The 144179-nt window shown below is 40.4% G+C and overlaps 2 protein-coding genes across 5 annotated transcripts in view; one reads left to right on the forward strand and one right to left on the reverse strand.

The window, feature by feature from the left end:
• Nucleotides 1–12843, forward strand: part of SERBP1 (SERPINE1 mRNA binding protein 1) — a 16294-nt gene extending 3451 nt beyond the window's left edge. Inside the window, exons 2-8 of one of the 4 annotated variants that reach the window (XM_027536944.1) lie at nucleotides 710–860; nucleotides 1398–1538; nucleotides 1651–1740; nucleotides 2321–2440; nucleotides 4948–5125; nucleotides 8656–8829; nucleotides 10638–12843. In XM_027536944.1, the coding sequence (XP_027392745.1) occupies nucleotides 710–860; nucleotides 1398–1538; nucleotides 1651–1740; nucleotides 2321–2440; nucleotides 4948–5125; nucleotides 8656–8829; nucleotides 10638–10694 (911 nt within the window). In that variant the 3' untranslated portion in view covers nucleotides 10695–12843. The remainder of the gene's footprint in view (nucleotides 1–709; nucleotides 861–1397; nucleotides 1539–1650; nucleotides 1741–2320; nucleotides 2441–4947; nucleotides 5126–8655; nucleotides 8830–10637) is intronic. The other 3 variants (XM_027536946.1, XM_027536945.1, XM_027536947.1) reach the window with 3 other exon arrangements.
• Nucleotides 12844–22494: 9651 nt separating this feature from the next.
• On the reverse strand, nucleotides 22495–96936 carry IL12RB2 (interleukin 12 receptor subunit beta 2). The gene is made up of 15 exons (XM_027536948.1): nucleotides 96787–96936; nucleotides 94993–95280; nucleotides 89900–90014; nucleotides 87718–87902; nucleotides 86343–86485; nucleotides 84573–84723; nucleotides 72623–72702; nucleotides 60158–60377; nucleotides 48821–49021; nucleotides 42964–43062; nucleotides 42715–42873; nucleotides 36178–36315; nucleotides 31115–31205; nucleotides 28548–28647; nucleotides 22495–23527 (listed from the first exon to the last, which is right to left on the reverse strand). Exons 1-15 carry the CDS (start codon nucleotides 96860–96862, stop codon nucleotides 22988–22990), a joined length of 2586 nt encoding a protein of 861 aa, XP_027392749.1. The 5' UTR covers nucleotides 96863–96936; the 3' UTR covers nucleotides 22495–22987.
• Between the last annotated feature and the right edge of the window lie 47243 nt (nucleotides 96937–144179).

A 144179-nucleotide genomic window follows, 5' to 3' on the forward strand; every position in this document is an offset into this window, starting at 1 on the left:
TTTCTGCTGTACACTGAAGTGATTCAGTTATATATGTATGTGTATATAAGCTTTTTTAATATAGTCCCTTATGGTTTGTCAGAGGATATTGAATATAGTTTCCCATATTATACAGTAGGACCTTATTCATTGGATATAATCTTAAATGGCATTTGCTTTCCCTTCAGTTTTGTAATTTCATAAAATCATCAGTCTTTTTACTCTTTTTTTTTTCTCTTCAGATGATGTAAAATAAAATAATGCCTTCACTGTTGGTGTGTGTGTTTTTTTTTAAGGGTCCTTATCTGGTGATTGTGTTGGTTTGTTTGACTATTATTTGTAAATGGCTACTCTTATTAATCGTTTTTACTATATCATTTGCTTAAGATTTCTTTGAATTTAGAATTTCAAATTAAGAAGCGGGCATCTTGAAAAGTCAGAGAAATAACTAAATGACCTCCAGGTCAATTACAGAGAATGCTTTGTGGGGAAATGGTTTGGCAAACTAAATGGAATTTTGAAACAAGTTTATTTAAATAGAAATTTTTCTGAAGTACTTCGTTAAACTTCAGAGGTGCCCAGTGTTAGCCTTTTTCAACAGAAAGTGCTAGTGGTGGACTTAAAGAGTAGTATTTTTTTTTTTCCTAACAGTCTAGGCCTAAATATTTTGTGTTGCAAAAATGATTTGCTTATATGGGTTTTTTTTTTGTTTTTTTTTTAATTGTTTTAGGAATAAGACGTGTTGGAAGAAGACCTGATCAACAACTTCAGGGTGAAGGGAAGATAATTGATAGGAGACCAGAAAGGCGACCACCTCGTGAAAGAAGATTCGAAAAGCCACTTGAAGAAAAGGGTGAAGGAGGAGAATTTTCCGTTGATAGGCAAGATTGTTTCTTAATCTCTTCATATATTGTCAGTTTATAGACATCCATCTTAACGCATATGAATTAAGCATAATTGCCAGGAAGCAGTGTGGCTGGTTAATTTTATTAGTTTTTTCAGCAGACCATGTGAGTATGTGTGTTATTAATGACATTTTGGTAACAGTTTTTGGTATTCAGACTTAGATTTCTTGTAGTGAAACACTTCAGTTATGCAGGTTAGATGTGTTTATTTTAATTTTTAAGTATATGAGTGAATAGCAGTTTTATTAGATTATAATGTGAAATGAGTAACAGTGGAAGAGTATACACATTAGTAGTAAAAGCGAATGTCAAAATAATTTTCTTTCTTTGGGGAATTCCCTAGTTCTGATTCCCTTTAACTGTTTAGAAAGAGACTATTTTGAATTTTCTAAACATATTTAACAGTTGCCATGTGAGCCAGTAAATATGTTCCTGTATTTTTGAGTCTTTGACTTTCTCTAATTCTTTTTTTCAGAAACCTTACAAGTATGTAATATTTTTCATTTGTTGTAGACCGATTATTGACCGGCCTATCCGAGGCCGTGGTGGTCTTGGAAGAGGTCGAGGAGGTCGTGGACGTGGAATGGGCCGGGGAGATGGCTTTGATTCTCGTGGCAAACGTGAATTTGATAGGCATAGTGGAAGTGATAGATCGTAAGTCTTATATTGGTTTTTATTATACTTTAATATTTGAATCTACTTCTTTAATAAAACAAAATTTGAATTTCTAGAACTAAAGAGTATTATGTTAACTCAGTTTTGTTAGTTCTTTTTCACATTACAGTGGCCTGAAGCATGAGGACAAACGTGGAGGGAGTGGATCTCACAACTGGGGAACTGTCAAAGATGAATTAACGTTGGTATTCCATTTTTTTAATAAATAATTTTAATAAAATTGTATAGTTTACTTTTGAGATTTGCCCTTAATTCTGTTAAATATTTACTTGTCCTTGGGACAAAAATGGATGCTGTCATCTCAGCTACTTCCTTACAAGATGATGGGTGATTTTTTGGATATGTTAGGGTTATAATGTGTCAAATGACCAATTTTCCTCTGTTTCAAACGTATGTGATACTTTTCATATAGGTATATCACTTTTTTTGAAATCTTATATTGAAGTTATTTGAATGTTCTGCTATTGTATGTTTCTTATTTTATAATTCTTATTCTAGCTATTGACCTTTTAGTGATTATAAAAACTTGAAAAGCTGGTGGGACTTTATTTCAGAACTGCTGCCTTTCTACTTTTTGAGTAGTGTGCTTGAGCTATAACTTGGATCAGTATATATTTTTAAATTATTTTCTCATGGTGTTCTACAGGGGAGTAAATTCAGTAGGAAAAAACCGGGAATGTGAGAATTTTAAAATACTTCTGTATACTCTTTTAACTACATGTAAATGGACCTAGATGCCTTTTTTTTCTTTCTTTCCTTAGAGAGTCCCCCAAATACATTCAGAAACAAATATCTTATAATTGCAGTGACTTGGAACAATCAAATGTGACTGAGGAAACACCTGAAGGTGAAGAACATCCAGTTGCGGACACTGAAAATAAGTAAGTGATTTTGTGTGTGGTGGTAATGCTTGAGCATTGCAATGTGTGGGGTTTACCAAAAAAACAATCTATAGACTTAATGTTGTTAAATATTTGCTTTTTAATAGGAAAGACTTTATTGTACTCCATTCCTTCAAATAGTAGAGTAGTACTTTACACATGTATATGTTGGGCTGTTTGAATTTACCATTGACATTTTAAAAAGATAAGGAAGATACGTATTTTAGTAAATCCTGTTAGCCCTGAGCACAAAAATTATCTGTTTTAACCTGAGAATTATTTGCAACTCATAGTTCAAAGTACTTTGGACTCTATAGCTGTACACATTTTATACTGAGACAGTTTAAAATGAGAAAATGTGACCATTAAAATTAGTTCCTCCATCTCTTTGAACGTTTTTCCTGTTGACATAGAATGTGGAATACAGCATTATTGGCTTGTTTTAAAATCTGTGAGGAGAGCAAGGCCCAGAATACGTTATCATTTAACTAGCTTTTCTTATTTTCTGAGTTTTTAGGTACAAGACAGTTTTGAAATTGTTCAAGGATTGGAGAGTTTTAAAGACTCAAGTTATGCTGGTAGAAATAGTTTTATGCCTTCCTCTGTCTTCCATCAATACAAGCAGAAGTTATATGTCAGTCATTTCTTTCAGCATGTAGTTTAAAGTCTTGAATTGCAGATTATTTAGGTCAGTAATTCTTAATAAAGGCATAATCAAGTCATTTAGGGAGGGGATACTTTTCTAAACTCTTTTTCTCCAGAATTTTTCTTAGAGTGAAGCACTATTAATGATTAGAAAGTCATATTTAGTGGATTTCCTTAAATAAGGAATAATAATTGATTTATTATTAGAGAAAATTACTATTGTTTTTAGTTATTACTAAAAATATAAATATTATTTTTAGTTACACTATTAGTTATTTTAGTTATTATTATTACTATTAAGTAAAAATACATGGTGTTGAGTGATGTGTTGAACTTTATTTTGTATGAAACTATGAATATGTTGTGGTAAACAATGGAATAGGTAAGTTAAATGAACCTTATACAACACTTAATTACTTTACAAAGCTCAACACAAATATTGTGCCCTTAATGAAGAGCCTTCATTTATTTAAATGAATAAATATTTAATTTGTTTAAATATTTAAACATATTTAAATCACCTTAAGAGTAATCTGCCAAGATTATAACTACTGATACTTACAGTTATGTAAGAGATATATTGGTATTGATAGGGTATTGGAAGCAAATTTTAGCTCAGTTCCCAGGACTGAAATTGGGGTTCTAGGTACTGAGCCTAAAGACCATGATGATGACATTAGCTTACATATGCAAGAGTGTAAATTTAAGAAACACAGTTTTGGCTGAATTTGATTGGTTCCTTTAAGTATAGTTCTTGAGTTTCTGTTTTGTTTCATTTGATTCTTAGAACCCTTGAAGGTAGATGTCATGGTTTCATGATGTGATAAATGTATGCTGAGTTCTGTTCTTGGCTAGGTTACAACTTATGAGTAACTGGGACCTTTTTTCTATCTTTAGTTTTCTGATGTGCAAACTGACAGGGTTGGACTTGATACTTAAAATTGCATCAATTCAGTATAAACTCGGTCTGGGGAGTTTAAGATGAGATTTGTCAAACAGTAAAGAATAGCATGTATGGAAGTTATTTGAGCTCTGAGGCTAACTGAATCACCTACTATCTTTGGAAAGAAGCGGTGCTCCCAAAATAGCAAACTTGTTTGGTGACAATTGAAAATTGAGATTAAATAGTGAATTCCTAGGTGCATGCTTTGTTTGTGTAAAAAGGAAACAGGATACTATGTAATAGTTATAGTCTGGGAATTATATTAGAAATAACACAATTTGGTATTAAGTATTGAAAACCGGTATTCTATAGAAAGTTCCATTACTAATGAAACTTTAGTTTGCTATTCATGTACACACTGGTTTGACAGTTGGAGTATATATAAAGATTGGATTTGTAGAAATTAGAGATTTGCTTTAAATATTATAAAAATGGATGAGGGAACAGTTCTCTTATATTCTTATATAAAACTTGGTTGTCATGGGCAGCCTAGATGATTACCTTCATGTGTGTTATGAATTATGTATTATGGAAATTAAAAATGTGTTTTAGCAGAAGCTAAATCAGATTTCAATCACATACTCTAAGTTTTTAAAACAGTAGTGTGGTTTTAAAAAATGTGTTCTAGGTTTAATAAAGCCAGTTCAAGATTGTGTTACTGATAGATGGTCATTTAAGAGTTTATAAAGATGAATTGTATGTTCTTTCGCTATCCACATTTTCACTGATTGAACAAACAGTGAATTCCTGGTCTCTACCAAGTCACATGTTAGCCATTGGGTTACAAAGAAAACTGATTTTCCTGTCCTTGGATAATCTAGATGATTATCAACCAGCTAAGGTTGGTACTTCCTCACTTACAAGTTCTGTGATTTTATGAGCTCACTACCAGGTGTAATACTGAAACATCTTCACACAGGGAGAATGAAGTTGAAGAAGTAAAGGAAGAGGGTCCAAAAGAAATGACTTTGGATGAGTGGAAGGCTATTCAAAATAAGGACCGGGCAAAAGTAGAATTTAATATCCGAAAACCAAATGAAGGTGCTGATGGGCAGTGGAAGAAGGGATTTGTTCTTCATAAGTCAAAAAGTGAAGAGGTAAAGTGAAGTTTTGTGGTGTTTGAAAATGTTCAGATTTGTCTTGAATTACATATACAATTTTTGTTTTAAAATTTCACATGGGTAATCTGTTTATAAAGTAAAGTTTTACATGGGATTATTTGAGACATATGTTGCCCCCAAAGGAAAATAAACTGCATTATGATATAGTCTTAAGAAATTATTCTTTTAAAGTTGTAATCTTTTTTAAAATCTTACTTAACTGGGAGTCATTAAGACTTGTATTAGGTTGAAAGGTTGGCATTTTTTATGTGGTATAACTTTAAACTGTCTGCCTATGCCCTGTATAAATAATATCCAGGAATCTTTCATTAATCTTTACTGAAGAGTAATAGCTTGTGAAGACCAGAGAATTTATGAGTTTCCTTTCCTTAGGAAATAAGGAAACTAATGAAAATACTTGAGAAAGACGAGTGACTTTTGATTTGGTAGCTTTTATTTAAGTCTTGGGGCACACATTCTTAGGGGACTATCCCACTGCTATATCTTTTTAGGGTTTATGTAAGTATGAGCTTTTAGTCACAGTTAAACTGAAATGTTATGAAGGCAACCTGTAATTTTAAAAAATACAGTAAAATCTTTCTACATTTTAATTTTCTAAGCAAAAAAATAATTGTGAAACAAGCTTGGAAATATTCTGCACTAAAAAGTTTAGAGTTGATTTTTTAAACATGGGCATCATGAAAGTAGTATAAATGAGACAGTCTTGTGTCATTTCCTGTTGGTAAAGAAAAAATATTTTGCTTCATTAGAGTGCTTTGGGTTTTTTTGTAGTTCTTGTTGTAAAGTTGTTTTGTGTGTCTGTAAAATTCAAAAAGAATCTTGGATTTAAAGAACCATAGAAGTTCACTTTAGAGAGTTTATTCATTTGAACTAATTATTAAACTGCTTGCTGCTGCTGCTGCTAAGTCGCTTCAGTCATGTCGGACTCCGTGCGACCCCATAGACGGCAGCCCACCAGGCCCCGCCGTCCCTGGGATTCTCCAGGCAAGAACACTGGAGTGGGCTGCCATTTCCTCCTCCAGTGCATGAAAGTGAAGTCGCTGAGTCGTGTCCGACTCTTAGCGACCCCATGGACTGCAGCCTACCAGGCTCCTCCGTCCATGGGATTTTCCAGGCAAGAGTACTGGAGTGGAGTGCCATTGCCTTCTCCATTAAACTGCTTAGGATAATGTAAAAAAAAGTACTTTGGCACCTTTGAGACAATTATTCATAAGTTTTTGGGGTCCCAACAGAATTTTTCTTCAGAACAGGACACAGACATGAAATACTTTGGTATAATTTTAGATTATTTATTACCATTAATACCCTGCAACCTCTTCATGCATTTTATAGACATCTGGTTAAGTATCCTAGCTTTAAGTATTTTATATTGAGCTTTTCAGAAATAATTATTACACAAGGTGATACATAGAATTTTCTGAAAATTATAAAATGTGAAATTGGTTATGAATAACCTTCAAAATAGGATATTTTCTTTATCAACCACTTACAAATGCTTGGACCCTCATAGTTAGGCTACTTTTGTGATGTTGTACTTGGAATCTGGCCTTATTGGCATATATGGCCTTAACACTTGAATACAGATTGTCTCTGATATAGAACTTGATTTTCACTTTCAATACTACATTTTATAAATTACATGAGATATTTAACACATTATAATAAAGGCTTTGTGGATTTGTTTTAGATGATTTTGCTCTGCCGTTGGGTAATGTAGATGTCCTAAGCACATTGAAGGTAGGCTAGGCCAAGCTATGATGTGTTTGGTAGGTTAGGTATATTAAATGTATTTTGGACTTAAAGATAATCTGGGGTTTATCAGGATGCAACCTCATTGTAACTTTATAACAGGTCTTTAAGTTTGTTGTATACAGTGCTTTGAGTACTCTTTTTTTCTTTTATTGTACTTATCTTCATCTTCACAATAAAAATGAAGTGGTTAGGGAAAGGAAAGCACTTTTTTGAGAAATGGAGAACTGAATTATTGACAGCTGAGACCAAGCTCTATTTCCTTAATTATTGCACAGTGCTATAGAAAAAAAAAAAAAAACAAACCCTGTAAATTGATCCTGGTAGTTTACTTGAAGATTGGGGATGTAACCTGAATATCCAGGCTTCCTCTTAATTACTATAGTAATACCTTCAGGATTGTTTTCAGTAATATATCACCTTAAGCTTTTTTGCTTCTTGCTCTAGAAATTTATAAATGGTTTTAACTAATAAATTGATATTGTTTAAGTTAATATTTTTTAAATGTTAAAACTAATATTTTTTTAAACTTAAAAAACTGGAAAATATTTTTAAAAACCTTTCTTTTTAAAGAAAGAGACAAAAGGGATGTAATTTAGTTTGGGTATTAGATGATTAAAGGAATGCAAATCTGTTAACAAATAAAGAATTTGTACTTGAAAGGTAATTATTAACAGTTGTAATATTACAAGATATTTAGAATGAAATACCCTTCAGAAAAAAGGATTATACATGTATTTAGAAAAATTAAAACATACTTTAGTATAGGAAGTTTCCAACTAGAAGATTAAAACCCATTCTCCCAAATGTACAAAAGAAAATCAGGCATTAAGCAGTGTGAGATTGCTTGGCATTTTTGCAGAGTTTGTCATGTGGCTTGGGCATCTGAATTTCACAAACATGATGACTTCATTTTAATGCAGGTTCCTTTGGTAAATTTAAGGCATGGTTTTATTTGTGCACAGTTTTTGAAGGTTGTTTATTTAACTTGTTTCACTTGAATCTGTAGTTCTCCAGTTTATATGGCAGAACATGTTTAAATATAAACAAAAGCATTTTGAGAAGTCTGTACACAGTTTCTTTCCCAAGTCATAGCTGGTATAGAGCAAAAGTTCTCTTTAAAACTTAATGAAGAGATTCAGTAATGTCTCTAACAGAAATATATACCATCTATCTAAAAGTCTTCATCAGAGGGTTCAGATTGGAATCCTAAGCTGAAGGGCATATTTTAAATGTACTTGTTCATCCCTGATGGCTCAGAGGGTAAACAATCTGCCTGAAGTGCAGGAGACCAAGCTTCTATCCCTGGATCGGGAAGATCCCCTGAAGAAGGAAATGGCTACCCATTCAAGTATTTTTGCCTGGAGAAGCCCATGGACGGAGGAGCTTGGTAGGCTACAGTCCATAGGGTTGCAGAAAGTCAGACACGACTGAGCAGCTAACACTATTCATACTTCACTGCTAAAGATTATAATTCAGTAGGTTTGAGGTGGGGCCCAGCCACTTGAGTAGTTGTGATAATACCTCTAATCAAGACTTGCTAGTGTCACCTATAATTAAAGTTAAGGGAATATGAAGTGGAGAAAAGTGAAAGGAATTCTTCCTGCTAGATGACTGTAAGTCATCCCAAAGCTTACTTTTTACCTGTTGTTACATTTTTTCACACAAAGGACAGGTTGTAGAAAGCTCATTTAGAAATATACAACATTGCTTTCCTATTAATCAAATCACCCAGTGGCCTTCATTTGAAATTTTAGGCTCATGCTGAAGACTCAGTTATGGATCATCATTTCCGGAAGCCAGCAAATGATATAACATCTCAGCTGGAGATCAATTTTGGAGACCTTGGCCGCCCAGGACGTGGTGGCAGGGGAGGACGAGGTGGCCGTGGGCGTGGTGGACGTCCAAACCGTGGCATCAGGACTGACAAGGTAATTTTAAGACATAGTCTACCGTTGTAAGTAACTTGAGGGACCTCTTTGGATGGATGACTGACCTAACTCCTTTTGGGGACATAAGTAGAAGAAAAAGGTTGGCACGCCTTTAAGAAATTACATTTTAGGTTATATTTTTGTTTAAAGCACTTAAATGGCTGTGCTGCCAGTGGTTAAGTTTATCACCCTTTATTGAACAATTTAGTGCTTGTCATGGTACTGTGCTTTTAAAAAAAATTGCCATTTTATAGAAGATGAAATTCAGGTGCAAGGAACCAAGGTAATTTTTTGGTCTTTGTCTACCTGAAGTGCCAAATATCAATAATTGTCTTGACAAATCTTCACTGCTTTTTAGAGCTCAGCTTAATAAAACCTTTGTGTCCAGTATCTAATTGTGTTACATTGATTGGTTGTTGATTCCTATTCTTTTCAGGAGAGCTGGTCTCCTATTAGAGTTGGGTTTCATTTTGGTCGTATTTTTTGTGATTTCCATTGCCTTGCACTGTGTGTGACACAAAACAAAATTTTTCTGAAACATTTTGCTAGAAGCCCTAGTAATTGGTAGTTTTGAATTCTGATCTGCTTGATCCCAAAGTTCATGGTTTATTGATGAGATATTATTAAAGTATTAGTGATAATTTGAGTTAATTCATTGTGTCTTACAGTCTATTTCAGAACCAACCATAATGTCCTGAATTCTCAGCATCTGATAAATGGCACCCCATCTGCTTGATTGAGTCTGACAATGTTTAATTACAGTAGTAACTTAATATTCTAGATTTTATGGTCACCTATAACAGTTCAGTGGTATTTTGTTTGTTTTTTCCCTCTGTAACACAATGGCAACCCACTCCAGTCCTCCTGCCTGGAAAATCCCATGGGCGGAGGAGCCTGGTAGGCTGCAGTCCGTGGGGTCGGGAAGAGTCGAACATGACTGAGCGACTTCCCTTTCCCTTTTCACTTTCATGCATTGGAGAAGGCCATGGCAACCCACTCCAGTGTTCTTGCCTGGAGAATCCCAGGGACGGGGGAGCTTGGTGGGCTGCCGTCTCTGGGGTCGCACAGAGTCGGACACGACTGAAGTGACTTAGCAGCATTGTGTATATGGATCTTTTCAATACTTTTTTGTTTTATAATTTGTATTTTGACTATAAATAGCTATTGAGTTCCTTCCTATTAGCTATGAATGTGCTGCTTAAATAATTGGTTTCTTAGCCTGCTTTCATTGCCATTCTTAATAGCAAGTGGGAAAAATAAAAGAATAGTGAACAGCAGTGAATCCACATACGTACCTTGTGTGAATCTACTAGTGTGATTTGTTAGAAAAACAAATAACCCATGGTGTTACTAGGAGTTTTTTCAGATCTTGGTAGAAAATTCAGGACAGGGCTCATTGCAAATATTTGTAGTCCTTTTTTGTTTTTTTAATTTTACTGGAGTTTACAATGTTGTATTAGTTTCTGCAGAGTTGGATCAGTTATATATACACACATATATTCACTTGTTTTTAGATTCTTTTTATATATAGGTTGTTACAATACAGTCAGTCCTTATTAGTTACCTATTTATTTAGTTACATATAGTGTGTATATGTCGATCTCAGTCTCCCAATTTATTCCCCTCAAGTCCTATTCTGATCCATAATTTTACCTTTTGAAAGTAAAAGCTTTGGTGTATTTTACTTATTGTAATAAAACTGTGTGTGTGTGTGTTTTTGTTTTTTTTTTAAGAATCTGTCTAAATGTAGCCACTGGAAATATTATATAAGACTTGAGAATCATTAATTTTGCTTGTTTCTTTTTCAGTCAAGTGCTTCTGCTCCTGATGTGGATGACCCAGAGGCATTCCCAGCTCTGGCTTAACTGGATGCCATAAGACCGCCCTGGTTCCTTTGTGGACCCTCCTCTTTGAGGCTTGCATGCTTAAGGATCCCAAACGACTAAGAAATTTAAAAAAACAAAAAAACAAAAAAAAAGACTGTCATTCATACCATTCACACCTAAAGACTGAATTTTATCTGTTTTGAAAATGAACTACTCCTGCTACACAGAAGTAACAATATGGTAGTCAGTTTTGTATTTAGAAATGTATTGGTAGCAGGGATGTTTTCATAATTTTCAGAGATTATGCATTCTTCATGAATACTTTTGTATTGCTGCTTGCAAATATGCATTTCCAAACTTGAAATATAGGTGTGAACAGTGTGTACCAGTTTAAAGCTTTCCCTTCATTTGTGTTTTTTAATTAAGGATTTAGATGTTCCCCCTATTACAAACTGGTTTTAAATATTGGACATAATATCAGTTTTAATACCTGCTTTGCATTTTCACACATGGTCAACTGGGACATGTAAACTTTGTCAAATTTTATGCTGTGTGGAATACTAACTACTTTATGTATTTTAACTTAGTTTTAATATTTTCATTTCTGGGGATAAGGTCTTTCTCACTTCTCATGATAGCTGTTATATATGCTAAATCTTTATATACAGAAATACCAGTACTTGAACAAATTCAAAGCACATTGGTTTATTAACCCTTGCTCCTGCATGGTTCATTAGGTTCAAATTATAATTGATTCAATTTCAATTATATTTACTTTTAAAATGTCACTTGGCCATTTTAAAAATCAGTCTAGACACCTTACTGGTAAAAGTTGTTGAAGCTACTTATTGTTGATAGACACATATTGTCAAGTGAAGTAGTTTTATGGGTGTTGGATTTTTCCTCCTCCAATAGGGTGGATGGAACAAGTTAATTTGGCTAATGTGTTAACATTTAAACTGCTCTGTAAAGTAAGTGGCCGCTCAGTATGATATGTATGTGTGAAAGGTCCCAAAATCAAAATTGTACATCCATAATCAACCCTTTAACTCTCCCTTGTTCTAAAGAAACCAAAGGGCACTGGTTAGTATGGTAAGGTTGGAGGTTGTTAATTTCTGGGATTTGGAAAGTGGACAGCTTTACTTTATAAGGTTGGAACAGCAGCACCATCCATGAAATGAAAACCAAAAATTTTACTGTTTGCAAATTTCCTATATTGCTATTAATTTTTGTCTTAAGTTGATAGATTCTGTAGAAGGTAACAACTATCTTTTTACCTCTTCCTCTGTTACAAAATTAGGTTAACAATGGATTCTTTAATCAAGAGCATCACCACTTACTAAAACATACATGGAGAGAATAATAAACAGCCTTTCTAGGATTTTTTTTTTAAGTCTTCTGCAACATTGATTAACAGGAAAGGGGCTTTATTTACAGATTTAAAGATCTTTTTGTCACTATTAGTAATTTTCTATGTGGTAATGTCCAATTTTAAAAATACTTTATATAAGACATTAAGTCATAAAATGTCTGTTTATCTCATTAGTTTTCCCCTGTACTTCTAAAGGAGAAACCATACAGTACAAGAGTTACGCATTGGGATTGGATTAATTGATACAGTGACCTACTAGTTTGACATTTTAGGAAGGAGGTAATTGGTTTTTTTAAATGGTGGATAAGCTTGTGCTGGTGTTTTGGATCTTATGATGCTGAGCATGTTCTGCACTGGTGCTAATGTTAAACATAATTTTATATTTACAAACATATCTGCTACCCAGAGGCAAGTATTAATTTAGTCCATATGGACTATTGACCCCTCTTGAGATTGCAACATACACATTCCTAAACATACCCATAAGTAGTGTGTTTAAAGTATCTTAACTCATTTTTGGATACGAACATGTAATAAACCTGATTTCTAGCAACATATAGAAAACACCTATTAAAAAAATAAGTTCTACTCATTGTCAGCCATTGCTGGCATTCTGTCACTAGAGAATACACAGCAATATCTGGTATGTTGCAAGCTTTCAAGATAGCCTGGATTTTAAAAGTCAGTCCATTAGTTGTATCTGATGGATGTAAATTTGCCTCCTAGTTCACTTTGTGTCACGAGCTAAAACTGTGAACCTAACTTTCTCTTATTGGTGGGTAATAACTGAAAATAAAGATTTTATTTTCATGCTCACTTCTTAAAAGTCATAAAAGCAATCAAATAGGAGCCCATTTATCGTCACGTGTCTTCTGACCTATGTGTGTATTCCCAAAGGTAATGTTCATATTTCATTTTTTCCACAAACAGACTTGTTTATATGGAGTGTTTGTTAACCTAGTCTGTCAAATAGCAATTGGGAGAGTACCTATTTTAATTACAAAGTTTAATTCTTGCAAAATGAATTTCAAGGACCGACATGACAATTGACTTGTAGGAAAATTGACAATTTTCTTGTAGGAAACTCCATGTTTGAGTGAATGTCAGGGATTTGTCTTTTATGTTGAGGGTTTGTCTTTTTACAAATAAGGTAATAATGGCTGATAGAATGTTCTAATGCACTTGTGTCTTGATGCTTTTAAAGTGAAATAGTGGTACAGTTTATATTTTTTATTAAGATTTTCAGTTTACATTGAGATGATGGAGATAAGGTCTCATAGTTAAATATTTTGAGGCCTTTGTGCAGTTATGAAAGATTTTTAAATGTGTCACCAGGCACATTATACATCTAAGTTACTTTACTCAGTTTCATTTAAAAAGGAGGCAGAATATATCTCGAGTTGTAAATAAGTAATGTGTTTGGGGATTGTTTCTGGTGTTTTATGGAGGGAGAATATTAGGTATTCATTTTTATTGTATTATTTTTCTAATTGCTGTAGGTGGTTGGAAATAGAAAATTTTTGTTATACGCTGTTAGGGAGTTGCATAGAAAGTCTGAATATTGTATATTAGGTCTTTTAAACATATCTTTAAGAGACTAACATATGGAAAGAACCAACAAATATCAAAGGGTTAAAAAAACTCAGAAATGTGGAGCTGCTAGAACCTGAATGATTTTGACTTTAAAATCATTATCGTGTATACTAGTGGACATCTAGAAGACATCTATCCTAATAGCAATTCTAGGCTCTTGGGTGCCTGCAACTCTGCTTTATAAAGAAAGCAATTAAATGCTTAGAAAATAGATTCTAACCCAGACATTGTATTTCTACTGAAATAAATAGGCAGAACACTTAAAATCTAGTAACAAAGCAGTAAAATCCCTCATCAGATTTTCAGACCTGATTAGATAAACATTGTAAAATTGTCAGATTTGATCATTAATCTGTATATTAAGTGTCAACTTTCAGAAATTTGGGCTCCTGATTTTTTGCACAGTCTAGGTTTACCTCTGACATGTTCTTTCAACTTGAGAGTCAATCTGATGATCAAATATGGGGGTTATATGCGAAGTGATTGAAAAGGGATTGAGAGGAATTCATTAAATCAGTAATGTAAGGAAAGGTAACCTAAAAGTATAAGCTTAATTTCAGAAAGTGATTAGGATATAAATTATTAAAACCATTAAGATTTAGTCCGTACTGGGAAGTGCTAACATTGGAAGTGAGTATCATTTAAATTAGTGCTACATCTAAGCCAGATATCAACAGATTTCTGCCTGTGGTCTGTTTTTTGTACAGTTCCTGAGCTAAGAATGGCTTCTACCTTTTAAAAGTGAACGATGTATATAGTTCCCAAAGTTTAAAATACATGGTCCTTCACAGAAAATGTTTGCTGACCCCTGGTCTACACCATCACTTAGGTCAACATGAGAGTTGTTTTTTTTAAAGTTACAGGTGCAGATTAAATTGCCCTATATGGGAAGTTGTGAAATTTGAAGTATTTAAAATTTTTTACTTCTTAATCTCTAATCAGAGTAAGGGCAAGATATTCAGTAGCTTTTTAGTAAAGATTTATTATTTTTTAAGAAATTACTGAGTTTGCAACCTAAATATGATTCTGAAAGCTGTTATGGAAAGTATAATTTGCTAGACTAAGACACAATGGCATGGTTATAGGTTTTCACATTTAGTGGCAATTATCACTTGATGATATCTTTCTGTTGTGCTGACTGTGCCATAAGATAAGAAATAGAAATATTTTACATGGATAAAACAAATGTCAACTTCATAGGTTGAACTGGGGCATGAATTAATGGATTCTGAGAACTGTGTTTCTCAGCTTAATCAGGATATCCATTTAGGCAGAATCTAGCTTTTGTGTCATTACTTCTGTCTTATCTGGGAGTCAGTTCACTTTGAAATGGAAAGGAAGGGTGAGAAATAGCCCATACAAGTTAGAAAATGACTTACCAAATTATGTTTTTGTTGGAGGTGTTAATTATGTGAAAGTCAAATTATGTGACTGTGGAAGTTTACATGAAATTTACGTGAAGGTGAAAGACTCAGTTGTGTCTGACTGCGACCCCATGGACTGTAGCCTGCCAGGCTCCTCTGTCCATGGAATTCTCCAGGCCAGAATACTGGAAGGGGTATCCTGTCCCTTCTCCAAGGGATCTTCCCAACCCAGGAGTTGAACCAGAGTCTCTGGCATTGCAGGTGGATTCTACCAGCTGAGTTGGCAGGGAAGCCCCTAATTACATAGGTAGTGTTAAATCAGTAACATTAGTCCCCTTTGCTGCCTGTTGGAGAGGCTGTGACCATTCCGGTGCACTTGAATGTGTATTCTAAGTCTTGTGCTTGGAAAACAAAGAATACTTGGTGATAATTATTCTGTTACCTTTGGTTCTTTGTGAATTTTTCCAAACTGCTGCTGCTGCTGCTAAGTCGCTTCAGTCATGTCCGACTCTGTGCAAGCCCATAGACGGCAGCCCACCAGGCTCCCCCATCCCTGGGATTCTCCAGGCAAGAACGCTGGAGTGGCTTGCCATTTCCTTCTCCAATGCATAAAAGTGAAAAGTGAAAGTGAAGTCGCTCAGTCGTGTCCGACTCTTAGCGACCTCATGGACTGCAGCTAGACTACCTAAAGTGCTAAGAATTGCTCTGAACTGATCTTGGTTGTGGCTTTATTCCTTATATAGTGGCATAAATGTTACTGGCATGGAAATGTGAAAAACAAAGGGCTAGTTAATATTTAGGATTTTGTTACTTGGAGAACTGAGCTGCAAGAGTGAGCAGTAGTTCATTTGGACAGTATTGTTTACACCATAACACTGTAATTGAAGTTGCAGCTGACTTCTCTTACAGATTTTAGGACCAAAAACGCTTCAATTTGAAGAAATGGCTTTCATTTACCTAGAATTGAGATGTATAAAATGATCCAGTTGAACTTGGTTCTTGTTATTGCCCAGAATTTTGTCAGTTTGGGACTGAAGTTTTCTTATTTAGCTGATGAATAATGTCCAGAATTTTATTATGGAAACTTTTACACATTGAATTCCTTGTTTCACACCTTGGGTGTAATAATCCACAGTCAGTTGTTGCTTTGTTTGGCAGGCACACTGACAAATAGTGACAAATGTTAGATAAGCACATGTTTAGACATTCTGTCAATGCTCAGGCTGCCAGAGGTTTGGAAATGATCTAACACATCAAAGAAAATGGCTTCCTCTCCACCCCCAATTGCATTTCATAGCTGAAAATATTTAGGCTTACGTGACTGGTGAAATGAATTAAACACAGGAACTTTTCTGTTTATAGATGAAGTTGGTTTGTCTTTTCTGGAAATTCTGAATTTCCAGTGAAGCTTCTACATTTTTTTTCCCCAACAAAAAAGGAACACATTTTCCTAAAAACTACAGAAAATTTGGTTTCAGCTTGATACTGTGTACTTGTTTATCAGGGCTTCACTTAGGTGCTACAGTTGTAGTAACTTAAAAAGGCCATGGGAAGACTGGGTTGGATAAATTACTTCTGATAAAGGTGTTCATTGGTCACTAATCATACAAAGAAAATCAACATACCCAGCCAGGTATATTGTGTGTGCTTCCCACCACTGTATTTTGTTCAGAAGAGTATCCATTGGAGATCCAGTGGCACTTTGTCACTGTATCAATACAGTGGATTGATACATTGTATTGATACACTGTATCATACAGTGGATTGATACAATACATTGTATTGATACACTATCATACGGTGGATTTGATACAATACATTGTATTGATACAGTGTATCACAGTGGATTGATACAATACATTGTATCAGTACAGTGTATTATACAGTGGATTGGTACAATATAATACATTGTATTGATACAATGTATTATACAGTGTGTTATACAATACAGTGTATTGATACAATGCATTATATAGTGTATTGATAACAATGCATTATACAGTGTATTGATACAATGCAATACACTATCAATATATTTGAATTGGTCCACCCTCCGCTCCAGCCCTGCATTTTAAGTCAAGTAGAGCTGGAAGTCAAGACTGAAATAGAGAAGTGCTTTGGATGCTGTATATTGCTCGGTGAAAATAAAAATCATCTGAGAAGTTCTCTTTAGGAGAAAACGGACAGTTTATTAACAGAAAATTGCCATTATACTATTGCTTGAAGAACTTAAATAATCGGCACCTCCTAATGACACCCAAACATGGATGTTCCTCCTTTTTTTCTTTTTTTCAGGATCATCAATTTCTTGTCACTTAAAGTTATTAAACTTTTATCTACAGATTTTTAGAGGAAAAATTTTGAGAAGTATCCGTAGCTGGAGAAATTATTGGCTAACTATCCTTTCTAGCTATTTTTCATCTATTGCAAACACATGAAAAGTGGGTGTTTTAACAACAACCAAAAAGTCTCTATACAGCTGTTGTGAAAGTTAACCTGCCACAGACCAGAGGCATCTAAAGGGAGTGTTTATAGGAGTGCAAAGGAATCCAGCCATCCACAGTTGCAAGAGGGGGAGAGGAGAGGAAACAGGAAATTGTGAAAAAGAAGGCAAATGGTCTTTAATGCCCTCTGTGATGGAATAAGGTTAAGATTTCTTTTTATAAGTGAAATCTGGTGACATCCAGTTTTCACCCTGAGATTTTTGGCATGTTAATGCAGGTTACGATCTTTCTGGTGAAAATCCAGGACCTATGAAAAACAGTCTCGATGAGAATCTCGTAATAGCTTTTACAGTATTTTGTTGGGTCCAGTTACCTGTGGGTAGTATTAAAATCTGAAATTGGAAAAGGGAAGATACGGACTCCACCTGACATTCTCTTGCCTAGGCAAGGTCAGGGTTCCTTGTGGAAGAATTCTTCACAGTCGTGGAAGTTGATAAGTGGCCTGAATTAATTTAAAGGGACCTTGTGGCATCACATAATAGGTCTGTATGTTTCTTGGAGATGTGATTGAAATCTCAGCCAAATTAAGAATGGTTTTGCCACTTATAAATAAAAGAACCATCAACAAAATGTGGAACTAGTTAACATAGAATAAAGGAAAGGCATTTATGTTTCAACAATTCATACAAGCAACACAACTGAATAAAAACAGCCCTAATTTGTTTTTACTTAAGAAACAGCCATGTTTGGAAAAAATCAGGTTAAGTTGGATGGAGTTATAGATATTTTAATTAAAGAGAGAACACACTGTTCTGGTTACTTTTCTATTTGAAAGGCATAATGTTTTTATTCATAGTTTTAAAACACTTTCCAGTTTCCTTAAAATAATGGACTTTCTCAGAAGTGTTACTTCCTGTCTGTGACCTACAGTGTGCCTTGTAAGATTTAGATAGCTGAGTAGATAAGTTAGCAAAGTGCCAGATTTGTCCTTGTGTCATTTAAGATTTTTCTGCTTTTTAGGTAGTTTCCTAAAGAACCAAGAATGCTCTAGAACTTTAGAAGTATGGAAATGCCAGTTTTTGATTATCTAGTAACAATAGGTTCAAAGATTTTTATGGAATCACAGGTATTGTCAACTACAGTCAGAATCCCAATTGATAAAAAATTTGTTGTGCAGTCACTTGCATAGAGAAGAATTAGAGTAGTTGAAAGTTAGGCTCTAAAACCAGACTGTGGTATCAGGTTCTAATAGTATGACTTGGGTTTAGTTAACTTGTACCATAGTTTTCTCATCTCTGAAGTGGAGAGAACACCTACCTTAAACTAGTCATGGTGAGACCTGAGTTACACCTCTTGAAAACTGCATGGACTAAGTACTGTGTTAGAGGTTGTTGATCATTATTAACAATTTCTGTAAGAATGGGAGTAAAGGCAAAAATTGGCTTGTTATATAAACTTGTATTTCTTTCAAAGATCTATTGCTTCAGTTACTACTCTTTAACATCCATCCCCTTCTAGTCAGTGCTGTGATAAAGCTTTTATTCACTTTATGATATTTATACAGTTTTAGTCTACATTGCTAGGAAAGGAGTTCCTGACTCAAATTTTACTGAATATTGCCCAGCTGCCTGCAGAAAAGAGCCAACTAACAGTACTCTTAGCCAGCTAATTTTTAATGTTTTTAATTTGGTAAGGGAAAAATGATAATTTTTATTTCTTTGATAAAACAGGTGGGGTTTTTCATGCTTATTGGGTATTTATATGAATTTTGTGAGTTGCTCACTCAGTCCATTTTTCTTTGAAGTGCTGGTTCTTTTTTCATATTGATCTGTAAGTTATCTGGCATATCTTGAAAATATTTTTATCTAACTTGGGTGTGTTTTGCAAAGTTTTTATTGGAAATGTATTCTAGTGTAGACTGATGTAAAAATACGACTTGTTTCTTTCCATCATCAATTAGCCAACTGATTAAATTCCTAATCCTTTCACCCCTCCCCCACTAGGGTGAAGAAGAGGACTTTCTGATCTCTTTATTCTAGAGTGATTAATTTGAGGGTTTACCTATTAGCCTTTCATAAGGGTGGATAATGTGAATGTCCTTGAGTCCTGCAGGCTAGAAAGAGAACAGGACTAAGAAATCTTTGGAAGGCTTGAGCAGTGATACTGGGACAGATGACAACTACATCAGGTGGAAGAAAAAGAGCCTGATGGAGAAAACCAAGAATTGAGTAAGGGGTACTGACTAGAATAGAATGTGCCTAGCTTGGCATCTCTTTCACTGGTGTCTGGGCATTGGTGAGTTGCAGCTGTAGGCTATTCGTGGAAGCTGAGAAATTGGGACAGGGTGGAGGGGAAAAGGCACTAAGGGGAAAGAACTAGATAACAACAGCTTGGCTTTCCTATTGCCTATAAGGAAGACAGAGGCCCAGGAAATGGAGTTTCTGGCTTCTGGTAAAGAGGGTCTTTTTAATGAATAATTGAAGGTAATGATCTTTACACACAAATTGGTAGAGATGCCCTTGAATTCACTGAAAATGAACTTTATTTGTAGTATTTAGGTCCCAGAGAATTCAGGAATTTGATAGTTTCAATAGAGCAGAGATTTCTGGGTTGGCTTTTGGGATATGTATCAGGAGTGAGGATTTAAAGTATTGCTAATTTTCCTGAGGAATGAAAGCCTGGCTATATGAATATTGGTGAGCTCTACTAGGCTTGGTAAATGAGTTAATCTGATCTAGGAATTTTACTTGTGTGTGGCCAGGAAGGAAGATTATAAAAACTATTTGGAGCAAGGGCAGAATGAGGTTACCTATCCTGTCATTTACAGAAGGAGGGCATTTATCTGCCAGAGTGAGCAGCCAAAGGCATGCTCAAATATGTTTTTGGTAGCTTAGCAGTAAACAATCCACCTGCAATGAAGGAGACTTGCAGGAGACATGAGTTCGATCCCTGGGTCGGGAAGGTGCCCTGGAGGAGGAAATGCAGCCCACTTCAGTATTTCTGCCTGGGAGATTCCATGGACAGAGGAGCCTGGTGAGTAACAGTCCATGGGGTGGCAGAGAGTCAGACACAACTAAACAGCAACATGTATTGCAGTAGTGCTGTCAGTCAATGGTAGGGTAGAATTGGGGTTGAGAATGAAGAGGATTACAAGCAAATGCAATTGTCTCAATAAAGAGGAAGCAGGCATAGCTGGACTGCCTTCTAGAACAGAAGAACAAGGTGGAGGTGGTGGCAGGAGACATCTCTTACTTTATATTGATAACCTACTCTATCAATCTGATTCTCCAGCACTGTGGACCAGGCACGGTGCTGGAGAATCAGATTGCTGTGATCCCTGCCTTCAGGTTACTTACAGTCCAGTAGAGAAAAAGTGCATTGTACAAGGGGAGTGCTGAGGAGGCTTCTGCATCCTTAGAAGGAGACTTTTCTTTTAAGAAAACAATTGAGGACTGCAGTACCACCTGGGGCTTTAAGGGGAGGGAAAAGGTAGTGGTGGTGGTTTTGTTGCTAAGTCATGTCTGACTCTCTGTGACCCCATGGACTGTAGCCCGCCAGGCTCCTCTGTCCATGGGATTCTCCAGGCAAGAATACTGGAGTAAGTTGCCATTTCCTTCTCCAAGGGAAAAGGTGTGGGTGGTTAAAAAGGAGACTGGGACCTGTGTGTTGAAGCGGGAGGGGAAGAGTGGCTAAAATGGCTATTAAGTAATCAAAAGAAAGCAAATATAGGAACAGCAGGTATTGCAAGAAATAAAAGTTGGTTCTTACTCTCAAGAGGTGACAATTTGGACTGCTGCTGAGGTGGCAGCTTTGTCTGTCATGACCTATTGAAATAGTCAAACAAGGGGCTCCACAGCTTGGGTGCAGACAAGCCAGTGCTGAAGCTGCAGAGATGCAAGGAACCACGCAGTGGGGGGTGCTACCCAGCAGTTAAGCAGAGTAGAATAGATACGTAAGGAGGAAGCTTAAGCTTTTCAAATAAAGCCTGGGAGGACTAGCTATGTTAGTCTGGAATGGCAGGAGGCATGGGTGAAAAGTTAAACATGACCTAGCAGAACATTTGTATCTCAGGCCGATGGGACATACTGATCTAGACATAGATGTGGTCTATAGTAGCAACTTTATATACAGTTGACCCTTAAACAGTGTGATGATTAGGGGCATCGACTCCCCTGTGCAGTTGAAAATCTGCATATAACTTTTAGTTGGCCGCCTGTAAACGCTGGACTGGAAGAAACACAAGCTGGAATCAAGATTGCCGGGAGAAATATCAATAACCTCAGATATGCAGATGACACCACTCTTATAGCAGAAAGTGAAGAGGAACTAAAAAGCCTCTTGATGAAAGTGAAAGTGGAGAGTGAAAAATTTGGCTTAAAGTTCAACATTCAGAAAATGAAGATCATGGCATCCGGTCCCACCACTTCATGGGAAATAGATGGGGAAACAGTGGAAACAGTGTCAGACTTTATTTTTCTGGGCTCCGAAATCACTGCAGATGGTGATTGCAGCCATGAAATTAAAAGACGCTTACTCCTTGGAAGGAAAGTTATGACCAACCTAGATAGCATATTCAAAAGCAGAGACATTACTTTGCCAACAAAGGTCCGTCTAGTCAAGGCTATGGTTTTTCCTGTGGTCATGTATGGATGTGAGAGTTGGACTGTGAAGAAGGCTGAGTGCCGAAGAATTGATGCTTTTGAACTGTGGTGTTGGAGAAGACTCTTGAGAGTCCCTTGGACTGCAAGGAGATCCAACCAGTCCATTCTGAAGATCAGCCCTGGGATTTCTTTGGAAGGAATGATGCTGAAGCTGAAACTCCAGTACTTTGGCCACCTCATTCGAAGAGTTGACTCATTGGAAAAGACTCTGATGCTGGGAGGGATTGGGGGCAGGAGGAGAGGGGGACGGCAGAGGATGAGATGTCTGGATGGCATCACTGACTCGATGGACGTGAGTCTGAGTGAACTCCGGGAGTTGGTGATGGACAGGGAGGCCTGGCGTGCTGCAATTCATGGGGTTGCGAGGAGTTGGACACGACTGAGCGACTGATCTGATCTGATCTGATCTGTGGCTCAGCATCCAACAATGGATCATGTAGTACTGTAGAATTTATTATTTTTAAAAATATGCATATAGGTGGACCCATACAGTTCAAACAGATATTATTCAAGGTCAACTATAAATGGTTGTTGAATGAATGGTCCTCTGCACTGTTTGCCATTGCTAGTAAGAGTTTTGGTTTCTACTCTTGCCTTTCCCCTTTCTGGACAACATAGACAAGAAAGTTGCAAGAACCCAGATTGGAATGTCTAGGTCCACACAGCAAAGGATGTAATCTTAAGGCTCTGCAGAAGGCAAGATGAGGTATCTGGATTTGATTACAGCCAACTCTCAGTTCCTGAGATTCACCCTGAGCTGGCTTACCTGCCCTCTAGCTGCACCCAGATCTGACGGGAGCACCCACAGGTAATGACCACTGGAGCAGGTGGCTGGGTAGACAGGACATGCCTTGCTGGTTGGAGGTACATCAGCTTTCCAAACTTCAAGTTTTGCCACTCAGAGCATGAGGGAGCCACACCCCATCTTTAACTGGTCCAGAGTCAACTTCTCACCACAGGAGAAGGTGAGTGGGCGAAGGGAACTTGAGGGGAAAATGGAAAGAGAGATGTGTTGAGGCAGTTCTTCCAGAGGATCAGTTATGGGAGCCTCATGTGAAGGGAGATAATCCATGTTGGAGGGTAAGTAGCCATCATGGGTAGGAAGGTAGTCCACTGGGAGGATGGTCAAGGGGCTGGCTGGGTTCCCTGGCTTTGAGTCAGGGCCCTTGCTTCCTAGAACCTTGTATAGATCCACCCCTTGTCCTGTCTCTGCTGTGGGAGCCCTTGGAGGTGGTGGGCTTGAGGCACTGTACCCTGTGTCTTCCTCAGAGGTATAGTGACCTTGGACTCCTTGTCCCTTTTCTGACCAGCTGCGGTGATGGGGAGGTCTGAAGACTGGTGTCACTCGACAAAGGACTTCGTTGATAACCAGCGGCTCAGGTTCTTCAGGAGTGGGCCACTCTGTCAGGAGCCTATCCAAGGCCAGCTGTGTCTTTTCCTGAGAAAGGGAAAGAAGAGACTCATATGGCTATGTTGAGTAAGTAGCCTTGACAACCAACTTGTTCAGGGTTCCAAAAGGCCCCACAGCCTGCACTACCTAGTCAGCTCAAGGCAGAACACTGTGGGCCCTTAACTTTGGGAGGTAAGAGAGGCAGTTAACATTGTTGGCGAGCTGTGGACTCCTCTCAGCCCCCAGCAGTGAGTGAGTCACTATCCCACTCAGCCGTCAGCTAGGCTGTTTCTGGTGAGTCAAACTGCACCAGCTGCTTTTCCTCTAGCATAGAAGGCACAGTGGGTGCAGAGGAAAGGCTGAGCTTGCATCTGTCTGGGGAGGAGGCATGGAAGACTTTAAAAGGACGACACTAGAGCTGAATCCTGAGAGGTGTATAGTTTTTCCCAGGTAAGGAGCTGGTGGGGCAAGGAGGATTGGTCTACTCTGGAAGCTGCTAGTTCTTTCTTAGGACAGGCACACTAAGGCTTTAGAAAGAGAAGGAGGTCACATGATGAAGAGACTTTTAAGGGATACTTAAGAGTTCTGGCTTCGATACAACTGCTGAAAGGTTTTTGGCAGGGTAATATCCTTGTCAGTTCTGCTGTTAAGACTCCTCTGGAATAACTTATTTGGAAGAAGTTTTCATCCTTTCCTCACTATAGCTAATTTTGTCTGTTACTCTTCTTGCTCTTTCTCAACATCTAGTTGGTTACATCTCCTTTCCAAGCTTACTACTGATTCCTGAGTCCAAGTTTAAGCACTCTATTAACATTTCTTTTTATAGGCATTATTGGGCTCTCCCCAAACTTGAAACTTTCTTTTATGCTGCCTGCTTGATTTTTCTGAAGCAGAGCTCCAAAGCCCACTTTCAGGAAGCCCCTAGTGACTGTTCCCCACACTGGATTCCTACAACAGCAAAGAAGCCAGCTGTTGGGTTCTTGGCACAAGATGCTTTATACTGTTACTAAAAAAAAAAAAAAAAAAAGGCATACCCCACCCTTGCCCCCACGCCAAAACATGTCTGTCAGCTGCAAGCAGGGACCAGATCTTATAGGAGGATAATAAAAATAGCCTTTGTCTAGGGCAAATCCTGAGGTCTAATCCCAGCTCTGAGAATCTACAGCTTGGGAAAACTCAATACACCTCTCTGGCCTTTGAATCACTTATCTGTAAGATGCCAAGCTGTGTGAGAATGGTATGATCTATACTGGTCACTGATGTCCCCTCCCTTGCCTCGAGCATGGCAAGTGTCCCCAAAGTGAGTAACAATGCTGTCTCAGGGTAGACTTCTACAACGGGCCCTGAGCAGCCATTGGGTAGGTGTGTACTTTTCTTTCCAGAGCCTGCTCTTTTCCTATCGCTAAGCAAACTAGCCCTGGCACATTGGTCTGGCTTGGAACATGGCTGGCAGCTGCCAAAACACTGTAACCACCGCTATGGAAGGATCACAGAGAGTGAGGATCACTTTGTATTCATAAGGCAAGGCTCTGTCTTTTGACAGTTCTGGCAGTACCAACAGAGGCTGTACCTCAGAACTTTTACAAAGCAGGTCCCCTGGCTGACAAGTCCTGGGGCAAGGCCTCTTGGACCAGTAATAACTCAGGTATATCATAGGAACTATTTTAAGCTTTTACAAGCTCAAAATGGATAACATCCCAGTATTCCCTTTATGCTTGGGCCTTTTCCTCTTGAGTTTTAAGACCATGTCTTTTTGACCACATTTTAAGAAATGGTAGGAGGCTTCCCTGGTGGCTCAGATGGTAAAGAATCTGCCTGCAATGCAGGAAACCTGGGTTCAATCCCTGGGTGGGGAATATCCCCTGGAGAAGGGCATGGCAATCCATTCTAGTATTCTTGCCTGGAGAACCCCATGGACAGGCTACAGTCCATGGGGTTGCAAAGGGTCAGACATGACTAAGCAACTGATACTTTCACTTTCAGGGGAATGTAAAGTCTGATAACTCAAAGCACATTTTGTTGGAGGTGAAAGACTATGGTTTCTGATGTCTGTCCCAGCCTGTCACCAGGAGAGCAGTTTGGGCCTTTAAAAATAGTCTGCCCCTGCAAGGGTTTGGTGACATGGGGTTCTGAGGCTGCCACAAGCCGATGGCATGTTTTTTGTTTTTTTTTTTTTAATTTTCCAATTTATTGGTTTGTTTGTTTTTTTTTTTTTTGCAAAAGAAATATAGGGACATAGTCTTGTAAATTTTTTTTTCTGTTCAAAGAGAATTTGTAATAAAAATTAAGTGGCCTTCATGCCTTCAACCGCCTCCCCAAAGACAACCACCACTACCAGTTTCATATTTAGGCTTCCAGAAATATCCTGTGCACATGTTGGAGAGAGTGTGTGTATGTATGTGTGTGTATAATCACCTTCCTTTTATACAAATGAGAATCCACTTTAGACAATTAATACAAACTGCTTTTTTTCACCTTTAAATATACAAGAGATTTAGATACATGGAGAAGGAAATGGCAACCCACTCCAGTGTTCTTGCCTGGAGAATCCCAGGGACAGGGGAGCCTGGTGGGCTGCCGTCTCGGGGGTCGCACAGAGTCGGACGTGACTGAAGCGACTTAGCAGCAGCAGCGGCAGCAGCAGATCTCAGTTTTGTTTTTAGTAGTTTCATAACCTCTTACTGTACAGATATACCCAAATGTTTAACCTGGCCCCCTGGCGGCAGGTTACATTAGGTAATGCTTGGCTTCTATTTATAACGCTGCAATGAAAATACTCATAGTGTACAACTTCGGGCATGTGTGTGGCAATTTCTGTTATTGTTTCCCTGTGTTACTTTCTCTAACCCTTTGTTTATCTCAGCACCTCTTCTAAGCTTTTTATGGGCTCTTCAGTGGCTCTGTATGCCTCTGTGTCCCCTCACACCCAGGCAGTGGCAAATAGAGACCATGACACCAAAGCCGCCAGCGTGGGAGCCAGGTGTCCGTGACTGACCCAGAGCTGCTCCCCACTGTGCTATTTCAGGCCTTCAGGACATGGGACTATGGCATCTCAGCATTGGAAGAGAGAGACCTTAGAGCTCAGCTTATTCAACTCCTGGTACCTGAATCCCCTCTAATACTAGCAATGGCATCCTTATTGAGTACATTCCCATAGGTCATTACAATATTGCCTCCAAGTGAGGGTCCAGTGTGGGAACACCTCTTGAGTTAGTCTTTTCAGCTCAGAAGCTCTGACTGCTGGCAACACCTCCCTCACCCTGTGCTGAAGATCTTTTAGAACATTTAAAAGTATAATGGCAGACAGCACATCCTACTTATATGTGAACCCAGGATCCACCTACTAGTCGACTAACACTGGACAAGTTACTGAGTCCTCTGTGCCTCAGCTTCCTTATTTGAGAAATGGGGATGATAACATTATAACCTCATAAAGCTGTTGTACAGGTTAGATGTTAATACATGAAAATTTTTTTACTGGACAAGTTACTGAGTCCTCTGTGCCTCAGCTTCCTTATTTGAGAAATGGGGACGATAACATTATAATCTCATAAAGCTGTTGTACAGGTTAGATGTTAATACATGAAAATTTTTTTACAGTGCCTGGCATAGAGAATGTACATTATATTTTATATGTAAACATATTGTTGTGTAATATTGTTACATATCATAATATACTATATAATTATATATCATAAATACTCAAATATACATCATATACATGCATACATACATATATTGTTATTATTATACTGTTCTTGCTACTGTAACTTAACAGGGACAAAACTCCTCAACAGAGAAAGAAGGCTTCAAGAATAAATCTTCCTGGGAAGAAAATGAATGATCTTTGCCTTATATGATCCATGTGCTTTATATGGCATCTGATCTAGTCTTCACAACAATATATATGAGAGATATTGTCAACTCCTATTTTATGGAGGATGAAACTAGGGCTCATGTCATCGGACAAGCTCCTCAAGGATCACTGACATAGTACGTGGCAGAGGTGGCCTTATTTCAAAGGCATTAAACTGTGGTGACTTAAATTCCTACTGAGGCAGACACAACTGGGACCAGCTCTTTCCCTGAGGAGCAGCTGGTACCACTGTCTTTTGGTCTGAGAAAGGGTGTGGATGAGAGAATGCATGGGTGACTGAAGAGGAAGAGTCTTAGAGGAACCGGGCTCTAAGACGTGAGAGTGTGGGGCTGCTAAGGCCCCAGGTGATGGAAAGAACATACCCGCCCCCCACCCACCCGTTCCCCTTTATTCCCCTTCAGTGCATATTCTGGCTCCGCATTCAGATGCCTTCAACTTCAAGGTCCTTGGCCAGAGACCTCTCACCCGCTGTGAGCTGCTTTCCCTCCTGGGACTGTGTGGCAGCAGGTCCCTGCATGTCCTCTACTCCCAGCAGTCTCCTGTGCTAGCTGAGCAACCTCTCCTGCCTTAAAACCTTTTCCTTGCACAATGGAATGACTTACTGGCTTCCTGCCAAGACCAAAATAGTCTGGGCTCTATCTGTTCTGAGCTCACAAAGGACTGGGAGCATCGCCGTAAAAGCTTCAGTGCTCTTGAATTTGGATGAGCCAACGCTCACCAAATACACTTGCTTTTTAAATCTTTTTTTGAAGTAAGCTGAGGTGAGGAGGGGAACATAATGCACAGATAGGAATGGAAAGCTTTGGGTTTTTAGTCTTGGTCATAAGCTTCAGGGGCTTTCCAGGTGGCTCAGTGATAAAAGAATCCTCCTGACAATGCAGGAGATGTGGTTCGATCCCTGGGTTGGAAAGATTCCCCGGAGTAGGAAATTTCCAACATTCCTGCCTAGAAAATCTCATGGACAGAGGAGCCTGGCAGGCTGCAGTCCATGGAGTTGCAGAAAGTTGGACACGACTGAATGAGCATGCACACATAAGCTTCAGAAAATTACTATGCGTGGGGGTGATGACTCAGCTGGTAACCTGGTATGATAAGCAGCTTATTCACAGGATCTAAGCACCTAGGTTTCCCTGTAGCTACAATGGGAGACTTAGAACCCCATCAACTGGCCACCACGGCTTTACACCTTACCTCCACAATAGGATATTTCTTGGCCCAAGTGCTGTTTGCTGGATCTGGAATTTCTTTGCTACACCACTGAGGTCTGAGGGCCAAAAGGAGAACAAATACCCTGCAGGTAAAGACAACATGGCATCTGGTTAAGTGTGCACACAGTGGCATGGGAACACAGGTTCTTAGTGAGGTGATTTCAGTGCAAGATTATGCAAATGAATAAAATGTAAATACTGCAGGAGAAAAATGTTGCCTCACCTAAGGCTGGACTAGTTTTCTATGAAGTCTGGACAGATGATAAAGCTGGTGCCACAACCACTTAGGGTTTGCTAAATAAACTATGGAACTTTCCCTCAGTATGATGTTTAGCTATCACTGAGCAGCCAAGTACTCATTCAACAGACACTGACTGAATCCCTAATGCATGACCAGCACAGTGCCACATGCTGCGTGGATAAAACAGCAAATAAGAGGACATGGTTAATACCCTTGGGGAGATTACTATTTAGTAAATTAGAATGTTTATAAAGAGCTTGTAATGGGAAATAAACTGTTTTGCTAAAAGTAAATAAAGAGTAAAACAGGATACAAGTGGCATAAACAGCTTGGACATAACCAAGCTTAAAAAAAAAAAAAGCCAAGAAAAAAATACCATATGGAAATATCCAACAGTAGTTGTATTTGGTGATCAGAAGGTCTTTTATTTCTTTCCACATCTCTGGGTTTTTGAAGATACTTTAAGATGAGTTTATGATGTGGAAGAAAAAAAATCCAAAAAGTGTTTCTTGCATGCACATGACTTAAATATTTTGCCTTTTTTTTTTAAATTCAAGAGCAATATGAAGCAGTTTTAAAGATGTGGCTTTAATAAACTTTGTTTAATAAGAAAAGTGAGCTGCTGCGATGTATTTAGCCCTTTGAAATGAGATGAGGCCATGTGAGTAGGTTTTTTTCCCCCCAAAGAAATGTGAGCAAAGGTTCCTGTGACCTAGTATAGATCATGCAGATGAGGAAAGTACCCAAAGGATTGTGGGCTAATAAAATGGAAGACAACTGGATCCCTAAGTGGCTGTGTGGAGCAGAGCTGATGACCAGATGACACACCTTAGAATTATATGGGAGAAAAATAAGCTATTTTATTAAAGCCACTATATTTGGAGGTTCTTTTATTTATTTATGTTTTAACAGCAGATGCCTCCACCCTAACTGATACTATTTCCCTCAGGAGGATGCATGGGATTCTAGTTGACTCTTTGAGTTCAACTTTTTCAAAGTCTACCTAAAAAGAGCTCTGCTTTGAAATATGTATCACATATGAGAGGGCTTTAATAAATGGAAAGCCTTTCAAACAAGTTCAATGGCCAGTAGAAAATGACTTTTCTACTGTAGTTTTACTTTGACCTCTTCTCCTACTTTACACAACATCTGAAGAAAACTATTGAATAACTAATTCATTTAAAAAATTCTCCATACCAAGTGGTACATGTTTAAAGAAATTTTAGAAACTATAGTTAAACAGAACTAAGATCACCTATGATTCTATCCCCGTTATAACCACCATTAATGTTTTAGTGTATATCCTTGGGGAGGAGTATATTAACTGCCATCCAGTACACGTTTTCCCCTCTTTCTTGGAAGGGGACCCTGATTTACTGGGACAACAAGGAGCCCAGCTAAAAGGTCACAGTTTTAAGCATCTCTTGCCTGATCAACTTCTGGCCAATGAGATGTAACAAAAAGTGTCACGTGTGACTTCTTCGCATGAAGACTCCTGAAGAGGTAGGTATGGGCACTTCCTTCCCCCTGGAGCTGTAGAATGCAGGTCCGACGGCCACAGTCCCTGCAGCCACTGGGCCCTGAGGTGAACTTCATGAGGGCCTCATGAGGGCCATGAGGAGAGAAGCCAAGGTCGGGACAGTGCAGCAGAGAAAGGAGCCTGGGTCCCTGATGACCAGGGAGCTCCTACACCAGTCGTTACCTGAGTTTACTTCCTTTACCTGAGTGAGAAGCTTAGCTCATCTGTCATACTATTTTGGCTTTTTAAGTTATATACAACCAAATCTAATGCTCACTAATACATCTCACATGTCTGTGTGCATGTGTACATGCACTATTTTTTTTTTAAATGAAAGTACATTTTGTTTTACAACCTGCTTTTTAAAATGCCATATAGCAAATATTCATATGATTCATACTTTTCTTCTACATCTTTAATGAATGCATAGTATGCTATACGGCATAAAATATATTGTGATTTATTTATCCAATTCCATGTTGTCAGGCATTTAGTTTGCTTCCAATTGTTCTCCTTTTATGAATAATACTTCAGTGAACCTGTTTGCCACTAAATATCTGTATATACCTATGATATACTCAGAATAAATTTCTAGTTAGAATTGTTAGGGGAAAGGTTTAATATTTAAAAAGTTAAACATATACTGTCACTCTAAAAAGCTGAATATACTTAGTCTGCTACCAGCAATGTATGAGAAAACCATTTTTTTTGACCCATAGCAGCACCAGCTATTATATGAAAAAAACAAACAAACAACTTTTACCAAAGTTGGCAGGTGTAATGAACTTACTTTTGTCGGAAGCAACGCATTGAGAGAACGCCCACCATGATGACAGCCATGCAGATACTTGGTGCCACAAATGTGCTCCAATTGGCTTTGCCTGCAGCAAAAAGTGGAGAAGGCAATGGCAACCCACTCCAGTGTTCTTGCCTGGAGAGTCCCAGGGATGGGGGAGCCTGTTGGGCTGCCGTCTATGGGGTCGCACAGAGTTGGACATGACTGAAGTGACTTAGCAGCAGCAGCAAAAAGTGAGCAAACCCTGTGACTGAGTTTAGAATGAGTTTAGAAATGTCCTCAGTGAACATTTCTAAATACTGACTGTGGGATCTCCCCAGTGGTCCAGTGGCTCGGAGACTCCGTGCTTCCAATGCAGGGGGCCCAGGTTCGATCACTCTTCAGGGTACTAGATCCCACATGCTGCAACTAAGAGTTCACATGCCACAACTAAAGATCTTGCATGCTGTCATTAGGACCCAGCATAGCTAAGTAAATGAGTAAATAAATAAATACTGACAGTTGTGTGAACTCCCTGGGCTTTACAGCTCCTGCGTAGCTGGACTCAGGAACAAGGCTGACTCACTTTTGCCCATTCAGTTAGGGAGAAAGGGTACAAAGGGGCCAATTCTATGGTTCTAACAGAGGAGCTCCAATCCTACAAGGGCTCCTTCCTCTACTAGGGGCAGAGGGAAAGGGAGTGTGGTATACAAAGCACTGGCTGTGACCTGGAAGCCCTGGAGTCTGGTCCTGGCTCTGCCACTGGCTGATGTGTGGACCTCAGATAATTGATCTATAAATGGTGAATGATAAAATCTACCTTACAGGTTGTGAACATTAGAGATGATGTATTTAAAGCACAGAGCCATTTATCTGAACATAGAAGGCCTCAAGAAATGGTAGCTATTAATTTTACCAAGCCACTGAATAAGCCTTCTAACTTGGGTCTTTGAAATTGTTCTGATTCCTTCCTCTAAACAATATTTCACTATGTATTGGGATTTTCTATTAATTCATGCAACATTTATTCAGTATAAACCAAGTAACAGGACAGGTTAAATGCTGGAATACACAGATGAATAGGCCATGGGCTTTGCAAGAAGTCATGAAGATAGTCCAGATGACAGATGTATAAACATGTAAACAGTAAACCATGATGCCATGGGATACATGTAAAAACAGCATATATGAGGCCCTGTTGCATAAAACAAAATGGGAAACGGTTTCATGAGCAGCTCAGGAAGGTTTCCCCAAGGGCAGGATGTCAAAAGTTTAGAGCTGGATGCCTAGAAGTCAGCTATGCGGACAAGCTAGGGAAGTGCAGACAGACTAGCAGACTAGGCATGGAAGGAGGAAGCAGAGAGTGCTTCAGCAACCACAGATAGTCTGGTTTTGCTTTCTAGTACAAATGATGAGTTCGTGGCAGAGGATGGAGCTCGACAGGTGAACGGGACCAGGTCATGCAGCGACTGGTAACAAAGCAGTTTGAATTCTAGCTTGAAAGCCCTTGGGAAACATAGATGGGTTGCCACAGGAGGTAGAATGTCAGCAACAGGAATCTTGTAGAAAGATTCTTCTTCTGAGAGAGTGAAGAACAGGTTAGGGGTGGGGAGGGTGTGCAGGGGGCACTGGCGGCCAGAGACCTGCTACTCCCGTGAGAAGGGTTGTTCCCAGGGCTGAACAGGGGAATTAATGCTGGCAGCCTTGTTACCACCCCACACAACTGGCACAGCCTGGCATTTCTTTAGCATCTGCTTTGCTTTCTGGGCAGATGGGACAAGTCTGGAGTACCAGAAGCAGAAAGATGCTGAGTCCTTAATCCAATTAACTGCTCACAAGTTGCCTTTCATGGGAGTGCTGGGAGATGAGTTGTCAGTTTTCCCAGTGGAGAAGTATCTAGCATAGGGTCCTGAATGATTAACTTGGTAGTCCTTGTCACAAACAAGAATAGCTTGTTTTATGCTTGGAGCAGATGTAAAAGGCACTGCCAGAGAGAACAGTGTAACTTAGCTGCTAGGAGAGAAACCCATGTTAGCTGGGCCACTTCGTCACATATTCAAATTTAACTTAAACTCAAATCTGAGTCTGATTTGTAGTTCTGGCACTTGCCACCTCTATGACCCTGGGTCATCGCTCTGTACCTTATACCTATGAAAAGATGCCCTAGGCCCTCATTCCTGCATTCATTTCCTATGGAGTGCCTGGCAGTGTGCCTGCTATAGGCATGTGACACAGCTGCAGTCAGGATCAAATGAGTGAAAGTATGTGTCACATGGGTTGGATAGTGTCCTCCCACCCTGAAATTCATATGTGGAAGTTTTAACTTCCAATTCCTCAAAAAGTGACCTTATTTGGAAATAGGGTCATTGCAAAGGCTATTAGTTAAGATAAGGTTGGACTGGAGTAGTTTAGTTCAATTCAGTTCAGTTGCTCAGTTGTGTCCAGCTCTTTGTGACCCTGTGGACTGCAGCACGCCAGGCCTCCCTGTCCATCACCAACTCCCAGAATTTATTCAAACTCATGTCCATTGAATCGGTGATTCCATCCAACCATCTCATCCTCTGTCATCCCCTTCTCCTGCCCTCAAGCTTTCATCAAGGTCTTTTCAGATGAGTCAGTTCTTCACATCAGGTGGCCAAGGTATTGGAGTTTCAGCTCAGCATCAGTCCTTCCAATGAATATTCAGGACTGATTTCCTTTAGGATGGGCTGATTGGATCTCCTTGCAGTCCAAGGGACTCTCAAGAGTCTTCTCCAACACCACAGTTTAAACGAATCAATTCTTTGTCATTCAGCTTTCTTTATAGTCCAACTCTCACATCCATACATGACTATTGGAAAAACCACAGCCTTGACTAGAGAGACATTTGTTGGCAAAATAATGTCTCTGCTTTTTAATATGCTGTCTAGGTTGGTCATAACTTTTCTTCCAAGGAGTAAGTGTCTTTTAATTTAATGGCTGCAGTCACCATCTGCAGTGATTTTGGAGCCCACCAAAATAAAGTCTGTCACTGTTTCCACTGCTTCCCCATCTATTTGCCATGAAGTGATGGGACCAGATGCCATGATCTTAGTTTTCTGAATGCTGAGCTTTAAGCCAACTTTTTCACTCTCTTCTTCACTCATTCACTTCACTTCACTTTCATCAAGAGGCTCTTTAGTTCTTCTTTCCTTTCTGCCATAAGGGTGGTGTCATCTGCATATCTGAGGTTATTGATATTTCTCCTGGCAATCTTGATTCCAGCTTGTGCTTCATCCAGCCCAGCATTTCTCCTTATATACTCTGCATTTAAGCTAAATAAACAGGGTGACAATATACGGCCTTGATGTGCTCCTTTCCCTATTTGGAACTAGACGAAAATGATCTTCACGACCCAGATAATCATGATGGTATGATCACTCACCTAGAGCCAGACATCCTATGTGAAGTCAAGTAGGAAGCATCACTATGAACAAAGCTAGTGGAGGTGATGGAATTCCAGTTAAGCTATTTCAAATCCTAAAAGATGATGCTGTGAAAGTGCTGCACTCAATATGCTGGCAAATTTGGAAAACTCAGCAGTGGCCACAGGACTGGAAAAGGATTCATTCCAATCCCAAAGAAAGGCAAAGCCAAAGAATGTGCAAACTACTGCACAGTTGCACTCATCTCATATGCTAGTAAAGTAATGCTCAAAATTCTCCAAGCCAGGCTTCAACAGTACATGAACCATAACTTCCAGATGTTCAAGCTGGTTTTAGAAAAGGCAGAGGAACCAGGAGCCAGAGATTGGCCCCAGATGTGAGATGAGAGCTGTGGGACAGATTCTCTCACAGCTCTCAAAAGAAGCCAACTCTGCTGACACCTTGTTCTCAGACTTGCAGCCTCCTGAACTGTGAGGAAATTAATCTCTGTTGTTTAAGCTACTCGGTTATTGTGCAAAGTTTCCCACACACAAAATACAGTTGCAAAGTGCTTAACACAGTGCCTTGAGCATGATAACTATCTGATATGCAAAAGTTGTTAAAAAAGTAAGATCATGGCATCCAGTCCCATGACTTCATGGCAAACAGAAGGGGGAAAAGTGGAGGCAGTGACAGATTTTATTTTCTTGGGCTCCAAATCACTGTGGATGGTGACCTCACCCATGGAATTAAAAGATGCTTGCTCCTTGGAAGAAAAGCTATGACAAACCTAGACAGCATATTAAAAAGCAGAGATATCACTTTGCTGACAAAGGTCCATATTGTCAAAGCTATGGTTTCTCCAGTCATGTATGGATGTGAGAGTTGTACCATAAAGATGGCTGCCAAAGAATTGATGGTTCTGAACTGTGGTGTTGGAGAAGACTCTGGAGAGTCCCTCGGACTGCAAGGAAATAAAAGCAGTCAATTCTAAAGGAAATCAACCCTGAATATTCATTGGAAGGACTGATGCTGAAGCCGAAGCTTCAACACTTTGCTGATGCAAAGAGCCTACTCATTGGAAAAGACCCCAATGCTGGGAAAGATTGAGGGCAGGAGGAGAAAAGGGCAACAGAGGATGAGATGGTTGGATAGCATCATGGATTCAATAGAAATGAGTTTGAGCAAACTCAGGGAGATAGTGAAGGACAGGGAAGCCTGGGGTGCTGCAGTTCAAGGAGTTGCAAAGAGCTGGACAATAGGCAAGAGCTGTATCCTTGTTGGGATTATGCTCATCTTTCATTGAACAGATAATCAGAGGAAAGTACTATGTGCTGGGTGGTGTTCCAGACCTTGATAATAAGTGATAGACACTAGTTCCTGCCTGTTGGATTCAGAGTTTTGAATAGGGGTCAAGCGTAGCGCATTATGAAGAAAATACGGATGTGCATTTAGGAAGACTTTCTGGAGGAGGCAACATTTTTGCTAAGTTTTGAAAACTGAGTAGAGACTGTCTCCAAGCAGATAATGAAATGGTAGGGCACTCTGCTTAGAGGACATGGCAAACACAAGGGTGTAGCGGCAAGCAAATAATTAATAAACTAAAGAAAGTCTGATAATCTCCTTATCACATAATGGGGGTATACTCCTATGGAGGAATCCAGTGGACTGGCCCTCTGTAAGGGTGGTTCTTACCTTGCAGACAAAATTCTCTTTCATTTCCTTGGGGGCTTTCACCAGCAGCTGTCAGAGCTGTCATCCACAGAACATATGTCACTCTGGGCTGCAGGCTGTCTATGGGATGTGAATTTGGGGAGATCCTATAGGGAATTTCTGAAAGGAATATAAAGGAGGAAAGGCATGCATTAAAGGAGATACTTGAATGTGGGCTTTTATTCGTATTTATTTGTTAGTGCTTTATTTAAATTGAAAAAGAAAAGCACATTGCTATTTTAAAATGGTCCTAATTCATTGGTACTTAATACTTTAAAAGACCCTAGACACTATCATTTATGAAGGCCCCATGTCACAGTATATTAAAAGAATATACTGTGTATATTAAAAAGAATATACACAGTATATTAAATTTTTTTTCTGTGATAAAAATATTTTCAAAGAATGTGTATTATTTTGCTTTTGAAATTATTTAGCTGTAGTAATTCCTTTTATTTCCTATAATTAAGAAGAGATGGCAAGAATACACAGAAGAACTGTACAAAAAAGAGCTTCATGACCCAGATAATCATGATGGTGTGATCACTGACCTAGAGCCAGACATCCTGGAATGTGAAGTCAAGTGGGCCTTAGAAAGCATCACTATGAACAAAGCTAGTGGAGGTGATAGAATTCCAGTTGAGCTATTCCAAATCCTGAAAGATGATGCTGTGAAAGTGCTGCACTCAATATGCCAGCAAATATGGAAAACTCAGCAGTGGCCACAGGACTGGAAAAGGTCAGTTTTCATTCCAATCCCAAAGAAAGGCAACACCAAAGAATGCTCAAACTACTGCACAATTGCACTCATCTCACACGCTAGTAAAGTAATGCTCAAAATTCTCCAAGCCAGGCTTCAGCAATATGTGAACCGTGAACTTCCTGATGTTCAAGCTGGTTTTAGAAGAGGCAGAGGAACCAGAGATCAAACTGCCAACATCTGCTGGATCATGGAAAAAGCAAGAGAGTTCCAGAAAAACATCTATTTCGGCTTTATTGACTATGCCAAAGCCTTTGACTGTGTGGATCACAATAAACTGTGGAAAATTCTGAAAGAGATGGGAATACCAGACCACCTGATCTGCCTCTTGAGAAATTTGTATGCAGGTCAGGAAGCAACAGTTAGAACTGGACATGGAACAACAGACTGGTTCCAAATAGGAAAAGGAGTTCGTCAAGGCTGTATATTGTCACCCTGTTTATTTAACTTCTATGCAGAGTACATCATGAGAAACGCTGGGCTGGAAGAAACACAAGCTGGAATCAAGATTGCCGGGAGAAATATCAATAACCTCAGATATGCAGATGACACCACCCTTATGGCAGAAAGTGAAGACAAACTCAAAAGCCTCTTGATGAAAGTGAAAGTGGAGAGTGAAAAAGTTGGCTTAAAGCTCAACATTCAGAAAACGAAGATCATGGCATCTGGTCCCATCACTTCATGGGAAATAGATGGGTAAACAGTGGAAACAATGTCAGACTTTATTTTTCTGGGCTCCAAAATCACTGCAGATGGTGACTGCAGCCGTGAAATTAAAAGATACTTACTCCTTGGAAGGAAAGTTATGACCAACCTAGATAGCATATTCAAAAGCAGAGACATTACTTTGTCAACAAAGGTTCATCTAGTCAAGGCTATGGTTTTTCCGGTGGTCATGTATGGATGTGAGAGTTGGACTGTGAAGAAGGCTGAGCACCAAAGAATTGATGTGTTTGAACTGTGGTGTTGGAGAAGACTCTTGAGAGTCCCTTGGACTGCAAAGAGATCCAACCAGTCCCTTCTGAAGGAGATCAGCCCTGGGATTTCTTTGGAAGGAATGATGCTGAAGCTGAAACTCCAGTACTTTGGCCACCTCGTGCGAAGAGTTGACTCATTGGAAAAGAATCTGATGCTGGGAGGGATTGGGGGCAGGAGGAGAAGGGGACGACAGAGGATGAGATGGCTGGATGGCATCGCTGACTCGATGGACGTGAGTCTGAGTGAACTCCGGGAGTTGGTGATGGACAGGGAGGCCTGGCGTGCTGCAATTCATGGGGTTGCAAAGAGTTGGACACGACTGAGCGACTGATCTGATCTGATAATGTTTCTGACATTTATCAGGTATATTTGAGAACTCCTGGGCAGGAAATTAAATGTACAGATTGTTTTCAATAGAATTTTCAAGAAATTCTATTTCCTAGAAATTTGTGCATTTATCAATTAATGAAATAGACATTTAAGTTACATTTATTAATTCTGATTTCCTTTTTTTTTTTTTTTTGATAAGTTCTGGGTATTGGTCTTGGTGGATTTAATCTTTGATCTGCTTCAATTTGACATAAAATCTAAAAAATGAGAGCAATAGTACTTAGATATATTTTGGTAGTTTAAGCCTAGATTGTCAGTTCTTTATACTTTCAACACCCCTGCAGGTTCTCAGCAGGGAAGATTTGGTTTTTGAGCAATGTGTTGATGCTGTTTTTCTCCTCCAAGAAACATGAATGTCGGTAGCATTTAGTAAACAGGCAGTCTCCTCCTCCAGGGATCTGCCGGGTGTGAGTTTCAGAGTGAGCTCTCAAAAACTGAGGGGAACTGTAAAATTAAGGCTGGAGCTTCTACAGGTGTAGTTTACTTGCTCAGCAGACTTGTCCATGTGCTGGTGATCAAAGTGGAAACCAGAACTCAGCACTGTGTGCCTCAACATCATTTATGGGCTTACAAATCCCAGGGTGGGGCTTCCCAGGTGGTACAGTGGTAAAGAATCCGCCTGCGAATGCAGGAGATGCCAGTTTGATCCCTGGGTCGGGAAGATCCCCTGGAGAAGGAAATGGCAACCCACTCCAGTATTCTTGCCTAGAAAATTCCATGGACAAAGGAGCCTGGTGGGCTACAGTCCACGTGGCCACAAAGACTGAGTGACTGAGCACACACAAATCCTAGGGCAAGTTAGATTCTCCCCCTGCTTGCTGAATTTACTTCAACAGTCAGACATATTTATTATGCATACAAGACACTAAGACACAGAGTATGCCTCAACGAATTCACTGTCTATTACTATTAGGGATAACCGACCCCATGACACTCCCACACCCCTGCTTACTATGGGTGACCAGCAAGATGGAGCCCTGTATTATTGCGTTCACTCTGCCCAAAGGAGCTAAGGCCTCAGCAGATCATTTAACAGCTGTGACTATCAGAGCAATTCCTATATTTTCCATCCTTTTGAGAAAAAGTACCACGTGGAAAATTCCTAACCCTACTTCAACCTGATGAAATTGCTTGCACAGACTTCAGCTATATGATTAAACTAAATTGTATCTCATTCCCAAGGCAGGGGACTAAAAAAATAATTTGAGAGAGACTTTCTGCTCATCTTGCTGCAGCAAAGCATGCATGGTGAGCATCAGGGAGTCAAATGAGACATTGGAACACAAGGGAAGGTGTTTGAATAGTTTTCTGGGCCAAAAATGTTTACATACACACACACACACACACACGTGCATATATTGTATATATTTGAAGAATAAAAACAGAAGTTATGGGAGGAGCAGGGAGGAGAGTGATGGTGTCAGCAATCTGGTTGGCAAATAGGTTGAGTTGAGTAATGAGAGAAAGAAGTCATGCAGGAAATACTGGTTCTGCTGCCTCATCTGGGCTGTGACCTGGCAGAGATAAAGGAGGCCATTCAGTCCTTAGGTCTGAAACTTTAGGCTGATGGTGGTTAAATGAGAAAGGCACCAGTTTAGAGGCTAATGGTTGCCAGTTATCTGAAATGTGGCCAGTAAGAAGGTCAAGTGGTACCAGGCAAAACTGTTGTTGTTTAGTCACTAAGTTCTGTCGGACTCTTTTGTGACCCTGTGGAATGTAGCCCACTCAGATCCTCTGTCCACGGGATTCTCCAGGCAAGAATACTGGAATGGGTTGCCATTTCCTTCTCCAGGGGGATCCCCAACCCAGGGATTGAACCCAAGTCTCCTGCATTGGCAGGCAGATTCTTTACCACAGAGCCACAAGGGAAGCACACCAGGCAAAACAGTTGCATGGTTACTAGAAATTAGCTTTGATCTAATCATCTGCATTGATTTAACAAAGTGCAAGGCAGTATTCACCCATTTGTTACTCAAAAAATACTGTTCTTATTAAACACCTACTGGATGCCTGGCTGTACTGCAAGTAAGGGGGAAACAATGATGAACTAATAATCATGGCTTCTGTCTTCATGTTGGCAAAAACAGCCAAGTAATAATAAGTAGAGGGTGTGTGCCTGTAGAGCAGTGCGCATGGCAGTACCCACACGCTTCCAGAGGAGTGGCAGTGTGCTGGAACTGCCTGGGGAAGCCCCGCCCCAGCGCTACGCCTCTCTCCCAACCAGTCCAGGCCGGGTGAAGTGCTCTTACTGAACCCTGCTTGTGCTGTCAGGGGCCAGGCCAGAAGACACCTACGACAAGGGTCCTTCCTCCTGGGAACTCCATGCTCCTTTTGCTGTTGTCAAGCCTTTCTGGTTTCTTTCTCTCTCCTCCCCAACCTACTGCCTCCTACCACTCTCTGGAAACTGCACCTGTGGATTCGCCAACAATTTCTGGTTGCCAAATGCAACAGGCAGTTGTCAGTCCTTGATTAAAGAATTTACATCACTTGTGTGTAGTTTTCCATCACCCTGGGTAGACTGTGAGCTCTCTGAAGATAGGGAACAGGTCTTATTCATCTGTAAGTGCTAAGAGGGAAACTATCTAAACTGGTACAAAATAGGGTTTGAATCTGCACCTTCTTCCTTTTAAACTTATTTTAAAATACCATTACACAGACTTCAGATTCATCAGATTTTTTGCAAATAAGGTAGGTAATTTCTTCAACATCTACAAGAACAGATTTTAGAACTATCTAACCATGTTGATCTGTTATAAATAGACATCTCAGTTTAAATTCTATAAAAATTAACATTTAAGAGGGAGCAAATGTCACATGAAGCATTCCAAATGGCCCAGGATTGCATCAATTGATGAAGCACCACTGGGGGCACATTTCAGAACTGACTAACCCTGACAGTGGGGAGCAGCTACATTCAGTGATATGCTGCATTTAGAAACTGTAGATTATTAAGCAGATTGTTGTAAGGTCTCATAGTGGAACACTACAGAACTGTTAAAAAGAAGAATGAGACAAGTCCACATGGACTGATGTGGAAAGATCTCACTATGGATTGATGTTTTTTGTTGTTTAGTTGCTGCTGCTGCTAAGTCAATTCAGTCGTGTCCGACTCTGTGCGACCCCATAGACAGCAGCCCACCAGGCTCCCCATCCCTGGGATTCTCCAGGCAAGAACACTGGAGTGGGTTGCCATTTCCTTCTCCAATACAGGAAAGTGAAAAGTGAAAGTGAAGTCGCTAGTCTTGTCCGACTCTTAGCGACCCCATGGACTGCAGCCTACCAGGCTCCTCCTTCCATGGGATTTTCCAGGCAAGAGCACTGGAGTGGGGTGCCATTGCCTTCTCCAGTTTAGTTGCTAGTGAGAGGCAAAGTAAGGTACAGATCAGAATACAGATGGTTATCCCAAATGTATGCTGGTATACGCATTGCATTTTCTTCTGGAAGAACACATGAAGAACTACTAACAGCCTAAGTATAGAGGAAAGGATAATTCCCACTTTATATCTTTCTGAACTATTTGAATGGTTTTACCATATATAAGTATTACTTATATAATAAAAAATAATTAGCTTTAAAAGTCATAACTTTTAGAAAAGCAATACTGCAGATCTAAGGTCAAGAGAGAGGACCAGTTCCTCAAGTTTGCCAGGTAAAAACCATTCTGCAGGCAGCACTCTGGCACCTATATGGCAGGTCGGCTTTGTTACATTCTTCTGGAACCCAATAATTCTTACTAAGGAATAAAATGGTTGCTTCTTTATGATACGTGCTCCTGAAAGAACTCTGGCTGCCTATAAATATGAAAGGGAGGTTCAAGCCAGGAAAAATAAAACAAAACTGCATAAATCAAAGATTAAAACATTAAATCTGGCAAGTGATTTGGAGCTGCTCAGTGAATGAGTGATGAAATCACTTGAGATAATACTCTAGCCAGAATTTAATTGCTTTAGTATTATTGCATAATTATGGGTCATAAGGAGTTACTTAAATTGTATTTTATTCATTTAAGGAGAAAATAACATGCTATGATGGTATTTGCAAGTGTGGGGATTCAAAGGTTTTCCAAACGCATTCCCCACAAACCTCAAGGGTCTATATAATGATATCCAAGTGCCTTTATTGCTTTTTGAAATGCTGTCCCCATATAAGTGAGCTCCTTAAGAGCCTCATTCATTAACTTTATTTCTTCCATTGCTTGGCATGTAACACATATTCAGTAACTGTGAGTGTGTGTGTGTTTAGATGTCTTTTACTTTTCTTCATTCAATTAACTTTACACATATTTATTGAGCACCTACTAAGTCCTAGGTACAGTGCCAGCACTTGCACAGCTTGTGTTTTCCCAACACCTAAACAAGAAAGGCCCTGTTGCCTTTGTCTCTCACACATACCACAAAGCTGAGGCTGGGAGTTGGAGTCCCGTTCCTTCCAATATATCCTGTAGTGGAGGATGCAGCCCATTTGCTCCCGGGCTGGAATTTCATCCCATGAAATTAAAACGCTCCCCTTTTCCTCTGAGATGGCATTAATGTGGGGGCCACTCAGTGGTGCTGTGAAGTAGAACATAGGAGGCTTTTGTCACCCTCCAAATCCAAACCATTAAACTAGAGCACAATTGGACGAAAGAGCCCAAGACTCACCTTTGTGCTGGGAGTTACCCCGGGTGGAGTTGCATCCTCCCTGGTCCCCTGCAAGTGCATGCACGCGGATTTCATAACAGATGTAGGGTTTTATGTTTTCTGCAAGACATAAAGACAGAGGCTATTCCAGTTCAAACAAGGGTTTAAACAAAACCACACAGACAGCTTCTGAAACAAAACTCACTTTTAAGGAAAACCTTTGACTTCTACAAATAAATTATTTGCTGTTTACAGCAAGGTAAGGGTGATGTTTTGTAGGCACAGCACTTGAATGGCTCTTCTGATTCCCCAGATACTTATCATGATCTGACAGGGCAGTGTAGGTGACACATTCTGGTGTGACTAATCAGGGTGCCGCTCAGTGTAATCTACCCCTTTGCCCCGCCCTGCCAGCCCCCAGTCCCCCCGCCATGTTCCACTCAGATCTCAGTTGCCTCACAGCTTGGAAGACTGGGAAGATACCTGGGGATGCTAATACTCCTTCCTATCTTTTAAAGTGCTACACTTTGCAGTTTTCTGTCAGCCATAAGGTTTATTGGCACTCTCCCCTGCCCAAACTCCTTATTTCCATGAATCTCAAATGTCAATTTCCTGTAAAGAAAAGGCCCCTGTCATAGATACTGCCCGTGACTTATCTTTAAACTCCCAATGAAAATTTAAAGGAAAAAGATTACTTCTGTTAGGTAACTAACTGTAGTCTCACATGGGCAGAGGAAGGACTCTTTCCCACATTGTTCAATGCCCTGCCATAGGTAGGTCGGGTCCCCTACACTGACAGTTGATTAGGGTTTCACATTTTCTTTTTGGGAAGAGGAATTTTATATCACAGAATAATTTACTACATTGTGTGTTTTCTATAAAAATCCATTATCCCTTAAATATTCCAGCAAGTAGGCAGTACATAAAGCCCAAATGTGCAACTACTACTGTCCATGAGGAGATAAAAACTCATGCCATGGGCAAGTTCCAAATCGTATTCATGAGTCAAGTGAAGTAGAACAAGGCTGCAATCAGCTTAGCCCTGTCATCTAAAGATGCTTTGTGGGTGGCATCCAGACCCAGAAATCCAAAGGGCAACATGGAATATGGAATTGCTTCATTTGGGAGGGGCTGGTGCCTGGCAGCTCTGTTGCTAGCTCTGGAAGGGACCTATCAACCACAGTGCCAGGTGGGAGTTCCAGATGAGCACATTAGGCAAACGGTTTCGTTGCATTTTGCCATGCAAGGTGTGAGTTCAGGGCAGAGGCCTTGGGAACTGCTGCATCAGAAACTTTGGGCTTCTTGTGAATAGCCTGCCCCTAGTGGAGGAGGGCAGGCTTCGCTTGTGGCTCCGATGGTAGAGTCTACCTGCAATGCAGGAGACTGGGGTTCAGTCCTGGGTTGGGAAGATCCCGTGGAGGTGGTCATGGCAATCCATTCCAGTATTCTTGCCTGGAGAATCCCATTGACAGAGCAGCCTAGTGGGCTATAGTCCAGGGGGTCACAAAGAGTCCGACACAACTGAGTGACTAACATGTGGAGGAGGGAAGAAAATGTGGCTCCATAACTTAGCTGACTCTTTTTTATGAAGAGTAGAGCCCGAGCAAGCTTGTTCCCCAATTCTGACCTTAAGAACTCCTCCTGTTTTCCTGGCTAATTCTTACTTGTGTGTATATGTGTGCTCAGTCAGTCATGTCTGACTCTGCAACCCCATGGACTGCAGACTGGAGGCTCCTCTGTCCATGGAATTTTCCAGTCAAGAATATTGGAGTGGGTTGCCATTGCCTACTCCAGGGGATCTTCCCAGCTCAGGGATCAAACCTGCCTCTCTTGGGTCTCCGGCACGAACACACCCTAATCACTGTCTGCTCCCCACCTCAGAAATTCCTTAGCCTTTGCTGCTGGTGGATGAAGCCCATACTCTTAACATTTTCATTTCTTTTTAGAGTCTGGCCCTGAGTTCCAGGCTTATTTCTGAAGACTCCCATGCATGCACACACACCTGGCACTCCTAGGCAAAGGTTCTGTCTCCCTATTCATAAACTGTCTCTCAAGTGGTTTTCACAGAAAGCTAATTTCACCTGTTAAATCTGGGAGAAGGCAAACACTAAATGATCAGCAATAAGAGGCAATCATAGAGGAAGTATGATGGGAGCATACAGAAGATGAGCCCCAATAGGTAGGCATGAGGGAAGGTTTTCTAGACACCATGATGTCTACGTTATCTGTAAAAGGAGTGGTTATATAATAAGGTCAGAACTGTTTTCACCTAGACAAGACAGGACTGACAGTCTCTAGCCTAGACCCCACCAACTTATAATCCAGGAGTTGAACTTCACTGTAGCCCATTCCAAAGCACCCAACTCTGCCCCAGCTAGATGCTGGGAAAAAACTGGTAAGGATCTTATGGCAATGAGTTATCTTACTGACTGGAGAGGGTAACTTTGAATTCATGATAAGTATGAATTAGGTAAGTTTTAAGTGTTTATTTCTAAAAGTGAAGTGAAAGTGAAGTCACTCAGTCGTGTTCGACTCTTAGCGACTGTTACGTCAAAACAAACTCACAGTTAATCAAGTGTTTTCAGGTAGGAGAATGACTTGAATTAATAGTTAATCTCATCCAGTATGATTGCTTTTATTCAAATGAATATGTCTGAAGTGCTTAAGAACATTTTAGTTTCTTAAGTATGGAAAAAATTCTCTCTTGTCATTTATTTTAGGCACTGTGTATAGAATTAATAGAATTTCTTAAAAGAAAGATCTGTAGGGACTGTATAGTTCAAACTATCCCAAAGGGGTAAATCCTAATATAATAAGTGTTTATAATTACATAGCAGTTTAGAGTTCAGTATCTACTGTTTCGTCTGATTTGATGGACATAACAGTCATAAAGGGCTTCCCAGTTAGCTCAGTGGTAAAGAATACGCCTGCCAGCGCAGGAGATCCAGGAGACGCAGGTTGGATCCCTGGGCCGGGAAGATCCCCTGGAGGAGGAAAGGGCAACACACTGCAGTATTCTTGCTGGGGGAATCCCGTGGACAGAGGAGCCTGGCAGGAGTCCACAGGGTCACAGAGTCAGACATGACTGAGCAGGCACACACACACACACACACACCACACCCTTAAAGGAACACTGATTCCACCTCAGCAACTCTAGGGACAGAGAATGCACTGCCTTGAGTGGCAACAACTGTCCTATTAGAGACCATCAACTGTAAGGGAAGTACTTTCTCAAAATTGAGCTGACATCTGTCTTCTTACAATTTTTATGCAGAGGGCCTTCATTCTGCTCTCCAGACAACAAAGGACACATACCCTTTCTTACATACATATCGAAGCCAGCAAGAGTCATCAACCACCTCCCACCCCAATCTAGAACACTCTCCTACACACTAAATGCTTTCCCCATTAAAAGTTCCAGACCCTAAAGGCTTGCTCACCTTCCTCTGATGCTCACGGGGGTATCCAGGCAGCATTCTCTTTAAGTACTGTGATTAAAACTGAACACAACCCACTAGAAGTCTGAGTAGCCAGACTCTAAAAGAGGCACACAGTTAAGGACTGGGTCATGTATCATGCACCATGCTCTGTTTTTTTCATCTGTGAAAATCTTGCCTCCTTAAGCAGGATGTGTATATCCTCCTGGACAGGTATAATGGTTGTCATGGTGTAATGAAAATATTATGGGATTTAGAGCTTCAAAACCTATAAAATCTTAGCTCCATCACATATAATAATAATACTGATAGCTAGATTATTGAGCACTTAAAATGTGTTAGGTATTGTTAAAAATGTTTTCTCCTTCAATTAGTCTTCACAATAACCCAGTGAGGTAGGCAATATTACCCCCATTTTCCAGATAAGGAAACTGAGGCACAGAGAAGTTAATTTGCCCTGGATCATACACTTTGATAAGTGACAGAGCCAGGACTCAAATCCAGATAATCTGGCTGCAGAACTTTTCATCACTATGCTGAACTTATACTTTAAAAATCACACTGACATTTTTAACACATTAAATTAACACATCACTGCCATACAGAAAACACATTTATCAACATTTTAAGGGAATACTTCTCAGTGCTCTGTGGTAACCTAAATGGGAAGGAAATAAAAAAAAGAAGGGGTATATATTGGGTTGGCCAAGGAGTTCATTCAGGTTTCCTGTAATATAGAAATATATGTATAGCTGATTCACTTTGCTATTAGTAGAAACTAACACAACATTGTGAAGCAACTATATGTCAATAAAATAAATAAAAAAAATAATTTGGGGTGATCTGCTGGCCTAGATTTGCATTAATAATCTTATGATGATTTTGCTTTATTGTAGAATAACAATTAGTAGGAGAAAAACAGAAGGCGGAAAATACTGTAGCTTCAGCTTCTGAATGTGTCAGCACATGTGCGTGTGCGCACACACACACAGACACACAGACACACACAGACACACGTGCCTTGTTCGTTAAAATTCATCCTGGAAGATTTTCAAAAAAGTGACCATCTAACTAGCTTAACTCTAGAATGCAAATAATACCATTTCTCTTCGGGAAAATTAAAATAAGAAATTCCCACTAATTGGTCTTTGGTAACATTCATTGGTAAGTAAGGGAGGCCTTTGAGTATTTCAAACACAAAACAATAATAGAAGCTGACAGTGGCTCACAGAGTAAGACTTCAGAGTTTGTAATTAAGAACTTGAAAAAAATAAAGAACTTGAGATGCTGCCCTTTAATGTTTGTTGGGCAAATATGTCAGCCACCTCCGGTGCGATTAGGACTAGATCTCTCTGACAGAAGAGGTTAAGGATTCTTTTCACTGGTTAGAAATAATAAGCCCCATTTAGGGACTGCTTCCATGACAGCAGAAGGGTAAGCATCAGACTCTGATAGGAGGAAGACACACACCACTGCAATCATTTATCAAAATGGATAAACAAGCCTTTGGCCGCCTTGTTTTCCAATTGTCCAATGTTGCTTATAGACTCCCCGAGTGGCTCAGTGGTAAAGAATTCACCTGCCAATGCAGGAGACGTAGGTTTGATCCCTGGGTCTGGGAAGATCCTCTGGAGAAGGAAATGGCAACCCACTCCAGTATTCCTGCCTGAGAAATTCCATAGACAGAGGACCCTGGTGGGCTACAGTCCATGGGGTTGCAAAGTGTCAGACACGACTTAGCGATGAAACAACAATAACAACAATGTTGCCTATGCACAGGATTAAATGATTATTTATGAAATTTCTTTTCAGTTTAAATTCATATTGTATGATACAGAAATTTAAGATGTACTCCAAAGATAAAATGAAATAAAAAAAAAAACACTGATTAACTTCTGTCCAATTGTTTGAATGCATTTTCAGATGCTTTCCATAACTTGATATATGTAACCACTGACAGATTTGCAATTTGAGTATGAGAGAAACCAACTGTCATATAGATAATTCTGGGTTTATTATCACACAAATAATAAGCAGCAGAATTGGAAATGAAAGATCTCCTGGTTTCCTCATTTGTAATAATGGGGGAAATAACTCTTGCTACATATGATTTTTCTCACAATTAAATGAACTCCCAAATGTAAGGTGTCCATCACACTGACTGGCTACTACTTAGCTCTCAGCCATGCTTGTTGGGTTCATTATTTACTCATCATATATGGCACTGTCCCAGGCACATGAGTTTTCAATAAATCCTAGAGGTTTTAGTCAATCAATGGGTCTTCTATGGCTGCAGTGGTGCACCCTGATGGGCTCTAGGTCATCACTGCCCCTCTTCTCACACAGCTGTAACTGAGAGCATGGCTTTGGGTTCCTGCCTGAAGTTTCCTTGAAAAACGTGAACTTAGTAACCCTTGAAAAGGAAGGTGAATATTAAGTACCTGAAATCAGAGCAGACAGTCTGTAGGGGGGACTCCACAACCAGCCAAGAGGGGGCTGCATACCAGCCCCTGGGTGGAGCTCCCTCCACTCCACCACGTATTCCTGCACAGCAGCGGTAGCTTTCTCTGGAGGTGTCCACGTCACCATGAGCTTGTCCATGCCCTCTGACTTTGCCAAGACCTGTTGAGGAGCCAGCAACTCTTTATGGGGAAAGGTGGGGGGGAAAAAAAAACAAAATCACAGTGGAAACAGATATAAAAAACAACTACCCAACCCAGCAAAGTTGTGGCAATAACCGACGTCTTTTAAAGGACTTCAGGTTCACAGATTTTGTTCATCCAGCTTCTCAGTTCTTGGAGAACAGGCATCGGTGCCAGGACCCTGTGTAGTGTTATTTATGGAATTATTTCCCCTTCATCTTCCATTTCACTTTCCACTTCTGTGTCCCCAAAGGTACCTGCTCTAGTGATCTATAATATGCATCCTTCTAATCTACCTTCTATATGTTTATTTACATATATATGTGTCCTTGAGAATTAGTGTTGCTTTCAGTTTGTGTGTTGTATTTTCCTGAAACACATTTGGAGTAAATCTAGTGCTTTTCCTAACTTTTATTTTCCCACTCAACAATATGTTTCTATTCTGCTGCTATATGAAAATCAAGCTCATTCCTTCAGATTACTGCCTCAACATGTTCTTTGTGTAGTCTCCAAGTGACAAGCTTTCTTCCAACTCTTTGTCAGCACAAACAAGGATGCAGTGAACCTTCTCTTGCATGTCCTTGTGTGTGCCTATGTAAAAGTGTCTCTCTCATCCTCTTACACTGTTGGTAAGAATGTAAATTGGTATAGCCACTATGGAGAACAGTATAGAGGTTCCTTAAAAAACTAAAAATAGAGCTACCACATGACCCAGCAATCCCACTCCTGGGCAAAGATCTGGAGAAAACCAAAATTTGAAAAGATGCATATACTCTGATATTCATTGCAGTACTCTTTACAATAGCCAGGACATGGAAGCAACCTCAATGTCCACTGACAGAGGAATGGATAAAGAAGATGTGGTACAAATATACAATGGAATATTACTCAGCCATAAAAAGGAACGAAACAATGCCATTTGCAGTGACATGGATGGACCTAGAGATTGTCATACAGAATGAAGTAAGTCAAAAATAGACAAATATCATGTAATATCACTAATATGTGTAATCCAGAAAAATGGTTCATATGAACTTATTTGCAAATCAGAAACAGAGTCATAGATTAGAAAACAAATTTGTGGTCACTAAGGAGGAGGGATGGGATGAATTGGTAGATTGGGATTAACATATAAACACTACTATATATAAAATAGATGACTAAGAGAAATATCAGTAACCTCAGATATGCAGATGACACCACCCTTATGGCAGAAAGTGAAGAGGAACTCAAAAGCCTCTTGATTAAAGTGAAAGTGGAGAGTGAAAAAGTTGGCTTAAAGCTCAACATTCAGAAAACGAAGATCATGGCATCTGGTCCCATCACTTCATGGGAAATAGATGGGGAAACAGTGGAAACAGTGTCAGACTTTATTTTTCTGGGCTCCGAAATCACTGCAGATGGTGACTGCAGCCATGAAATTAAAAGACGCTTACTCCTTGGAAGGAAAGTTATGACCAACCTAGATAGCATATTCAAAAGCAGAGACATTACTTTGCCAACAAAGGTTCGTCTAGTCAAGGCTATGGTTTTTCTGGTGGTCATGTGTGGATGTGAGAGTTGGACTGTGAAGAAGGCTGAGCACCAAAGAATTGATGCTTTTGAACTGTGGTGTTGGAGAAGACTCTTGAGAGTCCCTTGGACTGCAAGGAGATCCAACCAGTCCATTCTGAAGGAGATCAGCCCTGGGATTTCTTTGGAAGGAATGATGCTGAAGCTGAAACTCCAGTACTTTGGCCACTTCATGTGAAGAGTTGACTCATTGGAAAAGACTCTGATGCTGGGAGGGATTGGGGGCAGGAGGAGAAGGGGACAACAGAGGATGAGATGGCTGGATGGCATCGCTGACTCGATGGATGTTGAGTCTGAGTGAACTCCGGGAGTTGGTGATGGACAGGGAGGCCTGACGTGCTGCGATTCATGGGGTCGCAAAGAGTCAGACACGACTGAGCGACTGATCTGATCTGATCTGATCTGAATAAGAACCTATTGTATAGCACAGGGAACTATATCAATGTTCTGTGATGACCAAAATGAGAAGGAAATCTAACAGAAGAGTATTGTTCAATCGCTAAGTCGTGTCCGACTCTTTGTGACCCTACAGACTGCAGCATGCCCCGCTTCCCTGTCCTTCACTATCTCCCAGAGTTTGCTCAAACTCATGTCCATTGAGCCAGTGATGCCACACAACCATCTCATCCTCTGTTGCCCTCTTCTCCTCTTGTCCTCCATCTTTCCCAGCATCAGATTCTTGGAATCAGATGGTCAAAGAATTGGAGCTTCAGCTTCAGCATCAGTCCTTCCAATGAATATTCAGGGTTGATTTCTTTAGGACTGATTGGTTTGACCTCCTTGTTGTCCAAGGGATTCTCAAGAGTCTTCTCCAGCACAATTTAAAAGCATCAATTCTTCGGCACTCAGCCTTCTTTATGGTGCAACTCTCACATCCAATCATGACTATTAGAAAAACCGTAGCTTTGACAATTAGGACCTTCGTCGGTAAAGTGATGTTTCCACCTTTTAATATACTGTCTAGGTTTGTCATAGCTTTTCTTTCAAGGAGCAAGCGTCTTTTAATTTCATGACTGCAGCAACTGTCCACAGTGATTTTGGAGCCTAAGAAAATAAAATCTGCCACTGTTTCCCCATTTATTTGCTATGAAGTGATGGGACCAGATGCCATGATCTTAGTTTTTTGAATGTTGAATTTTAAGCAGCTTTTCCACTCTCCTCTTTCACTTTCATCAAGAGGCTCTTTAGTTCCTCTTCGCTTTCTGCCATTAGGGTAGTGACATCTGCATATCCGAGACTGTTGGATTTTCTCCTGGCAAACTTGATTCCAACTTGTGATTCATCCAACTCAGCATTTTGCATGATGTACTCTGCTTATAAGTTAAATAAGCAGGGTGACAATATACTGTCATGACGTACTCTTCTCCCAAATGTGAACCAGTGTGGAGTGGATATATGTATATGTATTACATAACTGATTCACTTTGCTATATAGAAACTAACACAACATTGTAGAGCAACTATACTTCAGTTTTTTAAAAATAGACTCTCTCTACATATAAATGCACACAATTTTTCAATTATAAACTAAATTCACCCATTTCCCTAAATATGGTCAGACTGATCTCTAAAACAGTAAATCAGTTGACCCTCCAACAAGAAAAGCATGAGAGTTCTCATTTCCCCACCAACATCTGGTATTTTCTTTCTCATTTTCCCAAGCTGGCACATGTAAGGAGGTATTTAATTGTGGTTTTATTTTCATTTTCTGATTTCTTACAAGGCTGAGCTCTTCACATATTACTAGCTGTCTGACTTTCCCCTTTTCATACCTCACTCATTTTTTTTTCTGTTGTATTTCCTGTCTTCTTCCTGATTTGCAGAAATAACTTCTATATTCTAGATATTAATCACATGTTAGTTTTCAACACTAAAAATATCTCACTCTAGTCTTTCAAGTCTCTTAATTTTATGATGTGTTTGTTGAACATAAATACTTACTTTGATGTGGATAAATTTACCACAGTATGTGTATTTTGAGTCTTATTTATAAAATCCTTCCATTCTGGGGTCACAAAGATACTTAACTACATTTCCTCCCATTTGCTTTTGGTTTTATTTTTTAAATACCTTTCATATTTAGGTTTTTAATCCAAATCTAGCTAAAGGGTGTGTGTGTGTGTGTGTTTAAAGGAAATAAGCTTTATTATTTTTTCCACACAACAGGTCAATTTTTCCAAATGTGGTACCACCCCTGTCACACACTAAGCTCCACATATTCATGGGTTTGTGTGTGGATCAGCTTCTTCACCAGAACACACTGGTCACATTACAACGCTCTGTGACACCTGACTATTTGGTAGTTAAAGTCCCTCCTCATTTTGCTCTTCTTTTTTTCAAAGTGATCTTGGGTATTCATGAAACTTTATTCTTCCATATAGCTCCTATAATCAGTTTATGAGAGTCCTCAAAAATTTCAGCTGGTATTTTTATTGGAATTATATTAAATTTACAGCTCAGTTCAGGGAGAACTGATATTGTTACAATGTTAGGTTGTCCCATTTATAAATATGATGTTTCTTTGAAGTTGTTTGGGTCTCTTTTTATATCTTTTAATGGAGTTTCAAAAATTCCTCCTTAAAGTTTTAATGTGCTTTTTAAGGTTAATTCCTAGACATGTTATACTATTAGTTTGCTATTAAAATGGCATCTTATTTTCTACTTCTTTTCCACTATGAATTTGTGTGTGTTATTCTTATTCTAGCCGACCTTCTAAACTCTCTAATTAGTTCTCATAATTTGTCTATGGCCCTTGTTAAATTTTCCATGTAATAATCTTATTAGTTGTACACTTAAAATCTCTTCTTCCCAATCTTTGAACAAATCTCATTTCCTTTTTTTTTAAATCTTGTTGCTAATTTTAAAAAAGAATGTTCCCACATATCTTTATTAAGATGATGCTTGCTGCATGTTTTTGGTAGAAAGTCTTTAAAAAGCTAAAAAGTTTTCCTTTTTTTTATAGCTTTCAAACAGATTTTATTTTTATAAAATACTATTTACTAAAAATTTTGTTTTACTAAATACATTTCTATATCTGTTAAGAACATATCCCCCTTTTCTCCTTCAGTATTAAAGTAATGAATTACATTGATACACTTTTCTGATATTGATCCATCTTTGTATTCTTGGGGGCAACCCTGCTTGATCATTCTGCACTCATTATCTTTTCTCCTTTCTTCTTAAAATAGACTTTATTTTTTAAAGCAGTTTTAAGTTCACAGCAAAATTGAGTGAGATGTACAGACATTTTCCACACACCCCCGACCCCAAACACGCATCACTTCCCCCATTATCGACATCCTGCACCAGAGTAGTACATTCTGTAAGATTCTTGATAAATATGTTCAAATATTTCCCCTTTCATTCACGTTTTCTCTTAATTTCTTTTAATTTAATTTAATTTCTTTCTCTTAATTTCTTTTATGCAATTATCATCACTTATTCTTTCAATGTCTTAAGTCTTCTTATTTTTCAAACTCTTTTCCCCTTTTGATGACTTTTAAGTTTCTCACCCAATCTTCCTCTCACTCATTCACTCTTCAGATAAGTCCTTTCTGCTATCCAACCCATTGGGTGAGTTCTTTATTTCAACAACTGAACTTTTCATATTGAATCTCTATTTAGGGCTATTCCACAACCACCTGTTTCTGATTCATGTTCCCAGTATCCTCTCTTATCTTTCTAAGGATACTTCTTATGCTTACTCTAAACTCTTATTTATTCAATTATTTCTGGTTGCACTGGGTCTTCATTGCAGTGAGCACGCTTTCTCTAGTAGCAGTGAGCAGGGGGCCACTCTTAGTAGCTGTGAAAGGCTTCTCTCCGGTTGCAAAGCAGGGTCTCTAGGTACATGGGCTTTAATAGTTACAGAACATGGGCTCAGTGGTTGTGGCGCATGGGCTTTAGTTGCTCCACAGCATGTGGAATCTTCCTGGACCAGGGATTGAACCCATGGCCCCTGCATTGGGAGGAGGATTCTTATCTGCTGGACCACCAGGGAAGCCCTTATTCTAAACTCTTGGTCTTTCTATTGTGCTGATTATGCGTCCTACCACCCAAGTAATCCCACTTGGTGCCTTTCCTTCCCAGAACTGTGCCCCTCAGATTTCTCCTAATTTTCTCCTTTGGGGTCATGTTTTATTTCCTTGGATTGATCAGCAGCCTTGACCTTCATTTTTCTATGGGGGGAGTCGTGAAACCTTAGCCAGAGCTTGTGCTCCTCCAGGTAAGCTTAGGTGAGGAGAAGGAGCTTTTCAGAGTGGAGAACCAGAGAGCCTATAGTGATGCACCCTGAGCTCTGCTTGGCTCTTGGGAGGTGTACTTGGCAGCTCCGGAACCTGCCCATGCCTCTGTGGCTGACACTGCTCTTCATGGGAGAGTGGGGCTGTCATTCTCTTCTATAACTGCCAGACCATGGGGTTGGGGGGCAGGAGAATATCTCAGGCACTCTTCATTAGGTTCCAGGGCTTCCTCATAGTCATTCTGCCCTGCCCTCCAGACTTTCCTGCCCCATAGTAAAAATACCAAGTAAAATACCATAGTAAAAATACCAAGGCAACAAGGGGAAGAAAAAGGAGTGCAACAAGCCAGTGCCACCTCAGTCCTCTCCATTCCTCACTATTCCCCATTCACAGGTTCTCAGTCATCCTGTCCTGTCTCTCCTGTGGATCTTTGGGTGGGTTTGGTACCTCTGTGTTAGCTACCTTGCCAGGAACTGGAATTCCCCAGCCCTGGTTCTTTGTCTTCATTTGCCTTGGTATCTTATTTTCTGGCTATGCCACAAATTTGTTTTTGTTTTGGAGAATAAAACGTATTCATTCAGTAAATATGTATTGAGCACGTAGGGTTTGAAAGACTCTTTGCCAGGTGATGGGCTAACACAGTCAATCAACTTTTCTAACCACTGGTCTCATTGCAATTAGCTAAGTAAATCAACTTGGCATTGCCCAGTCTCTGAGTCACCACACTTGCCAGGAACCAGCCTGGATTTTCTCCCCACCGTGTTTGCCAGGGCATGCCCTCTCTTTTAGAACTTGGCTAACAACTCATTTCTGTGACATCTTTCAAAATTATTCTTCAGCCTTTATCATTCAAATTCCCTCTACATTTTCATTAAGAGCATCTGAATAGAGTTATGAAGTTCATACGCTATTTGGAAAAGTTGCCCTCCTGACAGGTGGCCTGGTTTTCAGTCTAGCTTTGTCACGAATTGGATGTACGATCTTGGCTAAGTTACTTCACCTCCTGGGGCCTCAGTCTCTGACATCTGTGTGGGCCTCTATGGTTGTGCTAGCTTCTGACTCTGGCCATAATTTCCAAAATTCCTGAGCACAGGGACAGGTCTGAAATATTAAATGTGTTTTATTTCTTGACCAGTCTGTTTAGCACACATTCAGTTTTCATCATAAACCAACAAAATCATTCTCATACTTCTTGATATTCAATGCTGTGGCATATGCCTTTTACAAACAAGTTGTCCCCGCTTTCTCAAAATCGATACAATTCTGCCGCTTGGGGCATTATTTTTCTCTTTCTGGGAAGAAAGCTGTTTCTGTGAGTTGTGTGAACTATACTGAAAGAGAAGCAGCAAAAGTACATGGTACACTATTCCTACAGATCATGCAGAATTTGGGACACGAGAGCTCCCCGATGGGAGATTTGCAAATCTGTCCTCCAGGTCTCCCTAGGAGGCTTGACTACTGCTATTGGATGGCTCAGGTGTGGCCTTAAGAGAGGCAGTGGGCTCTTAAGATTTCTAGGACCAGGACCCTTTTAGCTACAGCCTAGGTCTAGAGAACTGTTTCAATGTCTTACTTTACCACCCCTCCACATTTCTCTATTTTGAGCCTCATCCTTAATGACACTCCTCCATTCTGAGAGGGGGAATTGTGCCTCTTATGTCTTTTTGGCTTCTGGATCCATCATCCTTCAGCTCCTCAGGAACTTCATTCCCTTAATGATCCCCTTTCCCCTTCCTCGTCAACTCTTTCCCACCCTGGTTCTTCTTTTCAACTTCTATGCCTGCTCAGATCTTACTTTAAAACAAACCTTGCCTGCATACCTGCACTGTTTGCCTGGCTAACACCAACTCGTCTCTCTAATCTCTGTTCACACGAAGCCTCCCCTCCATGCCCACGTTTCTACTTTTCTCTGTTCCTAGAGTGCCCTGTGCATATCTCTTGTCTCACATATATCCTGTACTGCAGTTTGCTTTTTTTATATGATTGCCCCTCCCACTGGACAAAATGTAATTGTACTTTTTACCTATTGCTGAACTCCAGTTACCTTATATAGTAATCTCAATAAATTTTTGTTGAATCAATAATGCAGAGGCCTAATGAATGTGTCATTTTGAGAAGCTGTTTTCAAATCTAAGTAAAGAAACTAGAATGGGCCCAGAAAATTCAAGATGCTTACATCCTCAAGACCCATCTGCAGTGAGGTTTAAAGAAGTAAGGTATTTTGACATACTACTTTTTAATAAGAGCAGGATATTAAACAGTGGTAAGATCTCAATTTTCCCCTACAGGATCCCTTTAAAAAATTTACACATACAGTACTTACTCAATGAAGAAGCAAATTTGAGTATAAAAATCACCTGTAATACCACAATGTAGATATGACTTCTGTTGATATTTCCATGTACATTCTTCTAGACTTCTTTACTGTGCTAAAATGTCTATTTGTGTAAATTCATATTTTAAATTGCATTATACCATGTATACTTTTGAAAGCCTACTTTTTCACTCATCATGTGCATCTTTCCACACCAATAAAAACACAGCTACAATATTACTTTTATGCTGGAGTGGGATTAAGGTGGGTGAAGGTTATGATATATTTAACCAATCTACCCTCTATTATAAAATTTTAGGCTGTTTGTAGTGTTTCATTATTTCAAAACCATTTCAACAACAAAAAAAAACATTTTAAAACCATTCAACAAAAAAGCTTACATTTTTTTTTTAAGCTCATGCCTTATTATTTGCTGAGGATGTATTATTAATGGCATAGTTTCCTGGTCAAAAGATATATTCATATTTGAAGTTTTTTATGTTACAAGTTGACACATTTCTCTTCAGAAAGTTGTACCAATTCATGAGCTTCCCTAGTGGCTCAACTGTAAAGAAAGTGTACCAGTTCACACAAAAGTGGCTTTTCCCCACACTTTCACCAGTATAGGTTATGCTGATGCTACTTACTCTTTTTTATTTTGATCTGATTGCTAAGGTTTTTTTTCTTTCAAAACTTGCATCTCATTGATTGCTAGTTAGGCTGAACATGTTTTTATATCTGTATTGTTCCTTTTATTTATTTATTTATTTGTAAGTGTTTATTTATTTATTTCACTGCCCAGGTCTTAGCCGCAGCATGCAGGATCTTCTAGTTGCAGGATGTGGGATCAAGTTCCCTGACTAGGGCTCAAACCCTGGCCCCTTGCATTGGAAGAGTGGAGTCTTAGCCACTGGACCATGAAGGAAGTCCCTATTCCTTTTATTTTATATTTGACTTTCCTGTTCATATCCCATTATCTCTTATTTATTTGAAAAGTTATATGTATTTGCCAAAAATCTATCATATACTTTTCCTAAATTGCTCTTTGCATTTAAAACCTTATTTACAGTGTTTTTTAAAAATTCTTACTTTACTATGCATAAAGTTAAGCTTTTTTCCCATAGGTAATCCATCTTTTCCTTCAGGTTTCTTCTTAGATGCCTTCCCCACATGAGGCAGAGATTACCAGTTACCTACCAAATACCCTCTTCTCATCTTCTCTAGCAAGAGAACAATGTGTTTCTAAGTCTCCTTTGTAGTTGGGTGTGACCAAGTGACAAGTTAGGATCAATACTGCAAGTGTTGTTGTGTGACTTGGGGCAAAACTCCTCAAGAGTGAGAGGTGAGGCTTCTCCCTTCTTTTCTGCTGCCTAGAAGGAGACAGCTGGAGCTCCAGCAGTCATCCTGGACTATGTGGCAGAGGGTACAGAAGGAAGGAGGCTGGAGTCCTCATGAGTACAGCTGTCACACCAGCCCTGGGCTGTCTACCTCCAAACTTCTCTTCTATAAGAGAATAAGTAAGTCACTATAGTCAAGCCTCTAGAAAGAGCAACTACCACTCCTAAAAGAAATTCCTAACTCATATGCTGACCCAAGGGTATATCAATATTTATTTGTATTTTTATCTACTATATTATCTCTACCTTTACAGATATATGACTGAAAAGACTTATAACCAAGATTCAATAGTATATATAAGATGAGAATTCTTGGTAGAAGCTTATTCAAAATAATAATTGCTAGGCTTCCCTGGTGGCTCAGGTGGTAAAGAATCTGCATGCAATGCAGGAGACCTCGATTCAATTCCCAGGTCAGGAAGATTTGCTGGAGAAGGGCTAGGCGGCCCACTCTAGTATACTTGGGCTTCCCTGGTGGTTCAGCTGGTAAAGAATCTGTCTGCAATGTGAGAGACCTGGGTTTGATCCCTAGGTTGCGAAGATTCCCTCGAGAAGGGAACAGCTACCCACTCCAGTATTCTGGCCTGGAGAATTCCATGGACTGCAAAGAGTTGGACACCACTGAGTGACTTTCACTTTCAGACCCCAGTGTGGATAAACTGTTACACTGAATTTTAAGGAAGAATCTAATTATAGAGTTTTATTCTATCAGGCATTTTTTGAAAAAGTTAGGCCGACAATCTTGACTAAAATACTTTTATAATACAGGTCTTGAAAATAGTTTTAGTATCTATTTTCTTCACTAATTATCAGCTTTAATCCTGACAAGGTAGCTTTCAGAGGATGTGACTATAAAATATGTCTAGCTAGCTGGGAGGTTTTCAATGTAGATAATTGGATACATATCTAAATTTGAATAATAAAGAGCTATAGTATAGCAATATTGTACTATAGTTCCTTACAGTCAGAATTTCATTTTAATATTATTGGTTTTCAAACATGTTTTGACTATAGGTATGCTTTTTCTAGAACTTGACAACACATATTACTCTTGCTCATGGAAAAATTAGCAAGATATTAGTGTTCAATTTAATGAATATTTCCATAACTAACATTTATTGTTTATATGTGTGTGCATACTCTCAGTCATCTTCGACTCTTTGTGACCCCATGGACTCCAGTCCACCAGTCTCCTCTCTCCATGAGACTTCCCAAGCAAATGGTTTCCATTTCCTCCTCCAGGGGATCTTCCTGACCCAGGGATCGAACCTGTGCGTCTTGCATTGGCAAGGGGTTCTTTACCAGCTGAGCCACCAGGGAAACCCCAAACACCTATTATGTATTTATTAGTCTCTGTATTTAAACTCACAATGACCTGCAATTCAGGTAATGTAATTCCTAGTTTAGAGAGGAGGAAATTGAAGCTCAGAGGTGTTAATTCATTTGGATACTCACTGGCTAAAAGGAAATTTCAGACAGCCTTTGAAACCTGTTAATTTCAAAGTCTACACTCCTGTGCTACTCATACCAGGCCCTGAGCTGGGCCTGAATGAGCTAAGAGATTAGGAAGACAGTTTCCTACAAACAATATTAAAGAAAATTTGGTACTTACCTGCCCCACACAGATCCGTTATGTTAATGCGAGTGGGCAGGGAACTGCCTTTCGAGTTAGCTGCAGACACAGCCGCAGCCCAGTTCCCAGTTCTGGGAATTACCCAGGTCCAGGAAGTGTGTTCTGTGATGTTCTGTAGTGTGATTTCCCCTCCTGCCACCTTCTGCAAGGTCACTTGATAGTGGAGGATTTTTCCTCTTGCTTCCGATAGACTCAGATTCTGCAACAAAACACACTTACTTACTGTGTACTCTCAGACAAGGTCACTGGATGCTCTATGCTAGGACCTCATGACTGCCTGCAGCAGGTGACTACACTAGAGTGACCTTTTTTTTACATTTTTTCATTTCTTCCACCACACACTTATGCTCCACCAAGCTCCACCACTTATAGAAAACAATCAGTTAACATTTTTAAAAAGTTAATTCTTAAAGAATTGTTTGGGAACAATCCCAGAAAGTAAGCATAAAACTAATTCTTTGTATTGTAACCCTGTTAGACAAGGACCATGAGAAACAGAATCACTGGAAATGGAGAGTTGCCCAAGCCTGTGTTGGCAGTGCCTGTCCATGCCTAGTGTAGGGAGAGAAAGGCAATGCTCACCAGACTTAAGCATCACAGTTTTCTTGCAAGGCTCTTCCTTTCATGGGGTGTGGCGTGACCTCAAGATGCTGAAAAACACACCTTAGGGTTGGCAAATGCCCCTTTTTCTGGTTTCCTGCTCCTAAGCCATCTTTTAATAATTTGGTATCCTATGTCTTTTATCTGTCAGGAGAGGCTGGGTTAATATGAATATCTGCTTCATTTAGAATTTGTATCTTCCACTTTAAGTGAAAAAACTGGCCTTCTGATTATAATTTGGCTTCTGAAATAATTAGCATGCTGCAAGAGGATGCTCCTATCTGCTGACTCAGGCCTTCTGGTTGGCCCAACAGCTGCAATTCTCACTATAAATTAATGCATGAACAGCCAGCTTTTTCATATTTCAGGCTCTGGGAGCTTGAATGATGCAGGTCATGTCCTAGGTGCCTTTCTGGATCCACAAGGGCCAAGACTCGATCATAAAACATGGTCAATGCAATGGGTGAATGCCATGTGGCTGGGGGCATTTTGGGGTGCACGTTCAGCTTTTCCCTATAAGACATCCTGTGTCCTGGCAAGAACCACAAAGTTTTGGTGGGGCAAGTGTCCATCACAGCTGATCTTGTGTGGATTAAAACAAGTGAGTGCTTTTGACATTGTGATGTTCTGAACTGTTATTAATAAACATGCCCTTGGCCACAGAAGAAAAAAAAAAAGATAAATAAGTAAAAGCTGGGTAGGGAAGACCATTCGATCAGGTCTCTCTCACTCCATCCTTCCCTACTTGTCTCTTTGGTAGCTCCAGAGGGTAGCACCCAAATGTACTTCCCAAGAGTTGGCGCTCACAAAACTCCTCATTCTTGCCAGGGACCCAGGAGGCAAATAGGGAAACAGCCTCTATTATGGCCCCCTCATTGTCCTTCACAGACACCTTGGTAATCTCATGCAATCCAATGGTAGAATGCTAACAGAAGGGGGGAAATGTCAAGTCCTCCTGGGTCCAATGAACCTACGTAGTGACTGCTGTGGAAATCTATCTGATCCCAGTGATCTGGTAAGCAGAGGTGTAGGTTGGAAAGATGAGTGAAGGAGGGCAGCGAAGGGCCTGGACCTATCTTGCATTTTCTCTTCAGATCCCATATTTTTGAGCTGCAAATATCAGTGAGAAAATGAAGATGGGGCCAACAAGTTAGACAAAGGAACATGGTATCCCTTGACTTGTGCTTGTATAAAATGTCAAACTCAAGTTTGGGGATAAAGGTTAACATCAATCAGTTAACTAATCTCCTTAACCAAACTGGAAAATGGACCTAACTTGTCTAGCAAGGTCCATAGAATAAAAGATTCAATGAGTTCAGTGAGTCAGTGGGGAAACAAGTATTTAGCCAGCAGGCAGGCGGTCTCCTGAAGCACCTGAAAACAGTGTGATTAGGTTAGTTAAAAAAATTAGGTAACATTAAGTTTGCAAACCATGTACATAATCCATCACCTGTGGATTAACCTGGCTCTAAGGGAATGGAATAACAACAGAATTAAATAATGGAATAATTATTCCAGTTTTAATAAGAGCTAGAATAGAATACCAGAAGAGCAGAACTGGAGGGGATTCTCCAGATGAACAATTAATTCAGTGTTTCATTTTATCAACAGAGGAAACTAAGTCCCAGGGACACGAGATGATTTGCTTAAGTCCACTCAAGAGACAGATGGAGGAGCTGAGTGGAATCAAGGGCTCCTGACCTCCAGACTCATGACCCCTCCACTCTGACTCGCTACTCCTTCTATTGGCAAGCCTGAGACAGTTGGTGAGTACAGGCGCCATATTGCGTAGTTGGGTCCTCAGTCACCCTTCTGGCCCAGAGTTGCAAAGCAGCCTCTGTAATTGTGTGGCTGTGGTATGCTCTGATGTGGAACATCAATAGTGGGCATGAGGTTGGTAATTTGGGGAGGGTGGAGATCCAGAATTCTTTCTCCAGAGCCGACAGGCTCTGAGTCAGAAGGGGGACAAGTTCTGAAACAAAAAGAACCTTGGCCTGATGAGCCAGCTGGGTCTTTTCAGATAAACTTATTTTTTCCTCTAGTGTTTATTTGGGTGGGTGAGAAGGGGGAATCTATCATTTATTGGGCCATACCATGAATCAGGAGCTCTACAATGAGTGTCACAGTAAATGTGACACTCCCTATTCTGATGAGAGTGCTAAAGCTCAAGAGAGATTAAGAAATAAACTTGTCCCCATAGTAATGTGAGATTTTAGTGCGCCCCCTGGTGGATGTGAGAGATGAAGGAGATACTCCTATTGAGCCAGGGATCCCTGTGAACATCACAAAGACAGGGTACTTCTTGTCCCTTCTTGGACAGTGCTAAGAGCAGATTTCAGCCAGTGATATTACTGTCGTCACCTTCTTCTACTGGTAAGAATACACTAAGAAGAAAAATGTGTCCACTGCTTCTCTCCCTTCAGTTTTCTTTCTGCTCTGTCCTGTGGAAAATGACCTAAACTTGGTGAACTTAGCCTTTCTGACTTTGGTTTGTCCAAAGAGCAAGGAGTGAGCTCCCTTATAAACCGTTATAATAATTCTGCTGCCTGAAAAGGCTTTCAGAATCAAAAATAACTTGGTGAATGCAATCCAAGAAAGCACAAAGTCTGATGCATTTCAGAATGCATTGCCCCGTTTCTGTTTTAAAGTGTATTATAGGAAAGGCGTTTCTGTGAATTGATAAAGCATTTCCTCTTAGGACTTAAAAACTACTGTACTGACAATAAAGTACTATTTTACTTCTGAATTTCTCTTCAGGCAAAAAATAACTTTTTAAAAACTGGTAGAGTTTAGCCTATATCAGAGAAGAGCGCCTGTAATCAAGACCCTTTGGAAAGCTGAGGAGTTTGAACATTTACTAATCACAGCTTTATCTGTGAGGTTTTTTTTTTTTTTTTTTCTTTTGGGTTCTGAAACACTGCTGACTTGGTTCTTGTTATTAGGACAGATCTTTGACTTTTCTGTTCCACCACTTAGCAGCTGTGTGACCTTGGGCAAGCTGTTTCAACTCTCTGAGCCTCAGTTTCCTCACATGTAAAGTGAGGATAATTCTTTGTGCAGCACAGGTGTATTGGAGGATTCAGTGACCTAAGGGAAGCAGACTGTTTCAAAACGTGTTTGGTGCATGACAGATGTGAAGACACTTGGTGGGTACTGTTTATTCACTCTAATATAAAAATCATCATGATTGGCACTTTACCCTTATGGCTCTTCTATGAATCTTCTATTATTCTTAACCTGGCATATACCACAGCTCCCTGTGGAAGTCTCACCAATATCACACAGTTGACTACAAAGTATATATACCATTTGTGGGTTTAAGCCTGAATACTTCAACTTACGACTGCCTTCAGCAACCCTAGTTCAAAGTAAGGACAGTCTTTACCTGGAAGGTTTGAAAATCACTGTACTGGAAATTTCTATCTGTGGATCTGTTTTCCCCATTAGCCTGTCAGTTTATTTTTGCATCCTTAGTGTCACATACAGTGTTTGCCTCCTAACAATGACCTTGCAAACACTTTTCACAATTCTCTCTTTAGTTTTCATAGCAATCTCATGTAGTATATGCTGTTATTATCTACACTGTGCTCATAAGGCACAGAGAGGTTGAGCACCATGCTCAAGGACACACAGCCAGCAAGTGGTAAAGCTGGAACTTGAACCCAGGTAGCACAGCTGCTCTACCTGGAGGATGAGGTCTTAAACTGCTGTCATGCTGGCACTCAGTAGACATTCCCCAGGTGTTCTGTTACTCTGAACTGATTTACCTTCTGGCAGTTACCCTGGCATAATGATTTCTATCTTGTTTTATAGCTGGAAAACAGCAAAATAATGGAAACTTTTTAAGAGCAAGCTTTAACCCCCCTTGCGTCTGTGTTTTCTATGTTCTGTTAATTCTCTGCTACTTACTCTTATCTTTGTCACTGACCACATTCTGCTATCCAATCCAAATTCCCTGCATTGCAGCTGGTATAGCATGTGTGACCAGCAAGCAAGGGAAAGCAACCTGTTCTGTCTGAAAGCATCTGCAGCAATTCTGTGCCAGCCTGTGTTGGGACAGGGCTGGGAAAGGGAAGGAGAAAGAGTTGAATACTGCAACAAAACTAATCTTCCCATCTGCTGCTTTTGTATTTAAATATTGATTCTGATGTTGTATAGCTCCTATAATTACATAAGGCTCCTGGCAGCCAATCTTCCCTGGGGATTCACAATAGACCTTTGTCCTCCATCAATATAAACCAGGTTACAAATAATACTTCCTACTTTTATTGAATCCCTTTCATAAGAGGAGGCCAAAGAATTCATGGCTTCAGTGCTATGTGATACAGGCTGGAACACTCTTCATTCACCCAAGACAAAGACAGGGAGAAAGAAACCAAGTGAATGTACTAAACAAGCTGCTTCTGATCTCAACTGTCTTTCTGAAGCTGTGCTGTTAACTAGTATGGGGCTGGCTCTTTTCTCTTTCTCCTTGTCTTCTATGGTTTGAGGGTAGCTATTTATCAAAATGAATTACTTCTTTTAACAAGTGAGTCTTTTCCCTGCTCAATCTTTTCCCCACTTTTGGAAACAAGCGTTTCCCCATCTCTCCTTTCCTGCTTGTCAAGGCTTAGGAATCTTGCTCACTACAGGAGGGAGCCATGTAGCCTTTGAAATGAAGCTATCCTAACCTAGGATGGGGTGCCATCTGGAGGGTGAGCTCTTGGCCTCTGTGCCGTACTGGCACTTAATAGACACGTGCATGTGTGCGTGCTCAGTCGCTTCAGTTGTGTCTGACTCTGCGACCCTATGGACTGTAGCCTGCCAGGCTCCTCTGTCCCTGGGATTCTCCAGGCAAAAATACTGGAGTGAGTTGCCATGTCCTTCTCCTAGGGATCTTCCCAACCTGGGGATCAAACCCGAGTCTCCTGCGTTGGCAGGTGGATTTTTTACCACTGAGCCATGAGAGAAGCCCCAAGATAGATCATTAGTAATTTTTAAATTGATTACATGTTGAAATGATAACATTCCCAATAAACCTGTGTTAAGTGATACATACTATTAAAATTAACTCCATCTGTTTTTTTTAATTTCCTAAAATGTGGCCATGAGAAAGTTTGAAATTACACATATGGCTTGCATCTGTGGCTTGCTTTATACTGGGTTGGCCAAAAAGTTTGTTCAGGTTTGTGTGCCCTCTTATGCTGAATGAACTTTTTGGCCAACCTAATATTTCTATGGGATAGCACTTCACTAATGTGATTCTGTACATGCCAAAGCCATGTCCCCCTGAGGTCTTCCCAGCAAATGTTCTCCCACCCTTGTCCTGACTAATTTGTTCTTCTGGGGAGCTCCAATATTACCTTCTCGTATTTTTTTAAGTCAGAAAACTGTAATAACACCTGGACAGAATCAATATAAACAATTTAAGGGAAAATACATGATATTTTCTAAAGCTTTTAAATATTCCAAAAGATTTTATCCTTAAAACTCAGTTTAAACAAACAAAAACTTCACCCTATTTAATCCTCAGCAACTAGACTGCTGACTCATTTTACCCACACCTCCAAATCCTTTCAACCAAATAAACTACAAGCAGGTGCTCACATGGATTCTGATTGTGGGCCTATCTTTCCATGTGTAGACCCTCCCGTCCCTTGTGTCTTCCTGACGCTCTGTCTCTTTAACTGCAGTGACTCATCGCCTGAGCTTCACTTTGGTCTATGGTTCACCACGTTAGCTGCACAGAGAATGGGAGATGCTGAAACTGCCAGTATTACCTTCTGAAAGGTCCTGACTCCTCACCCATCCCCTCCCTGGTCATAGTCCCCTCAGCTGAACCTTGAACTCCTTCTTAACACCCGAAGACCCTCACCATCCCCTCTGCATTTCTGTCCTCCTCTGCTGGATGGTGAGCTCAAGGACATGGAGCCTGCCCCTGGCTTGTTCACGTCCATGTCCCTGCATACAACATGGGCTCTAGGCCTAAAGAGGGGCTTTAATGTACTTGTTCGCGTGGATGAACAAACGAGGGAGTGAGTGAATGAAGAAGGGAATTCAGCTCCATCTGCACACAGACATTTCTCTTCCAGACCCATGGTCTAAACCTAAACTTCAGAAAGTTTATGATTAGCCATGCTTCAGACAGTGAGAGGACTCTGAAGAAACTGACAGAGGAAACTGGAAAGGGTAATGTGGCTTTAACCCACTGTCGTATCTTTTCATATGTCAGATCAGATCAGATCAGATCAGTCGCTCAGTCGTGTCTGACTCTTTGCGACCCCATGAATCACAGCACACCAGGCCTCCCTGTCCATCACCAACTCCCGGAGTTCACTCAGACTCATGCCCATCGAGTCAGTGATGCCATCCAGCCATCTCATCCTCTGTTGTCCCCTTCTCCTCCTGCCCCCAATCCCTCCCAGCATCAGAGTCTTTTACAATGAGTCAACTCTTCACATGAGGTGGCCAAAGTACTGGAGTTTCAGCTTCAGCATCATTCCTTCCAAAGAAATCCCAAGGCTCATCTCCTTCAGAAGGGACTGGTTGGATCTCCTTGCAGTCCAAGGGACTCTCAAGAGTCTTCTCCAACACCACAGTTCAAAAGCATCAATTCTTTGGTGCTCAGCCTTCTTCACAGTCCAACTCTCACATCCATACATGACCACAGGAAAAACCATAGCCTTGACTAGACGGACCTAATGTCTCTGCTTTTGAATATGCTATCTAGGTTGGTCATAACTTTCCTTCCAAGGAGTAAGCGTCTTTTAATTTCATGGCTGCAGTCACCATCTGTAGTGATTTTGGAGCACAGAAAAATAAAGTCTGACACTGTTTCCACTGTTTCCCCATCTATTTCCCATGAAGTGATGGGACCAGATGCCATGATCTTCGTTTTCTGAATGTTGAGCTTTAAGCCAACTTTTTCACTCTCCTCTTTCACTTTCATCAAGAGGCTTTTTAGTTCCTCTTCACTTTCTGCCATAAGGGTGGTGTCATCTGCATATCTGAGGTTATTGATATTTCTCCCGGCAATCTTGATTCCAGCTTGTGTTTCTTCCAGTCCAGCGTTTCTCATGATGTACTCTGCATATAAGTTAAATAAACAGGGTGACAATATACAGCCTTGACGTACTCCTTTTCCTATTTGGAACCAGTCTGTTGTTCCATGTCCAGTTCTAACTGTTGCTTCCTGACCTGCATACAGGTTTCTCAAGAGGCAGGTCAGGTGGTCTGGTATTCCCATCTCTTTCAGAATGTCCCACAGTTTATTGTGATCCACACAGTCAAAGGCTTATATTCAAAGTGACTTTCTTCTTAAAGGATGGAAGCTGAATTAACTGAAGGAAAAGTGTACTGGAATCACAGATGGAAATAACTGGTCAAAGCAAAGGAAATGATGTGAAAGTCTGTGCAGAAGGGGATGTTAGAATGTGAGGGAAAGAATTGGTGACCCCTTGTGAAGGGCTCTCATCCAACACTGGGGCTGTTGGTGACACAGCCACATTTTCTACCACCGCATTTACTGTTTTGACAATACCCAGGTGTTTTTGCTGTATTCATAGATTAGGCTCAATTTTTTGGCTTCAACATAGAAAGTACTTTTTCTCTTAAAAGCAACTATGGGGACTTCCTTAGTGGTCCAGCAGTTAGGACTCCATGCTTTTACTGCAGGTTCAATCCCTGGTCGAGGAGCTAAGATCTCACAAGCCGTGTGGTGTGACCAAAAATTAAAAAAAAAAAAAAAGCTATGGCAAAAAACAGTATGGAATACTTTTGAGGAAATGTAGCTTTTAGGAGAAACCAAGGTGTGGGAAAATGAGGAACTACATAGGAACCAGAACAACAGCTGTGTTCTCCACCCTCAACACACTCACACTCACATTCATAAATAGACACACATGTAGATGCTCACATTCACACCCAACCCCCACACTCACAGACCCACACATACTCACCCACACTCACACCCACATACACCCCACACACCCATCTTCCACACATTCACGCCTTTACACTCACTCACTGCAATGGTGATTCACACCCTGGAATTTCACACCTAATGTGATGGTGTCAGGAGGTGGGGCCTCTGTGAGTTGATTAGGTCATAAGGGTGGAGCACCCATGGATGGGATCAGCACTCTCTAAGACCCCGGACAGCTGTCTAGCCCCTTCCACCATGTCACCATGTGAGGACGCAGGAGAAGTCTGCAATCCAGAAGAGGGCCCTTACCTAACCATGCTGGGAGCCAGATCTCAGACTTCCAGCATCCAGAACTGTGAGAAATTGATCTCTGCTATTTACAAGCCCCCAAACTATGGTGTTTTATTAGATGTGACTAAAACACTTACATACATGCACAGCATACATGCCTGCACAATCACACACATACTCATATCTGCACACCCACACAATCAGATCCCTCCCACGAATACAAAATTCACATGCATTCATACACATGTGCATTCACACACACACAACACACATGCAGACACACCACTCCAGACACTCACATCCTCACCACGGACCCGTCTCCCCTCCCTCCACCCACCCCTGCCCCCACCCTCAGCACACACCTGGGCTGTACCCATTCAGCATCAAGTTGTTCTTCTCTAGTGTAAACATACTAGAGAAATGAAAGGTCATCTCTCATTTCCCCAGCCGCAAGAGAAACGTGCTCTCTCTGTGTTCACAGGCTGACGGGGTTTTACTTGGGGCTTCCTTTGGTGCTGAAGCCCTGAATTCCCCTCTGCAGTGGCGGGGTGTCCCTTTCATTGGGTTTCCCAGTATTGATCAAAGTTAGAAAAGAAAAATCACCCACCACACGCATGTCTTCGCTTCCCTTCCCCAGTAAGGTCTGACTGGGCCCCACCACAAAGCACCTGATCTGGCTGCAGGCTGTTCTGAGGTTTTGATGAGTTCCTCCTGTCACAGCACTGCCCTGTCAGCTCCCAGTCCTGCCTGAGGGCGGCAAGAGGAATCCCCAGTCGGAGGAATGGGAGTGTTTCCAAACAGAAGGGCAGTATTCCACTCAGGAAGGGCTCCCAGCAGCAGGCACCACATTACAGAAATCCTTGTGAGAAATAGCTTCCCCTCCCCAGACTGCAGTTTCCGTGTTTGTAAAATGATTGCTGTAACTGCATGCTGCTTAAATGCCCTTTGGCTCTAGAGGTCTGGGATTCGTGGTTCTGGAGCTCAGAGCAGAACCACTCATCTCAGTAACTCTGGGCAGGATTTAATTGCCACTTCCTGTGTAGGGCCGTTGAAGAAATCCAGGATTCAACAGAAAAAGACTAAGTCCTGTGTGTGCATGTGCTAAGTCACTTCATTTGTGTCTGATTCTGTGTGACCCTATGCGCTGTAGCCTGCTAGGCTCCTCTGTCCCTGGAACTCTCCAGGCAAGAAAACTGGAATGGGTTGCCATTTCCTTCTCCAGGGGAATCTTCCCAACCCAGGGGTCAGAACCCAAATCTCTTATGTTTCCTGCATTGGCAGGAGGGTTCTTTACCACTAGCGCCACCTGGGAAGGACCAGGGACTAAGTCCTGTAACAACCCTGTAAAACAAAAAGGCTGGCTCCAACTCTCCTTTTTCAGGGTGGACAATTGCCAAAGGTTTTGAAGGTGCCCTTTCATGACCACCATCTAGCATAAGGTTGTAGAAGCTTCTAGTTTTTACATTTTTGGTTTCTTATTCAAATCCGTTCCGGTCCAAAAGATCCTTCTTGGGCACACAATTTTGGCTCCACAGAAGAAAACCTTTTGCTACGATTCATGGGGTCACAAAGAGTTGGACACAACTGAGCGACTGAACTGAACTGAACTGAACTTATAGACAAGAGATGCCATCAAGGTGGGCTGTCTCCAGAGCAGTTCTTCCTGTCCCAGAAGGTCCTAGCAGAGACATCTGTCTGTCCCGGCTGGACTAGGAGCAATGTTCATGAGAGATAGGGTGGACCAGAAGAGTTTTGAAGTCCTTTTGAATTTCAAGACTTCATTTTAGAACCTAAAGCTTTGTAAGAAACAGGGACAAAATTAAGATGAGCAGCAGAGAGGAATCTGCATATGGAAGTTTGCTAAACATTACCTGTTTGCTAACAAATCGTTATTTTGACTTTGCTCTGAGGCTGGTTTCAGGGTGTCCTGCTTACGCCTGTTCTAAATGCTCTTTGTGACAGAAAGAAACACAGGTCTAGCACTGGGTATGTTGCTTACACTGTTATGAGAAAAATGTTGCGGTACCATCTAATTTACCTTGGCAGCCCCAGTGATTTTTCTGGGTTTACACCTTGTCATTTACTTGTGCCTCCACCCCCAACCTTGAATTCTGCAGGTACTTTGATCATTACCCTCATTCTACCAAGAGAAACCCCAGAGTTGAGAGGAATGAAATGGGACCAGAACAGCATATTTTCAGATAACTGTAAAGGACATTTTTGGAGGAGGGATCTTTACGGGATGAAGAATTTGCATTTTAACCAGTTGCTTACTTGTGAAAATGAAAACCAACAGCCAGGAATTGAGCTAGGTTCTTCTATACTATTTACAAATTGCGGTTGCTCTAAATGCCTTGCTTTAAGAATAATCTTGCTATTAAAAATTCATTTTTTAAGATAAATTTTAAGCTGCAGTTTTAGTTTCAAAGTGAAGAACTTGATAATGACTCACCAAGCTATTTACAGTAGTCTCCTTTTATACCAGAGATTCTATGTGTGAGAGAGAGAAAGGGAAAGAGGGAGAAAGAGCTCATTTCTTAAAATTGAAGAAGACCGTGATTATCAAAATCTATCATGCTAACCCCATCAGAGGACTTTATTACTCTGACTTCTAGTTTCATGCTTGTCAGCTGCATAATTCCAAAACTGTTTATTTACCCTTAACTGGAAGACATGTTGTAAAAAGGACATAGGTTTTGAGAAATAAAACCTTTTCTTATAAACATGCCAATCAGTAGCTCAATTCAAACAATATATATATTTTGGGGGGCAAAATGAGTCATACTATAGCAGAAAGAGCTCTGGATGGGGTTTTAGTCCCAGCCCTGCACTTAGTAGGTGGTTGACTTTGTGAAAAACCTCCTTTTTTGGGCTCTCAGTTTTTTTCATGTGTTAGTGGGGATACTAGTATGTATCTCTTAGGGTTTTTGTAAGGGTTAAGTTGAAATGATAATGCCAGCTTTCAGCACTTTGTGAAACTTTTACATTCTGTCATAACATTAGGCCTCATTGTTTGCTGGAAGGTTGTTCTGTTTACCACTGTTTTACTACTATTCCTGAAGAAAGGCTGTTTTCTATTCCTATTTCTCTTATTTTCTACTATTATTAGTATTCCTGAGGTAGAGGCGCTTACTTTCCACCCACTCACTTTTCAATGACCATAGAAAACATATTCCTAAATATCTATATCCACAGCTTTACCCTCCCCTAAAATGAAAAAGTGAGGTGGTCACTGCAGGGCATATTGTATCTGTTGGGTGGGAGGAATGGCAGAGAGGAGAACAGAATCAGAAGAGAAGGTGTGGGGAATGGGGTCACAGGATGGGCACAGTTTGGGAAGGGAAGAGACCTTGATCTGACTGGAAGTGGATGAGGGAAAGATATGGTTGCGTGGAGGCAGGAAGTAAAGAGTCCTCACCCTTGTGTTGGAAAAGTAAATGACATAAAGTCAACCATCGTGAAGATCTGGCTGAGAAAATGAGTTCCAACACAGTCTCTGAAGCCTCATATCAAAGCAACTATAGAACAAGTTCTTCGGCCTTGAAACTTACCGTTCAAATATGTAATTCTCTTCATATGTCAATTATATCTCAATTAAAAAAACTAAATATATAGTTCTCCTGAATTTTAAGTGGACACTGCAAACTTACCTTCCAGAAAAGAGAAATCTGTTGTCTATTGTAGTCAATGTGCTGTCTCATGTACCAGACATTTAACATCCCAATAGGCTCTGTTTTGAAGGGGAAAAAAATCCACAGCTTCATGTATATATACATATATACAAATACACAACGTAAAAACTTTAAAAGTCAATTGGTTATTGATTAAACTATTCTAAGAGAGTAGAATTATAGGATAATTTCAATTTTCTTTGTGTCCCAGTATTTCCCTTTTCCTTTTGTTAAATAATGAACATGCTTGACCACAGAAGTCATAAAAAACAAAGTGCTGTAGTCCATGGGGTCACAAAGAGTCAAACATGACTGTGTGACTAAATAATCACCTTAAAAACAAACTTTTAAAAATGACAAGGGGACATTACATTCTTAACTTACCCTTAAACATGTATTAGTAAAATAACTCAAAGAAAGTATACATGGTTAATTCTTTTTTGTTGGAATGCATAAAAAATTCTCAACAGAAAAACAGACATAAATCATGAGGAAAACATTTTTCAATCCTGTAAATTACAAACACAAAGGCTGAACTTTGTGTTCATCTCCATTCCTGAATTTATGTTGGAGTATAATTATTTGGTTTTATGACCATTAGACAATAATCTATTTGTAAGGAAGTCTGTCTCATTCATCTTGCTGCTGCTGCTAAGTCGCTTCAGTCGTGTCCGACTCTGTGCGACCCCATGGACTGCAGCCTACCAAGCTTCTCCAGGCAAGAACACTGGAGTGGGTTGCCATTTCCTTCTCCAATGCATGAAAGTGGAAAGTGAAAGTGAAGTCACTCAGTCATGTCTGACTCTTAGCGACTCCATGGACTGCAGCCTACCAGGCTCCTCCATCCATGGGATTTTCCAGGCAACAGTACTGAAGCGGGGTGCCATTGCCTTCTCCCTCATTCATCTTAGCATTCCTCATACCCAGTGCAGTGCTTAGAATGTAACAGGCTCCCAGTTACTCTTTGTTAAATGATGAATAAGCAATGAACAAACCAGACAATCTCATCTACTTGATGCTGAAACACAGGCTGAACTAGTAAAAGAAATAACCACCAATCCATAAAACAATGGTCAAATATGACCTGATTTAATTTGAGAAAGTCAACTGAACATATTTTTTGAAAAGAAACTGAATAATCAACTCCTATGTCTAAGTGTGTATGTGTATTATCAGTGCATGAAATAGTTTTCACTGTGACTCAGATCATGAACTCCTTATTGCCAAATTCAGACTTAAATTGAAGAAAGTAGGGAAAACCACTAGACCATTCAGGTATGACCTAAATCAAATCCCTTATGATTGTACAGTGGAAGTGACAAATTTTAAGGGCCTAGATCTGATAGATAGAGTGCCTGATGGACTATGGACGGAGGTTCATGACATTGTACAGGAGACAGTGATCAAGGCCATCCCCATGGAAAAGAAATGCAAAAAAGCAAAATGGCTGTGTGAGGAGGCCTTACAAATAGCTGTGAAAAGAAGAGAAGCGGAAAGCAAAGGAGAAAAGGAAAGATATAAGCATCTGAATGCAGAGTTCCAAAGAATAGCAAGGAAAGATAAGAAAGCCTTCCTCAGTGATCAATGCAAAGAAATAGAGGAAAACAACAGAATGGGAAAGACCAGAGATCTCTTGAAGAAAATTAGAGATACCAAGGGAACACTTCATGCAAAGATGGGCTCAATAAAGGACAGAAATGGTATGGACCTAACAGAAGCAGAAGATATTAAGAAGAGGTGGCAAGAATACACAGAAGAACTGTACAAAAAAGATCTTCATGACCAAGATAATCACGATGGTGTGATCACTCACCTAGAGCCAGACATCCTGCAATGTGAAGTCAAGTTGGCCTTAGAAAGCATCACTATGAACAAAGCTAGTGGAGGTGATGGAATTCCAGTTGAGCTATTTCAAATCCCAAAAGATAATGCTGTGAAAGTGCTGCACTCAATATGTCAGCAAATTTGGAAAACTCAGCCGTGGCCACAGGACTGGAAAAGGTAAATTTTCATCCCAATCCCAAAGAAAGGCAATGCCAAAGAATGCTCAAACTACCGCACAATTGCACTCATCGCATACACTAGTAAAGTAATGCTCAAAATTCTCCAAGCCAGGCTTCAGCAATACGTGAACTGTGAACTTCCAAATGTTCAAGCTGGTTTTAGAAAAGGTAGAGGAACCAGAGATCAAATTGCCAACATCCGCTGGATGATCGAAAAGGGAAGAGAGTTCCAGAAGAACATCTATTTCTGCTTTATTGACTATGCCAAAGCCTTTGACTTTGTGGATCACAATAAACTGTGGGACATTCTGAAAGAGATGGGAATACCAGACCACCTGACCTGCCTCTTGAGAAACCTGTATGCAGGTCAGGAAGCAACAGTTAGAACTGGACATGGAACAACAGACTGGTTCCAAATAGGAAAAGGAGTACGTCAAGGCTGTATATTGTCACCCTGTTTATTTAACTTATATGCAGAGTACATCATGAGAAATGCTGGGCTAGAAGAAGTATAAGATGGAATCAAGATTGCCGGGAGAAATATCAATAACCTCAGATATGCAGATGACACCACCCTTATGGCAGAAAGTGAAGAGGAACTCAAAAGCCTCTTGATTAAAGTGAAGGAGGAGAGTGAAAAAGTTGGCTTAAAGCTCAACATTCAGAAAACTAGGATCAAGGCATCTGGTCCCATCACTTCATGGGAAATAGATGGGGAAACAGTGGAAACAGTGTCAGACTTTATTTTTCTGGGCTCCGAAATCACTGGAGATGGTGATTGCAGCCATGAAATTAAAAGACACTTACTCCTTGGAAGGAAAGTTATGACCAACCTAGATAGCATATTCAAAAGCAGAGACATTACTTTGCCAACAAAGGTCCGTCTAGTCAAGGCTATGGTTTTTCCAGTGATCATGTATGGATGTGAGAGTTGGACTGTGAAGAAGGCTGAGCGCCAAAGAATTGATGCTTTTGAACTGTGGTGTTGGAGAAGACTCTTGAGAGTCCCTTGGACTGCAAGAAGATCCAACCAGTCCATTCTGAAGGAGATGAGCCCTGGGTGTTCTTTGGAAGGAATGATGCTAAAGCTGAAACTCCAGTACTTTGGCCACCTCATGAGAAGAGTTGACTCATTGGAAAAGACTCTGATGCTGGGAGGGATTGGGGGCAGGAGGAGAAGGGGACGACAGAGGATGAGATGTCTGGATGGCATCACCGACTCAATGGACATGAGTTTGAGTGAACTCCAGGAGTTGGTGATGGACAGGGAGGCCTGGAGTGCTGCAATTCATGGGGTCACAAAGAGTCAGACACGACTGATCGACTGAACTGAACTGAACTGAACTGAAATAGTTTTATTTCTCCCACTATCAGTTTTGTTTTGATTTACAGCCAGGGGTGGAATCAATGGAAGCAATCCCTGAAAACAGGCTTCAATTGTGCCAACCTAACTTGCGTAACAGTGACCCTCAGAGTATATTAGGGTGAATCTAACTTGGGGTTCCTTCTAGAGCAGCAAGTTCCATTTAACCAGCTAGAAATTCCCAGAAAGCTAAGTCCCACCTGGATGGCAGAAGACAAGCAGGCAGGAAGGGGAGAAGAGAAAGAAGGACAGAGAGGGGGCACATGTCCTAGCACATACCATGGGCAGGCCCCATGTGGGCCCATTCAGTGACGTCTCATGTCCTCCTCAGCCGCATGACATACTAGCTTTGGTGCAGTGGTTAAAGTGTGAGCTCCAGAGCCAGGCCCTCTATGGGCAAATCCAGGCTCTGTGATCCTGAAAAATGCTGCTGCTGCTACTGCTGCTAAGTCATTTCGGTCGTGTCCGACTCTGTGTGACCCCATAGACGTCAGCCCACCAGGCTCTCCCGCCCCTGGGATTCTCCAGGCAAGAACACTGGAGTGGGTTGCCATTTCCTTCTCCAATGCATGAAAGTGGAAAGTGAAAGTGAAGTCGCTCAGTCGTGTCTGACTCTTAGCGACCCCATGGACTGCAGCCCACCAGGCTCTTCCGTCCATGGTGTTTTCCATGCAAGAGTACTGGAGTGGGGTGCCATTGCCTTCTCTGGAACAATGCTAACTTGTCCTTAAGCCAGGTTCCTCATCTGTCAAATGAGGATCATAATTCTACACATCAGATGGGGCTATTGTGAGAATTTAAATGAACGTAAGAGTGCTTACACATGTTAAGCACTCAGTCAATTTAGCTGTTGTTGTTTTCTTCACCTGAAAACTGAAGTTCAAAGAAGTTAAGGAACTTGATCAAAGTTCCAGAACTAATTAGTGGGGAAGCCAGGCTTTGAACACAGCTCTGTTTGGTCTATGATCTTTGCTCTGCATCATGCAGTTGCCTGGCTCTGCTAAGGCTTACAACGTCTCTGTAAAACTTAGGTCTTCCATTGGGTGTGCCTCTTTCATGTTCTAGTCTTTTCCTTTGTCACTTCCTCTTCCTGCCTCTCTCACCTTCATCTCTTTTAACTTCTAAACATTCATTTCTTCCCCTTCTCTTCTGACCAGTGATAGTATTCACCCTTGCAGTGAGGACCTAACAGTAAGAAATGTGTACAGAAGACATTCTGAAAGTGCTCTCTATCCTTCAGGATTACAGGGACCCAGGAATCAAGCTCAGAACTTTTTTTTCTGCTAGTCCATATGTAAAAAGGAAAAAAGCACAGGCAACAGAAAGGAAGGGGGGCTGGCATTTATTGACCACCTTCTGCTGCTGCTGCTGCTGCTAAGTCACTTCAGTCATGTCCAACTCTGTGTGACCCCATAGACGGCAGCCCACCAGGCTCCCCCGTCCCTGGGATTCTCCAGGCAAGAACACTGGAGTGGGTTGCCATTTCCTTCTCCAATGCATGAAAGTGAAAAGTGAAAGTGAAGTCGCTCAGTCGTGTCCAACTACCATGTGCCAAATAATCTTTGGATACTATATATCCATGCTCTCACTTAATCCTCACACAATGCAGAGGGAGCATATGAGTAGACCTGTTTTGCAGCTGAGGACAAGGAGGCTGACAAAAGTCAAATGATTTACAAAAACTGCAGAGATGGTAATGGCAAAGCTGAGCTGGGCCCAAGTTTTGCTGTCTCCAAAGACCCTGCTCATTTGTTAGCATTCACCGTGTTGAGCAAAGATCTGAACATGCCACAAACTAGATGATCCAGACATTGACCACATAATCAGGATTTGGAAACTATGGTGTGCTCAGTGTCTAGGCCAGATGACACGTTCCATGGTGCTACATGTCTTCAGTTAATTACATATAGGTGAGAAATTTCAAGGGAACACTCACCTCTCATTGCCACTCATTGCCTCTACAACCTACCAGATTATTACAGAGCTAAGAATCAAATTCAAGAGTCATAGTTTCTTCAAAAGATAAATTGCAAGTGAAGCTGAAATTTTAACGGTGCCAACCTGTAGTGTAAGCCTCTATGGGAGAGAAATCATTAGTCAAATCTGTATGGGTTTCAAAGTGTAAAAATTCATGACTAGAAATGTCAAACTACTGCTATGTAAAGCAATATAAGGGCTAACATTATAGAGAATCTTTGACATTCAACTGTCAAAATCACTTGGGAGTCCTAACCTCAGTGTTATCAAAAAGTCAGATAAAAGTATCATAGGCAGGTGAGAAAAGGAAAGACAAAGGCCATATGTCCCAAGTGACACACACAAAAAGGATGAATACAAATGATAAAAAGTATGAATATTGAGCAATGGAAGTCATTTCTCCTGAGACGAATGTACTATCCATGTGAGGAAAAAAACTGGGTTAAAGAGGAAGGAATCACCAATATAAAAAAGGAAGATATCCTAAATTAAGCAGAAGATCAGCCTAACTGCCCTCAAAGGGTTCTTTCAACTCTGGTGGTGGCAGTTTAGTCATAAGTCACGTCTGACTCTTGTGACCGCATGGACTGTAGCCTGCCAGGCTCCTCTGTCCATGGGATTCTTCGGGCAAGAATACTGGAATGGGCTGCCATTTCCTTCTCCAGGGGATCTTTCCCACCCAGGAATCAAACCCGGGTCTCCTGCATTGCAGGCAGATTCTTTACTGACTGAGTTACAAGGGAATCCCAAGATTTGAGGATTCAATGAAACAGGACGTGTGGTAAGTAAATCAGGGCTAAGCCATGTGCTGCTTCTGAGATTAGCATTCATCTTGGAAGCCAAGGCAAGTGCAATGGTGTGGATGAGAGAAACTGAATTGCAAGTAGACAGCAATCCCTCCACCAAGGTTTTAGCACGCACCACTCCAGTACTTTTGCCTGGAAAATCCCATGGACGGAGGAGCCTAGTAGGCTGCAGTCCATGGGGTCGATAGAGTTGGACACGACTGAGCGAATTCACTTTCACTTTTCACTTTCATGCATTGGAGAAGGAAATGGCAACCCACTCCAGTGTTCTTGCCTGGAGAATCCCAGGGACAGGGGAGCCTGGTGGGCTGCCGTCTATGGGGTCGCACAGAGTTGGACATGACTGAAGCGACTTAGCAGCAACAGGGGTAGAGTAGAAAGATCTCTAAGAACAGTAAAAATAGAGAATTTAACACAAAGTGAATATGAAAAAGGAGTACCTTGAGAGATTTCAGGTAGTGGACTAAATTGAACCCATGAGAATATTTTGGTCCAAGCCATGCTCCAAGCAGGGAAAGACAGAGCTAAGTAAGTCATCCACCACCTTGGTTCCTCAATGTCCACTCTTTGGACTGTGATACACTTCTCTAAAATCTAGTTTCAAATAACTCAAATAGATTCACAGATTCACAAACACCTACATGGTTAAACAAGTTTCTCAGTGGTAGACTCTTGCCTTCATACGTTACCACCTGCTATGTCTCCATGGGAAGCCCTACACACTCCCCCACCCTTCCTCCTCTTTGATGATTTCAACACTTTGTTCACTCTCTCTTTTCACTCCTTTCTGTCACTATTTTTGGTGGCTTATCATCCACAGGGGTTGCTTCTTCCCGATGGCTGATGCTGTAAGTCCCTCTACCTGCTCACTTCAAATGATCTGATTCTCTCACCTCATGTCTTTGCCTCACACTTCACTGAGCAAAATGAAGTGATCAGACAGGGATCCCCTAATATTTCCACCATGAAAACTTTCAAACTTCCCCATCAGTTCCCTAACACATCACTTCTACTGACTTTACTGTGAATGAAGCATTCCCTACTTCCATCATAGGCCAACCCCTTGAGTTTTAGGTCCCATCCTCTTGCTTCATCAAGTATATCTCTCCCACTATTATCCTATTTCCTGTATCATTAATCTCTCTTTTTCTGCTGGGTCCTAAAATCACCTTGTAAATATACTGTATTATCTCTGATCCTAAAAAAAATTAAGGAATTTCTTAATGCTACATCCTACTCCAGCTACTGCCCAACATCTCTGCTCCCCTTCACAGAACTTCTTGAAGAGTTGTGAATCGTCACTGTCTTTATTTCCTCACCTCACATTCACTCTCATTCAATGCCCCACAACTCTACTTATGCTGTTCCTGGTCAGAAATTGATGCTGCTTTGTCAAATCTGATGATTACTTCTCTATTCTCACTTCAGTGGATTTACTGGGAACATCTGACATAGCTGAATACTCCACCATCTATTTTTTTCTTTTTAAGAAAGATAATCTTTCAACATCCAGATCACAAGTGAAGAGCCTATTTCTTAACAGAAGCAGGGATGTTTCCTCTATCCTAAAATCAATGGAGGCATCATGTTAGAGTCCTGATGGGGAAAAAAAGTGAGTTGCAAAAGATTATATACTGCATATAATTTTGATCAAGCTTAAAACAAGTGACACTAATCACTGTTTAGAAGTATATACATTTCTGAAAACTATGAGAAAAGTGTGATGATGACATAAACACACAATCCAGGGTAGTGGCTACCTGTGGGGAAGTGTGACAGGGTAAGAATACATCAGTAATTTTACAGCATTTAACTTGAATGATGAGTTTGTAAGTGTTCATTTTGTTGTTATGTTTTCTAATGAGAAAGTAGCTTAAACTAGGATAGTCAGAGTAGCAGTGGAAGCAATGAATAGATTTTGAATATGTTTAGGAGACTCAATGCTGGTATGAGGGAATGGGAGAAAAGGAGAATTTAAGGATAATTTCTCCATTTTTTGACTTGAATAACTAGGAAGATGGTAGAGTCATTAACCACGAAAGGAAAGACTGAAACAGAGGCATTCTGAAAGCATTTTGCATTGGAGAAAAAACAATTTTTTTGGCTATGTGAGGTTTAGTGTATCTGTTGATATCTAAGTGAAGATGTAGAATACGTGATTGGAGTACAAATCTGAAGTTCTGGAGAGACTCCAGAACAGAAACTATATTCTTTCTTTCTCTTTACCTACCTATCTAGTTTTAGAGCCATGAGATTGAATGAGGTCAGCTGGGAAAAGAAAGAGACCCAGTACAAAGCCCTGTATATTGAGATTAAGAAGAGAAAGATGGCCAGCATAAAAGACTAGGAAGAATTGGCCAACAGGGTAGAAGAAAAACCAACAGGGTAGAAGAGATTTCACAGAACTCAAGAGAAGCAAGTACTTCTAGGAGGTAATAGCTCTTCCCTTCTACTGCAGTACCTTGGAGACCGCATACTCCAGATGGTAGAAGGCCATAAGATTCCATTTGGGCTTTGCAGCTTATTCTTGGTGCCATCTCTTCTAGGAATTTTCCCTGATGTTCCAAGATAGACAGTAAGTCCCTGAATCTGAGGATCTGACTGCTTATCATTGCATCTGAGTACCTGGCATAGTTCCTGGCATATATACATTCCTTACAGGCCATCCAGAGAAGTGTTTTTTACTCCCCACTGGCTTCTTTTGGAGGGTTTCATGAAAAGCATTTCTTCCCATTGGAGTGATTACCATCTTGTCAAATAATTAAGCTTAGGCATTTACTTCTTCCAGGGTAGGTGTTGAGCTTAGGAGAGGCCACAAGAAGAAGAAAAGAGGGTAGTGACACTCATTGGATCTCAAACATAACATTTTCCCTCTAATGAAAATGTTTGTCACTAAGCCCCTTTAGTAGGTAAATAACCATTCATTCTCATTTCCTCAAGTCTTAGGCAAAAAGATACAAGCATGATATTTTCAAGTTTAGCTAATTTAGGAATCAGCAAACTATGGCCCATGGACCAAATCTGACTGGTTCCCTATTCTGTGTTTCGATATAGCCAGTGAACTAATGATAATAGCTTTCACATTTTTAGATGGTTGACAACCAATCAAAAGAAGAATCCTTTTTAGTGACATAAAAATTTTATAAAATTCAAGTTTCAGTGTGCAAAAATAAAATTTTGGATACAGTTTTGTCTATGTATTTCTAGACTGTCAATGGCTGCTTGCATGTGATAACAGCAAATTTTAATAGTTGTGACAAAGATCATAGGTCTGCAAAGCTGAAAATATTTATTATTTTCAGCTTTGGACCTTTATAGAAAATACTTGCTAACTCTTAAGCTAGACTTAACATCTTGCTTACTAACAGATGGTAAAATAACCTCTAGTATTTAATTGTTCACACCTAACCTATCCTATGGAGAAGGCAATGGCAACCCACTCCAGTATTCTTGCCTGGAGAATCCCAGGGACGGAGGAGCCTGGTGGGCTGCCATCTATGGAGCCACACAGAGTCGGACATGACTGAAGCGACTTAGCAGCAGCAGCAGCAGCAACCTATCCTAGCAATTGTTTAAAATCACAAGTGAACGAACGATTGTCTAGCTTCTCAATGGGAAGATGGGTGGCTGCAGCTATGTTTTTCCTCTCTTTGGGGATCTCTCACCAATTACCTATGCCATCACCATGATGGAGGAGGACTCCTCCTCTGGCACTAGTATGAGCATTTAAAACTTCCTTTATTAACTGTCCACGGTCAAGTTTACCAAGACCAAACATACAAATAACACTGAAAAATGATGAAGAATTAATAGGCAGAAAGACTTAATTGTTAATATAGCTCTAAGGAATGGTTCATTCACCTTTATTTTGGAGTCTCCTCCTGGGTGCTCAAAATGATGAGGAAGCACTGTACCCCAGTACTTGGGCATTTTCTCAGGCATGTGAAGACACTATGCAACCCAAACTCAAGACTGTTTTCCCACTAGAAGCAAAATATGACTGCTCGTTTCCCAGTCAGGCCCACATTTGACGTATACTGATTGATGGACTGTCTTCCTAAGCATAGGAATGTGATCTGTTTCCTTCCACCCCTTACTTAGTGGTCATTTTTAAAGTGTTCTTCATGGAGGACTGTGACAAGAGTTTAATTTAATGACAAGGGAAGGGGCATATGGAGTGAATAATGCCTTCATTCACTGCTGACATGCTATAAATAACTGCACCCAAACCACTAAGAGATAACATATTGTGCTGTTTTGAGTAGCCAAGACTGCAAAGAAAGAGCTCTATCATAATAACATTGCTCAGTTTTAGACAGTAATTAAAAAAAAAAAAGCTTACTAGTATTTTTTTTTAAATGCCAAGTTACATTTGCATACACATCCCAAGGGTTAAAAGGAAGAAGTGTCAAAAAAATTTCACACCTTTTAGGTTTACATCAGTTAGTGTTTCATACAGAAACTGATGACAGAAACAGTGGTAAGAGGTGAAAACCATGAAGCTTAGAGTAAGAGAAAAGAGATCTTACAATAACCCACAGAAAGATCAAACACAGAAAAGGGAGATTCAGATAGAGAGGAAGTCAGCAGAGCTTGGTCAACGTGGTGTATTTCAGAGTATGGGTTTCTCTCTTTGTGAATGCTTGCAACTACTCTGAATAAGCCAGCTTCCTTGGTTCAATTCATAACCATCCACGAGTTCATAAACACAAGTTGCTGCATTCGTTGCTATGGTAGTGGTTCATTTTATAGGATATGAGAAAATTACCATTCTGCCTTGATGGGTTTTTAATTCAACAGATAAACACTTGAAAAAATAAAAATAAAAATCTTTCATACATATCTAAACAGGTCATTATCAAGTGTGAGTAAAAATGACAAGAATTTATGAGCCCAGAGTTTCCCTATTTTTATATTTTAGCTTAATGTGATACAACTTAACTTCTCAGACAAATTATGAAGTTGTATATTGTATCACTAACTGAGTGCTTTCAAAAACTAATACTCAAACGGCTATTTCTTATGTCTCCAAAGATTTAGAAGAGGCATAAAGTTCATATAAACATTTTTGGTTTAATAAAATATTTGATTTTACTTCAATAAAACTGTCTTCCCAATAATTACCAAAAACAAAAAGCTCATCAGACTGAAAAATATATTTGATCTCCTCTTCATAGCTATGGGCTATCTATGGTACTCCTGTGAGCAGTGAGTATCAAAGTTTGAAGAAGTGCAGGGCTGTAATATTTGGAAAAGAGAGGATTGTTGAATGTTAAACTTTATTTTAAAATGTTATGTCTCCAGAGATTACCTTTTCCCAAGCTTTTAGTATGGCTTATAAAGGCCATATTAATTTTCATAGAACCCAAAAGGCAAGATGCATCAAGGTTTAATGATAAAGGAATGAAATTAATTACTAGTCATAGCTTTGTGGAATAAGAAAGAGTGAGATAGTAAGTGAAATAGAAGTAAGAGATAAAATCAAACAGAGGCATAAAGCTTGTAACCAATGTGATAATATATGAAAAACAGGAGTAGGACTTAACTAATGTCAAAAATTTCCAAGCAATATAAACATATCTCCCTGGACAGCTTCAATACTTAAGCTGATGTGAAAATGAGCTTGTTAATCAATGCACTATGTTTTGATTTAGTATCAGTATTTTAGAGTCTATTCTAAGGAAATTATTACATCTTCCTCTCTCTCTTATCTTTCATCCTGTCTATCCACCACTCCTTCCCCCGCCTCCCCCCGCTCCCCGCCTCTTTTAGACACATACCTTCTTCTGGTGTTTGTGTTCGCAAAGATTCACTCCAATCACTCCAACTACCTTTATAAAGATGTAGCTTAGAGGAAATCTGAAATTCATATTCTGTAAAGGGTTTCAGATCCAGCAAGTCATGTCTTCCTTTGGCATTTGTGACATTAACCTTGAAACCAACAAGATTTTTTAAAGTGCCTGTTAATACTAAATTAATTAAAATAAAGGTAAGAAAACCAAACTAGATAACCCTTTTTACTTTTCAAATCTGTCATTCAATGAGAAGAAATATAATGACTGGGTTACTGAATACATGTGATGTTAATCTGAAACAATAGTGTCTCATTAGAAACACAAAGACAAAAAAAATTTGTGGATCTAGCAACCCATCTATAGAGATTCCAAAGGGGATCCAGAAACCAGCTATAAAACAAGTAAAGACTGAAAACTACTCGTTTTCAAAAAGGCCTTGAAAAAGTTTGTTTCTAACTAGATATTATTTTTTATTTGGCCACAATGAGAATGCAATGAATGTTTTAACACAGACATAAAACTGGCTCCAAACAGAAAAATTTAATTATATAAGAAAATTATTAAATGGCATGCTGCAGTCCTTGGTGTCACAAAGAGTCGGACACGACTTCATGACTGAACAACAACAACAATATATAAACACTTAATTATTATACCTTTCTATATCTGGAACTAGGGCTTCCCTGGTGGCTCAGATGGTGAAAAATCCACCTGAGTTTGGTCCCTTGGTCAGAAAGATCCCCTGGAGAAGGGAATGGCAACCCACTCCAGTATTACTGCCTGGAGAATTCCACGGACCAAGGAGCCTGGTGGGCTACACTCCACAGGGTCACAAAGAGTCAGACATAAATCTAAGCGACTAATATTTGAATAGGGTAAAAGTCACTCAGTCGTGTCCGATTCTTTGTGACCCCATGGAATAGTCCATGGAATTCTCCTATGTGGAACTGATCCTTTGTTATTATTATAGGCACTATATTTTACCAAAATACTGGAAAGAATCATAATCCTACATTTTTATTGTAAAAATTTAATGTTCAATATTACATCAAAGTGTAAAGTTTTATCTTTGGAATATTCAATTTAGATAAGCCTCTGAACATTCCCTAATATTTATTTTTCCAATAGGTTAAAAATTACTAAAACGTGAGACTTCCCTGGTGGTGTAATGGCTAAGACTGTACTCCCAATGCAGGGGGCCTGAGTTCCATCCCTGGTCAGGGAACTAGATCCCGCATGCAGAAACTAAAACCCAGTGCAGCCAACTAAATATATAAATAATTTAAAAGAAATTACTAAAAAGTAATAATGGAAGTAATAATGGGGTAGGGAGTAGAACAACAAGGAAAAATTAATAATTTACTAGAAATAAATCATAGAAAATTAGTGTGGGTTTACAGAAGCTTATGGCTTAAAAAATTTCAGCATCAGTGATCAAATTTTAGGATATTTGTTTTCATTTTTTTCTTTTTTTTGACACATGGTTTATGGGATTTTAGTTTCCCCACCAGGAATCAAACCTGGACCCTTGGCAGTGAGTGTATGGAGTCCTAACCACTGGACTGCCAGGGAATTCCCTAAGATACTTCTCAATAAACAGAAGTGTAAATGATTGACTGATATGTCTCACATGTATATGTGTACTTTTGGGCTAAACATTCTTAAACTCTGTATTTTGCTGATATGAAAAAAGACATCTGGGCGGTGCTACTAAGAATTTCTCCCTGGTTTCCCCTTCACTCTAGAGACCATTACCATATTCCAGGATCTGCTGTTAATGGGCCGATATCTGAGTCGATTGAGTAGCACCAGTCCCTCATCTCTCCACAGAAGGGTACACCTGTCCACGGAAGCATTTACAAATTTGATTCTGATGTCCCACGGAGGAAGAGGCCTCACTGGTAACCAGGACAAACAAAAAAGTGTGATTCAGGCTCCACAGCTGGAAACTGCCTTATAATTACATGAGCTATAAAGAGTTGAACAAGTCTCATTTCTAAAATGCATAGCCGCCAACTTGGTGAAACAAACAAGAGAGGAGTCCCTGGCTTTTAGAAGGAAGAAAAAATTGGATTGACTTCTAAATCATTAAAGTAATTCCCTTTAATCTACCCTCATTTTTAAACAGATAAACTACCATAAACATCACTGATAATTTGGATTTCACTTAATTTAATGATTTAAAGAAAACCAATGTGCCAAACCCAAGAGTTTCAACGGCTGAGAAGGTAGAGGTGTGGCTAGTGGCGATTACATCAGAAGGAGAAAAAATCTTGGTAGGAAAAGCCATAGGAAAGAGACTCGGCAACAGAGGAATAGAAGAGAAGAGGGAAAGAAGGTGACTAGAGATGAATGGTCAATGTAAAGAGAAGGAAGGCAAAATAGGCAAAAGTGTGATAGCAAAATGTAGAGTAGATGCTAACGTACATCATTTACTACACTGTACAGTGTGTATATGTGCAATGAGATGCCTTGGGAAGAGAGAAAAGAGACACGTGTTGTGAGGCCAGAACTTCAGGCAGGTCAGAAGCTCAGTGTTACCTGGGAATGCCTGGAATTGGCCTCTGACTCAACTGGGCCAATTACATCTGCTCAGAAATGTGCTGGGACTGGCTAACTCCAGCTCCCAAGCTGATGAGAGGGGTGAAGTAAGTGTTCTCTGAGGAAGATGCATTTGGTACATTGATACACTTTATTTATAGTTTGCACCTGGCTGCTTCAGCCCTGCAGGCCCACACGCAGCCTTATCTTAGAACAATGGAGTAGCTGTGACCCTGAAAAGACACCTCCACCATGAAGGGCTTACACTGAGCTTCTTGAACAACCTCACATGACCCTCTCCTTACTCAGAAAGGATCACTGGCAGCCTATGCCTTCATGGGATCTGAAACCAGTGGGCTCTTATTTCTCCAACACAGACAATAATGTCACATATTCCATTTTGTACAACCATGTCTCTCGTTTGAGACCTACATCCTTTTGCTTACATCAAAGACACATCTATCCTTTGTCAATGCCTACTGGCCACTCTCCACGAACCACTCTCCCTTTTGAAACCATCACACAAGTGATTCTAAAAATAATGTTCACAGGCTAAGATCGACACCTAAAAAAGTGAAATTATACATACCTATGTCCAGCAATGTGAATGAGAATGGAAATGAAGAAGCACTCCCAAGACTATTGATAGCAGTAACCTTGACTGTGTAACTAGATTCAAGTGATTCAGGGGTTAGGTTGATTCCAAGGTCCAAATGATCACAATAGTGATCATTACATTGCTTTTGCCAAGTTAAATTTTTTGGTCCATTTAACCTGTAAATGAAAGATGCTTGTGTTTAGCAAGACAATTTATGTACTATTGCCTCTTTTTAGCACAAAGAAACAAAATGTTCAAGTATCTAAAATTCTTGACATGTTTTATTAGGGGTTATACTATGGGAATATTGTATTCCGCAGTCATAGGACCACAGTTCACCCCTCTTTTTTTTTTTTTTTTTTTTTGATAGGACTGAAATGCTTGACATTCATATGGATGAGTAATGATCTCTACACTGCGTGCATACGTGCCCAGTCACTTCAGTCATCTCCGACTTTTCGTGACTCCACTGACTGCAGCCTGCCAGGCTCCTCTGTCCATGAGATTTTCCCAGCAAGAATACTAGAGTGGGTTGCCATTTCCTCCTCCAGGGGATCTTCCTGACCCAGGTATCAAACCTGCCTCTCCTGCTTTGCAGGTGAATTCTTTTTTTTTTTTTTTTAATAATTTTATTTATTTTTGTTTGTGCTGGGTCCTTGTGGCTGCATGCAGACTTTCTCTAGTTACAGTGAGCGAGGGCTACTCTTTGTTGCAGTATGCAGGCTTCTCATTGCAGTGGCTTCTCTTGTTGCAGAGCACAGGCTCTAGGGTGTGCGGCTTCCATAGCTGTGGCATGTGGCCTCAGTAGTTGCAGCTCATGGGCTCTAGAGCACAGACTCAATAGTTGTGGCACATGGGCTTAGTTGCTCTGAGACATGTGGGATCTTCCTGGACCAGGGATCGAACCTGTGTCTCTGGCACTGGTAGACAGATTCTGTATCCACTGAATCATCAGGAAAGCCTTGAATCCCTAAATCGTGGCCGACCTGTTCACTCCTTAGGACAGAGTCAATCATCCAGAGGATCTATGGCCACCTTGGCATTTACTTCACAGAAGTGCCAGATCCAAGTACAGATCAGAATCCTAGGCCCCACTTCCTTTCCCCTATCTCCTTCTCACTTAGTCACAGCCCCACAGCTAGATCTCTGGATGGGATTACAGAATTAATTCCAAGGGAAAGAATTTCCCAGACTCTCTCTTTTTGTAAACGCTCAGGTCAGATTGTTGCTGTTGTTCAGTCACTAAGTCATGTCCAACTCTTTGTGACCCCCATGGACTGAAGCATGCCAGGCTTTCCTGTCCTTTACTATCTCCCAGAGTCTGCTCAAACTCATGTCAATTGAGTCAGTGATACCATCCAACCATATGATCCTCTGTTGCCCCCTTCTCCTTCTGTCTCAATCTTTCCCAACATCAGGGTATTTTCTAGAGAGTTGGCTCTTCGCATCGGGTGGCCAAAGTATTGGAGTTTCAGCTTAAGCATCAGTCCTTCCAATGAATATTCAGGACTGATTTCCTTTAGGATTGACTGGCTTGATCTCCTTGCTGTCCAAGGGACTCTCAAGAGTCTTCTCCAGCACCACAATTCAAAAGCATCAAGTCTTTAGTGCTCCACCTTCTTTATGGTCCAACTCTCACATCTTTACATGACTACTGGAAAAACCATAGCTTTGACAATGTGGACCTTTGTTGGCAAAGTGATGTCTCTGCTTTTTCATACACTGTATAGGTTGGTCATAGCTTTTCTTCCAAGGAGCAAGTGTCTTTTAAAAGGTGCTTTAAAAAGAAAATCCTCCATGGCTAATGGAAAGCTACCACAAAAAAGAGTCTATTTATAAACCATGACCCAAGATTCCGCAACTGCAAAAGAGAGAAGTTTAACCCTAGAGAGAAGCCAGTTTAACCCTATACAGCAGGGAAGAGTATCCATAACGTGGGCCTTGGATGCCCTGAAGAGATCTGAGTCAGTCCTCAGGCCTAAGACATAAGTTCTCACACTTTTAGATGAATGAACCAGTTTTACCTGATGAACACTAGAATTTTTTTTTTAAGTATCTAAGTATCTGGAGGTGTTTACTGCTTCTCCTCTCAGTAAAATTATCACTGTTAGATACTTCTAGATGTCATATAAGAGAAGACCTATCAAAAAGCTGCAAATACAGTCTTACTCACTGTAAAGTGTATGCAGTGTACAGGTGGGTGTCTCGCCCTCTGTGCCAGGTGCAGATCACAGTTCCACGTTCTCCCTTCTGTATGCAAGATAAGTTTCGAGGCTGTTCTGGAACAACTTTTTAAAAAAAGAATAGAACTACCTATTTTAATCAGCACACATGTGATATTTCAATTACATTATTGTTATTTGCCAACAAGATAACAATACTTCCCCTATGTCTCCCATACCCAGATGAGCTGGGAGCTATTTCAAATCCCATCACATTCAAATGTGCCTCCTAGGCATGAATTTGTTCTAATAACAATTGTAATAATAATGGATATGGATCAAACACTTACTCTTACTATATGCCAAGTCTATACTAAGTATTTTATGAGTGGTTTTCTCAATTGGACATTATAGCAGCTACATCAAGTACATACTATTATTATCTTCATTTTATCAAAGAGGACACTGAAAGATGAAGTATCTTGCCCAACATTACAAAACTATGAAGTGATGGAATCAGGGCTCCAGCCCAGGAGTGGCTGACTTGAGTTCAAGCCTTTCACCATCATATTCTACTATTTTCCCTGACAAGTGAACATTCAGTGCTAGTTCCAATACCCTGGGTGATGATGAGTTTACGTTTTTAGAATGAAGCTCATTCAAATACTAGAAACTTATACAAATTAGGGTCTTTCTTTCTCCATTGACTTGAAATTAATTGCCAAGGCACATCTATCCATTGGCCCTAGTCATGTCTTCCTGGGATGTACCACCTAAATCTAATTTCTGTAGCATCACCTGAAGCACTTAATGAATATTTATAAATTAATTCTTTATGTACACAGACATTGAAAACCTTCCATGGACCAGGCAGCATTAGGTGTGGAAATGCAGAAGTGTACAAGGTAGGCATGGCCCTTTCTATCATAAGGTGTGTATTTTTAAATGAAGCCACTTCATAGTCAAAGACAGAACTTTAATCCCCACTGCTACTCTTACTCACAGCAGTACATGGTATCATCAATTTCTGTTTGTCTAGGGTGGGAGCTTCTGCATTAAATCAGGTCACATCTTGACATTTCTCATTGCCAGTTATAGGCCAAGCTGGTGATTGCTGGTCCACCTGCTTTCCAGCTTCCAAAACTGTGTTGCTGTGTCTCCCCTCTCATTCTTTTTGTCCTTTAGGGTTTGTGCCTCTAGAAAACTTTCTTTACTGCATCTTGGCTTTATTTCAGGGGGAATGAAAGTAAATACATGTGTACAAACCACCATCATTTCTCAGTGCTTCGTAGGGTCTTTTGATGACCAAATGAGATAGAGATAATATACCTGACACTTTTGCATAATGAAAAAGTTAGTCTCACTTTCACCTCTACTCCTAAAAGTTTGCAGCACCTCTCATTTTAAAGACCATAGCTTTTACTCAAAATCAAATCAACTTATTAAATGTGAGTTCCCTGGACCACGAAATCAAGGTGTCTACTTTAGGCTGGGACATGGTTTGAGCAGAGACTGTCTGTTCCAGGATAAACCAGACCTAATTCTCTTCAATATAAATGTATAATAGCTGAAGCTAAGAAAACGTCAGAAATCAAAGCCTCTGAAGTGAAAATTGTTTACCATGTAATTATTATTTGTATTATGTACATATTATTTGCATTGTTATGTGTATTCTTATTATTTTTTAAAGCCCTACTTACTATATGAAATAAAGTCTTAAAAAATAGCGTTCAGAAGTATCAACAGCTAAGCATATATTGAAAACAACTAAGTATCATCTACTGTCTTTCATTTATTTCCTAGGTTGTCCAAATAAGTTGTGGCCCAATCCTCTGAGGTTAAGTAGAGCCCTGGTTGTTTAGTTACTGAACAATCTGGATGAGCTCTGAGCAGCAAAGCAGCACAAGCCCAGAAGGGGCCCAGAAAGAAGAGGCTTCAAGGCCATCTACCCATTCCCAATCCTGAAGAACCAGTCACTTTTATGACAGGTCTACTTGGGGTATGCAATGTTACTCTGGACTACCACTTATCACAAAAGAGAAAATGGGCTGCTCAGTCCATCACCAGATAGAATTAAACTCACTGCACCAGGTGAAACCAACATTCATTGTGTCTTTTCTTGGAATGACTAGTCATACTCAGAAAAAGGTGTTGCTTCCAGTCAGTTCTTTACCTCAAAAGTGCTAAACTTGTTCAAAGAGCAGCCATTTAATGGTGTGGTTATCACCTGAGCACGCTGCACAAGCAACATTCCAGCACCGCTGCCCAACTGAGCTACACCGGGGCAGATGTGCCTTACCATCTCCATAGATCTCCTGATGCTCTCAGTTGCCACAGGTGCATGCACAACCTCTGGATGAGTGGGGCTGTGGCACTTTCATGCATCTGAGCAAGGATAGGAAATGGAATGGAATGCCTTAAGGACATCTGCAAAGATACTGACTTCCAAGGCCATTGTTGGCTCCCTAAAAAACCCACCTGCAGCACTGTGAACAGTTGGACCTGACACCACGGGGCTGAGAATATCTGATACTAATATAGTATGTTGGTCTATAAGACGGTGAATTACCTGGATAAAATATTCAGGTGTTTGGAAGATAAGGGAGGTGAGGACAAATGGTGTTTTTAAGAAAAAATTTCATTTTGCCTATAACCAATACTTTATTTCTTCTCAAGCAAAACATGCTCAGCCATTCAGCATTCTACATACATGAAGAAAAGAGTAAGACCAAAGGAACTGCAAACCTAGTGCTCATCACTTAAGTGCCTCCTATGTACCTGGTTGGCTTCCCTAGCGGCTCAGATGGTAAAGCGTTTGCCTACAATGTGGGAGACCCAGGTTTGATCCCTGGGTTGGGAAGATCCCCTGGAGAAGGAAACGGCAACCCACTCCAGTATTCTTGCCTGGAAAATCCCATGGACGAAGGAGCCTGGTTGGCTACTGTCCATGGGGTCGCAAAGAGTCGGACATGACTGAGCAACTTCACTATCACTATCACTATGTACCTGGTTGGAGAAGGTAATGGCACCCCACTCCAGTACTCTTGCCTGGAAAATCCCATGGATGGAGGAGCCTGGTAGGCTGAAGTCCATGGGGTCGCTAAAAGTCGGACACAACTGAGCAACTTCACTTTCACGTGTTGGAGAAGGAAATGGCAACCCACTCCAGTGTTCTTGCCTGGAGAATCCCAGGGATGGGGGAGCCTCATGGGCTGCCGTCTATGGGGTTGCGCAGAGTCGGACACGACTGAAGTGACTTAGCAGCAGCAGCATGTACCTGGTGCTAGGTTAAGCACTTTGCATCCAAGGTGTCATCTAATCACCACAACCATCTTAGGAGGTAGGTGTTAGTATCTTCATCACACAGATGGAGAAACTGAGGCTGAGAGAACTGAAACTGTCTGAGTCCACTGCTAGTGGCTGGGTTGGGATTCAAAGCCCATGCTCCTTTTACTACATCACAGGCTGTCAGAACTGAGTGTACATAACCCATCAGAGCTGTGAACAGGAGTCCCTGTGCTGGAAGAGGGGTATGAGACCTAGTTTATGCCTCCACACCCCGAATGATTTGCTTAGATATGCTTGGTGTTCTGCTTAATTCTTGTGGTGGCCCTCTAAGAATTACTGCCTGGCACCAACCATGTCCTTATAGATCAGGGATCCTCAGTCTCCAGGATCTAATGCCTGATGCTCGGAGGTAGAGCTGATGTAATAATGATAGAAATAAAGTGCGTAGTAAATGCAATGTTTTTGAATCATCCTGAAACCAGCCCCCTACCATGGTCGTGGAAAAACTGTCCTCTGTGAAACTGGCCCCTGGCATCAAAAAGGTTGGGAGCTGCTGTTACAGGTCACAAAGAGGCTCCTATCTTTCCTGATAAGTCGCACTGAGCTCTGTACCACTCTCGTTATGACAGGGACCCTGTCCGTGCATCTTAGTCAGCCAGCCTGCAGCAGCAATTCTTCCAACTTTCCACACACCTCTCACCTGCCAGTTTGGAGCTTCCCGGGAACCAGAGAGGCACAGCGTGCCCTGGGATGGCTCAGGGCCTTTGCGTGTTCACTGGCTTGCAAGGCTGGGCCTTCACGGCTGCAGACTGCAAGCTGCAGGAAGGTGTGCTGCTGGCTCACCCTGTGCACTGCAGCTCAGGTTGCAGACGCCAACTCTGACATCTTAGTTCTTACCCCTGGCGGCGGCGTGGAGAGACCCATAGTGCAAGCTAGCAGTGCGGGGGAGTTGGTGCTCTGTGGGTGAACTTTGACCTACACCAGACAGTTCTCTCTTTCACCTGTCACTCTATTGCCATATGTTCTTTCTGGGGATGTCCCTAGTTACCAAGCAACCAGCTGTATCTTCTGGTGATGCCGTGGCCAGGTCAGTAACTTAACCACCTCATGTCTGCTCCACTTTTTCCCTGGTTCACTCCCTTACTCTTGCTTCCCTGGAACCAGACAACTCCTCTCCCATTCTGAAGCCTTAGCACATCAGTTTTGTCTCAGGCAGCTTTCTAGAAAACCCAGGGAAAGATACTAAGTATGATGATCGTTCTCTCTTAATGTCTGCTCAGTATGATAATCAGTGGTCAGGAGTGAAGTGGATGGAAGAACTATTTTTTTTACATTAAGTCAGAGAGGGGAGAAGTGTTCAGCCTTGGGTATCAGCCTGGACTGCACAAGTCGAGAGACATCTCTTCTTTTTAGGAGGCTGTGGCTTTGAAAAAAACTCTTGTAAGTCAAGAAGGCATGTAGATTCAGATGCAGAAAGCCTTTTTCCTGATTTTGGAGTCCAAGGGCAACAGGTAAATGGTCTTAATGGCCAAAAAGAGGAGAGAAAGGGGTAGGGGGAGGGGAAGGATAGAAAGGAGAGGGGAGAAGAGGAAAGGTGAGGAGAAGAGAAGAGAGGAAAGGAGAGATTTACTAAATGAGATCCCAGTTCTGTTGATTTCTGGACTTAACACATTGAGGTGCTCATGTTACTAGGAAGATTAAATATATCCTTGAAGTGGGAGAAGAAAGAACACTGTCCTCTATTTGGATTTCTGCTTAATACATGCCAAATACCAGAAGATCACCAGTCTTTGGGAACTCAGGATGGACTACTCACCCCCGACGGAGATCTCTGCCCCACATATTCGAATCTCGTCACTGCTGCTGCAGGCCAGCTTGCAGACAAACAGGGTTGTGCCAAGGGGAAGACCTTTGACTTGAGAACTGAGGGAGTGACCATGCTGAACATAAATTCTTCTGTCGAACTTGTAGAGGATTAACTTGTTGAAACTGGAGGATGGCAAGCAGCCTTGTTTGGGCTTCAAAGAGCAGGAAATGTTGACAGCTGATCCTAATGAAATGACATGGGAAGGCTGCACAGTCACATCCCCTCTCTTGCACACATCTGCAGCAAGATACAAACGCAAAAGATGAGTCGGCACATAAACCTATATCAGTTGGAAGGTCTGTGTAAATTTCCCAAAGCTGGATAAAACAAACCCTATCAAATCATGGAAATACACATAAGCTACGTTGCTCTGGCTCTATTGATGAAGCACAGTGAGGACAGAAGGCAACTATATTAAAGTCTAACTGTATCTGAATTAAAGTATACATTCTTTTTGAAACAGTAATACTATAACCAGAACTATAAATAGGAAAGTGGTGAGAAAACAGGGTTGGAAGGACATTCAGGAACACAGTTCTAGGAAAAACCAATCTCTCTTATATGCAAATTATTCACCAAACTACAAAAAAGTACTTCCCAGAATAAATCACATTTGTTTCCCTGCCCTTTTATGACTTATAACACTTACTTCAATACTCATACCAAAATGATTAAAAAGCTATCACAAATGTTTAAAAGGCTACTACAAATGTTAAAGGGCACATTTGGGAATAATCCCCTCTCTTGCTATATTAGGGGTATAAAGTATGTGTAATCCATAGCATTATTTTATAATAAACAGAAAATATTTAGGGGCTCTGGTATGTTTGTAGTGGGAATCAGGGATGGAAATTAGGTCTTACTATGGTATTCCTCCAAGATGTAAGACCCTAGGTAGGATGAACCACTCCCAATACAGCTAATACTAAAGTACACAAAAGTATTTTTCTTTTAAAAAGAATTCTCCATATTGTTTTCCTTATGCCAGATCCCACAATAAACTCTTAAAGAGAGATCATTCTTACTCTCCAGGTGGTTCTGTATATGTAAATACAACAGCTAATTGCGAATTAGCAGTTTTGGTAGTATTCAGTAACTGCTGATGAAAAAAAAACCCTTATAGATCCACCCTGAATTTTTAGATATGATATAAAGTCTCCACTGAAAGTCTTTTTTTGTTAATTGTAAAATTGCTTGGATCAACTACCATAAACAAATTGGTAAAAAGTTACTTAAGTCAAATAAAGGAAATATTAAATATTTATTTTAAATGAAAAGTTTCCATTTTTATTTTCAGAAATAAATCTCTTTCTCTCTCTTACTTTTATGTTTGTTTTTTGTTTCTTTGATCCTAATGGGTTAGAAAGTAAAAAATAAGATGCCAATAAAAAAAGCAAAGAAAATGACAGCCATTATTTTCTTTTTTAGCAGAGCTGAATCCATCCATGAATACTCTTTGTTAAAATTCATTCATGATTTTTAAAACATCCATTCATGATTCCTAGCCTGGTTACCTAGTCACTTTCTTAAGAGGAAAAGATATCACTGGAGTTTCAATCATTAATATAATGAAATAAAATACATATTAGTAACATACTTAGAACCAAACTTATCCACTTAAACTTGACCGATTGCTTTAAAAAGACCAACTATCAGAACATTTACCGCAAATGCATATTTCATCTGTAACTGATAATTTAAATCAAAAATTCCTCTGAAGATTAGATTACAGAAATATCTTACCTATTTTTGCCTTAACTAACAGCAACATGATGATAAAAATAAGTGCCAGGGAGCACCCGCCAACTGTATGTGCCATGAACAGTCAATTCTGGAATACACCTCTGTATGTTTCCTTGTAAAAGAAGACAAATTCATTCATGTTAAATACATTCAGAAAATACCACAACCAAAACAATTCAGAGGGCTTAAAATGCTCCTTTAATTTACTCTGTGTTGTTAAGAGACTTTCTAAAAAATGATGTTTAAAACCAATAAACTAAAAATCTTAGCCACCTCTAACCCTCATGTCATTTAAGCTTCTTGGGGTCAGCAAAGAGTAAGCGAAGAGATCTGACCTATGGAGTCCTTTAGAACTGGGTTTAAATACTTTGAGCCTATGGGCAAGTTACTTAATCTGAGATTCAGTCTCACCCAAAGCTTTTTCCTTCCAAACAAGTCTGCGTCATCATAGTCAAATGTACTAGTGTTAAAATTCCAAGAGTAGTGAGAATTTCTGATCTAGTCATGTGCTCCTGGCAGTAACAGGAGATTAAAAAGTGGTTCATAACCACTACTACCCTGCACACTCCACAACTCAGTAAAAGACTGATTTCCTTGGCAGTAAGAAAAGAATTCCAAGGGTTCCAGGGGGGCTGTTTGGGTTTTCCATAGGTTCATTTTTACTTGTTTGCGTGTTTATTCATTATTTATTTAGTTTACTGAATATTTTTATCTTAAATGATTTGGAAAATGCAAGTTGGTGATTTCTGTTTGTTTCCAAATATAAACCTAAGGAATGGCTCTAGCAAATTCTCTAAATTCTATCAAAACTGGGCCAGAAATTCAAGAAGCAGGCTGAAAAGCTGTGTGATGTTGGGCTGTTGGCAACCAGCCAATGTCCACCTCTTATTCCCATGCCCAGAAATGTGCCAGAATACCACTGGAGAGCCTCAGAAAAGTTCACTTATTCATTCAACAGTGATGGTTACCTTTCATCTGCCAGGTGCGGTGTTCAGTGCTAGAGATACTACAGTCCTGCTCTAGCTGGCTTCCTGGAAACTATCCCCTAGCTTTTTTGACTCCTGTATTTAGCATCTTTTCAATAGCCTTTTCTGGTGGCTCATCCTTTTTCTCCTGACTTGAAAGTCTTGGAGGACCTCAGCACTCAAGACATTTTCTTTTTCTCTATTTCTACTCTTTCCTGAGGGGTTTCATCTGGTCTCTTGGCTCTCAACACCATCTGTAAGCTAGACTCTCAGATACTTATCTTCAGCTCAGACACTGCACTGAGTGCCAGTCTCCTATGTCTGTCTCCTTGGCATCACTTCTCAGATGTGACTACTCCATATTAACATGTTCAAATTGAACTTTGGTCTCCTTTCTCCAAACTGGTTCTTTCTCTAGCCCTTTCTACCTCCGTGAATAAAATTTTTATCCTGTGAATTGCTAAAAAGAACCTAGCTGTCCTCCTTCATTGCACCCTCTCATACCCCACAGCCAAATCACCATTGCTACTGCTAAATCACTTTAGTCGTGTCCGACTCTGTGCGACCCCGTAGACGGGAGCCCACCAGGCTCCCCCGTCCCTGGGATTCCCCAGGCAAGAACACTGGAGTGGGTTGCCATTTTCTTCTCCAATGCATGAAAGTGAAAAGTGAAAGTGAAGTCACTCAGTTGTGTCCAACCCTCAACAACCCCATGGACTGCAGCCTTCCAGGCTCCTCCATCCATGGGATTTTCCAGGCAAGAGTATTGGAGTGGGGTGCCATTGCCTTCTCCGTTAAGTCCTGTCAATTTTACCTTCTGAATATATCACAGATCAGTCCTTTCACCGTCCTCACCCCAGTCCAAACCTCAGTTGTCATCTCCCCGCCAGATGACTGCAGGAGCTCCTTAATGTGTCTCTCTAGTCCATCCCTGCCCCTTTCTAAGTCATTTTCACATAGCTGACTACCTTAGAAACATAAATTGGATTATGTTCCCTGCTTGGTATCATCTCTATTTAAAACCCATCAGTGGATCCCCCTGCTGTTAGAAAAAAAATCCCAAATTACCATACATTACTCTCTCAGCCACTGGCTGGCTTCACGTCTCCTGTCTTGCTACCATGATTTGCTCTTTTTTTTTTTTTTGCCTTGCTGTTCTGCTTCATTCACATTGGCCTTCAGATTGTTCCTTGAACAAGACATGCCCTCTGCTGCTCCGGGAACCTTGTACTTTTCATTTCCTCTGCTAGAATTCTCTTCCCCTGGCTCTTAGTGGCTGACTGACTTACATCCTTCAGATCTCAGATCATGTGTCACTTCCTCAGAGAGCCCCTCCCTGACCACTCAGCCAAAGTGGTCTTGCCCAGTTCCTTTCTACACATCACCTTACTGACATCATCAAACAATCTCCTGTTTTGATTGCTTATCAGTCATCTACCTTTTTGTTAGAATTTAAGCCACCACAAGAGCTGGAACATTGACTGTCTTGCTCGCTGCTGTATGTGAGCACTTGGGCATGGAAAAGAAAGGCCTTATAAGCATTGAAAGAAAGAAGGGAAGGAGGGAGGGAGGGGGGAAGGAATATGAGTTATAGAAAATCCCCTATAAACATCCCTGTGGGCCCTGCAGCATAGTGCTCCACCAAAGATGTCCATGCTCTAATCCACAGAACCTGTGAATAAATACATTGTGTTACATGACAAAGGGATTTTGGAGATGTGATTAAAGTTAGGGACCCTGAGGTACGGTGATTACCCTGGATACCCAAGTGAAAATCTGCTAGTCTCTTAGTCATGTCTGACTCTTTGTGACCCCATGGACTGTTGCCCACCAGGCTCCTCTGTCCATGGGATTCTCCAGGCAAGAATACTGGAGTGGGTTGCCATTCCTTTCTCCAGGGGATCTTCCTGACCCAGGGACTGAACCCAGATCTCCTACATTGCCGGCAGATTCTTTACTATCTGAGCCACCCGCAAGGGCCCAACCTAATTGTATGAGTCCTTAAAAGTGGATGAGGGGAGCGAAGAATTGGTCAGAGAGCCATGATGTGAGGACTGTGGCTGCTGCCTTTGAAGATGGAGAAAGGGGCTGTGGGCCAAAAAACATGGTCGCCTCTGAACTCTGGAGATGAATCTCAGTTTGCAGAAAATATAACATGTATTCTCTGGGCCTCAGTTTAAAATGTCTGAAAAACACTGACCTAAATTGAAATCTGACAGTTCAGCTCTCTCTAAATCATAAAGGCCAAGGTCATAGCATTCAGTGGCTTCTGTGACTGGTAATTCCTGTGGTCATCACCAGCTACATCCTCCACTACTGACACTATTGCCTAGCAACACTGAGCTGCTCCTGGTTCCCCCACACATCCCATGCCACTTCATGCTTCTGTGTCTTTGTTCATGGTATTCTCCTACCTTTCCACTGTTCTTGGACTCCCTAAGTCTTCCTCATGTATCCCAACTCAGCTCAGACACTTTTTATTCTGTCATTTACTCGATAAATAAGAATTTAGCAATTGCCAGGTGCCAAGGACTTGAGAGTGGAGAACAAGACAGAGTTTCAGCTTGCATGGAGCCAATATTTTGGAGTAGGTAGACAAAAGGTAAATAAATAACAAACAGATACATTCAGATAATAACAAAAGATTAAGAGAGGCTAAGGGGAGAGAGTCCCTGGAGAGCAGAGAAGCTGGACAACGAAGGCCTTTCTAGGAGGTGAAACTTGAGCTGCGATCAGCACAGGCCAGGTGAAGGCTCAGAAAGACTTTTCCTGGCAAAATAAATATTGAGTGCAAAGCTTGAAGGCAGAGGAACGGGCTTGCTATGGTTGAGGCACAGAAATAAGGTCAGAGTAGCTGGGGAAAGTAACTGTGTGCAGAGTCATATGAAATGAAATTGTAGAAGGCAGGAGCCAGATCTGCCATGGATTTGTTTGCCATGGAAAGGAGCCTGGATTTTACTCTCCAATCAATGGGAAACCACTGTGCATAATTAGTGGTTTTATTTATTTATTTAGCTGGGTTTTAGTTAGGGAGAAACAAGATACGAATTATATAAAACATACACACAAATACAAAAGCAAACAGAAAAACTAGTCTTGGCTCCATGTATGGAGACTGGAGTAGAAGCAAGTGGACCAGTTAGGAAGCCAACTGGGAACACCCAGGTAGGCAATCCTGGTGATGTGGACCAGAGGGATAGCAGCAGAGATGGAAAGAAGTAGCCAGATCTTACAAGCCTTACTGATGTCTTTTGGTCAGACTGTATCTTGTATCCTACTTGTATCTTCATATCATTCTGGCATCCTCCTATCTTAGCACCTGCCATAGTAAGTAGAACTAATTTCTTCAGGTATCTGCCTGTCTCTTCCATTATCTTGCAAGCTCCTCATGGGCAGAAGCCACAGTTTGTGGCACATAGAAGACATGTGCTGGCAAATTCCCTGGTGGTCCAGTGGTTAAGACTCTAGCCTTCCAATGCAAGGGGCACAATTTGATCCCTGGTGGAGTAACTAAGAGTCATGTCACATAGCAAAAAATAAAAAAAAGTATTTAGGACCAACATTGTCCACATCCAGATAGTGATGTTTAAAAATAAAAGACACATGCTGAACTGAATGAAATTTAAATGGTTTTTCTGTTTTTTGCTTCTAGTTAGTTTAAAATGACTACAGTACATTAAAACTACATTACGTCTCATTTTGCTACCTTTTGTTGTAGCTATCTTAGTTCAGTTTAAAATTAGTTTTCATTAAACTTTGGAATATTCTGGCATAAAGGAAATAATGGATTGAACTAGAAGATAACTGAATGAACAGATATACAGGGATTAGAGGTTTCTGCTTCCTAACTGCAAAGGGTGTCCACAGTGTATTATTTTTCAATGTGCATTGCAACTTATGAAGTTATAACATTCTCCGAATAGTAAAATATTAGTTGGTTATAATAAGAATTTTTTAAATGTACATATGTATATGAAATATATATATATACACCTACATATGAAATAGGCAAAATAGAGGATTTGAGTTTACATAGTACACTGATCCAAACACAAATATGCTTATTTTCTCTGAATGACCAGGTAAAACAATTTCTTCATTTATAAGAAACAACCCCAAAGACCTTCAAGTAAATGAGGTATCTTCCAATAAAATGAAACCTTCTATCAACTGTAAACATCCTTCATACAGTCTGCCTGGAGGGTCGATATTAAAACTACAACTCTGTCTTGAATCAGAAAATCAAAGTGTGCTGTCATTGACTCATCACTCAAGTGGTGACAGTTTCCAGACAATGAAAACAACGTCTCAGTGAGTGAGCCAGGGACCAGCCAGAAATACAGTCACTGGCAGGAGGGCAGAGAAAGAATTCCCCCTCCATGAGCCTTTCTTTCCCCACTGCTCCAGGAAGAAGCACAAAATAAGCAGCTACTTCAAAATCATATTTGACTAGGCTAGGAAAAACTCTCATCAAGGGTGGTAATTTCATGTAGGCAGGAACTCTTCCTACTTCCACACTACTTTTTTTCTGTAGTGCCATAGTAAGCTCAAGGAGCAGCATGGTATGGTGGAAAAGAAAAAGGCTAGAGAGTCTCAGTTCCACTGTGTGCTGTTAACTGTCAGGGTGCCATTTACTCATTCATGCCAAGAGTACAGGGATACCTACGTAGACCAAGTTACTGCGAGGATGAATATGTCCATGGCATGGACTCCTAAGAATATCCAGCACAGGGTAGGCACTCCACTGAGACTAGCTCCCTCATTTCCTTCTGGATCCAGGTTTTGCCTTTCTTTTCTAAATCGCTTATGACTTTCAACGTACTTGAAATGTATGTTTTGTTAGACTAGGTAAAAGGTCATGTGTTAGTTAATCTTAACCCTGGCTTTCATAGAATTTAAGAACTCAGAGGAAGAAGGAACCTCAAAGATTAGCTAATAATAACCATGCCCTACTGCTCCCCTCCCCTCCCAACAGCTGACATTTGAGTCTGGGCCACCACAGAACAAGAAAGTGATTGTTTTGAATGTGCATGAAGGCTGTCTGCCTTACAAATACAGACCATTAATTACCCAGTTGATTTGCTGAGGCAGGGTACAAAATCCTTCTCTTCTGCTGGCAAAGTAATGGGCAGGTCCTATGTCTTACTGGTGGCAAATCAGCATATAAAGACAACACTTTGGAAGTCATATATTCTACATTCCTCATTTTATAGGTAGATAAACTGAGCCCTAAAGAAAGGAAGCAACTTGCCAAAGGTCACATTAATAGCAGAATCCAGATCAGAATGATGGTCTTATAATTTCTAATCCAACATTACTTCTTGCAGCTGCAATTGCTTCTGATCAGTAGCAATAGTAGCAGCATAAAACTAGAACTAGAACTAATATGAACAATGCTCTTAGTACTAATAGGAATTTGTTTGTTGATCTCTTATTATGGTCATTGCACATTACATCCAGTCTTTAGGATACCCATCTAGTAAAGCACTTACAGTGCCTAATGCTTTAGTGTTCAGAAGGTTGAATCACCTACTTCCCTCAAACAAAGATCAAATGACAAAACCTAGTGTATGCACAATATGTATCCATTTCTAATGACCTATTCCACTGTAAGGATAGAAAAGGAAAAGTCCACCAAATAGCTAACTTGAAACTCAGCCTTTGGAGCCAAACTTCTCCTCCTCAAGCCTTTCACAAGTGATGTTATGAAAAAGAGTTCCTTACCCAAAGCATCATCTCCATTTTGCTTCTAAGACTACTATTTGTTGAAAAGTCTAACAAGCCATAATATGGACAAATCCTGGCCCACAAGTCCTAGATTATCAAATCAGCCCATTCATAATGTCATGTCAGATGGTGTAATGCAGGTACGGTCAGCTGTGTCTGACTCTGTGACCCAATGGACTGTAGCCCTCCAGGCTCCTCTATCCATGGGATTTCCCAGGCAATAATACTGGAATGGATTGTCATTTCCTCTTCCAGGGGATCTTTCCAATTCATGGATCAAACCCATGTCTTCTGAGTCTTCTGTATTCAGTTCAGTTCAGTTTAGTCGCTCAGTCATGTCCGACTCCCTGAGACCCCATGAATCGCAGCACGCCAGGCCTCTGTCCATCACCAACTCCCGGAGTTCACTCAGACTCAGGTCCATCGAGTCAGTGATGCCATCCAGACATCTCATCCTCTGTTGTCCCTTTCTCCTCCTGCCCCCAATCCCTCCCAGCATCAGAGTCTTTTCCAATGAGTCAACTCTTCGCATGAGGTGGCCAAAGTACTGGAGTTTCAGCTTTACATCAGTCCTTCCAAAGAAATCCCAGGGCTGATCTCTTTCAGAATGGACTGGTTGGATCTCCTTGCAGTCCAAGGGACTCTCAAGAGTCTTCTTCAACACCACAGTTCAAAAGCATCAATTCTTCGGCACTCAGCCTTCTTCACAGTCCAACTCTCACATCCATACATGACCACAGGAGAAACCATAGCCTTGACTAGACGGACCTTTGTTGGCAAAGTACTGTCTCTGCTTTTGAATATGCTATCTAGGTTGGTCATAACTTTTCTTCCAAGGAGTAAGTGTCTTTTAATTTCATGGCTGCAGTCACCATATGCAGTGATTTTGGAGTCCCCAAAAATAAAGTCTGACACTGTTTTCACTGTTTCCCTGTCTATTTCCCATAAAGTGATGGGACCAGATGCCATGATCTTCGTTTTCTGAATGTTGAGCTTTAAGCCAACTTTTTCACTCTCCACTTTCACTTTCATCAAGAGGCTTTTTAGTTCCTCTTCACTTTTTGCCATAAGGGTAGTGTCATCTGCATATCTGAGGTTATTGATATTTCTCCCGGCAATCTTGATTCCAGCTTGTGCTTCTTCAGGCAGATTCTTTATCACTGTGCCACCTGGAAATGCCAGATGGCTTAAAGGGGAAGGAAAGTAACCATGTCAACCCCCTCTGCTTTTTCTTCTTTTTAACCAACAGTTCCAACCACCATTACATGAGCCAAATTGGACACACACCTGTTTTTCTTTCTCATGCAGCTGCTGACACTCTCTTGAACTTTGGCTTATCTCACCAGTAAGCATCTGTAGTCCTAATTTTACCCATGTACAGGAACTTTCTACTCTTGCTTTCTTCTCTTGAATTCAAGGGTTCCTTCCGCCCCCTTTTTTTTAAATTTCAGAGTGTTTTGTCCTTTCCCTCTTTATGATTTTTTTAATCATTTTCCTTAACAAAGATCTCCTTTGCTTTCTCCCTTCTTTCCTATTTTTCTAGAATGTTCTATTTCTCAGTCCTATTTGTTTCATTTCCACTTCAGATATATCACACTGGACATAACAGGCAGGCTCCAGACATGTTGTGTGTAAACAAATTACATTTAAAACTTATTAGGGAATCTTATCAGGACCCAACTGCAGAATCATGTGTACTGTGAACTGCCTTATAAATTGAACAATCACTCCTACAATAGAGAAATAAAAAGGAAATAAAAGAATAAGACATGACATGGATGGAGTCTTGAAAACACAAGGTACTTTCAAATCAACTGGTGTTATTTGCAATGTTTTTTATTTCTTCGTTTAACTCCACAAGGCTACAATTTTCAAGGCACTTGTTCAATTAAGTTTCAACAATCCAACCTTCTCTATTTTCACTCTCTGCATACTTCAAGAGTTATAAATAAAAGAAGCCATCTTTTCCTGGAGAGGATGGTATTCTGAAAACAGCATGGTGTGTGGGGCCAGAGGACCATCCTGGGGCTGGGTGCCATCCAGGTTTTTCCACTTCTATTTGTGTCATTGCAAGTAACTTTGAAAAATGGCAATCCATATTTATTGAGAAAATTAAATCTCTCTCTCTTAACTTTTCTTCATGAGTTTATTGGAAAGTCTCTCCTTGGACACATTCAACCTTGAAGTCTCTATTTGTGGGCAATGGCATGGGAGTGGCAGGCTTATCCTTGGATCTTGTAACATCTTGGGAAGTTTTGTAACATCAATCCCTGAGTGTTTCCTGAGTGCTATGAGGCATTAAAAACATTAAAACACATTATGATTACTTTGTTCTAATAGTTTTCTAGGAATTTCACAATTATCTTAATATCATTGGAGGCACTCTGGGTGGGGGCTGGGGGGACTAAACAATACAATACTCCTCAAGGCTTCTTCTATAAACTAATAATTCAGCCCAAATGTATGCACTAACAACCTCATGTTTCAGCATCTCTGCCTGATGTTTTACTTAATATTTTCCTTTTCTTCTGCATATTACTGCAAAAGAGATGTAAATTAAGATTCTAGTCTTAATAATCTTTTATAGGCATTTACTTAGCAATTTACCAAAATGCAGAGTTTTTAATATTTGCTTTCCTACTAAATAGTTAACTATTGGTATTTCTATTCTACAAGTGGAGAAATCTGCAAGTTGATCACAATAATAAGAAAAACAAGAAGTAAATTCAGAATTAGATAAATTAGAACTACCTTCCATGCTTGAGTTTCCTCAATTATAAAATAAAAATAGCACCTACTTTACAGGATTATTGTGGGAGTTAAATGAGAAGCTCTTAGCAAAAGTGCCTGGTATATAGCAAGAGCTCAGTAAATATTATCATCCATTATTATTCTTATTATAAGAAAAAAGATAATATCACTTACTTATCAAGGACATTGTTAGAATCAAGTTAGACAGTCTTGCTTTTTGACCTCTCTCTTGGCCCATTCATCTGGCTTACCACTGAAGGATTAGTTTGATTAAAACTAGATACTATTCCTGCTACATAAAAGGTGATTTTATGCCACCTATCATTTATGACAAAGTGGCTCAGCCATAAAGAATCCATCTGCAATGCAGGAGGTGCGGATTCAATCCCTGGGTCGGGAAGATCCCCTAGTGAAGGAAATGGCAACCCACTCCAGCTTTCTTGGCTGGGAAATCCCATGGACAGAGGAGCCTGGTGGGCTATAGTCCCCAGGGTCGTAAAAGAGTCAGGCACAACTTTGCGACTGAGCATGCACACAGTTTTAACTTGAGGACAGGAACTGAGACTTACATTTCTTTATATTTATTACAACGATGAGCTGCTGCTGCTGCTGCTGCTGCTAGGTCACTTCAGTTGTGTCTGACTCTGTGTGACCCCATAGATGGCAGCCCACCAGGCTCCCCCGTCCCTGGGATTCTCCAGGCAAGAATACTGGAGTGGGTTGCCATTTCTTTCTCCAATGCATGAAAGTGAAAAGTGAAAGTGAAGTCGCTCAGTCGTATCCAACTCCTAGTGACCTCATGGACTGCAGCCTACCAGGCTCCTCCGTCCATGGGATTTTCCAGGCAAGAGTACTGGAGTGGGGTGCCATTGCCTTCTCCGACAATGATGAGCACAATGTCTTGAACATAACAGATTTTCAATACATACTTAAAAAACATTTTTACCATTAGCAAAGAGCACCGCTATGTTCCAAGGACAAAGGAAATTGGACAAGGCTTCGTTGGGATTTGGCTTTCTTTCTTTGGGATTTAGCCTACATAAATGTACATGCAGAAGTTAAGAGCAGTGTTGCAAGTGTAATTGCAAAGATGACAAATAACTGGCCAAAGAACAAAGCAGGTACAACAGCAACAAAAAGTCCACAATTGAGAAATGATTACATTTCTACATTTCTACAACATCTACTGTATTTATAGGATTTTTCTCCCATAAAAATCTCATATGTGCTTTAGAATTTTTCTACACTGTAACTCAATTCTAATGCAGGAAAGATTCAGATCAGATCAGTCTCTCAGTCGTGTCCGACTGTTTGCGACCCCATGAATCGCAGCACGCCAGGCCTCCCTGTCCGTCACCAACTCCCAGAGTTCACTGAGACTCATGTCCATTGAGTCAGTGATGCCATCCAGCCATCTCATCCTCTGTCATCCCTTCTCCTCCTGCCCCCAATCCCTCCCAGCATCAGAGTCTACGCTTGCTAAAATTTGGGGATTTATGTAAGCATCATGACATTCAAAAAACATGATACATGATAAAAGAATGTTACAAACTCTTTACCAGTCTTCTGTGCTCAAGAAAGTGATAGTAATGAGTTGAGAATTTCATATAAAAATGGAGGGGAAGAGTGTCAGCTCTCAGCCACTAAGGTCCTTTTAGTTATATGCTGGCCACAGAAATAGGGCACTGTACCATTCGTTGCTAATGGGAACTTGAATCTAATATTTATTTACCAAGTGGAAGTGGATATAATGTTCTGAGTCAGAGGTGCAAAGGCAAGAAGCACAGAGTCTGGAGCCAGAAACCTGTAACCCACTATCTGTGTGAAAGTTTCCACATCTGTAAAATGGGAATACTTATAACTGGTTCACTGGGTTTTTAAAGAGTTACAGAGTATAACAATGATACCCAAGGGCCAAGTACATAGTAAGTGCTCAATGATTTTTATTCACATGGGACATACAAGGAAGGGATTATAACAAACCTTTAGAGTTTTAAAAAAGGCTAAAGTCTAATTTTGCCCTGTTCTTTAGACTATACCATGGAAAAAACTCTTTGCATGGGTTTGGATTGCTGTTCATAAAACTGAGATCTAATCATAGGGATACATAATCTTTTTCAAAGCTTTTATTTAGTGCCCTTCAACCAGGTGAAAAGGGCCTCCCTAAAGAGACATCTCAGATGAGAGAAGAGTCTGGCCAGGCGGCTGGTCCCAAAGCATTCTGCTAGTGACTGGCCAGGTGGGGACTCTGGGTCTACAGAGGCCCCAGACAAGTGCGGAGAAAAGGAGAATTCACCCCTATGCAAGACCAAGTTAAGATTCCTCAATATCTTAATCACAGAAGGTCTGCTTTCGGGCCCCGAGTCACTCCCGTGGGCCTTGTCCAAGGCTAGAGGGGTGCCCGCTGCCCTTTCCACAAGCCACCCGCGCATCCTCCACTGAGCACGCCCACCCATTCAACAAGCTCAGTGGAGGATGAATCTGAGCGCCCCCTCCCCTCCATCTGACCCCCTACCCCAACCCGGCACCCTCCTGTGAATAGCCCGCCAGGACCTTGGTTAGAAGGGGTCGTCCCCTAACCCCCTCCACGGGAGAAGCGAGGCACGCAACCCCGGGGTCTCTGGTGCCCCGACCCCACCCAGCCCCGGTCACTCACCGCGCGCGTCGCCTGCCCGCGGCTCCGCTGCGGGGCGGCGCGGAGCCGGTGGCCGGGGTGCTGTGGGGCGCACGTGCCGCGCCGGCCGAGTGCGCTCCGGCGTCCCGGTGCCGGCGCCTACCCCGCCGCCAGCCCGGGTGTGGGTGCTCCTGCGCTGGGGCGCGCGGGGACGTGAGGCGGGCGGGGCCCGGGCAGTGGCGGTGGCTGGGACCGTCGGCGGAGGGAAGGCAACTGCGCGGTCAGCGGTGGAAGCCGGCCGGGTTCCTCCCGGCGAGCTGTGTCCGTGTGTCCCAGAGCAAGGTAATTACCGCTCCACACCTCTGGTTCCCCTTCGGTACACGAGGGTCGGAAAGCCCGGCTCATCAGCCTGAGCGAGGGCTCACCGGGTTGGGCAGGTAAAGTAAGCGCCAGGGTGTGAAAAGCACCACAGAATCGTGTTCTTGCCACAGGAAAGCGGCACTTCGTTGACACTCTTTAGAGAACTTTCCTCAGAGATGTTCTTCCTCTGTGCTTGCCCAGCGCTTACGACACCGCGGTTTCCAAACGGGGCTGTGTGAAAGACTGGATGTAGGAAGAAAATACTAGAACTTTCATTGGTGTTTGGTAACTAAAAAGTAAGGGAAAATGTACATTTAATAGTTGGCATGACCCCGACCCTAAATGGTCCCATGTTCCATATATTTTTTTTTTAAACACATTTATTTATTTGGCTAAATAAATAAATTTGGCGGACTGTTAGTTGGGCCATGTGGAATCTAATTCCCCCTCCAAGAATCGGACCGGGCCCCCTACAGTGGGTACCCGGAGTCTTAGCCACTGGACCATCAGGAAAATCCCATGTTCCATATGCTGTAAGTGGGGTTCGAGGGAGGAGGGGAAACTGCCCAAAATGCAGAGGGGATGACAGAGGTGACTTTACTTATGACAATATTTCATTGAATCTAGGAATTCAACTGTAAGACTGTTTTTTTATATACTAGGAAGAAATAAAAAGAACTGTCACATAAAACTTATGACATAATGCTTCCTTGTCACTTAGAATATTTGTAATTACACTCTTATTTTAAAAACACCCCTTTTAGGCTGATTAGACATATGTGTTTATTATCTGTCACTCTTGCTCATTCAAAAAGAAAAAAATAAATTTGTTTAAAATAGTCTTTAGATACCTTCACATTCAGTGATCATACTCCTGGTCACTTTTTGGGTTTCACCTGATATCATCCTCTGTGATATGAGTGTTGATATTGATATCATATCAACATATGGTATCTGTGTTGTGATATAAGAAAGCTGCATTTCTTACAAGAACGTCCCACTGTTACCCCTGGGATGTTCTTCCCTTCCTCTGAAACCAGTCCAAGGCTCACTAAGCATGTGCAAAGTTAACCACCTCACCATATTGTTTGGGTGGTAGGCATAAGACACTTCTCAATTTTGGAGCTGTTAAATATGAAAAGTGTGCATCTTAGAATTGACAGTGTATAATTAGTTTTCTGAGACTGTAACATTGAAGTTTAAACACTCCAACAATTTGTCTATGTGAATATTTTGATAAAAAACAAATTCTTAAATTGTAGAATCTTAATAGCACTGGGTAGTGAGATAGTGACTATGAAAATTATTTGCATCAAAGTTAAAAGAATTCAATTATTATTATTAATTTTTTACCAAAGAAGGCAAATATTTTAAACTTGCCTATCTTTTCTGTGATGATATGTCTCTTAGTAGTATGTTACCTAATAAACTCTTCTGGAAAAAAATAAAAAACAAGGTTTGTTTGTCCCTTCAAACAAATATACATTTCCACACTGAGGGAGAAAGGGCTATAAAGAAAAAATTTGAAAACGAATGTTTCAAAATATTACCATTATTGGGGTTTTTTGTTTTGTTTTGTTTTGTTTTGCTAAAAATTATGTAACTTCATCTGTCACCTACAAAAAAGCACTTTAAAATACTTACAAACAAGTATTTTATATTTTGTTTCAATCTTTCAATTGAGTGAGTGGATTTTGAACCCTTTGTTTAAAAGTATGAAAATAGAGCAGCATCTACTCAGTTTGAAAGGACAACTAATCAGTATCAGGAGTAGTAAAATTATGGTAACCAAATGTAAATAATAGGCTTGTATAATTCATGAATTAGCTTATTTTTCTCTTATTTTTAGTGAGAAGAAAGGCTTTTTATTTTGTCAATAAATTATCAAAATGTATCTTATTCTATCTCATTTTAAAATTAATTTATATTTTAGTGTACATTTTACAGTATATATGTTGTAACTGTGTATTTGCAAAATATACTTATTATGTATATATAAAATTTATAAGTTAATTTTAAAAGCTGAACATATATTGGGGATATATGCACAAATCCCTTTAATTTTAAAAGCCACGGACAGACTAAAATATTTAAAAACCACTAGTCTGTTAACCTCTAACTGCAGCATGTTACAAAATTGCTGCGTCAGATACAAGATGATGTTCCAGTGCATCTGAGCTATTTTCTGTAGGGGAACAGATGAGAGGTAATGGAGAAAGAACTTGAATTTGTTAAGCAGCAAAACAAATTATAAGAAAACTTTAAGATGCAGGCAACAATGATAACCTTCATTATTCTCTTTTCCCAAGAGGCAAATAAATCAGAAGATGACTAATCTTACATAAGTATTATTAGAGAAATCATCTTCTTTTAAATCCATCAGTATATCATTCAATTAACTATACCCCTCAATTAAATATTGAAGGAAGGCTTGTGTTAATAGTTGCTAAAAACAAAGGTGCTCCCATCCTCCCTGAATCCTCCTTGTTACTATAAGCTCCATAAGTGCAAGGACCACATATCTTATTTACTCCCTTATCTCCAGCACTTGGGACAGTGAGTGGTACAGAACAGGGGCTCAACAAATATTTGTTGAGTTGAATTGACTTGTTCTGGAGAAATCTCATTCTCTGTGATCAATCAAGATTATAAGTGATGTTGAATCTTCAAATTTGCAACAGAATTTTTAAAAAAGAATAGTTAGAAAATTATATATAGTAGTTTTTTTTTTTTTTTTTTTAGTAACTCAGTGACCCTTCCATATGGAATCTAACCATCAGTCAATATCTTTCTGTTTTCTTTCATTTCTCTTCCTTTTCTTCCTCCTTCTTCTTTTAATATCTGGGGAGTTTCCCTAGTAGATACATGGTGGTTGACTGTGGTTACCTGTCTAGTTAGAGAAAAGAAAATCTTGCTTCTATATTTTCTGAGAACAAGCCCTAGATAACGAAGAAAGCCTGGTGACGCAAGAACCTGACATACAAACCAAATTATCCATGTATGATGATTAGGATGATTTTTAAGTCTGTAGATGTGAGATGGCCATCTGTGTATCTAGAACCAGATGATGCACTTGCAAATCAAAAGCTCAATTAAGTGAATAACCACAATGACAAATACTATTCTAGGAAATACTAGTTCAGTTTCCATTTCTAGTATTTTTCCATTCCTTTAAATGTCTATTTTGGTTCATTGTTGATACCAAAAGTCCTGAAAATACTTTCAGTGTGCTATGAATAACTGAGTATCATTTGTCAATAAATATTGAGATGGTTGCCAACATAGTGATTTAGTGTATCAGACAAATGTTGGCACCAGTTAAACTTGGTAAAAAGTTTCAGACATACATTTTTAAACTTTTATTTTAAGAAAGAGATTAGAATCTAAAATGAATTATTCATCCTTACTACTTCACTTTGCAAAAGTTCCATTTCTGAAAGCTTTTGTTTAGTTATCAATTTTACTCATCTGTCCTAAGTGTTACATTTACAGGACCCAAATAAAACCCCTAAATATAATTGTACTGTCATATGTTGAAAGGCTTACATAAAACATTGTAGTGCAAAATACTTAAATTATTAGTAATCCTCAAAGATTCTTAAAATGTAGAGTTGTAACTTTCCCACAACTGACATTCAGCAAGCACAGATGTTGTTTACAGAGGAACAAACCACATGAAAGATGCCATGTCTTGGATAGGAGCGATGCATTTTCAAGAGCTTTTTAGGTTGCCAGAAGCCTTGTTAAATGAAAATAAATATCAAAAAGTAAAATGAGACATGGGCCAAATTTAAAACACTGACAGCCACAGGGTTCCACACAACATAAATTGGATTCACAGCCTGACTCTGCACTTCTCAACAGCTAAATCTAAGAGACATGATACACAGGATTCATGGATTCCATCATGTAATAACTTGTAACCTGGGCATCAGAAGCAGAACTTTTGTGGCTCAAGAGAAAGTGTATTGTAGGTTCTCCAAAAGAGGAGAGTGATTCACATAAAAGACAGGTTTCTAACAAACATTTCTAACCAAAAATCACACAGTAGTTATTTAAGTTAGTTAGTTACAGATTTGCTCAATGAAAGTCCAGTGAAGGACATTCTTGAACATAGATGCTTGGTGAGCATTAATATTCTTTTATATGTATCAGTCTTTTGTTGTCATTGTTCAGTCACTTGGTTGTGTCCTACTCTTTGCGACCCCATGGACTGCAGCCTGCCAGGCTTTCCTGTCCGTCAGTATCTCCTGGAGTTTGCTCAAACTCATGTTCATTCAGTCAGTGATGCCATCCAACCACCTTATCTTCTGTCACCTCCTCCTCTTCCTGCTCTCAATCTTTCCCAGCATCAGGATTTTTTCCAGTGAGTTGGCTCTTCGCATCAGGGGGTCAAAATATTGGAGCTTTGGCTTCAGCATCAGTCCTTCCAGTTAATATTCAGCATTGATTTCTTTAGGATTGACTGGTTTGATCTCCTTGCATCCATCTTTTAGGCTCCAAGTATCTCTTTGCTCTATGCTTCCCATATATAAAAAACACTCTCTGATTTCTGAAGTGAAACAGCTTCCAGTCCTGTCCCTTCAAAGGATCCACCTCAGAGCCAAGTTCTCTGGGTAGTGAGCAGTAGTGGCTGCCTCCCTGGCGATGACTTCTCTGGTCTACCACCTATAATCCCCACGTATGTGTTACCTGCACCCCACTCCCTCACCCACAATATAAAGTGGTGGAACAGGAGCAATGAATGCTACACTTTGGAAAGGAAAAAAAAATATGAAATGCCAGAAGTTATTGGTCTGAAGCACTGCTATCTGCTGGGTGATGTATTAACATTAGTTTTTGATTTTAGCCTGTAGGACCTCTGTTAAAACTGAGACAGAAAGAATCTCAATTAAGTATCTGTTGTTATAAGTTAAACACAATACTGTAATAATAGGATAAATCCCCCTAAAGTAATAGTTTTGTGAGAATCTTTCCACATTTTTCTTCATGCCTATATAAATGTATGATAGGGCTTTTTTCTGCTTTAAACAAAAATTGAGTCAGTCTATCTATCTATCAATCTTTTGTTTTTCTTTACCACATGGCATAAACTTTATTTCACAACATACATACCAGATCTAATCATTTTTTAATAGCTACAGGTATTCCACACTATGTAAATTTTTCTTTTATTTATAGGTCTTCAGTTTTTTTTCCAATTTTCCTACAAGCAAAAATACAACATATTCACCAAAATAAAAATATTCTTAAATATAAACATGTACAAATGTATAGTGCTTTTATTTGTGTGTAATAAAATCTCATGTGTGCCTTGTTGAATCAAAGGGTTTGAGCTTATTCACTGTAAAGGATTATGTCAGATTATTGTCCAAACTATAGTAATTACAGTCCTACTGGCATACTGCATCATCACTAAGAGTGAATGCTATCCATCTTCTGTAATTTTTATCAATATAACAGATGAGGAATGTTTTTTCATTGCTTTAAACCATATATCCTTGACTATGAACATCTTTCATGTGTCTGATAGTTTTTACAAATATGTATTATTAATTTATCTCAGCTTACCTTCAAATAATGTATAATACATGCACTTTACAACAGCATACTTCTATCTTCATATCTCTAGTCTCTTCCTTCAAAGTGATGAGAACTATTAAGATTTTTTAAATAGTTTTATTTATTTATTTATTGGCTGTGCTGGGTCTTCGTTGCTGCATGGGCTTTTTCTCTAGTCACAGAGAGCAGGGGCTACTCTCTCGTTGTGGGGCAGTGGCTTCTCTTGGTGCCAAGAACACACTCTAGGGCGCTTGAGCTTCAGTAGTTGTGGCACATGGGATAAGTAATTGCAGCTCTCAGGCTCTAGAGCACAGGCTGAATAGCTATGGCACACAGGCTTAGTTGCCCTGTAGCATGTGGGATCTTCCCAGACCAGGGATTGAACCTGTTTCTCCTGCATTGGCAGGCAGATTCTTTACCACTGAGCCACCAGGGAAGCCCTCAAGATTTTTTTACTTAGAGATATTAAGACTTACTTAGCAGCTTTTGTTTTTTATTTATTTTATAACTGGAAGTTTGTACCTTTTGACCACCTTCACCAATTTCATCCACCCTCCATCCTCTGCCTCTGTCAAATACCGATCTGTTGTCTGTATTCATCAGTTCAGTGTTTGTTTGGTTGGTTTTTAGATTCCATGTATAAGTGAGATCATACAGCATTGTTTTTCTCTATTTGACTTATCATGCCCCCGAAATCCATCCACAGTGTTGCTAATGGCAGTAATTCCTTCATTTTTATGGCTGAATAATATTACATGAAATTACATCCAACCACAGGACTGGAAAAGGTCAGTTTTCATTCCAGTTCCTAAGAAAGGCAATGCCAAAGAACGTTCAAACTACCGCACAATTGCACTCATCTCACATGCTAGCAAAGAAATGCTCAAACTTCTCCAAGCTAGGCTTCAACAGCACATGAATCAAGAAATTCCAGATGTTCAAGCTGGATTTAGAAAAGGCAGAGGAACCAGAGATCAAATTGCCAACATCCACTGGATCATAGAAGAAGCAAAAGAATTCCAGGAAAACATATGCTTCATTGACTATGCTAAAGCCTTTGACTGTGTACATCACAACAAACTATACAGGATTCCTAAAGAGATGGGAATACAAGATCTCTTTAAAGAGATGGGAATACCAGATCCTCCTCTTCTCAGGAGGCAGGTAAGGCAGGCACCTTACCTGCCTCCTGAGAAATCTGTATGCAGGTCAAGAATCAGCAGTTAGAACCAGACATGGAACAACAGACTGGTTCCAAATTGGGAAAGGAGTATGTCAAGGCTGTATACTGTCACCCTGCTTATTTAACTTATATGCAGAGTACATCATGTGAAATGCTGGGCTGGATGAAGCACAAGCTGGAATCAAGATTGCTGGGAGAAACATCAATAACTTCAGATTTAATAACTTCAGATTCAATAACTTCAGATATGCAGTTGATACCACCCTTATGGCAGAAAACAAAGAGGAATTAAAAGACCTCTTGATGAAAGTGAAAGAGCAGAGTGAAAAAGCTAGCTTAAAATTCAACATTGAAAAAACAAAGACCATCTGGTCCCATCACTTCATGGCAATTAGATGGGGAAACAACAGAAATAGTGATAGACTTAATTTCTTGGACTCCATAATCACTGCAGATGATGACTGCAGCCATGAAATTAAAGACGCTTACTCCTTGGAAGAAAAGTTATGACCAACCTAGATAGCATATTCAAAAGCAGAGACATTACTTTGCCAACAAAGGTCTATCTAGCCAAGGCTATGGTTTTTCCAGTGGTCATGTATGGATGTGAGAGTTGGACCATAATGAAAGCTGAGCACCAAAGAACTGATGCTTTTGAGCAGTGGTGTTGGAGAAGACTCTTGAGAGTCCCCTGGACTGCAAGGAGATTCAACCAGTCCATCCTAAAGGAAATCAGTCCTGAATATTCATTGGAAAGACTGATGCTAAATGTGAAACTCCAATACTTTGGCCACCTGATGCAAAGAACCAACTCATTGGAAAAGACCCTGGTGCTGGGAAACATTGAAGGTGGAGGAGAAGGGGATGACAGAGGATGAGATGGTTGGATGGCATCACCAACTCAATGGACATGAGTGTGAGCAAGCTCCGGGAACTGATGATGGACAGGAAGCCTGGCATGCTGCAGTCCATGGAGTTGCAAAGAGTTGGACACGACTGAACTTTCACAACTTATCTAATTCTCCATTGATGGACATTTAGTGTGTTTCCATATCTTGGCTATTGTAAATAGTGGTGCAGTGAACAGGGGGGTTCAGAAATCTTTTCAAGTCGTTGTCTTTGTTTTTTTCCTGAAGTAAAATTGCTGGGTCATATGGTAGCTCTGGGTTTCCCTGGTAGCCCAGCTGGTAAAGAATCCGCCTATAATGCCAGAGACCTGGGTTTGATCCCTGGGTTGGGAAGACCCCCTGGAAAAGGAAATGGCAACTTACTGCAGTATTCTTGCCTGGGAAATCCTATGGAAAGAGGAACCTGCTGGTCTACAGTCTGGGGCGGGGGTTGCAAAAAGTGGGACTTGACTTAGTGACTAAATAACAACAAGAATAACAAGCATTCATGTACAAAATTATGTGTGGACATATGCTTTCATTTCCCTTGGGCATATTCCTGGGTGTGAAATTGTTTGGTCTAATATAGTAACCGTATGCTTAAGTTTTTGAGAAATGTCCAATATGTTGCCAAGGTGGCTGAATCATTTAACATGTCTAGCATCAGCAGTGTGTGAAGATTCTTCACTAAAACCTAGTATCTGTCTTTTTTAGTTTAGGTATCCTACTGTGTGTGAAGTACCTCTTTGTGGTTTTTACTTGCATGAGACCGTTTTTAACCCTATCATATTGACATAGATCAAATTTCGAATAAACACTGACATGGAGAGTATACTGGGTGAAAATAGGCACTAAGCCACACTGCTGGTGGGAATGTGAGTGAGTGCTACTCTAGGGAGGTTTTTTTTTGGCTTACTTGTCTTATTTATCAGTGTTTTAAATGCAAATGTAACATAAAAAAACTTAAAAAAACTTAAAAGTCATATAACTTTTGACTTAATTCCTCTTCTAGCAATTTGAGCTTGAGATATTTTGTACACGATTTTTACAATAATATTGTACCAATATTAATTAGTGTGAGACTGGTTATGTAAATGGAATGCAATGTTACATTTTAAAAGAATGAGGCAATTTATATGTATTGATGTAAAATTATCTCCAAGATATATTGATATATGAGGAAAGCTGGGATACTAAGCAATGTTCCACTCTGTTGCCATCTTATTAAACAAAAAGAAAAAAATAGATTTTGCCTATGTATCCCTGGGGTATCTCTGAAAAAATGCATAAGAAACCAAGATGATTTCCACATTATAAGGAAAAGGGAATTAAGTGGCTGAGAAAGGGTAGAAGGGCATTTTAAAGTACTATTTCTTTCTTTTTGTATTTTAAATTTTTGAACTGTATGTATGTTATGCTTGTTTTATGAATAATTTTTACTTGAAATTTCTACATATAGGTATGACATTACTCATTATGTTAATTCCAATTTTATTTTTTGTTGCTATTATAAAAGAAATCTTTTCATTATGTTTCTAATTGATATTGCTGGAACCAGGAGGCACTAATGTTGATTTTTATATACCGATCTTGTTCTGATAAATTATTATAAAAATCTTTTATAATAGTTTATCTTATTGGTTTTATAATTTATCTTATTTTATGTAAATATATCACCGAAAAATTTGCAAACTTTATCTCCTCTAATTCTTTTTAATTATCTTAGTGTATTTGTTTGATGGAGTTTTCCTTGTACCATTTTCACTAGCAAAGTCAACCTCATGTGGTCCAGAAGATTATTCAAGCTTTCCATCAAGCCTGGGTCTGAGTCTACGTGCTTATTCTTTTCACGAATAGTAAAACCTGAGTGCTGAAGATTTCTATTTCCTTCACCCCTGTGAGTTGTTTTGGTTTAGCTCCTTCTTAGTGCTCTTACTTGGGCCTGTCTTCATTTCTGGCAAATGAGGTTGTTCTTTCTTGCTTTTGGCTTGGCTATGTATTTTAAACAATTTTTTAAAAATTCAAAATTTCTATGTGTTTGGAGTTAGAGGCAGCTTCTTGCATCAGCTGCTGTATTATTATGAGGAAGTCTCCACCTCCCATGTACAGAATGTTTATATCCTCCCCTCCCAAATTCATATTGTTGAAGTCTTGATCCCCAATGTGATGGTATTTGGAGATAGCCTTTGGGAATAATAGGTTTGGATGAGGTCATGTGGATAGAGTCCCTAAGAGGGGATTCATGCTCTCTTATGGGGTTAAAGAAACCTAAGTTCATTCTTCACATTATAAGGAAATCAAGATGAAGACTTTCACCAGAACCTGACCATGCTTTCACCCTAATCTAAAACTTCCAGCCTCCAGAACGATAAAAAATAACTATTATTTAAGCCACCGAGTCTCCAGAATTCTTGCTATAGCAGCCCACACTACCTAAGACACCATCTGACCACCACCTCCTTCTAATAATTGTTAGTGTACCTATTTCTTTTCCCAGTCACTCAAATGTGGATATATTTGTCAGAATTTTTTGAACCTCCTTGGTTCTCTTCATATTCTTTTTCCACTGGTGTGTTAGTATTCTACTGCTGCATCACAAATTTCCACCTAGATAACAGTTTAAAACAAGACATATTTTTATTTCAGAGTTTTCATAGGTCAGGAGTCTGGGCATGGCTCAGCTGGGTTCTCTGTTGAGGATATCACGAGGCTGCAGCCACGGTGTCGACCAAGGCTGTGACATTATCTGAAGCATGCCATCTTCTTCCAAGCTCACAGGGTTGTCAGCAGAATTCATTTCCCTGCAGCTTTAGAATCTTGGTGGCTTATTCCTTCAAGGCCAGCAGGAGAATCTCTTTGAACTTAGGGAGAGCCTCAGTCCCTCTTTTAAATGGCTCAACTGATTAGCTCAGGTCTACCCAAGATAATCTTTTTTTTAAGTGATTTAACATAAACTGATTTGGGGCTTCAATTACAGCTGCAACATACCTTACCTTTGCCGTATAACGTAGCATAACTACAAATTACAGGAGTGATATCCTACCACCACTACAATTTTCTACTGGTTAGAAACAGGTCACAGGTTCCACATTCAAGAAAAAAGGATTACACAAAGGTATGAGTACAAGACAGGGAGAATCATGAGACTGTCTTAGAAGTCTGCCTATTGCACTTAGTAATCACACTGTTGTTTTTGTTCAGTCACTCAGTTGTGTCCGACTCTTTGCGACCCAATGGACTACAGCACACCAGGCTTCCCTGTCATTCACCATCACCTGGAGTTTGCTCAGACTTATGTCCATTGTGTCGGTGATGCCATCCAACCATCTCATCCTCTGTCATCCCCTTCTCCTCCTCCCTTCAGTCTTTCCCGGCATCAGGGTCTTTTCCAGTGGGTCAGCTCTTCACATAAGGCAGCCAAAGTATTGGAGCTTCAGCTTCACCATCAGTCCTTCCAATGAATTTTCAGAACTGATTGCTTTTAGCATTGATTGGTTTGATCTACTTGCAGTCCATGAAACTCTCAAGAGTCTTCTCCAACACCACAGTTCAAAAGCATCAGTTCTTCAGCACTCAGCCTTCTTTATGGTCCAACTCTCATATCCATACATGACTACTGGAAAAAACCATAGCTTTGACTATATGGACCTTTGTTGGCAAAGTAATGTCTCTGCTTTTTAATGTGCTGTCTAGGTTTGTCATAACTTTTATTCCAAGGAGCAAACGTCTTTTAATTTCATGGCTGCAGTCACCATCTGCAGTGATTTTGGAACCGGAGAAAATAAAGGCTTTCAGTGTTTCCATTGTTTCCCCATCTATTTGCCATGAAGTAATGGGACCGGATGTCATGATCTTAGTTTTCTGAATGTTGAGTTTTAAGCCAGCTTTTTCACTCTCCTCTTTCACCTTCATCAAGAGGCTCTTTAGTTTCTCTTCGATTTCTGCCATTATGGTGGTATCATCTACTTATCTGAGGTTACTGATATTTCTCCTGGCAGTCTTGATTCCAGCTTGTGCTTCATTTAGCCGGCATTTCTCATGAAGTACTCTGCCTATAAGTTAAATAAGCTGGGTGACAGTATACAGCCTTGATGCACTCCTTTCCCAATTTTGAACCAGTCTGTTGTTCCATGTCCAGTTCTAACTGTTGCTTCTTGACCTGCATACAGGTTTCTCAGGAGGCAGGTAATGTGGTCAGGTATTTCCATCTCTTTAAGAATTTTCCACAATTTGTATTCAAACTGTGTTGTGTTTGTGTGTATACAAACTGGTTGTGTGTGCAAACTGTGTTGTAATCTCATACTTGAATAATGTTTGAAATTCACGCTTCAGAAGGAATAAATTTCAAGTCTTTATCTTAATTTCAGTTTCTATTTCAATAACCAGTTCAACCATCTAATGAATATTCTCTGCTTCTATGGCCAATTAGCATTTCAAACTTGATATAGAAAACCTTGATCAATGATGTATCTACTAATTTTCACATAAGGAGTGATTGTCTGAGTTCATAATGTAAACTTAGCCTTTGAAGTCATGAGTTTCCTCTGCCTGTACGCATTCCACAAGCTGATCTTTTTCACTTCTTTAGGCCTAGTGCATTAAAAACTTAAGTTTCATTTGCCAGGCACTCAGCTTGGCTAACTACTGAGTCACTTACTGGTATAAAGCAGTGCCTCAGGCTTCAGCATCCTCAGAAATTGCACATGTTGTGCTCCTCAAAGGTCTCTATAGAGTAGTCAAAACCATGCACACTCGAAGGTGTTCTGTATTCTCAAAACCCACCTTCCCTTCACTCGTCTAAACCAGCTATTTTTCAAGTAGGTCATAGGTTGCTTAGTGGTATCACCATCCTTCAAACCATCCCGTCTCACAACTTCAAGTAGTGGTGTATGCACTAAAGTAGGGATACTTAATAAGGGAAGGAATCTCCTGATTTACTATACAAAGAAGCTTTTGTGAATGGGCTTATGTGCTTCCCTGCCACATCCCCCCCCAATGATGTCATTAGCTTTCTTTAGATTTTCAAAGACATGCATAACTGAATAAAACTGATTTAGAATTAATTTTGTTTATTCTCTCCCTTTCTTAACTTTTGCTGGGTTGTCAATTCCTTTTAACATGGCCACCTGAGTAGTCTTAGTATTTCTATCATCACTACCAGCATCCTACTTCATGTGTTCATTGCCTTTGTATTGTATTCCTACTCTTTTGCCAATTTAATCTTCCTAAAGCCAAGCTGGTTTTAGAAAAGGCAGAGGAACCAGAGATCAAATTGCCAACATCCGCTGGATCATTGAAAAACAAGAGAGTTCCAGAAAAACATCTATTTCTACTTTATTGACTATGCCAAAGCCTTTGACTGTGTGGATCACAATAAACTGGAAAATTCTTCAAGAGATGGAAATACCAGACCACCTGACCTGCCTTTTGAGAAAACCTGTATGCAGGTCAGGAAGCATCAGTTAGAACTGGACAAGGAACTTCACACTGGTTCCAAAGACGAAAAGGAGTACATCAAGTCTGTATATTGTCACCCTGCTTATTTAACTTCTATGCAGAGTACATCATGAGAAATGCTGGAGGAAGCACAAGCTGGAATCAAGATTGCAGGGAGAAATATCAATAACCTCAGATATGCAGATGACACCACCCTTATGGCAGAAAGTGAAGAGAAACTAAAGAGCCTCTTGATGAAAGTGAAAGAGGAGAGTGAAAAAGTTGGCTTAAAGCTCAACATTCAGAAAACGAAGATCATGGCATCTGGTCCCATCACTTCATGGGAAATAGATGGGGAAACAGTGGAAACAGTGTCAGACTTTATTTTTTGGGGCTCCAAAATCACTGCAGATGGTGATTGCAGCCATGAAATTAAAAGACACTTACTCCTTGGAAGGAAAGTTATGACCAACCTAGATAGCATATTCAAAAGCAGAGACATTACTTTGCCAACAAAGGTCCGTCTAGTCGAGGCTATGGTTTTTCCAGTGGTCATGTATGGATGTGAGAGTTGGACTGTGAAGAAGGCTGAGCACCAAAGAATTGATGCTTTTGAACTGTGGTGTTGGAGAAGACTCTTGAGAGTCCCTTGGACTACAAGGAGATCCAACCAGTCCATTCCAAAGGAGATCAGTCCTGGGTGTTCTTTGGAAGGACTGATGCTAAAGCTGAAACTCCAATACTTTGGCCACCTCATGTGAAGAGTTGACTCATTGGAAAAGACTCTGATGCTGGGAGGGATTGGGGGCAGGAGGAGAAAGGGATGACGGAGGATGAGATGGCTGGATGGCATCACCGACTCGATGGACATGAGTTTGGGTGAACTCTGGGAGTTGGTGATGGACAGGGAGGCCTGGCATGCTGCAATTCATGGGATCGCAGAGTCGGACACGACTGAGCAACTGAACTGAACTGAAAGCCCATATTTGAACTGTCTAAAGCCAGTCAACCATTTATTCAGTTTGTGGTGCCAGTTGCTAAGAAGACCAAGATAGGTAGACATTCCATATCTTCAATCTTTTCCAATTGGTGAATAAAACAGATAATAAGGTGTTTTTTTTTTTTTTTAAAGAAATAGGATATGTGCAAAAGTAAGATTTAGAATGTATAAACTTCTATGGGAATAATCAAAAGATTATCTAACTCCTTTATTCTGAGGGAATAAGAAACAGTTACATAGGATGTGACACTTGTGTTGGGTGTGGAAGGATGGATAGGGACTTTCCAAAGGAGTGTCAAAAGATCATCGATGGAGATGGATTGTATGGTTAGATGTAAGGAATCAAGGTGTAGGCTGAGCTTGGAAAGGTGTAAATAATTTCTATGAAACATAAAGATGCATGGGGGGAGTTCTGGGAAACATGCTGACATGTAGAGTTGGTCAGATTGTAAGATTCTCATTTGTCTTTTGTGAGGACCCATGAAAGATTCGCTGGATCATAGAAAAAGCAAGAGAGTTCCAGAAAAACATCTATTTCTGCTTTATTGACTATGCCAAAGCCTTTGACTGTGTGGATCACAATAAACTGTGGAAAATTCTGAAAGAGATGGGAATACCAGACCACTTGATCTGCCTCTTGAGAAATTTGTATGCAGGTCAGGAAGCAACAGTTAGAACTGGACATGGAACAACAGACTGGTTCCAAATAGGAAAAGGAGTTCGTCAAGGCTGTATATTGTCACCCTGCTTATTTAACTTACATGCAGAGTACATCATGAGAAACGCTGGACTGGAGCGACTGATCTAATCTGATCTGATGAAAGATTCAATCGTCCATCCCATTAGTGTTAATTTGTTAAATACCTGATATGGGTTGGATGTTATAATAGGCTCTACAGGAAAGAGATGATAAGAGACACAAGTTGAAATTTGCTAAAAATAGAACTTAAATGTTTTCACTAGAAAAAAGGGAAATGTGTGAGTTGACTGATGTGTTAATTAACTTGATGAAGGGGAAATCCTTTCACAAATGTATGTATGTATCAAAATCATCATGTTGTACACTAAATATCTTACAATTTTATTTTCTCAACCATATCTCAATAGAGCTGAGGGAAAAAATATGTAGGTTAGTAATCATAATAGAGTTTGACAAATTCTATGAATGTGGCCATCTTATGAAATGAGGAGACAGATCAGGGAAGCTTTTTGAAGAAAGATACTTGAGCCCAGGGTTTTGCACATAGAAGGCACACATTAAAGTTATTTACATGGCCGAGAGACTGGCTGGCTAATGAGACAGGAGGGATCTTCCAGGTAGAAGATGAAGGAAGAGGCGTATTATGTTTAGGGAAAGATGATTTCCTGAAGTATACAGAGAACTATTGAAACACTAAAAACATTGATCTGATTCTCTTTTTAAGTCTTCAAATAGAAAGAATGACCTGGAGGAAGGAGAGAATGGGTCCTTTGTGATTGGGGCAGAGAGATGCAGAAGAGAATATGGAATTAAGAGACATTTAGGATCCGATTTCAAAATAGGGCCTGACCAGGAGATTATGAAATGTCACAGAAAGGGGGATAGTGAATTCAGCTGAGTTTGAGGCAGTTTGGGGCTATGGTGGAGGATGTAGTAGCCAAGACATACAGCTGTTGAAGTCATCAGCATGAAGGTGGAAACTGAAAACAGGAAAGTACATGAGATCATCCAGGGAGATTTTATGAAGTCCTTGGGAACACTAGGGAACACTTAGAAACACTAATCTTGAAAGAATGTGAGAAAAAAGGGATAGAAAAGAAATAGTAAGAAATTGGGGAAAAATCAGGAAGACAAAAAGGCCATAGACACTGAGGGAGGAACTCACTTAGAAACTCAAGAAACTGTCCAAAATGATAAGTTCTGCTCCAGAGGAGTACTTTTAGTCCTTAAATTCATTTGTAAAATATTTATTGGGAGCCTAGCCTGTGTTAGGTTCTAAACTTTAAAAATAGGAGCAATTCTAAATATTAAGGATAGAAATTCAGAGTTTGGTAGTTTACATTTTGGTAGAGGAATATTTATATAAGCAAATATGTACAGTGAATTATTTAAGGCATTTGATAAAATTTTCCATAAGGTTCCCAAAGAATGCTAATGCAGGAGAGACCAATTCTACCTGTAGAGGGCAGGGGAAAACAAAAGGATTCATATAAAGGTGACATATGTGAAAGCATTCATTGAATTTGGCATAAGAGGAATTTTTTAGAGGTAAAGGAAAAAGTCAAATTGTAGTTGGTAAGGAATAAATGAGAAATAAGCAAGAAATGTAAGTTGTTCTTTCAAGAAATTTGGCTCTGAAAAGAAAGATAATTTCAGGTTCTGCCTCCTTCTGTCTCAACTTCTCTCTACTGCTTCTGCTTCTGGTAACTTCTGTTTGTATGTCTGTAATGATCATGTTTTTATTTATTTGTATACTTATTATTGAGGTATAGTTGATTTACAATATTGTGTTAATTTCAGGTATACAGCAAAGTGGTTCAGATATGCCATATATTCTTTATCCATTCATTTGTTGGTAGACACTTAGATTGCTTCTATGTCTTGGCTATTGAAAATAGTGCAGCTATGGACATTGGGGTGCATATATTTTCAAATTAGAGTTTTTGTTTTTTCCAGATACATGACCAGGAGTGAGATTGCTGGGTCAAATGGTGGTTGTATTTTTAGTTTTTTAAGGAAACTTCATACTGTTTTCCATAATGACCACCAACTTACCAACAGCTTAAGAGAGTTCTTTTCTTTCCACACCCTCCCCAGCATTTATTATTTGTAGATTTGTTGATGATGACCATTCTGACCAGTGTGAGGTGATAACTGTTTGTAGTTGTGATTTGACGTTCTCTAACAATTAAGAGAAGTTGAGCATCTTTTCATGTGCCTGTTGGCTGTCTGTATGTCTTCTTTGGGGAAATGTCTATTTAGATCTTCAGCTCATTTTTTGATTGGATTGTTTTTTTTTTTTTTTTTTAAATGTTGAGTTGTATGAGCTGTTTGTTTATTTTGGAAATTAAACCCTTTTCAGTTGAATTATTTGCAAATATTTTCTCCCAGTCCGTAGTTTGTCTTTCATTTTGTTTATGGTTTCCTTTGCTATGCAAAAGCCTATACATTTGACAATCATGTTTTTTGTTTCTGTTTTTTACTTCCTGTGTTTTATGATTCTTTAACGTTTTGGGGGCTTGCTGACCCAAGGAGAGACTGCCCCTCCCAGGGCTAGCTAATTCCTAGGAGAGTAAGCAATTTGCCTTCAAACTTTCTTTTCATATATAAACCAACTATCCTAGCTCAAGCTGCTATAACAAAATGCCATAAACTGGATGGCATAAACAACGGACATCTACATGGAGTTCTGGAGACTGGGGAGGTCAAGATCAAGGTGCCAGCAGATTTGTTCCCAGTGAGAAGTCTCTTCCTGGCTTGCTTATGGCTGCCTTCTTGCTGTGTGCTCAGCTGGCCTTTCCTTGGCCTGTTCTCATGGAGAGAGATCTCTCCTTCTCATCCCCTTCTTACAAAGACTTTAATCCCATCAGGAAGGTCCTACCCTCATGACTTAATCTAAACCTAATTATGCCCCTGAATGCTCACTTCCAAATTCCATCACATTGGATGTTGGGACTTCAGCATATGAATTTGTGGGGACATAAACATTCAGTCCATAACACTAATTTGAAGTTCATATCCCTGAATACTTCCTTTACATAATTTTCACACATCAAGTCAATATTTCTTGTTTCTCAAACCACCCCATGTCCAAGTATCAGACAAGTCAAGACTACTCCTATAGTCCAATGTGTGTGTGCTCGGTCGCTTAGTTGTGTCTGACTCTATGTGACCCCATGGACTGTAACCCGCCAGGATTTTTTGTCCATGGGATTTTCCAGCAAGAATATTGGAGTGGGTTGCCATTTCCTCCTTCAGGGGATCTTCCTTACTCAGGTCTCTTGTATCTCCTGCCTGTAGCCCAGAGCCCACTGGAATTATTCAAGCTATCTAGTCCTAAACTTCCTAAAACTTGCCTACTCTGCCTTGTTCATTCCTTTCCATGAAAACCCCCCAAAAGACTCTAGACCACGTTCTCCCCTCACTCTTACTGCCTCCTGACCAATCCTGGAACTTTCTTATGTGGCCCAACCTGGCAAGTATGCCCTCTTCCCTTGGGAACTGTGAGTAATAATGCTTTTATCAATGGCATTGTCCTCTCTCTGTCATCACTCAGTCACTTCTATAAAATAAATCCCAATTATAATCAAGCCAATGGCTCAGATTTGTTGCTACTAATGGAAGAAGTTGTGATTAAATTTGTTAGTCACTGTAATAGTTCTTGCATGTGTGCGTGCTTGTGTGCTCAGTCATGTCTGACTTAGCGACCCCATGGGCTATAGCCCGCCAGGTTTCTCTGTTCATGGAATTTTCCAGGCAAAAATACTGAAGTGGGTTGCCAGTTCCTACTTCAGGGGATCTTCCTGATCCAGGGATCAAACCCCTATCTCTTCTATCTCCTGCACTGGCCGGTGGATTCTTTACCACTGCACCACCTGGGAAGCCCTGTATTAGTTCTTGGGGCAGCTACAGTGGATTACCACAAACCAGGTGATCTAAGCAACTGGAATTCATTCTGTCACAGTTCTGGCGGCAAAGTCTGAAACCAAGGTGGACAGTGTGCCCTCTGAAGGCTTTAGGGAAGAATCCTTCTTTCCCAGCTTCTGGTGGCTCCCAGCAGTCCTTGGAATTCTGTGACTGTGACAACATCCAGTCTCTGTCTGTGTCTTCATATATCTTCTTATGAGGACACCAGTCATTTGGTTTAGGGCCCGCCGTATGGGGGCTTCCCTAGTGGCTCAGACGGTAAAGAAACCGCCTGCAATGCAGAGACCCGGGTTTGATCCCTGGATCAGGAAGATCCCCTGGAGAAGGGAATGGCAACCCACTCTAGTATTGTTGCTTGGAGAATTCCATGGACAGAGGAGCCTGATGGGCTACAGTCCTTGGGGTCAAAGAATCAGACACAACTGAGCGATTAACACTTTCACTAATCTCATGTGACTTTATCTTAACTTAGTTAATAACATCTGCAAAGACCTTTTCCCCAAATAAGGTCCTATTTTGAGGTTCTGGGTAGACATGGATTTGGGGGACAGTGTTCAATCCAGCACATTCTCCAAACTGTTATGAGGAAGAGTTCTCACATTAGGCTGCTCACACAGAGTGCTCATTCTGCTCCCTTTGCTTACATTCAACAACCCAACTTCGAGATAGATAATTTCCTATCTAATTTAAACATACACAGATTGGAGTTGTAAAATGCCTTCAAAACATTGATTCTGTAGAGAATATATTTTAAGGGCTTGTTTGTCCACCGGTGTGCACTGCTTCCATTGGAGAAAGTTGAGATGGGTGATAGGGCTCCTTGATTAAGAGACAGTATCACTGGTTCCAAGAGACACCTGAGCACAGCTCAGCAGACCAGCCAGTGTGTCCTGACAATGGGACCCTCTGAGAAAGTCATCTGAAAAGCTGACTCTGGGCATCTCTTCCCATCCACACCTGGTTTGCAAGAGTCTGGGAAAGACAATGACAATGTGCAGGACCAAGACCTAGAAATAAAGAAAGTCAAGATGTGTGAGCTTGGCATTTAAATTTCATTTTAGAGATGCCAGATAGATGTGTGAAAAGGCAATGGCAACCCACTCCAGTACTCTTGCCTGGAATATCCCATGGACAAGGAGCCTGGTAGGCTGCAGTCCATGGGGTTGTGAAGAGTCAGACACGACTGAGCGACTTCACTTTCACTTTTCACTTTCATGCATTGGAGAAGGAAATGGCAACCCACTCTAGTGTTCTTGCCTGGAGAATTCCAGGGACGGGGGAGCCTTGTAAGTTGCCATCTATGGGGTCGCACAGAGTCGGACATGACTGAAGTGACTTAGCAGCAGCAGCAGATAGATGTGTGCTGAGAAGTTCCATGAGGAGTCCCAGAAGCTGTAGGGACAAAAAACAAAAATGGAGAAACAAAAAGATGGAGCTCAGAAAAGGTTCCCTGGTAAATTCTCCAGGCAGGCAGTTGGGATCCTGAAAGGCTTTGTCCTGGGAGTCAATGGGAATGGCAAATAGGCTTCACAAGAACTCCTGCCTAGATCTGCATTATTTTAACCCCAGATTGAATTAAGATGATCTACCTCTGGCCTAAATTCTTGCCAAAAGTAAAAGTCAACTGCCGGGAACCAGGAGCTCCGCCCGTGGCAAAGGTCATGAGGAAGGAGGCTCGACACACGCAAAGGTGGGATCGAGCCTCAGGAGTCCCCCTGGAAATTCTCGAGCATCTACCCCCAAAACCAGAGCCTGACTACTTTACTGCTTTGTGCTCTCACCTACACCTCTGACTTTACGGGAGGCTGTCCCCCACCACCTCTTTCGGAGAAAGAGTTAACTTAGAGCTAAAGTTAATAATAATTCCTGGGCGTGACAGGAGTGTTTTAACCTACAAACTCCTCTGAAGGTTCTGTAGCCTGCCTGACAGGCTTGTCCGGCCACATGTGATTGTTCACAGCCTCCCAACCGTGAGAGGCACAAGATGCTTTAAACCTTCTAAAAACAGATTCTTTTGAGAAGTTAGAAAACTATTAGTATAAGTATAGTGGGCTGATTAGAAATTGTATTGGTGAAGGGTTTTTCATTTGTTGAGCCAATGTTCGCTGCTAAGTCTCCACATCCCCTGCCCTTATACACATTAATGAATATATAGAAGAAATAAGTATTAACCTTTGATATTAATCATGTTAGACCTTAGTCTAAGCAAATTCTTTCCTTAATTAAAACCCACTACACCCTCACCCTATAGGAATGTAACTTTATCTGGTACCTTCGGAAGGTGGTGTCTGTTTCAAAAATAATCACCCCTGGAGAAATAAGTGTTCTGGTTGACTGACCACTGTCACAAGGAGAGGGTCATAAATTGTCAGCAGGCCCCCCTGGCCAGAAGATGATGTAACACCCTTAAGACCTCTGTATACATTTGTATGAAGCACCTGACTTTAATAAAAGTCAGGACTGCTGACCCCGTGTGACTTTTGTATAACATCTCAGTGTATAAAAACAGACCCTGGAAAAATAAAAAATGGAATCAGTTCCTGATAATAAAATAAAAATAAAATAAAAAATGGTCTCCCATAAAACAAAAAAATAAATAAAAAATGGTCTCCCCATGTCGTTCTTTCTCTCACCTTCTGGCTGAACCCCCATCTGGAACATGGAGGCTCGTCAAGCCTACTAATTATGCCTGGGCTTCTAAGATCTGACCGGGGAGGCCTTAGTGTCTCCTCTCCTTTGGGAGAACGGGAGGATGCCTGTGGCCTATGTAAGTGACGTAAATTCCTTGCCTTGGAATTTTATTAGCTTTCCACGTAAACCAAGTTATTCAGCCTCTTTTCTCCACTGGATTTTCCTACTGAGCTATCCTTATTCTATTACTCTTTATATCTCTAATTAATATTTAATTAAAGCTATTGTATCCTCATCGCTGAAGCCGTCTCTCCTTCGAATTTCCCTGGATCCACCTGGGCTGGACCCCGGCAGTCAACCCAGAGCCTCAAATTGCCTTCCTATTTCTTCATGTACAATGTCTAAAGTTCAATAAAAAAAAGAATGAAGCCTACAAAACTGACAACTGACCTAAACCATAAAGAAAATATGAACAGAGCCACAGGAGATACAAATGTTGGAGTTTTTAGACATGATTTTAAAATAACTATGAGAATGTGTTTAAGAAATTAAAGAACAAAGTGGATAATTTGTCAGAGAACTTAAAACTATAAGTTTGAACCCAATGGAATTTCTAGAACTGAAAAATGAAAGGTAAGCACTGAATGGGTTAATTTGATAAGTAAACTTGGTGCAGCTAAAGAGAAAATAAAATTGGATATAGGTCAGAATAAAATGTCCAGACTGAAGCAGAAAGAGAGAGAGAGACAAAGCATGTAAGAGGCATACTGCTACTGCTAAGTCACTTCAGTCGTGTCTGACTCTGTGTGACCCCATAGACGGCAGCCCACCAGGCTTCCCTGTCCCTGGGATTCTCCAGGCAAGAACACTGGAATGGCTTGCCATTTCCTTCTCCAATGCATGAAAGTGAAAAGTGAAAGTGAAGTCGCTAAAGAGGCATCAATTCAGTTCAGTTCAGTCGCTCAGTTGTGTCCGACTCTTTGCGACCCCCTGAATCGCAGCACGCCAGGCCTTCCTGTCCATCCCCAACTCCTGGAGTTCACTCAGACTCACGTCCATCGATTCAGTGATGCCATCCAGACATCTCATCCTCTGTCATCCCTTCTCCCCCCAATCCCTCCCAGCATCAGGGTCTTTTCCAATGAGTCAACTCTTTGCCTGAGGTGGCCAAACTACTGGAGTTTCAGCTTCAGCATCATTCCCTCCAAAGTAATCCCAGGGCTGATCTCCTTCAGAATGGACTGGTTGGATCTCCTTGCAGTCCAAGGGACTCTCAAGAGTCTTCTCCAACACCACAGTTCAAAGGCATCAATTCTTCGGCGCTCAGCTTTCTTCACAGTCCAACTCTCACATCCATACATGACCACAGGAAAAACCTTAGCCTTGACTAGACGGACCTTGTTGACAAAGTAATGTCTCTGCTTTTCAATATGCTATCTAGGTTGGTCATAACTTTTCTTCCAAGGAGTAAGCGTCTTTTAATTTCATGGCTGCCGTCACCATCTGCAGTGATTTTGGAGCCCCCCAAAATAAAGTCTGACACTGTTTCCACTGTTTCCCCATCTATTTCCCATGAAGTGATGGGACCAGATGCCATGATCTTCATTTTCTGAATGTTGAACTTTAAGCCAACTTTTTCACTCTCCTCTTTCACTTTCATCAAGAGGCTTTTTAGTTCCTCTTCACCTTCTGCCATAAGGGTGGTGTCATCTGCATATCTGAGGTTATTGATATTTCTCCCTGCAATCTTGATTCCAGCTTGTGCTTCTTCCAGCCCAGTGTTTCTCATGATGTACTCTGCATAGAAGTTAAATAAGCAGGGTGACAATATACAGCCTTGATGTACTCCTTTTCCTATTTGGAACCAGTCTGTTGTTCCATGTCCAGTTCTAACTGTTGCTTCCTGACCTGCATAGAGGTTTCTCAAGAGGCAGGTCAGGTGGTCTGGTATTCCCATCTCTTTCAGAATTTTCCACAGTAAGAGGCATAAGGAACACAATAAAAAGATCTAACATGTGTAAAGCTAGAGTCCATTGAGAGAGAAGAGGGCAAAGAAGACAGAATCCAGGATATATAAAGAGATTCTAGGGACTTCCCTGGCGGTCCAGTGGTTAAGACTTCACATTCTAATGCATGGGGAACCAGTTTGATCCCTGGTCAGGGAGCTAAGATTCAACATGCCTTGTGGCCAAAAATCCAAAACATAAGACATAAGCAATATTGTAACAAATTCAATAAAGACTTTATAGCAGATAACTCAAAGATGGGCAAGAGACTTGAAGACACTTCTACAGAAGAGGGGGTTATGAGCTGAACCATGTACCCTCCCTTCAATGCATATTATGAAGTTCCACAGAATGTGACTGTATTTGGATAGAAGGCTCTATAAAAGAGTAATTAAGTTAAAATGAGGTTATTAGGATGGGCCTAATCCAATTTGACTAGTGTCCTTAGAAGAAGAGGAGATTGGGACACAGACATACATAGAGGGACAACCATGTAAAGACAAGGAGAACACAGCCATCTACAAGTCAAAGACAGAGGCCTCAGAAGAAACCAACTGTGCTCACACTGTGACCTCAAATTTCTAGCCTCCAAAATTGTGGGAAAATAAATTTCTATTGTTTAAACCACCTAGACTGTGGTACTTTGTTATGGCAGTCCTAGCCAGCTAATACAGAGAATATTCTTAAATCCAGTCAATTTTCACAAAAAGGTGTTCAACCTCATTTATCATCAGGGAAATGCAGATTGAAACCACAGTAGGATACCGCCACACCCACGAGAGTGGCTAAAATTTAAATGCCTGACTAAAATTTAAGTGCCAGAAAAGTTAACTATTACTATAATTGTCGACTCAGTTAACTGCTGTTTGTTAAACATTGCCCCAGGCACTGTACAGACAAAGAGTCCATTAACAAGGTAGACACTGACCCTACTCTCCTTGAACTTGTGGTCTGGGAGGGAAGTGTGTGTTAGTTGCTCAGTTTTGTCTGACTCTTTGCAACCCTATGGACTGTAGCCCACCAGGCTCCTCTGTCCATGGGATTCTCCAGGCAAGAATACTGGAGTAGATAGCCATTCCCTTCTCCAGGGAACCTGCTTTGCAGGTGGATTCTTTACCACCTAAGCCACCAGGACAGACAACTAAATTAGTTAACAGAAATAATATGTACCAAGTGCTATGACTGTGAAAGTGTGAGATGCCTTGGAATACACAGCAAGAGTATCTAGCCTAATATGGGAGCAAAATCAACGGCAATTAAGAAGGGTAAGCATTTCAGGGCTCTTCTGATGAGTCAGACAGAGATGTGTAGGCTCCACAAGCAGTCTAATAACTGGTGACCCTTCAAGGAGACAATTTTCAAATAAATGTTCAGTATTTGTTCAAAGATGAAGCTGAATCTCTTTGCAGGAAGAGCAGAGAAGAACATCAATGTCTGAGCCTTTCTCAGACTGTTCACAGCAATCTTGCTGTGGCTGCAAATTCATCAAAACAGAAACTTGCAGTGAAGGCTGGTTTCATGAATGTGGGACCCGTGAGGATGCACAGACTCCAAGCTTAAAAGTATCCTGCTCTTGGTTTAATGCTTTGCTTCACCAATTCTTGATAATTTTTGAATAAGGAGCTTCAATTCATTTTGCACTGGGCCCCTTAATTTATGTATCTGGCCTCGCCTGTAACTAACAACACTTGACATCCTTAAACGGTAGTTTAACATAGTCCTTGAGATTTTTATATGGCCAGGATTATCGTGAATGCACACTGTCTGGGTCTACGCCAGATCTCCTGAGTCAGAATCTGCATTTTAGAAGTTCCCTGGCAATTTAATGAACTTTAAAATAGGAGAAGTTTTCAAGGAGAGCACCTCATCCCCGAGGGGTGCTGAGAGTGGAGCTAATCCCACCTCTAGCCCCTTGTCATGTGACTTTGCCTGGCTGATGAGAACATTGCATTCTCCAGCAACAATGATTCATTGCGTGCATGTGTGCTCAGTCTCTCAGTTGTGTTTGACTCCTTGCGATCCATGGACTACAGGCTACAGAATACTGGAACAGGCTGAAATTTCCTACTCCAGGGGGTCTTCCTGACCCAGAGATTGAATTCGAGTCTCCTGCATTGGCAGGCAGATTTTTTACTACTGCTCACCACCTGGGTAGCCCCAATGATTAATTAGCTTAGAGATAATGATGCAGGTTATTCGAGGGACCCCAAGTATTGGAATTCTTGTAGGAATTGCTCAGTTGAGACCACCTTTTTTTCCCCCAGGTATGACTAGCTGTGAGAGTGACTTGATCATGGACACAGTATGAAGCTTGCAAATGAAAACAGCATTGCAGAAGATCAAGCCAGGAGATGGGGAAGAACTGAGTCTTGATGCCATCACCTTGGCTTCTGGGTCAAGAAGTGCTGCTGTGCTGTGCTTGGTCACTCAGTCATGTCAGACTCTTTGCAACCCTATGGACTGTAGCCCACCAAGCTCTTCTGTCCATGGGGATTCTCCAGGCAAGAATACTGGGGTAGGTTGCCATGCCCTCCTCCAGGGGATCTTCCCAACCACAGGGTTGAACCCAGGCATTGCACACTGCAGGCAGATTCTTTACCATCTGAGCCACCAGAGTAACCCAAAAATACTGGAGTGGGTAGCCTATCCCTTCTCCAGGGGATCTTGCTGACCCAGGAATCGAATTGGGGTCTCCTGCATTGCAGGTGGATTCTTTACCAGCTGAGCTACCAGGGAAGCCCAGGTCAAGAGGTACTTTAAGTTTAATCTACCCTTGTATTTTAAGTTACCTTTTGTAATAAATGCTTATTTTCATTTAGGTTCATTTGAGTCAAGTTTTCTGCTCTTTGGTGCCAAAAGAGACCTGATGTATAAACCCCTTTCTGTTCAATTTTACATAAAGTGACCCTGAGAAGTGGAGACATGTGTTTTGCTGCAATTGTCTATACTCACCAATGGATACACTTTTTGCTTGAATTATCAAGTTTGGTAATCAAGCTGCAGAAATTCACTAGATAATCACCAAATTTCCACTTTGTTTACTCTAAATGACACCAGTTCTGGATCAAATATATTTCCCATTTGTGCTTTTCTGCTGTTTCAAAACATGCTATTCAAGTGTAGCTCTTAATGGAGGAACGGTCAATTCCAATGTGTAGTAACTGCTGAGGTGTAACTTCCTTACGTGGTTCACTGAGCAAACAATGCTAAGAATGAAAAGCTCCTGTTTCCACATCAGTAATCTATGGTTAAAAGCACTTCTCTAACCAAAGCCTGCCCTTAATGCCCATGTTCACTAGCTCCTCTAATTGTTGCTGAATCAAGTCTGACTTTCTTGTGACCCCATGGATTGTAGTCCGCCAGGTTCCTCTGTCTATGGGATTTGCCAGGCAAGAATACTGGAGCTGGTTGCTATTTCCTACACTCTTGCATCTCCTACATTGGCAGGCAAATTTTTTTTTACCCCCGAGCCACCAGGGAAGCCCAATTGTAGCTTAAGTTTCATTATCTCAAAGAAATGATTAACCAAGCTTTTTCTTTAATATAGCATTAGAGTCCTTTTTCTTTCAAAGTATAGCAAACTGTGTTTTCTTGTGACTATTTGGTGGGTAGCTCAATGCCCTGCATAATGTATTTTCTCAGTACATGCCTGCTCAGTTCTGTTAAATTAAGTCTACACACACTTAAAAGACACTTTCTGTGTCTCTCTCACAGTCTCTTTCCCTCTGCTTCTCTTTCTCTCTCTCTAAGAAATACAGCATTATAGGTACAGCCAAAGTTCACCCTATCCTTCCCTTCCTGCTCCCTCCTGCCTAGAGGTAAGCTCTATGGTGACGCTGGGCTACATGAATCCAGTGTATGATTTTTATTTTTATGGAGAATTTTAGTGTCTGAAAATTTGTATAAATAGAATTACATTGATGTATCCTTTTACAGTGTGCTTTTTCCCCCCACTCACTCTTATATTCTTGAATTTATTCCTGTCAATAATATGGGACAAGCTTGCATGTGAGCACAAGGAAGCATGTATACAGCTTCTCACTGCAGCACTGTTTGTGATGGTGAAAAAGTCAAAACTATCCCATGTAGGGGAATGGATGAGCTGAGGTTTATTTGTATGATGGAATGCCAGCCTACAGTTGAATAACTTCTGTACTTTACATGGTCCAGAGAAGTTATGTGAAATGGCAAATGTCACTCAGTTGAGTAATGGGAAATCTGAGCTTGAATCCAGAACCCCTATGTCTAAACCTAGTACTCTTTTAAAATTAACTTTATATTTTTAAATAATTTCAAACTTATAGAAAAATCATGAAAATAACACATGCAAAGAATTCCCATATGCCTTTACTCGATATTTTTAACATGTTGCTTTTGTTTTATTATCTCTCTTTCATTCGCTCTCTCTTGAGATACAATTTCTTCACTCAACCATCTGAGTGAGGTTGCTAGAATATATAACAGCCCTTTAGCTATTAATACTCCAATGTGTTTTCATATAAAGATATGCTTTTAAGTATTCATAGTACGTATCAAAATCAGGAAAATTAAAAAACTATATATATATTTATTTATCTGCATGGGGTCTTAGTTGCAGCACCAACTTGCTAATTGGGTGCATGGGCTTAATTGTGCCTAGGCATAAGGGATCTTAGTTCCCTGATCAGGGATCGTACCCACATCCCCTGAATTGCAAGGCTTTCTTAACCACTGGACCTCCAGGGAAGTCTCAAGTGCAGGAAATTCTAACATTGATACAGCATTTTAAAAATAAACTGCAGTCCATATTAAAATTTTGTTGAATGTCCAATAATAGTCTTGTTAACAGATTTGCCCTCAGCCTCAGACACAGTCCAGGATCATGTGTTGGATTTGGTGGATAAGCCTAGTTTTTAAATGATTTATTATTGCTGAATATGAACATACTTCACAAGTGTGCTTTTTGTAATTGCTGTATTATTACACACACCTGCTGACTTGAATATACTCTTGGTATAGCGGCTGTATTCTTGGTACTGTATACAGTATTACTACCAAGAAGAAAACTCTAGGTTTGCACAGCAAATGTTAAAGAAACAATTTAAAACCACAGCTGAGAAATTCACAGTAGAGCAGTGTTGAGTTATGCACAAGGGTTGGGAGTGAGGTGACCTATGTTCAGAGTCTCACAAGCTTGGTGACCCTGGCACAGTGCTGCAGTTCTCTGACGGTTTTTCAGCTATAAAGTGGTTATGATAATACCTCACAAGCTATTGGGAAGTTAAACATTTGGGAAGAGCCCAGTATGAATTCACAGGACTCATTTAGAGCAGCTCAAGTTTTTTTTTAGTTTGTGCACTGAGATTTAGTTTCTGTCAAGTTTGTGTTAATGGTTAGGACACCTAGTAGCCCTTAAGCCTATTCACAGCAGAAGTGGGACGTAACGCTTAAGTCATTTCTCCTCCAGTTTATGACAAGGTTACCTGGTTTCTGCACAAACACAGATAAGATGCTTTCTCTTTCACATGTTATACCACATAAAACTTGGTACTGTGCAAAAGATTTTTGTTTACATAGTCATAGGAAAGGAAATTTGCATTAGTTGGCTTGAACATTTTGGTTAGCATACTTTACTAACATTGTGAAACCCAGTCACTTATTTTAAAGGTATTTTCCACTTCTCAAATGATGTGCAATATGTTTGTTGCTGTTGTTCAGTCAGCCAGTCGTGTCACACAGTCGTGTCAGACTCTTTGCAGTATCTTTATCCAGGCATAATTGTTTGAGATGGAAAGATGACAGTTATAAACATCTATGAAAACAAAACCTTTAGAATTTTGTTTCTAATTTTAGTTGTGCAAACAGGAAGTACCATGACTTGATAATACAATCCAGTGTTTTTGCACAGGCTTTTAAAATTTAAGGTGTTTGTTTTTTTCAAGCTGAATTTCATTTATGGCCAATTCTCCTGATTTTAATTGCAAATAGGTTGATCTGGGAAGAAGTTGGCAGGATGGCTTGAGGTTTAACTCCAGTTTACCAACAATTTACTGAAAACAGCCCCAAATATATGTTTGTACAGTAGTCCCTGTTCAATTTCAGGTAAATTAACTTACAAGATAAAGACTACCATTGCAAATCATTATTAATAGAAAACCACATAGATTCTAGGAGCAAAATACAAAGCTTTTTTCTTTTTGTTCTTGGGGGTTGTATTCAGTTCAGTTCAGTTCAGTCGCTCAGTCATGTCTGACTCTTTGCGACCCCGTGAATCGCAGCATGCCAGGCCTCCCTGTCCATCACCAACTCCCGGAGTTCACTCAGACTCACGTCCATCGAGTTAGTGATGCCATCCAGCCATCTCATCCTCTGTCGTCCCCTTCTCCTCCTGCCCCCAGTCCCTCCCAGCATCAGAGTCTTTTCCAATGAGTCAACTCTTCACATGAGGTGGCCAAAGTATTAGAGTTTCAGCTTTAGCATCAGTCCTTCCAAAGAACACCCAGGGCTGATCTCCTTTAGATGGATTGGTTGGATCTCCTTGCAGTCCAAGGGACTCTCAAGAGTCTTCTCCAACACCACAGTTCAAAAGCATCAATTCTTTGGCACTCAGCTTTCTTCACAGTCCAACTCTCACATCCATACATGACCACAGGACAAACCATAGCCTTGACTAGACGAACCTTTGTTGGCAAAGTAATGTCTCTGCTTTTTAATATGCCATCTAGGTTGGTCATAACTTTCCTTCCAAGGAGTAAGCGTCTTTTAATTTCATGGCTGCAATCACCATCTCCAGTGATTAAGAACTCTCAATTACAAATAGCATAAATACAGCTGAAGTAGCTGAAGCAAAGAGATGACTGTATGATGAAGGTTCCTCTTAGACTTTAGGTCATGAATGTAATTGAACCTTAATAACAATTAAAACCAGGAACTCTGAACCTCTGAACTGGGGTTCTCATTCCATCTCTTCTCTTTGCCCTTTTCTATTCATGTGTTTATTCTTCTTGCTCTCTGTCTGCAAACAATCCTCCTTTGTAAATTCTGGTCACATAGGGGAAAGAAACATGACTGACAACAGCTTCTGAGCTTTGCATCTAAAATTCTGTCACTGGAGAGACACTGTTCTTCCAGAATTCCTGGGGAAGGCCTTTGGTTGGTCCAGCTTAGATCAGGTGTGCACTTCTAGCTCAACTGTTAATAAACAGAGTCAAGTCCTGGAAAGGCATTTGGTTGGCCTGCCTTGGGATAGGATATAACCCACACCAATGCCTGCAGCTAATTGGCCAGGGTAACACTGAGGGAACATGCAGATAGGAGGCAAGGGGCAGTTCCCAGGAAAGGGTAACTGGGCAGATGATAGATGACCACCAAAGGGGTGTATTCCCCCCCTTCTTATAAAAACTAATTTCTGATTACTTGCTGCATATTGTTGTTCAGTCGCTAAGTTGTGTCTGACTCTTTGTGACTCCATGGACCACAGCACACCAGGCTTCCCTGTCCTTCATGATCTCTTGGAATTTGCGCAAACTCATGTCCATTGTGTTGACGATGCCATCCAACCATCTCATCCTCTGTTGCCTCCCTTTCTTCCTGTCCTCAATCTTTCCCAGCATCAGGGTCTTTTCCAGTGAGTTGTCTCTTCGCCTCAAGTGCCCAAAGAATTGGAGCTTCAGCTTTAGCATCAGTCCTTCCAATGAATATTCAGGATTTATTTCATTTAGGATTGACTGATTTGATTTCCTTGCTGTCCAAGGGACTCTCAAGAATCCATTCCAGCACCACAATTCAGAAGTATTAATTCTTCAGCACTCAGCCTTCTTTATGGTCCAACTCTCACATCCATACATATCTACTGAAAAAACCATAGCTTTGACTATACAGACCTTTGTCGCAAAGTGATCTCTCTACTTTTTAATACACTATCTAGGTTTGCCATAGCTTTCCTTCCAAGGAGCAAGTGTCTTTTAATTTCATGGCTTCAATCACCTTCTGCAGTGATTTTGGAGCCCAAGAAAATAAAATCTGTCACTATTTCCACTTCTTCCCCATCTATTTGCTATGAAGTGGTGGGACTGGATGCCATGATTGTCTCTTTTTTTTTTTTTTGAATGTTGAGTTTTAAGCCAGCTTTTTCTCGTCTTTCACCCTCACCAAGAAGCTCTTTAGTTCCTCTTCACATTCTGCCACTAGAGTGGTGTCATCTGCATATCTGAGGTTGTTGATATTTCTCCCAGAAATCTTGATTCCAGCTTGGGATTCATCTTGCCAGGCATTTCACATGGTGTACTCTGCACCACTGACTCAATGGACATGAATTTGAGCAAACTCTGGGAGATAATGAAGGAAAGCCTAATGTGCTGCAGTTCATGCGGTCTCAAAGAGTTGCACACAACTTAGCAACTGAACAACAACTCTTCATGAAGTTAAATAAGTGGGATGACAATATATGACCTTGACAAATTCCTTTCTCGATTTTGAACCAGTCCATTCTTCCATGTTTGGTTCTAACTGTTGCTTTTTGACCTGCACACGGGTTTCTCAGGAGACAGGTAAAGTGGTCTGGTATTCCCATCTCTTGAAGAATTTTCCACAGTTGGTTGTGATCCACAGTCAAAGGCTATAGCATAGTCAATGAAGCAGAAGTAGATGTTTTACTTTGCAATTCCCTTGCTTTCTCTGTGATCCAAGGGACGCTGGCAATTTGATCTCTGGTTCCTCTGCCTTTTCTAAATCCAGCTTGTACATCTGAAAGTTCTTGGTTCACATACTGCTGAAGCCTAGCTTGAAGGATTTTGAGCATTACCTTGCTAACATGTGAAATGAGCACAATTGTATGGTAGTTTTAACATTCTTTGGCAAATGAGCACAATTGTACGGTAGTTTGAACATTCTTTGGCATTGCCTTTCTTTGAGATTGGAATGAAACCTGACCTTCTCCAGTCCCGTGGCCACTGATAAGTTTTCCAAATTTGCTGGCGTATTGAGTGCGGCACTTTCACAGCATCATCTTTTAGGATTTGAAATAGCTCAGCTGGAATTCATCACCACCACTGGCTTTGTTCATAGTAATGCTTCCTAAGGCCCACTTGACTGTACTTGAGGATGTCTGGCTCTAGGTGAGTGACCACACCATCATGGTTATCCAGGTCATTAAGACCCTTTTGTATAGTTCTTCTGTGTAAACTTGCCACCTCTTCTTAATCCCTTAACCCCATGCATTTACTGCATCCATAAGGATTATTCAGATAGGAATATCAAGACCACCAATAACAGTGAGTTTAAAACATTAGTTTGGTCTCAAAATAGAGGTAAGTGCTCCAGGGCATCTCCTCAAAATCATTAGGGATATGGGCTCCCTCCATCTTTCTCTCCACCATTCTTACTGTGTGGCTTTCATCTTCCATGGCACCTCACGGTCCCAGATGGCTGCTGGAGCTCTAGCTATCAATCCACTTTCCACTCATCTGGAGGAAGGAGGTGGGTGGGGAACAAGATCAAGATTTCTCCGTGTGTCTGTCTCCCCTATTAAAAAGACTTCCCAGAAACCCGTCTATCAACTGCTATGTATGTCTCATTGAACAGAGCTTAGTCACATGGCCACATATAGTGGTAAGGAAACCTGGAAAATGGCTTTTGGTGGGTACCTTGCTGCTTCAATATTATAAGGGCCTTGATAGTAAGTAAAGAGTATAAGTATGGATGCTGAAGAATCAGGTAGAAGTTTCTACCGCATTTATTATGAGCCAGACACTGGTGAATGGGAGCAAGTTAGATATGATAAACAGTTAACTGTAGCCAGTCCCTAAGGAGGCACACGATGAGGGGCGAGTCCAGTGCCAAGTGGAGAGAGTACCCTGACAGGGAAAAGGTGTACCTCTTGTGTTTTACAGGAGTAGGAGGGAGGATGGGGATTGTTTTTTTTGCAGGTGAGTCAGGACAATGGATGTGTGCCCCCAGCTCTGCCAGGCTGCATAAATCACCAGTCACCAGTTTCACTGAAAAAATTAACAGGTGAGATTGAAACAAAATAGATGGCATTTAGAAAAATAATAGGTAAATAAGTACATTCTATGGATTATCTCTACTTGACTATTTTAGAGAGAATTCAGTGATTTTTTTTTTTACACCAAAGTTCTTATCAACAAGACTGACTTTCAGAATTCAGCTAGTGTTTTTTTTTTTTTTTTTATTAGTGAGCTATTTAATTAATGTCCTGTAAGGTGAGCACGCCTGTTGGTTTGCCCATTTTCTTTAACATACCACACAATTTTTCTGCTCCTGATTATCAGTGAGAGCTGTCTAATTAGTGTGCTGGCTAGACACATTTTCTCCTGAAGAAATGCAAAGTACTGTTTGCTCACTGAGGTGTTATTCATTCTGCCATATGAGTTTATTTGAAGTAAGGACTTCAGTCAAAAGTAAAAATGGAGGAAACCAGAAGGGAAAGAGACATGTGTACCCCAATGTTCATCGCAGCACTGTTTATAATAGCCAGGACATGGAAGCAACCTAGATGTCCATCAGCAGATGAATGGATAAGAAAGCTGTGGTACATATACACAATGGAGTATTACTCAGCCATTAAAAAGAATACATTTGAATCAGTTCTAATGAGGTGGATGAAACTGGAGCCTATTATACAGAGTGAAGTAAGCCAGAAGGAAAAACACCAATACAGTATACTAATGCATATATATGGAATTTAGAAAGATGGTAACGATAATCCTGTATACGAGACAGCAAAAGAGACACTGACATATAGAACAGTCTTATGGACTCTGTGGGAGAGGGAGAGGGTGGGAAGATTTGGGAGAATGGCATTGAAACATGTAAAATATCATGTATGAAACGAGATGCCAGTCCAGGTTCGATGCACGATACTGGATGCTTGGGGCTGGTGCACTGGGACGACCCAGAGGGATGGCGTGGGGAGGGAGGAGGGAGGGGGGTTCAGGATGGGGAACACATGTATACCCGTGGTGGATTCATTTTGATGTTTGGCAGAACTAATACAATTATGTAAAGTTTGAGAATAGAATAAAATTAATTAAAAAAGAAAAAATACTGTCAAAAAAAAAAATGGTGGTTGAAAATAACTGTCATGTTGAAATGATCTGAGGAAAGGAAATTGCAGATTTGAAAAGAAATATGCATATTTTTACATTGTATCATTGCTTTCTCATCAGTTATACAGTGGCAGCTTAGAAAGAAACAACAGTGATAATGGTAAAATGGTAGACTGTAAGGAGGAGCCTCAGAAAACACATTGAGGTCTGAAAGTTCTCTGATGCCTCCATGTAATATTGTTTTCTTTCTAATGGGAAACAGAATTAATAAACGGAACCATTGTCTATTATTCATTTATTCTTTTAACAAATATTTATTGAGCACCTATGATGTTCCAGGCACTCTTCTAAGCATTAATGATGGATAGAGAAAAAAGCAGACAATTTCTACCCTCTTGGAAATTACACTGTAGTGGGTAATAATGAACAATGTATTAAATATGCAGTATGTTTGAATTTAGATGGTGGTGAGTACAATTACAGAAAGAAAAGGGAAGAGAGGAGAGTAGGAAGTATGGAGGACAAGTTTCCAATTTTAGAGAGAGTGACATGGAAGGTCCAGAGATAGTGTGCAAGTGATCCATGCAACAACCTTGGGG

This window comes from Bos indicus x Bos taurus, chromosome 3 (genome assembly GCF_003369695.1).
Source record: "Bos indicus x Bos taurus breed Angus x Brahman F1 hybrid chromosome 3, Bos_hybrid_MaternalHap_v2.0, whole genome shotgun sequence".
Lineage (NCBI taxonomy): Eukaryota > Metazoa > Chordata > Mammalia > Artiodactyla > Bovidae > Bos > Bos indicus x Bos taurus.

Bases quoted from the DNA above. Each gene is read 5' to 3' on its own strand.
- IL12RB2 (XM_027536948.1), bottom strand. From the start codon at position 96,862: ATGGCACATACAGTTGGCGGGTGCTCCCTGGCACTTATTTTTATCATC. The intron at 43,063-48,820 runs GTACTTAATATT...TATGTCTTGCAG, and splicing joins ACTGTCTGCTCTGATTTCAG to AAAACATAAAACCCTACATC. The intron at 28,648-31,114 runs GTAAGTTCATTA...CTTTACCTGCAG, and splicing joins ATGCGTTGCTTCCGACAAAA to GGTATTTGTTCTCCTTTTGG.